Here is a 112,554-nt window from a genome sequence, read left to right as displayed (position 1 = left end):
GACATGACACTCAAGCTTGACAACATGGACACACAGACATGAAACTCATGATAAACTGGAAAGGAAACATGACACATAAACCAAGGAGACATAGATGATAATATTGGCTAAACTAAAACTCAACTAGACCCTAAGTAAGAATAACACAAGAACTCATAATCACATACTAAACATAAGAAAATACAAAATACAAAACAAACTCAAAATGCTGGGTCACAGACCCAGCCCCTGACAAACACATTTACACGTAAATACATATTAGCCATCTAGCTTAAACATTTCTGGAACAGAAGGAACTTACACTTACTTTACACTTTTGCTGCTCATTAGCAACTTCTTGGCTGTGACCAAAAACTTAGCAAGAGGTCCTTTAAGCTCTGTCAGTTGTGAAGTCTAGCCTCAATTAATCAGATTTATTTATCCAGCACATCCTACAGGTGTTTGATCGGCTTGAGATCTGGGGATTTTAAAGGTCAAGTCAACACCTCAAACTCGTTATTGTGCTACTCAAACTATTTCTGAACTATTTTGGCAGGGTACATTATCCTGCTGAAGTAGGCCACAGCCATCAGAGAATACAGTTTCCATGAAAGGATGTGTATGGTCTGCAACAATGCTTAGGAAGGTGGCACGTCTCAAAGCAACATCCACATTAATGACAGGACACAAGATTTCCCAGCAGAACATTGCCAAAGCATCACACTGCCTTCATTTGCTTGCCTCCTTCCCATAGTTCACCTGGTGACAGGTGTTCTCCAGGTAAGCAAGTGTAGCCAAGTACAGGATAGGGTAGGGGAAATTAAAGTAAGATGGAGAGAATGGGCCAATAGCTAGATTCGTAGGAGGGATAAAGTGAGTTGCGTGGAGAAGAATGACTGGAGCCACAGGTAAAGTTGCTATGAATTGTATTAAACTATTTAGCAACAATTTAACAGCATTTCATGAACAGGAATGAAAACATAAAATAGAATACAGTGACAGCAATAATAATAACAATCAGAATCCTATCTGAGCTCAGATATGTCAGTCTTGCCGGCTTAATAGTCAGTGTTCAGTCAAGTCAGATCCAATAGGTCAAAAGTTTGTGATTGGTGCGATTTCGTCCTACCGCACTGTTGCAATTGTTCGTGAGAGAAGAGCAACCTGCCCTTCTGGGCCAACTCGGAATGGCTGTGGTTCAGTTCAAAGGGAAAGGCTCGCCATCTTCCTCGTCAGGAAGAGATCCAGGTCTCACGATCCCCAAAAAAAACCTAGCCTGTAAACAACAGGACTATTACTAATTCAGTTCACACTCTAATGATATACATGGCCATATGTGTAAATAATGCAAGTGCTATAACAAAACAAGCACAAAACATTAATTCTAATTTCTAACTATAGTCTATACAGTGCATCTTAATCGTGAATGCAATCTTTAAATCACAATCAGCTTATTCTATCATCAATGTGCACATTTCTATCAGAAATCAGAAATAAACCATAAACTATGGTAGATTTTTTTTTTTTTACAGCATTGCCCTTTAACTGAATTACAGGAGCATTGCTTTACACTGCATAGCAATGAAGCAATATATTATTTACACTCAATGTACAGAATAAAATTACCAAAAGAATATACAAAAACCCACAGGCTGTAGTTTTACAGTATGTGGTAACGTATCAGCACAGTAAGAATACACACGGACATCTATCCAGTGCTGCTCGAGCATCAAATGTAACAAAATAAAGTAGATTCATGACCTTTAAGATCAACATTAACTTATTCCATCATCTTATTTTAGTGCATTTAATTCAACAAGTAATACTAGAACATCATCAGCACACAAGCTGAGTGCTCAAAATCGCTGAACTCCGTGAGAAACCCGTGTGTTCTCCCACAGTGAAAACGTGGTCAGCTACAGCTGCAGCTATGAGCATTAGGCTAGTTAGCTTTTCAATTAGCCTGATTCGCCCAGTCCCAGTTTAACTCACCAGCACACTTCTAATGTTCAACTCTCAGAGAGGATCTTGTCCACTTCATCCGCTCCCGCGCAGATCTACAACATTGAAATTGGGCCATTATATTCCCTGTTAACTTCTTGTTAGCTTTTTAGCTTCAAGGTTAGCTTAACAGCTTCTGACTCACCGTGATGGTTTCAAGGTCCGAAATGTTCACAACAAATCAGGTCCGTTTCTCCAAGGTCCATGCAGATCTCCGGTTTGGATATTTGCTCAATTTATCAAGTTAATAGTTATTTTCCAGCGAAAAGCTTGGCGGTGAAAATCAGCGATGGTCTCATGCGCCTCCGTCTCGCGCTGTGTCTGAGCACGTGACGGTACAGAGCAGGGGAAGGCGGGGCTTGTTCCTTCCTAACCAGTAGGGGTGTTAAATATACTCTTTGGGTTTTGTTCTTATATTTATAGTATTTATCTTTTATTATTGATTTATTTTTGATCAACTCAGTGATTAACAGAGTAATGATAAATCACAATTAACAATAACAATGTTGTAGTGCATTACTGAGTCGTGTAAACTCACTGGGTTACACAAGGCACACACACCTGGCTGTCCATGTGATGTAAAAGAAATTTGATTCATCGAACCAGACTGTGATTGTTTGCTTAGCCAAGGAGACTCAACATGCAAGTTTCCTTCAGGGTTCAAAGTCAAAATACACAAAGGATGTTTTACATTTAAGACACAAACCCTTCTTCCATTGCTTCGTGGTCCAGTTCTGATAACCGTTGTTGGCACTTTGGCAGTGGACAGGATCAACATGGGCACCCTAACTGATCTGCGGCTACGCAGCCCCATACTCAAATAAATGTGATGCACTGTGAAATCAGACACATTTCTATCAGAACCCGGATTAGCAGTTTGAGGTACAGTAGGACATCTGTTGGATGGGGCCAAAAGGACCAGCCTACACGCCCCACATATATCAGTGAGCTTTGACCACCTGCGAATCGTGACAAGAGCTGCAGTTTTGCAGATGCTCTGACCCAGTTGTCTTGCTATCACAATTTGGCCCACAACTCAGACTCACTCAAATACTCACACACGCCTATTTTTCCTGCTTCTAACACATCAACTTTGAGAACAAAGTGTTTACTTGCTCCCAAATATCGTGACACTCACACGTATCACTTCTCCTGTTAGTACTTATAATATTATGCATGATCAGTGTTTATTATTAATACAAATAGCAGACACTTCCATTTTCAATATGATGAATAATAAACAAATAATTATGTATGTTTTTTTTAGATGCAGATGTTTTATGCAGTCTCAAAGTTGATTTGAACCAGAGATTTAAGTGAAAAATTTCATTTGAAAAGTGACGTTTTTTATATTATACTGGGACAATCAGTGTGGAGGTTGAATGTTCTTCTTGTGTTCATGTACTATGTAGGGTAATAGATTGACTCTAGTTTATTTCTTTAATTTGGTACCAGAACAACTACATTTCTTTATCATCTAGAGTTAAGCTGAATTCTCTGACACACACAATACTAACTGTCACTAACAGTCACTCGGGTCTGTGTTATCACTGGATTGAACATGCACACACATATAAAGTCAAGCTTTGAAGGTCTTCCAATTTTTATTGTAGTTTATCTTCAGTAACATATGATTTACAAAAAAATCTTATAGAACATTTTGTTGAGAGAAGAATTTAGAATACAGTAAAATTACAAAAATCATTTACCAGCAGAAAAATCACCCCAACAAACCCCCCCCCCAACAAATAAAACAGAAACCACAAATGCATGTATTATATTTTATCTACACACCACAAACAGCACAAATAATCTATGAAAGAAAGAAATATTCAAATCTGAATTTTATTCTACAGTTAATCTCAAAAGAAGAACATTGTGTCTTAATAACAAATGAAAAAGAAATCCAGTTTTACTGTTGTTTGTACCACTGTAGCTGCACACTGTAGTACGCACATTCACTCCAGGTCTGATCTCTCTGACTTTTTGACTGGTTGTACAGGTTGACAGTTGAAGCAGCAAAAATGAGCTTCTCTGTTTGAAAACCCTAAAAACAAGAAACGTATTAAAAAAAATATTTCCACAGATGGATTTTTCCGTAAGTAAAATCTAACTGAACATTATTAACTCACCTTTACATCTGCTCTGGAAGGGATTGCTTGAGGCTCTGCAGTATAGAAAGCAAAATATTAACATTCAAAGTTTTGGAAGAAGTTGTGAGCTAAAAACAAAACAGTTGTTACCTGAAGATTCACAGCCACAGTTATTGCTCATACACAGCAAGAAAGCCAGCAGTACACTCAGGATGGAGGTAAATGCAAAGGCGCCACTCCAGAAAGTCCAGAAAGTCCAGAAAGAAGCACGATTATCTGCATAAAGTGACACATCAGAAACAGATTTGCATCCATTAGTTGTTTTGGTTTTAGACGTGTGAATTGGAACAACTTTCACTAAGCTCAGTCATAATGTTATTTACCTTCAAAGTCCAGTTTTGTCCCGCGTCCAAACAGTATGTGTCCACATGAGGCAACAGCACAGTAGTAGGTTCTAGCATGAGACACATTTATGCTCTTCATAGGCAGGTTATAAGTGCAGTTGTATGTTTGTTCGTTCTTCTCACACTGATCGTTCCTGCCTCCATGGGTGTAAAGGAGTCCTGGGTAAAAATCTCCAGAGTCTTTGAACCAGTAAACACTATGATCTTCATCACAGGTCCCAGTGTGTACTGTACAGTTCAGAGTCACAGAGCCTCCTGGTTGGATGGTCTCAGATGCTGACTGCTGCACTAAAGCTTTGATGTTTAAACCTGAACCTTTTACACTGACAGTAGTGCCTTCTGCAAATTCTAGGACTGAAGAAACCCGCCTTGCACAGTAGTAAGTACCTGAGTCTGATTTCTGCAAGTTTGTTATATACAAGTGGTTATTCCCTATTTCTGTATCCAGGGTGAAGCGTGGATTGTTCTCGAATTCATCATGAAAAGTCCCATTTGCTTTAAATAAATACTGAGTAGAGATGGGCTTTGGTTTCTGTCCAAGACTCTGCTTGTACCAGTAGAACCTCATTGTATCACTGGCTTCATAAAAACATTGTAAAGTCAAGTGTTCACCAACAATAGCTGATACAAACCGTCTCTCTTGCTTATGAGTTACGGAGAAATTCTGTTGAGTCAACTGAACTGATAGAGAATGAGACAACGCAGACACAGCATTAATTTTACAGGAAACATTTCATTAACACATGTGTATAGAGGAGCAATCATAACCACTGATGGAATCAAAAAAAATCATAACTCACCTAAATTTCCCAAGATCAGACATGTCACATAGAAAACAAATTTGGGAGGTGTCATCGTGTGCAAACCTCAGTGTTAAATGAAATGAACCTTGACTTTTTTTCCACTCTTTAAAGACGAGACAGCTTTTGATTGGCCATTGCAAAGTCATGTGATCTGCCCCCAATATGAAATGCGTCTTCTGTGCATTTTACGCAGAGGGTTGTTTCCTTTGATAGAATGATATAGCAACAGGTCCATAATGGTTGTGTCATGTTTGTTTTTTTAATATTTTCAGTCTAAAACTGATCATTACATAGAGTGTAAACACAAGTGAGGACACACAGTGGAACTTATTTCTGTTCATCATTTACAGACTCAGTACGTGTACAAAAGAGACAGACTAAGGCATCAGGCACTTGCTAGGTGTTCGCATGATATCGATCTCTTTGTGACAGTATGACTGACACACTTCTCATGCTGCCCAGAGGAGGCAGACTGTAATGAGGTCTGTATACACTTTTTTGATGCTTTGAAAACTAAAAAGAAATGTCCACTCACTTTCATTGTAGAAGTGAGAATAAAAGCAAATGTAATGTGGTAAGTTTGGACAGGCATTTGACCTTGCAATCCCCTCACTCTGTATGTTAACATGTAGCTTCTGGAATATGTTTTTTAGCTAATTATTTAGCTGTCTGAAATGGACTGTTGATACAGCGCACATTCAGGTAACAGTATGAAAATAACTGTTACCTGATATTTCTTTCAGGTAGCGTCTATTTTTGGTCAAACACCCAAACATTATCCTAAAAACAACAACTAGCTACTTAAAGAGGCAGAAAATAAATAGCAAAGGGGTTGAGATGCTGTGCTGTTTCAGTAGTGCCTCATGCATCAAAAATGAGCGAACACAGATTCAAAAGCAAGTTCTTTCTGGAAGCTTATGTCATGAAAGTTTGCCACAACTCCTTCAGTCCTCAGCCTGTTCTTATATTAATGTTTTGTGAGCTGAAAACCAGGGCGTCATTGCCTTTTAGGAGAAGGAGAGATTATAGGAATGATCACGGAAAATCAGGATGCCTGTAACTTGTAACTGGCTTACTGTCCGCAGCACTTGCAGTGAAGCTAATGCCCAACATGGTAAATGGCCTGTATTTGTATAGCGCTTTTCTAGTCCCTAAGGACCCCAAAGCGCTTTACACAACCTGTCATCCACCCATTCATGCACACATTCACACACTGGTGATGGCAAGCTACATTGTAGCCACAGCCACCCTGGGGCGCACTGACAGCTATTGCTTTGCTTTCCTTTGAAACACATCGGTGGATGACTGAGACCCTTATATTTAGAAGCCAGTCTGGGAAAGTCCCTCCAGAATGCTGTAGAATAGCATCAGACAGAATGGTCCATTGCATTAGTAGCAGTGACAAAGACACCCCAAAAAAAAATAAAAATAAAAAGCATGCAGCAGGCTAGTCCTCATTGCCTTAGTTTCATTGAAGCAATTCAAATGTTTCTCAGCACTTTGTATGGCCCCCATGTGCTTGTATGCATGCCTGAAAATTCTGGGCCATACTCCTGATGAGATGATGGATGATGTCCTTCTTCCAGATCACTGGGCTACCGGACTGTCTGTGGTGCAACCTGGTGGTGTCAAAAGGACTGAAACATAATGTTCAAGAGGATTGAGGTCAGGCAAGTGTTGGTGCCTGTCAGTGGTATCAATTCCTTCATTCTCCAGAAACTATCTGCACACTCTCACATTGTTGTGCACCAGGAGGAACCCAGGACCCACTGCACCAGTGTAAGGATTAGGAATGAGTCAGAGTATTTCATCCCAATACCTAATGACACTCAGGTATCCAAAAGTAACTGCCTGTCTCCACTAATCTCTTTCTTGCTCTTGAAACTGTGCTGGGAGTGAGCAAGTATTGATGTGCCATCCTGGAGGAATTGGACTACTTGTGCAATCTTTACAGTCCATGTATCACCTCATGCTACCATTAGTATAGCATATAACATTATGTATTATTGCTGAGCCTGGCCAAATGTAAAACTAGTGAAAAAAACAGTCAAAAAAGATGAGGACATTGCATTAACTTGCTTGTTTGCACATTGTAGAGTAATCCCACCATGTGAATAGAAGCCCTCGGTTCAGCATACGGATGACAAATGGTAAGTAAATGATGTTTATTTTAGGGCAAGCAAATTGTTGTTTATAGTGACAATTGCAGGGCTGCACAGTTTGCAGTGCATTTACACATTTTGCAGTTTTTAATGTATTCTTTGAAAAGAGAAATGCAGTTTTGCATGTATCGTCTAACATACATAGCTGTCAGTTTGTGCCATGTGTATGCCGATCTAACAATGTATGTTGACTGGACAGAACACCACCTTGCATGTGTCAGTTGTTTCCCAGGTAAGCGATGCATACACAATCTGCGTTATCACTGGATTGAACTTGCACACACATATAGAGTCAAGGTTTGAAGGTTTTTAAATATTTTATTGTGGTTGAGCTTCAGTAACATCAGCTTTACAAAAAACATTTTGTCAGGAGACAAATTAAAAATAAATTGAAGTTACAAAAAACATTACAAGCGAAATTAAAAAAGACATTGTGAACATGACCCCACAGGAAAAACAAAACCCTAAAAGTAAGTAAGTAAAATTTATTTATATAGCACATTTCACAGATATAAATCACAAAGTGCTTTACAATAAGATCAGACATACAAGTTAAAATTAATTAAAAGCCCGTTTGTATAAAAATGTCTTCAGCTGCTTTTTAAAGGAGTCAGTAGAGTCTAGACAGCGTAAAGACAACAGCAGAGAGTTCCACAGCCTAGGTGCCAGTGCCTGAAAAGCCCGATCCCCACGTGTTTTAAACCTGGTACGTGGGACCACCAGTAGCCTCTGACCTGAAGACCTAAGTGCTCAGGATGAAGCATGAGGTTTCAACAGGTCAGAGATATACTGGGGAGCTTCACCGTGCAGAGCTCTAAAAGTTACAACTAAAATTTTAAAATGAACCCTAAAATTTACAGGCAACCAATGAAGAGAACCCAAAACTGGAGTAACGTGTGACCTCTTGTTTATACCAGTTAAAAGTCTTGCCGCTGCATTCTGTACAGACTGAAGGCGATCCAGAGCTGATTTGTTGAGACACGTAAAAAGACCGTTACAATAATCCAAACGAGAAGAGATAAAAGCATGAATAATCATCTCAAGTTCTGCCTTTGACACCAGCACTCTGAGTTTAGAAATGTTTCTTAGATGATAAAAACAGTTCCGGACAAGTTGTTTAGAGTGTTTCTCAAGAGACATTGAACTGTCAAATATAACACCTAAGTTTCTGAGACTCGACTGAAATGAAGGGTCTAAAAAACTGATATGAAAGTGAAAGTATTATGCTTTATAAAGAAAGCGTGTTATTCAAGCATGTTTTAGCTGAACACCACAAATAAACAATAAAAGGAAAAATTGTGTCTAAATAGCAAATGAAACACGTTCGGTTTTACTGCTCTGTGTACCGCTGTAGCTTCACACTGTAGTACACACATTCAGTCCAGGTCTGATCCCTCTGACTTCTTGACCTGTTATCCAGCTTGACACTTGAAGGAGCAAAAAGGAACTTTTCTGCCTCTTGGAAATCCTAACAACAAAAGATTTATTATCTTATATTATCTTATCATATTATTAATATCGGAGGTTGATTTTTCTTTAGGAAAGTGGCAACTGACCAGTATTAACTCACCTTTGCATCTTCATTGGAGGCTCTTGTTTGAGATTTACATCCACAGTTTTTGCTCATCATACACTGTAAGAAAGCCACCAGTACACTCAGGATGGAGGTGAATGCAAAGGCGCCAGTCCAAAAAAGCGAGAGAGGAACACCAACATTATCTGCATAAATTCCACATCAGAAATAGATTTTCATTACATTACATTTCAGAGGTTAGAATTACAACTACTTTCAATAAACTCACTCATGATGTTACTCACGTTCAAAGTCCAGCTTGGTCCCGTTTCCAAATAGTATGTGTCCACATGAGGCAACAGCACAGTAGTAGGTCCCAGCATGAGAAACACTCAGGTTGCTCATTGGCAAGCTGTAGACACAGGTGTGCGTTTGTGTGCTGGGTTTGTTATCACACTGATCATTTCTGCCCAAATGTGTGTAAATGAGTCCAAAATGGGATTCGTCTGAGTCTTTGAACCAGTAAACACTGTGCTCTCCATCACAGGTCCCAGTGTGTACTGTACAGTTCAGGGTCACGGAGCCTCCTGGCTGGATGGTCTCAGATGCTGACTGTTGGACCACAGCTTTGATGTTCACACCTGAACCTTTTACACTGACGATGATGGTCTCTAAAAAGGTTAAAGTGTATAAATAGTAAACACAGTAGTAAATAGCTGAGTCTGAACATTTCAAATCTTTGATTGTCAAGTGATATGTGCCGTCTTGTGTATCCAGTGTCAAGCGTGGGTTGTTCTTGAGCTCTTCATTAGAAGAGTTGTTCACATTATATTTGAAAAAGTGAGAGATGATCTTTGGTTTTTGTCCCAGATTTTGCTTAAACCAGTAAGGTCTTGCAGACCTGTCACCATCATGGAAACATTTTAATGTCAGGTTTCCACCAACTTGAGCTGATATGAAATGAGACTCTGGATGAACAGATGAGAACATTTGCGCCTCTGTCACTGTAGTGGAATCGAAGAAAAAGCAAATGTTGAATCAATTCAATATAATGATCTCACAACACCTTAATAGAGATACATAATGAGAGTGATAATGGAACTTACCCATTCAGCCAAAGAACAGGCATATAAAACAAAAGGCAAACACACAAGACACCATTGTGGTGAGATTCTCATGTAAAATGAAGGTTACTGATAGCTGCTCCACTTTTAAGAGGCAAGAATGTGTTTGATTGGCCAGCCAGAAGTGACACACTATCTCTTGTATGGAACTCACGATCACGTGTTCACTGCAGCCTGTAGTATGATATCTAAGATGAATTACATGGTCAGATAAAGCCTGTGTGTGAATATTATAAATCGTAATCATTTGGTCTACATTAAATATGTTATATTAACCAGATCAAAGCAGAAGCTGAGGTCCTTTTATCTTCTTTTTATTGTAATAGTTCACCCTCTTCTTTCAGCATATCCCATGTTGTGATTAAAGCGCATTCAATTCAAAATGTGTATTTAGTATGTAGGATACTGACTATGGCAGTTAGCCCAGCATAGGTAACAAAAACAGTATCATCTGGGTCCAGGAACAGTGAGTATTAGGAATACTGGCATAAATCCTTGCACCCCGGATTTTGGTGTTTAGCATTCAGATTCTATATAATACTATGGTAGCTCTGAAGTTGCATAAATGCAATTTAAATGGTCATTTTTTATCATTTTTACCTGCATCTGTGTGAAATTATTTTACTCTGCATTGTACTGCTTGTTAAATAATAACTGATATATATATTTTAATGGTTTTGCATTCCAGGTGAAAGCAGTATTCTGAGCTCATATAAGTCGTAGCACGGAGTACATGCTGCTCTTTACATTAGGTGGTCCTTTGGTCCTGAGATATTTGTGAGGGTAAGAGCACATCCTGCTAAAAACCACAGAGCTGTTGCATTGATGCATCTAAACAGAAAAATGGTAAGAGGCCCTGTGTTGTCGGCATCTGACCCCTGCCGAAAGGATCATTGTACAGTCCCAATCAAAAGTTTAAGACCACTTGAAAAATGGCAAAAAATCATATTTTGCATGGTTGGATCTTAATGAGGTTCCAAGTAGAGCTTCAACTTAAAACAAGAAAATATGGGAGTGAGACAAAACATTTTTTAAACATGCAATTTACTGAAAACAATGCATAATGCAACAGTTTAAGACCACATCCCAAAAACCCCAGTAAAACCCCTGAACCATAAGTGGTCTTCAGTCATGTGATCATTTCATGAAATGATTAGAAGGATAAAAAATGTTGGTGGCCTCCAACCATTCTGGAGGTTGTCTTATCATTGCCTCTCTAGGGCACCTGTTGTTAATTTCATTAATACCGAAGTGCCTGAAATTTATCAACAACACGCTCTGCTACCTCACTGTGTTGATCAGTATCCCGAAAGTTAACCTGATCCTATAGTCTGATTAAAAAGTCTTTGTGCCACCTTGTCTCAAATTCTATGTTCCAGCCGATTCATATGACTGGCTATTGTGTTTTAGATTCTACTATACTATGTTGTAAATCACCACGGCAGACCCGATGGCATGAACATGCTTTGCAGCATACTTTATTAGCACACACACGGTTGCTGTAACAGTACTCTCAAAGGCTGCAGCTCTCCCGCTGCCAGCCGTACATATCACCAACAACAACAACAAACATGGGACCCAGTACAATATTTAAGTCAGCGGGGCATGATTGCAGATGCAGTGCATCCGCCTTCCCTGCACGGCATCGCATGGAACGCCCCACCACATATGTGTTAAAAAGACTATCTGGAGATAGTGTTACTAGTTGGATCATGGTCTTTGAGTCTCTGTGGTTATGGATTTGACTGGGTGTACTGTATCTTTAATTATTATTTTTTTGACCAATAAGTGGTCAGTACATTACATTTCAATGCAGTAACCTTAGTAAGTGGCTTCAGCCACAATCACAATGACACTTCTGACAAAAAAAGTTGTAGCTATTCACTGTCTACAGGCCTCACTTCCACTAATTAGAGTTGCTGAATTAAACTTCTACGACCTGTTTGTGTTGCTGAGGGATTTTGGCGAATGTTTTAATTTTTTTTCTCTTCTCCCTTTCTATTTTTTAATTATCTGATAAAAAATATGATCTGCTGTGTGGTACACTAGTTTAGACGAAATACATTCTATTTTTATTTCCCTGTTATTTAGCTAGCTGTGAATTTTAACCCGATAGTTTTGTGAAGGATCTGGACCCCACACAGCATTCAGGTGACTGTTTTTTTTTTTTTTTTATTTAGTGCACAGAAATGTTCCTTTGTGGTTTGGCACCAATATCTTTTCCTGGCAGTCAGCTTTGCAGCTGACTAAACACTCGACATACCTTCATCTCAGGTCGCCAGCTTCCCTAAAAGGAAAGAGACCTTGCTAACACAATCATCTCCACCTGCCCCATCAGCATTCCTGGCACAGCCACTGAGCCCACTGCAACACCTCTGCACTGCAGCGGAGCTAGAGACCACACCTCTGCCACAAGTTTATCGATTACTAACCAAGCTTGTAACATAGCACCACTTTCTTTCGCAAATATGGTCACTGGCTTACAAACACCCCCCCTCCCCCGGCACTTCTAGAACTGCTATATGTTCGAGTGTCTGTGAAGGTTCTCAGTGATCCAGGTCGTCGTAGTCTATGGAGCTTCGAAAGAAACGCGTATGGACTTGGTTTGAAAGAGGAGTGAAAGAAGCCATCAATGTCCACTGTCAACGACCATCTTTGAACAGAGGTAGTGGTTTACGACACCAACCGTCTGCCATCTATAAACCAGTTTTGAGATCCCTTCCTAGACGCCTTAACACCCACTCACATCCTGGGCCTTTTGACCTCAGGAAATCACATGATAGGGTTGGACTAGGCTTCACAGCGGGTTCACCGGAAGCCTTGCTGATTGTGACCTATATCCGTTTTCACCCCTTGACTCATGTGATTAGTTAGAGAATAACAGGGGGGTCCATGTCCCTCTTGGGGGACACTCCCATAGAGCTTTAATCTGGCACTCGCCACCAATTGACCGTAGAACTGAAGAAGCTTCTTGACTGAGAGGTGAAACATATTCAAGCAACTTAAAGAAGTCCTTTTCTTCCCAAGCTCTTTAGACTAAATGTTTGAGTGTTTCTCTGCATTACTATTCAATACATGAATAAACACTTTTCACTCTTCAATTAGCACACCTGTAATATGATCAATATGACAGAACTGACCCGGGTAAGTAGTTGGATCTCTTGTAGTAAATATGATTTAGTCATAATTGAATTAAATTGAAATAATTGAATAGCTGTATTTCATCCTAGTTATAATAAAAGTGAATATTCTGTTTCCCCTGTAGGCTGTACACCAATGGTTAAAAGGCCTGATTTCTTTGTCAATTTACTTTACTGTTATTTGTGGATGGAGTAGGTGAATGGCATTTGTCCTCCAGTACGTATGTGTGACAAAGCCAGATAAAGCACAAACGGGGCACATTCCTCACACACATCCTCTCAAACTGGCAGTCAGTGCTGCTGCTGTCCTGCATCGCATGTTTGAATCTCTATATCAAACATTTTTGTAAGGAGTCATTAGTTTGGGGCATCTGCTGCTGTAATAAATCTAATTTAAACCTGAGTTGTCTGACTGAAATAGATTTATATGATTATCAATGGATGTGCAGGTTAATTACCTGAAAATCTCAAAGGAAAAATAATTACCTCTTGTTTGTCTTGTGAAATTTGTGGAATATTATCAATGAATCCACCCCACTAAAAAGTAGATGGGCTGCGTGTGTTTGTGGAGTGGACCCAAAAGCAGACACCGGAGAAATAACCTGATGTTTCAACAAAAAACGAGCCTTTATCACAGCTAATACAAGAAAAGAGAACAACAAGGCGAGGCGAAATAAGGGCAAAACTAAACCTAAACTGGGACTGAACACTGGCACAAATAATCATGACGCCACAGGGGAAGCAAAACTAAACACAATGAACATGGAAACAAGACTTTGAAAATAAAACAGGAAACAAGGAGAGACATGAACTAGGACACGCAAGCTTGACACAAGAGACACCGAGAGGGAGAGAGACACAGAGGAGAGAGACACAAGGGAAACCTACACAGACAAGGAGGTAACACATGACAAACGGAAAAAGACTCAAAAACAAGGAGACATTGACAATAACCTAAACTAGACTAAACTTCAACTAAAATGAACTAATAATAACCTCAGAACTTAACATTATCTCATAAGTAATCCAAAAAAACCAAAACAAAATAACTTAAAGATGGTGGGTCACAGATCCAGCCCCCTGACAAGAAGTCTTATACATCTTATACAGTTAATGAAGCATATTCAGAGAACACTTTTATCTTCACTAAGGATTCTTCTAGTATTCACACTCTGTAACTCTGTCACACTCTGATGGATACATTGGAGGCAACTCATGGTTCAGTGTCATGGAGAAGGATGCTTCAGCATGTGGACAGGAATACCTGGGTAACTAATCTTCCACTTGGCAGACAAACCATTCTGAGCCACAGCAGAAAGAAAGACAGAGCATACATTTACAGTATGCCATACAGGTAAAATCACAAATGCAGTTCCTAAGTGGGAATCGCTCCAATTTAACCAGTATGAAACTACAAAAACATCTATATAACAAGATAAGACTGCAGCCATTTCAAGGAGATTCAAAGAAATAACTACATGATTTACAAATGTCAATCTTTATTTGTTTATAGCAGAGTAAACACATTCATCGTCGGTGTTGTTTCTCTGCGTTCTTGATCTCTTGGGGATTTTAATGCTTAAAGCAGCATAATGAAGGCTGTCAGCATGCTGGTAACCCTGTCAAAATGTGTAAAAGTAGATAAGAACATGATTTCAGATGTAAACAATGGCCATAACACAGAAGACTGTAAAAGTTTGTTGAAGAGCGCTTTACAAGTCATTAAAAAATATATTCACCTCTGCACTTGTTGCGGGGCCTGAAAATCTTGCTTGAGATTCTGTTTGTGAAACATTGATTTAATTGATTTAATTGAAAATGCAACTTTAGCTAAAACCAGTCTAAGCTGTTACCTAAAAGACTCCACTTACCTGTCGATTGGTGTCTGTTTCTTTTGTTTATCTTGTACAGCAAGTATCCCAGTAAAACACTGAGGATGGAGCTGAATGTCAAAGCTCCGCTCAAGAAATACACCAAGCCCTGAGAATTAAACATGCCTGCAAGACCAGAAACAGAGCTTTTTCTTGTGTATATCTTTAAATATTGATAAAGTGAGCAACAGGTAGAAAAGGTTACTCACCTTTAGGCTCCAGCTTGGTCCCATTTCCAAATAGTATGTGTCCACATGAGGTAACAGCACAGTAGTAGGTCCCAGCATGAGAAACACTCAGGTTGCTCATTGGCAAGCTGTAGACACAGGTGTGCGTTTGTGTGCTGGGTTTGTTATCACACTGATCGTTTCTGCCCAAATGTGTGTAAATGAGTCCAGGATGGGATTCGTCTGAGTCTTTGAACCAGTAAACACTGTGCTCTCCATCACAGGTCCCAGTGTGGACTGTACAGTTCAGGGTCACGGAGCCTCCTGGCTGGATGGTCTCAGATGCTGACTGCTGGACCACAGCTTTGATGTTCACACCTGAACCTTTTACACTGATGATGATGTTTTCTAAAAAGGTTAAAGTGTATGAATACTGAACACAGTAGTAAGTAGCTGAGTCTGAAACTTGCAAATCTTTGATTGTCAAGTGATATTTGCCGTCTTGTGTATCCAGTGTGAAGCGTGGGTTGTTCTTGAGCTCTTCACTAAAAGAGTTGTTCACATTATATTTGAAAAAGTGAGAGATGATCTTTGGTTTTTGTCCCAGATTTTGCTTAAACCAGAACACTCTTGCAGAAACGTGAGCATCATATAAACATTTTAATGTCACTTTTCCACCAACTTGAGCTGATAGGAAACGAGACTCTGGATGAACAGATGAGAACATTTGCAACTCTGTCATCTGAACTGTAGTGGAATTGAAAAAAAAAAACAAATGCACTTTCAGTTAAACGTAAAAACCTAACAACACAAAAATCTGAATCCATAGTAATGGAACTTACCCATTTTTCCGAATAAGAGACACAGAAGACTGAAGAAAAAGACTGAAGACACCATTGTGGTGAGATTCTCGTGTAAAATGAAGGTTACTGATAGCTGCTCCACTTTTGAGAGGCAACAATGTGTTTGATTGGCCAGCCAAAGGTGACACACTATCTATTGTATGGAACTCACGATCACGCGTTTACTGCAGCCTGTAGTGGAAAATACAGTATGATATCTGAGAAGAATTATACGGTCACATCTAGCCTGTTTTTTGGAATTACAAACAGATCTAAAAGTATTGAAAGTTTAGTTTGGTCTACATTAGGTTTGTTATACTGTATAAATGGGATCAAAGCAGAAGCTGCTCTGATCCAGTTGCATTTGATTTTCAAGTTTAATAATGATGTGTTTTTCATTGTAATGATTGATTCTCATTTCTAGCATATCCCATGCTGTAAAACACATTTCATTTAAAAGATGTGATGAGTAATAATTTGAGTATACAGAATTAGGATTCCAGCAGTGAGCTCATTGTGGATAACAGTAGGGCAAACCAGAAAACAGCAGCACATGGGCTGAAAGAGATCAATAGGAATATCAACATGAATACATTCACACAGGATTTTGGTATTTTACGTTCAGGATTATAATATCTTTGCTCTTAAGTTGCAGGAATGCAATGTAACATTTGTAATTTATATTATTTTACTCTTTACTCTACTGCTGTTTGAATAATGATTATCATACATCATTTTCAATAATGGTTTTGCATTCCGGATAAAAAGTTTCTGAGCTCATGAGTTGCAGCATGAAATAAACAAGACCTGTGAAAAACTTTTTTGGGGTGTTTACAGCAAGTGGACCTTAGGTCGTGATGTATGTGTGAGCGTAACAACACATCCTGCTGAAACCACAAAGGCCGTTGCTCTGACACGTCTAAACAGAAAAATGGTAAAAGGCACTGTGTTTGACAGGATGCACCCACTTTTAGCTTTCTGTGCCTGTTTGTCATAGACTCAAATGTTTACAGTAAAGACATTTTAAAAATGTGTCAAAGCTGTCTGTCAACGGTGTTTTGCTAAAACAACATGACCAATGGGATGGGATTTACTTGTTGTCATCCTTCAATTGACAATAATTTGTCAGCTCTCCTTGTCCTATTTTAACTGACTCTGCTGTCAGACCACATGCCTGAACTTGGGTCACCTTTTAAGGCTACAGGTTTGTTGCTTTTCTTCACACATCAGTATCCAGGCATTCCCCATCCTCTAACTATTAGCCATAAACAGTTTAATCTTTTTCAACAGTCAAAGCACTTTAGACTATAAGTTACATTACTGGAAGTGCTTCACTCTTTCTTATGCAATTCCACCTCAACATTGACTTTTTTCCCCTAAATCCATGCTAATGGTCCTCACTCTCAACTAGCCCTACTTGAATAATGTTGTCCCCTAATGCATCTTCCTATTCCCTAGAGTCTTGCCTCATAAACAAATCCTTCTCTGCCCAAACAAAGCAGTCATACCAATTCAATTCAATTCAATTCAATTCAATTCAATTCAATTCAATTTTATTTATATAGCGCCAAATCACAACAAAAGTCGCCTCAAGGCGCTTCATAGGTACAGAGAAAAACCCAACAATCATATGACCCCCTATGAGCAAGCACTTTGGCGACAGTGGGAAGGAAAAACTCCCTTTTAACAGGAAGAAACCTCCGGCAGAACCAGGCTCAGGGAGGGGCGGGGCCATCTGCTGCGACCGGTTGATTCATAAGAATCTGGCTTTGTACCTGCCAATAATAATAAGCATGTTGTTTCCCTAATGCAAAATTCCAATTTGATATCCGCAAATACTTGCAATCGACATAACTGGTAAATAGTTCACATTATTTGTCTGGGTATATTTTTTTGCTGAAACAACCTCTCCTCATTTCAGCATATTACCCCTGATCATTTGTTCTGCAAGAGATTCAGTAGTGACCTCTCACATGGCATACCTTCCTAAATCTTGATGAGGTTGCAGTGGCAGCAGTGCCAGCAAAAAGTAGTCGTATTGACAACAAATATTTAGCGTAATCCTCCTTTACACACCCAACCCAGTGCAGGCTTAACTACGATTAAAATCAGTGAAGTTGAGAACAAGAGACTTGATGTCAGTGAGAGTATTCACCATGACATCTAGAGAAAAGGTTAGGTGCTATCTATTTACTTAATTATTTTTGCAAGCTAAGTTGCAATCTAAAGCAAAATGGAGGAAAAACTGAAAATACAATGTAGTCGTACTTTAGGACTTATCAATATTAAACACAGCTCAGAGCTAGTTATTACTTTATGACGGGCATTTAAATTAACTATCCTGTACAAAACATGTGCAGTGCTACGTATTGGCTGCATTTTGGGGGCAATAGTTGTATAGAACTTTGCTGTTTGCTAAATTTGAACATAAGTTTTTAAAATTTAAGATTTATATCAACTGTGCTAATACAGTATGTCAAAATGAAAAAAAAATAACAGCGGATTCAGGCATGTGAGTTTGTGCTGAAAAGAATGATACCAAGCAAGGGCATATAAATAGCTTTTAATGGTGAAAAATGAAGGTAAAATTAAAAGTAGTCAAAAATGGCCAATTATACCCTGGAACCCAATAAATATGGAAAATTGGGTTTAAATTTTCGGTCAGAAATTTCTTCATGACAGTGCAGATTTGTGCAATTTTATGTAAATTATTTCTAAATTAAAAAAAAAACTACACATCCATATGTGTAAAGAAATGACTTTCATTTTGCCATCCCATTTGATTTCCCTGCCACTCTAAGAAAATTTCTCTAGATCCACTCCTGCTTGGGACCTTATGTATTTAGGATAACAGATTAAGTCTAGTTTCTATACTTAACTTGGCAGCAGAATTACTGCATTTCATGACCCATTCTCTTGAAGAGACAAGCTTGACTTATTCTCTCATACACAATAATAATAATCACAATAATGAGACATGTTATCACTGAATTGAAATGGCACACAGATATTGTCTCAACCTCAAAGGTCTTTTAGTCTTTATTATGTTTATTGAGCTTCAAAAACATTAAATTTACAAAATAAAAAATTAAAAAATTAAAAGACTGTTGGCAGAGAATGAGGATTAAAAAAAGAAGTGAATACTGACATTTGTCTCTCATGATTCCTTCATTATTCCATCTTTACCTTCAAACTACAGTGACGTCACAAATGTGATTAACTAGCAAAAAAAAATATATTGTGAACATGACCCAACATAAAAAAGAAATACTACATTTTAAACACTGTGTCTTCTCTGCGTACTACTGCTTTACACTATAGTACACACATTCACTCCAGGTGTGATCCTTCTGACTTCTTGATCTGTTGCGCAGGTTGACAGTTGAAGATGGAAAATAGAGTCTTTCTGCCTCTTGGAAAGCCTGGCAACAAAATACTTATTAATAAAAATATGTCCACAGATTGACTTTTGCGTAGAAAAATGGTAACTGAAGAGTTACTGGTAATACATCACCGTTGCATCTGCTTTCGGGAGACTTGCTTGAGATTCTACAAGAACAACAAAAGTTTCTTATATTTATAATTCTGGAATAATTTGCAGGTTAAAAAAAACTAAACATTAGTTACCAGGAGATTTGCAGATGCATTTCTTGCTGATCGCACACACTGAGAAAGCCAGAAATACACTCAGGATGGAGGTGACTGCAAAGGTGCCGCTCCAGAAAACATTATCTGCATGAAGTCAGACAGTTTAGACAACTGGGTGGGACCTACTGTGGTTTTAGTAAACTCAGTCTTAATGTTACTCACGTTCAAAGTCCAGTTTTGTTCCATTTCCAAACAGTATGTGTCCACATGAGGCGACAGCACAGTAGTAGGTCCCAGCATGAGACAGATTCAGGTTATTCATTGGCAAGTTGTAGACACAGGTGTGTGTTTGTGTCTTAGCTTCTTTCTCACACTGATCATTCCCACCCCAATGTGTGTAAATGAGTCCAGGATGGGACTGAGAATGGGATTCGTCTGAGTTTTTGAACCAGTACACACTGTGTTCTTCATCACAGGTCCCAGTGTGTACTGTACAGTTGAGAGTCACAGAGTCTCCTTGCTGGATGATCTCAGAAGCTGACTGTTGGACCACAGCTTGGACGTTTGACTCTGCATCGTTAACAATAACAGTAATGCTTTCTGAAAATGTTAATCTGTATAAATAAGAGGTCATACAGTAGTATGTCGCTGAGTCTGAAATTTGTAAATCTCTGATCATCAAGTGGTTTTTGCCATTTTCAGTATCCAGTGAAAAGCTGGGATTATTCTTGAATTCGCCAAAAAATGTGTTATTTTTTTCATATATGTAGGAGTAAGAGATGAGCTTTGGTTTCTGTCCAAGAGGTTGTTTATACCAGTAAAGCCTTGCAGCAACCTCACCTTCGTAGAAACATTTCAAAATCAAGTTGTCACTCGTTTTACGTGACACAAAAGTGCTCTTCTGATGACCAGATGAGGACAGCTCTAGATCAGTCAAATGAGCAGAATTGAAATATAAAATAAAGCAAATGTAAGGCAAAAGTGAAAGAATTCAATATTCTTAGAGAGGAGAAATGAACCTACAAGCACACAACTCACCCAGAGTCCTCGATAACAGTATTGCAAAATAAAAAGCCAGCAGTGAAAAAGCCATCGTGCAGAAAATTGCTGTGTGAAAAAAAGGAAGGAAAAAACCCTCTTTTCTACTCTTTATAGGCAGGACTGTGTTTGATTGGCCGACTAAATGTGACGCTGCGCTGTATGTCCTACTTAGGAAATGCAACGTGCTCACTGGAAACAATAGTATCACATTTTGTTTTTTCTAATAATAAATGCTGACATTGTGAGATGCCTATTAAGCACAAATTTTTAAAAAGGGTGAAAGAGCATAGTAACTCTCATTTACGTTCTACAGCCTAGAATAGAATAATAAAAAAGTAAAGTGAAGGTGGTGGATTTTGCAAAAGTTGCCAAATTGAATTTAATGAAAATTGGTGGATTTTTTGGGACAATATCTGTATCACTATCAAACAGGCCATTGGCCTTGGGGAAGCATATCTTTAGGAAATTTATATACAAAAACGAATTACTTATATAGTGTAGTTTGCAGCATAAAACAAGCAGTTTGTTTAAAAACTCCAGAATTTGATGTTATACTGCTGACATAATAATCTAAATATGAACTTATATTCACTTTATACACTGATGCTTAATATTGGCGTTTTTGAGTGTTTCCTTGGTCATTTTTGTGTCTGCATAATACTTAACATCCTGTCAAAAACAGTAAATGGCTGTGCACTGACAAAGGAAAGAACGTATGATTTCAGTCAGTTTCTAAGAATTTTTTTTTTTTAAGTCAGAATCAGGTCATTTCCCGCTTGTAACCACAAAGATCACACAATAGATAATACGGCCAAGTAGTTACACAATACTAAAGCCTGTCTAAGCTTAAAGAGATCATATCTTTAGACCGAAAACCGCGATTTAAAGACCAATATCAAAAGAATATTTCCAACTTCACAATGCATCTTCAATGAGATTCTTAACAACAACAAAAAAACGTAAAGCTCTGGTTTGAATCTTTGCGCTAGAGTAAAATCCCTCCTCCTCTGATTCAATTAGTTGGATGACTTGAACTCAAAGCTACATTACAGAGGTTGTTTGAACTTTGACAAATAGTAACAGATATGTCTGAAAAAGAAAAGAATATGTGCAATTTGTCTTGTATTGGGGAAAACCTGGGGTATTCACACAACTCTTTTTAATCACTTTTGAGTATCTCAAATCCAACCCGGTCTTCACAGTACTCCTCACAGGTGCTGAGCAAAACACACCGAACTAAGAGGGAATTCATTACAATGTTCCTCAAATGTGAAGCCTAGCGTTGGTCTTCTCTTGTAGCTGGTTCAGTGAATTTAGTTCAGAAAGTGATGAAACCAGCAGTTTATGAATCTGTGAGATTTCTGCTTTCAGCACCCTGTCGCATGATCGTGTATCGTGGCATGATCGTGTATCGTGGCATGATCGTGTGATTTGCGCTTTGTGTTTACATCCTTTTACCTGCTCTTTAACCATTTACTGTTTTACAGTAGCTGTGTTTTGTGATTTTTTTTAGCTTTTAGTTGAGATTCTGATGTTTCTGTGGATATCACACAGCTATATTTAAATAACAGATCTGGTGGTACATTCCAGATGTTCTCCCTCTCTCCCCCATTACTGGGGGCATTGCGTTTCAATAGATTAAATGCAGAACTAAAGATGGAGTGAAATACAAAATAAGCTTTTATCACTGTCTGTTCAGGATAAACGTTCAGAATAATCCAAGGGAAAACAGAAAATAAACACAAAGTAATGAGGTTAGGGGAAATAGGATGAATGCACAGCAGGGATAATGAGACATGGGAAGTTATTCAGTACAAGGTACGTACGACTATCAAAATAAAACAGGAAGTGACCAACAAGGGAATATCTAACATAGAGGCTGAGATTTAATGGGAGAGGCAGGGGATCAGATAAAAAAAACAAAACTTCAGGAATTATTACAATTACTTAAAAACCCATAATATTAAGGTACAAGAAATAAAGTAGCCACCCTTTGCTTTATTGACAGCACTGAAACCCTTGGCCTTCTCTCAAATGGTTTCACTTCACATTTGTGCCTTGTCAGGGTTCATTTGTGAAATTTGTTGCCTTCTCAATGTTGTTGGGACCATCAGTTGTGTTGTACAGAAGTCAGGTTGGTACACAGCTGACAGCCATATTTGACAACTGTTAGAATTCCTATTATGGCAAGAACCAATCAGACAAGTAAAGAGAAATGACAGTCCACCATTACTTTAAGAACCTAAGTTTGGTCAGTCTGGAAAATTCCTAAAACTCTGAATGTGTACCCAAGTGCAGTCGCAAAAACCCCAGAGTCGCCTCTGTTGCTAATGATAAATTCCTCAGAAATCACAAGTTCACCCTTTAAAGCCGGTCGGAGCGGGCACGCTCCGTTTTGCGTAACTATTTTTAAATCCCTGTAGAACTGGAACCATGTAAGCTAACGCAATAATTTTTTTTGCATATGGAACCGGATGAGTTGTAATTATATTTTATGCCATCAGCTTGTCCTAAGTCACGGTTTCCTTCCACACATGGCTTTGCAAAAACTGCATAAAAAGCACTTGCAGCAACAAAAACATAATATTCCAGAAACACGCTTTGCAGATCCGATCAGCTGTCCATAACACTTCCTTGGAATAGACGTCAGCGCGAATTATCACATGTCCGCCATTAACTGCCCAAAACCAGAAGTGACGTCATTTCACGGAAAATGTAGTTTTCAATTTTTTGTAGTTTATTGCACCTTTTTGCAATTTATGTAGTTATAACTTATTATGGACTTAATGCTTACATATTATTAAAATTTGGGCTATGACAGTTGATGTATAACAACTTGAAATGCTCCCAAAAATGGCACCGCAGCATGTAAAAATATAAAGATAAGCTCTGGCGAACTTGGTTCTATGATAGGTCTTAAAGGGTTAAAAGCAACTCATGTATGTATAGATATAGACATGCATACCAGGAGCCAAGCCATTGGAGAGATTAAAAAACAACTAATAGAACCTTAAAATCAACTCTGCATTTAACTGTCAGCCAATGTAAAAATGCAAATATCAGAGTAATACTCTCTCTCTCTCTTTTTGGTACCTGTCAGTAGCTGCAAGTACTTGTCTTGCAGCTGCAAGGTGGGACAGGCTATTCAGAATCAGAATACTTTATTAATCCCTATGGAAAGTATGTATTTACAGTTGCTCCAAGACAATAAGAACAGTAACATGCTGAACATGTGAACATGCTAAATTAAATAATACAATATATTACAAAGTTTACAAAATATAAGAACTAGCTATAATAAATACAAATAGCTAAATTATAAATATCCAGAACATAGAGAGAAACTACAAGTATATGATTGACATTTTACTTTAAAATGAGAACTTTGTTATTTGTTATTTTCACTGTAGAGACCTCAGTCGGCTTAGAAGATAGAGACGACTCTGGAATCCTGTCGAGCTTGATCAAGATCAGAGGTCAGATTTACTGAAAATCTTATGAACTCAATAACTCATTTCTACTAAAATTCTTGGATGACTTTGAATATTTGTGAGGTCAGGGGGAATGTGTTCTTAAATTCTTGTGAACACCATAAATTAAGAACTTAGGGTTTTCAAAGTGATAGCATACATTTATATTTTAGAATTCAGTGAGCTTGACCTACAGGTCAAGGTCAAAGATCAGGTTTCTCTAAGTGTTGGGAATGTGACTCAAGAAGAATGTCACTTGGTATTTTCAAATTTATACAATACATCTAGTAGGGGGCTGAGGGATTGCACTAGTAGCCACCAGTATATTTTTTTAGAAAAAGGTGTATATAATCATTTTACTGGTTCATCTTCTATTTGCTGTGACCTATCTCTTGACAATGCTCTGCTATAGCTTCAAATTAATTGCAGCAAATTCCTAGATTGGCTCTGGTACTAATCTGTATAGTACCTGAAGTAGTCACACTGGCTCAAAACACAAGATCATTGATGTTGCACTGACAGAGATAAAATGAAAAAGATCTACAGCCATAGCCTAGCAGCTTTATTTAGTCACAGTGCTGGTTTTTTACTAAATGTGAATGTCTAAACTCCAACAAAATGGTTCAAAAAAAGAGAATAAAACTGAAACCATGCAATTTGTTTGTAGTCTGGCACGAAAACTTCATTCATGCGGTTTTTTTTACAACCTTGAGATCAAATATTTAGTAAAACAAATACATACTGTTCAGAAATGTATATGTGTTTAAAAGTAATCATTCCTCAAGTAACAGCCAATAAATCCTGTTGGAATATGGATGGGAGACAAGCAGGACATGGATTCGCCCGATTTTCCAGTTGCAATTGGGCTAGAATGTTAGTACTGGTCATAAATTGTATTGAACAGAATGTAGAATTGTTTTGTCTGCTCGACATTGAAATGTTGAAATGTCCATATTTACTGCTTTATGCTGGAGTACACACATTCACTCTTGCTGTTGTCTTTCTGTCTTCTTGACTTGTTAAGTTTCTTAGCACTTAAAGCTGCATAATGGAGGCTGTCTGCATCTTGACAAGCCTGTCAAGTGAATATGCAAAAGTCATTTGAGATATTTCCTTCACAGAAATTTAGCATTGTTTTATTAGTAAGTAACTGGGATTTGATTTACCTCTGAATTTGTTGTTGAAGGAGTTGGTAATCGTGCACGAGACTCTAATAGTCAAAGACAAAAAAATACTCAGATCCAAAGGCTAAAAGATAAACGTAACAACTTCAAGCTATCAGGCACAAGCAGTACCACATACCTGGGCAAAGGCAGTTGTTTCTCTTCATTGTCTTGCATACTGAGAAAACCAGTAGGAGAACCACGATGGTACTGAATGCCAAAGCTCCACTCAAGTAGTACACCAAGACAAGAAAGTCTGCCTCACCTGCAGTTAGCCAGTCATCAGAAAGAGATTTTTAGCTTAGATGTCTTATCTTCTCACAAAAAGTGATCAAAATTGACTGTAAATGACTCTTCAGTACTCACGGCTGAGATCCAATCTGGTCCCGTTTCCAAACACTATGTGTCCACATGAATCAACAGCACAGTAGTAGGTCCCAGCATGAGACGTGTTCAGATCCTTCATTGGCAGGTTGTAGACACAGGCGTCTGCTTGTGGGTTAGTTTTCGTCCTACAATGATCATTTTTGCCTCCATAAGTGTAAATCAGTCCTGGATGAGATGCTTCTGTTTCTTTGAACCAGTAAACACTGTGTTCTTCCTCACAGGTCCCAGTGTGTACCGTGCAGTTCAAAGTTACGGAGCCTCCTGGCTGGATGCTCTCAGATGCTGACTGATGGACTAAAGCTGGGTTTTTCAAACCTGCCTCCCTTACTTTGACAATGGTACCCTCTGCAAAAGTTAACACAAATCTATAGCTGCATGCACAGTAGTAAGTAGCTGAGTCATTGATTTTCAAATCTGAAATGTTCAAGTTATTTCTTCCGTTTTCTGTATCCAGTGTGAACCGTGGGTTGTTCAGGAATTCATCATGAAAAGTGATTTTTGTATCATACACATAGAACGTAGAGATTAGCCTCGGTTTCTGTCCTAGAGTTTGCTTATACCACAAGATCCATGCTGAATCGTCACCTTCATAGAAACAATGCAAACTAACATTTTCTCCAAGATCAGCTAAGATAAAATCTTTTTCTTGATAAACAGATGCCTGTGGTTGCAGATGGGTCTTCTGGACTACAATAAAAATCAAAATAAAAGCAAATGAAGATTCAGTTCAACATATTCATTTCCTTAAGAGGTGAAAACTTGAAGAGATGTTAAAAAGAACAGAAACAGAACTTACCCATTTTCCCCAGGAACAAACAAGTCAGATAAAAGACAAACTTTGCAGGTGTCATTGTGTTCAAATCGTTGTGTCAAATGAAAAGAATCTTGATGCTTTCTCCACCCTGAAGACCCAAGACTGATCTTGATTGGCCAGTCTACAGTGACACTGTACGTCCTACTGTGGAAACATAATCACATGTTCACAACCACCTATGGTGTAAAGTTCGTAATATCATGAGCATATATGAAGAACATTGAAGCTCTTGACTAGTGCAGTATATGTTCACTAAGGAAAATTACATTAATGTCATTAGTTTACAGCTTAGAGACTGGTGCCACCTAAGAGTGGACTCAGTGGGCTCAGTATTTGTCACTGAAACATGAATATTTAGAGTGTGCATTGTAATTGTACAAATGGCTTTTTATTAAAGCAGAAAGACCAACGTATTTGCATTATTAAATCACAAATTGAAATCATTGCTTGGCTATACATACCAAATAATGCAAACAATTTTTCAAATTAATCTTTTATTTCACTTTTTAATTTTATGTGAAATTCAATTATTTTTATAGAAATGCTTGTTTTGAAATGTGTTGTTTTTTCTTTGCTTTGAGCAGCAGGGAACAAAAAGCTGTGTTAGGGTAGTAAGATAGTGGTACAAACACAACCCACACACAAAACCTCCAAATGTGCATAGGTATAATGGCAGTAGTCGTAATGGTAATGCAATTCAAGTGATGTGATTTCATCAGCTGAATAGTTTTAAATTATCTGCCAAGGAACTTTGATGTTATGTTAGATTTATTTTTGTTGGTTTCTTTTTTATTTTTGCTCATTGGAACACAAATAGCCCTGTTCAACTAGTCTGTTCTCTTCATTGATGTAAATATTACTCTAAATATTTCCCCCAAGTAGTATTACGATACCTGAAAATCCACCACTTTTGGTGGCATGTTTAAAGGTGCTAATGGTGTATTTATGTGGGTGTGGAACTACCTTTACATCCTGCACAAAAACCACACGAGCTGCTGCACAGACAGAGACAGACTTCTTCTTTTCTGCATTCACACTGATGCAAGTCAAAGCTTGTAGCTGTAGAGCACTTGACTATTATGGCTCATCTTAAATGCTATCCAAATTGAATGAGTAGATTTTATCTTGTGTTTCCTCAGCCCAGTAGCCAGAGCTGTGTGCCTTTGTTTGTCAGATTCTAGAGATTTAGTTATGGACACTTTGTTCTACTTAACCACAGAGGATCTGTCTCTCATGAAACCCTTCTGCAGCCAGTAAACATTGTCCTGGGCTTCCAACCTTCTTTTTGAATGGAAGGTTCTCTTTACATGCTTTTTTGATCTTATACCCAAATGTTAATAGTATTAAGGTGCGACAGTGGCACGCTCAATGGTTTCTGTCATACTGGTACTGGGGATGGTGAGTAGAGCTGTGTTAATGTCTGCAAGATTTTCTTCTGGTAGAAGTTTGTCAGTGAGACAGTTAAGTCTTGGACATTTCTGTAGAAGAAGCGTTATTTATAAGAGGTGGTTGGGTTTCATCTATATCAGGGGTCTCAAACTCAATTTAGCTGGGGGCCGCTGAAGGCACAGTCAGCTTGAGGCTGTGTTGCACAAGGTTTTCCACAAGAAAACTATTGTTAAAAAATTCCCATAGTCTCAAATCTATTATCTATAACACAAAAATAAATGAACAAATTAAGAGTTAATAAGTTGTGGTTTCTTCAGTCTTCTATATTTGCTGTATTCAGATTCAAATGTCTGTATTAACAGTTCTTTAACCTTTAACCTTCTTTTGAACATGAATGGAACAGTGAAGAACATGAACTGTTCATCTGAACGTGTCTCGCCTACTCCTTGCAGTTAGAGACCTGGCAGGGCTTCCTTTCGCATAGCCCAGCCACATTTTCAATCAATCCATCAATCACCTTTATTTATAAAACACTTTAAACCAACCACAGCTGACACAAAGCGCTGTACATTGGAACCATAAAATAAAATTACAGAACATATAAATAAAAGGCAAATAAAAGAAAGAAAAAATAATTAATTAAATAACTAATTTCATTTCAACTGAAAACTAAGTCTCAATGAGATTAAAAGCCAAAGAATAAAAGTGGGTTTTGAGACGCGATTTAAAAGTGGACAGTGAAGGGCCCTCTCTAACGTGCCAGGGCAAATTATTCCATAATTTTCGAGCCACGATAGAGAAGGCCCTGTCCCCTCTGAGTTTCCTCCTGGATCTCGGTACCTCCAGGAGCAGCTGGTCAGCTGACCTGAGAGACCGACAGGGCCAAACAAGCTTTAATGCCATATAGGCATGTCATGAGAGGTTTGGCCTGAGGGAGGAAGCAGTTGAGACCCTCAGTATGTCTTAAAGATGTTCATCAGTAAGTCTGGTCCTGTACTTGGACTTATTGAAGTTGAAGGTGGAGAAGAGCTTTTCGCTGAAGTACGTGCTTCTAAAAAGGCACATGGGCCGCTTGAACATTCAGGAAAGCCGAAGGAAGCTAGGGGTCAGTTCTCTCAAAAAATGCCCAAGCTAGTTGGCTTTTCCACTCACCTCCCTGATCTTCACTTTGAGTTGCACTGCAGTTTAACGAGCTTCATTTGAAGCACAGAAGGGGCATCATCATCAAAGGAGAAGGGGCTAGCAAAAATTTGAAATGTGACTCTGTGCGTCTTGAAGTCTGCAAATCTGTGATCAAATTTCCCCTGTAGCCTCAAAATGACATCAACATACTTCTCACCACTGAATGGTGTGCCTGCATCCACAAGTGCCTTGCAATGCTGGGAAATGTCAGGAACGTCTGAGAGAGCTGGGTTTTCCACAACACACGTTTTGTGGAGAATGCTTTCTGACAAGTTGCCCCTGGCCTTGTAAGTTCGTGTTCAGTACATTAAGCTTATATCTGATATCAACAAGAAAAGCTAAGTCCATGAGCCATTTGGGATCACTTAGCACAGGAAAAGCCACTCCATCTTTCTTCGTGAAGGCTTTCACTTCTGCTATCAACTCCAAAAAATATTTTCAATACGTTTCCCCTGCTGAGCCAATGTGCTTCAGTGAAGTAGGGCACATCCTATATTGTGACTCCACTTCCTCTAAAAAAGCACGGAACCCTTCAGTGCTTTAAGCTCCTGGATCTGATTTGGTTGATGCATTTCCCAATGTTTACATCACTTTGTCAAACTTCAGGCGTTTGCTGCAAAGGACCTGATGATGGATAATGCAGTGCAGAGCAATAGCCTCCTCCACACCCTCCTTACCAGTCCATTTTTCCTCCCCGTCACTGATGGCGTTTCATCAGTTGTTATTCCAACAAACCTCTTCCATGGCATCACACAGCTTGTGACATATCTCCTGAGCGGTGGTCTGGCCATGCATTGGAATTGCTGTAAGCAAGTACTCCATCACCTCAAAGCAGTCATCAACACCTCGGACATACACTGCGAGCTGAGCAGTATCGGTGATATCTGTGGTTTCATTAAGAGCGACTGAAACACTGAAACATTTGGCTTTCTCGCACAGTTGCTCTTAAATGTCACTTGACAGGTCAGAAATGCTGATGTTGGCAGAAAGGCTGATGTTGCTAAACTGACCTTTCTTTTCTGGACAGACTATATTTGCAGCCTGCAATATGCACTTTTTGACAAATTCACCTTTGTGAATGGCTTTCCTGCTTTAGCAATCATCTCACTAACCACATCGCTAGCTTTCACTGCTGCATTATTCTTTTTGGTTGAAGAAATCTTGTAGCCTCAGTAGATGTTTTAAGATTGGCAACCTGGTTGGCTCTCTCGTCTCCCTGGTATTTTGCATACACCGCAGCATGTCTAGTTGTGTAATGACGATTAAAATTGTATTCCTTGTGCACTGCAACTTTCTCTGTGCAAATATGACACGCTGCTGTGCTCAACAGAGAAATATTGCATTTCTCACTTTTCCTGAAATTGTCTGTGCTCATCACCAACCTTTTTCTTCACTGCAGGCTTTGAAAAAGAAATGTTTGGGGCTATGCAATATGTACATAATTCTACTTGGTGTCACTGTCGCATTGAAGTTTCAATCCAATGTTTAGCCAAAGCACAGGGAACGTCTAAATGCATAGAGAATGTAATTTCAGCGTCTTTTTCTTGTAACCGCAGCATGGCGGTTGGCAGATTAAAGCCCGGTAGCAGTCTCCTTTGTTTTTACCCTCGATGTTCATATCTTTCAGGATGACATTAACACCATGGCAGTTGTAGATGGTAGAATGTAGAGGGTTAGCGAGAACAAAAAGGCGACTGTTCACGGACTGTTATCCGCCGTGCTGTTGTTACAGGGAAAAAAAGCAGAAATGACACCTGCTGTTGTTGATGTCATTTGTTTTGACTACTTTTACAATATATATAAATATATGTAATGTACATTGTATGAGGACATGCACCTATGCCACCGGCATGTTGGTTAGCATGTTGCTTCACAGCTAGAAAGTCCAGAGTTCAATTCCACCATCAGACCAGGGTCTTTCTGTGTGGAGTTTGCATGTTTTCCTTGTGTTTGTGTGGGTTCTCTCTGGGTACTCCAGCTTTCTCCCACAGTCCTACAACTTAAGTAAGCTCCAAGACTCACAAAGAGCAATAACTTGAAGCAAATGCTTTCTGCATCAGTCTCTCACACTGTTGTGGAGAAATTTTGGCTCACTCTTCCTTACAATTTTGCTTTAGTTCATCACAGTTCATGCGTTTCTCTCTTGCAAAACCTTGATTCTTTTGTCATTTAGCTGTTCCATTGTAGATTTGCTATGTTTGGGTCACTGTCCTGTTGCATAATACAGTTAAAGCCAAGCTTTAGCCGTTGGACACGCCTGACATTGACCCCCCCCCTTCTCCTCAAATAATCAACACCCCTTCAACTTGACAATTATTCCCAGGTGTTTTGTGCTGATGCTATGTTTGGTTTTCAATGACTGTGGTGTTGTGCCAAACACATCCATTTTGATTTACTCTGTCTAATGGACATTATTGTACAAGACATGTTGTTTGTTCTAATGCAACTTCCCAAAAATATCCCACGCTGATGGGTTCCTTTTAAAAGGGACTTTTTTCCTGGCAACCCTTCAAAAAACCTAAACTCGGCCTGCTTTTTGTGATCAGGTTCTCATGAACATTTCGTATGCTAACTGAAAGTTTTTGGCTTTGTAGAGGTAGTCACACTTACTGATCACCTAATGAAGTGTGTTTCACTGTCAGCACCTGGCAGCTACTTCCCCTTAGTTCCTTTGAAAGCAAAATCCGAGACTAGTGATAATAACCTATAGAGAAACAAAATCTCAACAACAAACTTTTGATGTTTAAACTACATGCGGAGTATTTAGAGTTGTTAAAGTGTCAAAATCCTCCAATAATTATTGGCAGCTTTTCTGGCCACAGCCATCTCCTAATTCCACTGCTGGTCTGGGATAAGTGAGGACTGTCACATGTACTGTACGATACACAGGGAGCTACCAGATACCCAAAAGAAGTAAACACGCATGTGCTCAAGTTCTTCATAATGACATTTACTTTATTTTGTGATTAAACACATGGCAAGAATTCCAGAGCATTATATGAAATGCATCAAAATCAAGAAATATGTAATATATTTAATCTGTCAAGTCTATAAATCACTTTAAATGAATAATATTAGGATATCCATCATGAAATTCCAAACAAAAACAAACAAAAAAGACCCAGAAACCATTTTTAAAATCAAAATTGTACAAGTACTTCTCTATAACAACTGTAAAGAAAGCAAAAGACAGTCATTGCTTTACACTGGAGTACACACATTCACTCATGGCGTCATCCTTAAGTCTTCTTGATTGTTTTGTCTGGTTTACACGTAAAGCAGCATAATGCAGGCTGTCTGCATCGTTGTAACCCTGCTAACAAAATAATATATTAATACATTGTAACTGCTTCTCATGTGCATTGTACTGGAAGATTTGCACTTGTGAAAGTTACACTCCAATGATATTTACCTCTGCATTGGTTGTGTGAGGAGATGACTGTCCTACATTAGACTCTGAAGGTAAAAGTTGAAGAAAAAGTTATTTTTACCAAAAAAGAAAATACAGATTAAGCTTTTAACAATGAAAATACACTGTACCTGAATACTGGCTGCAGTTTCTCCCATTCATCTTGCATATCAGGAAAGCCAGAAAGCCAGAAAGAATCATGACGAATATCAAAGCACCACCCAAAAAATACACCAAACCCAGTGATTCCACGTCCCCTGTAAAACGTGAAAACAAGTTCACAACTTAAACTTTTTTTACAAAGTTAAAATAAATACTATTGAGTAAAATCAGACCATTCCTGGTAGAAAATCTGCTCACTTTGAAAGTCCAACTTTGTCCCATTCCCTGTTGGGGGGGATCTACAGTATTTTTAGTAAGCTTAGCCTTGACGTTACTCACGTTCAAAGTCCAGTTTTGTCCCTTTTCCAAACAGTATGTGTCCACATGAGGCAACAGCACAGTAGTAGGTCCCAGCATGAGACAGATTCAGACCGTTCATCGGCAGGGTGTAGACGCAGGTGTTAGTTTGTGTTTTAGTTTTTCTCTCGCACTGATCATTCCCGCCTCCATGGGTGTAAATGAGTCCTGGATGTTGAGATTCTTCTGTTTTTCTGAACCAGTAAATGCTGTGTTCTCCATCACAGGTCCCAGTGTGTACTGTACAGTTTAGAGTCACAGAGCCTCCTGGCTGGATGGTTTCAGAAGCAGACTGCTGGACTAAAGCTTTGATGCTCAAACCTTGACTCTTTACAATGACTTTGGTACCCTCTCCAAATTCAAACACAAATGAAAGACCACTTGCACAGAAGTAAGTTGCTGTATCTGTGATTTGTACGTTGGAAATTTGTAAGTGATTTATACCCACATCAGTTTCCAGTGTAAAGCGTGGATTGTCCTTGAACTCATCATAAAAAGTTCCATTTTTGTCAAATTTATAGGTATTGGAAATAAGCTGTAGCTTCTGTCCCAGTAGTTGCTTGTACCAGTAATACTTTGCAGCATCACTGTCATGAAAACATCGCAAAATCAACGAGTCTCCAACATTAGCAGATATCAATCCTTTCTCTTGATGTAAATTTCTGGGTTGTTTTAAATGATTCATCTGAGCTAAATGGGGTAAAGAGCAGAATTATTTTTAACCAGAATGATACATTTAAAACATAAATAGTTCTTGTTTTTTTAAATAAAATGCAACTTACTAAATTCCACCAAGAAGAGGCATGTCAGATAGAAGACAAGCTTCGGAGGTGTCATCTTGTTGAAATTGCCGTGTTGAGTGAAAAGCACTGCTCTAGATCCTCACTCTCTTCAGAGACAAGACTGTTCTGATTGGCCAGGAGGGTAGATGATCACATCCACCTACAGAAGCAATCTTAGCTCTATAAGAAGAATCAGTTGGGTGAAACTATATGACGTACTTTAAGGCTTCTGACACTTTTTCAAATCACTTATAAATAATTGACCTTTATACAACATATTAGAATAGAAAGCAGAATTCTTTGGCACTAGAATTAACATCATATTGTTCTACAGAATAACTGCAGTCAGTAATTATATACATGGCTTATCCTGTGAAAGTATATTTCTAGACATCAGCAACACATTGCAAGGCATTAAACAACCCGTCTGTAAAAGTGAACTAAAAAAACACAGTTTCCAGTTTTTTTATCCCATAGATTTTATATAAAAGATTGAATCAGCAAGCGTGACATTAACCATTAGACAGCAAAGTCCCATTGTAAATTTTCAAGTTAAGTATTTTGACTGTCAACATCTTGATTCTTTTAAATTGAATCAAGCTCTTGCTCTTGACGAAGGCGGTTGCACTTTTCTCCTCTCCTCTCCTCCTCTTCCTTAGCTTCCCTGCTTAGCCTCTTATGTCCTTGTCTAGTCTCGTGTTTTTTGTATTACTTTTCCCTGGAACACTCTCTCACAGTCTGTTCTCTAAAACCTAAAAGAGGAATTATGGATTGGATCAACTGGTCCCTAAATGCAATTGACACCCCTTTCTCAACGAGAAGTTTGGGCTTGGGTGAGCCTGAGTGCTGAAGATATCTACCTATTCGGAACCATGGTAACAGGGTTCTGGCTGATCGGAGCTGGCTTGGCCCTGACTTATCGAAGAATTAAGAAAGCGGAACTGGCTGTTCAAACCCCCACAAGGCTGCCCGCTGGGATTGAAACAATGGGAAGAGGCGTGAGTTTCTCAAAATGGGCTCATTGAGTGGAGCACAGATAAGATCTTGGAGAGGCTTACGGCTGCCGCGAATACTCAGAATAAGATCTCTGACTGCAGACTGGATTACATCTTGGAAGGGCTAGCTCGGAATAACATCTCTGAGCGCAAATTGGATTACATCTTGGGGAGGCTCACTGTGGTCGTGAGTTCTCAGAATCGGCTCTTTGAGCACAAGAATGTCAACATCACAGAACGCAAGTTTGATAACATCATGGAGAAGCTCGCGGCTCTCCAATGGGAGATTGAGAGACCAGTGTTGGACTGTTAGAACAGCTTTGAAATTCATATGAGCTGTTCGCACTAAAGTAAAAAACACCATCACTTCATGCGGATAACCTTTCGGCGCCAGCTGCGGTCTCAAGGCTGGAGCCGAACATCAACACCCTGATAACGACTGTGTTTAGACTGTTCCTTCCCATTCCATGCAAGGCCACCTGGGTTGGCTGGAAGACTGTTTACTTAGCCTAGCAGGGCAAAGGACACTGTCTCAGCTGAACTCTGGACACACACACACACATACATATACACTGATATGCACACACTCATCCCCCCTCCCTTTCCAAAAGCCTTCGATGCTTGTTCCCTCCTGGGAACACGGCGGGTCTGAGCCCGCACTGGAATGGTAGCGCTGGGCAGGATGGCTGCTGTGTTTGCTTCGGATTACTCCTCACCCCCCACCCAACCCTGTGGCTTGTCACGTGTTCCATAATGTTGTGCTGTGGACATTTATGTGCTTTTTTGTGCAGAGGAGTTTTTTTGTTTCCTGTTCTCATGCTGTCCTCCCAGGAGCCCAGCATGAGTAGAGGTCTCTTTTTTTCCTCTTGTACTTTCCCATTGTAGTGTATATTTCAGTGTTTTTTCTGTAACGCTACCGATCTCCAACCTGTATCCCCATGCAGTGTTGGGAAGGTTACTTGAGAGTAACGTATTCTGAATACTTTGGATTACTTAATATATTATCATGCTTTTTACAACTACATGAATGTACTATTGCTGTGTGATTTATTACGATTACTGAAGGTCCGCGGCTCCGAACCGTAGTAAAGGGACCTCTGGCTAATACGTCAGGTTCCGTGTTGGGCTCGTAGCCAAAAAATAGCTTTACTTTGTTGTCTGGGTCAAGTAAGACAGAGAGAGGCGTTGAAAGACTGCTCCAACGGAACTTATTGTTTCGGAGGAAAACACGAACACGGTGCACAGTCGAGTCTTAATAGCTTACTTACAACTGGGCTCGTCAGGCACTCTTCTTGGCTGCAGTGGTTATTATTATATTTACATGCTTCCAGCTCCCGTTTCTGCTCGATGACAACTCGTACTTTTCCACTCTCCTTTTTATCCCTCCTAGCACTCACAGACACATAACGTGTATGGCAGTCCATTCTCGCTGCAGCACGGACTACACCGCCCATAAGGCTACATTCTTTAGAGCATTCTGCCTATTAGCTTAGCACAACAACAACAACAAAAAGGCGCTCTCTCACCCAGGAAACACAGTCACAGAGAGCGTCACACTGTAACCATGGCAACCGTAACGCTGCCACCTGGAACAACAGAACATAGCTGTCAAACAAAACCCAAACAGTCCTGACCCGTGACAATATGAAACAGGAAAATACCGCCATGTAATCCATTTATTTCAACAAAGTAACTGTATTCTAAATACCACCTTTTTAAACGGTAACTGTAACGGAATACAGTTACTCATATTTTGTATTTTAAATACGTAACGGCGGTACATGTATTCCGTTACTCCCCAACACTGTCCCCATGTGATGTCTGTGTTGTGTGTGTAAGGTTGGGGGGGTCCTATTTCACTGCAGGGCAACCTGCACGTGGCGAATAAAGCCTTGATTTATTGATTGATTGATTGATTGAAATTGGATTTGATAAGTCACTGGTGGCTTTGACTGACTGAGATAAGCCAGCTTCTTAAACCCCAACAACCCCGGTAACGGGGGTCAGTGGAGCTCAAGAGGTATGTAACCCTCCATGACGTCAAGCCTGTTATGGACACATCAACACGTGTGTTAATCACAGAAACCTTAGAATCTCAGCTAAATGCTAATATAAACCATTTCTACCAAGCACAGTGAAAACAAGTGATGATTAAAAGAGCAGTTAAGTAAATGAGCAAAAGTCTTCTAAACACACACAACTGAGCCAAGAATTCTCCAGACTTCGTGTAACAATGTAAAAAATGGCTAGTTAGCTATCTTAGTTCTCACCGATTCCAAAACAGCCAGTTTCAAAATTCACTAAACCAGCAGCAAAAGAACACCACAAATGTGCTAAGACAGAAATTTGCTTACCAGACTGGTTTCCTCCGCTGTAACCAATAGCCGCTGTAGTTCCGGATAATGGCTGCGGTAACACAATGCATCAGAGTGATTCTATTGGCTCAAATGATTAAAAAGAGATGTCAATCACACAAATCGTCCAATAGAAGCCGAAGCTACAGCTCCTCAGAGTTTAAAGCACCAGAGGCTGTTTAACCTTTCCATGCGCATGGCAGAAAGGGCACGCTGCCTGTGAATGTGTGTTTAATTCTTCAAAAATATTTTTTTTAAAAACAAACATTTTTAGGCATGTTAATGAAATTAAATAATTTCTGCTGTTCCATACTCCTATACGGTGTCCAAGGTGTGCCAAAATTGGTCAAACCAGGATGATGTTATGTTGATAATATTTCTAGACATCAGCAACACATGGTCTTCTGGAATCTGGTCCTTTGAAAACAAAAACAATCTTTGTGTATTCATAAGTTTGAAATAATAATAATGCTGAGCATGAATGCTCTTTTTGGAGAAATCCCTTAGGAACTTTTCAAAAACTCTAACCAAAAACATTATGATAATCCTTTGTTAGGGAAATGCCATCAATTTCCAGCACTTTCTGGCAAATTTGAGTGATGTCTCAAACAGTCAGTGACTTTCCCATCTCATGCAAACAATAAAAAGCAATGAGGAAATGCCAAAAACTTAAAATGCCCAATTTAACTGATGTACAACATTTTAAAAAACAGTTTCATGGTACAAAACACGCCGTTTTGTTCTCCTTAGATAATTTGCTGCTTTATAATAACTATATGGGGAAGACATTTGCCTACTTTTTAGGCCTAAAGTTTGGTCAGATGCCCTAAGAGTGGCCAACAGGCCTCTGTAGTCTATACAAGGTCTCATCTCGTTTGTCACAGAACTGCAAAGAATTCTATTAGCTGACATTTGACATAATGCCTTCTCTCTTTGGATTGTTTTATGGTCTATAAAGGTTTATTGGTTATTTGCATGTGGTCTTTAGGGCTTGCATTTTAACACCTCAGAGGTAAATTAGATAATATACCCACAAATTCCATTTACTTTGTGGTTTAATGCAGTTTTCTTTAAGACTGACTCCCCACTAAAGTACTTACACCTCTTCAATCTTCTGAAACCCACAAAGACCACTACAGTTTAACTTGGCTAACATAAGTCTCACTGAAATGATTGCTTGAGTTTGACCTTGTGTTTACAGAAGAAACTATGACGGGGTGAAATTTTTTGTGAACACATTTTCTTAAGCATAATAAATCTATGCACATGTGTATGCATAAAAAGAGGTGTGACTATATTGAGTGACAGGTATTTATAGTTTTTTCTTGTTTAATGTTCACTTCAAGATTTTGGGTATTCAGTTTCAGTTCAATCCCTTAGACTTACTAAGCTGATAACTCTGAAGCTCTACTCTCCTGTCCAAATATGTGTTTTGATGTTTTAAAAAACATGGCAACATCCAAAATACCAAAGTAATCCACACAAACCAGTGGGTGACATCACTTTAACACACAATCACTGCTTCTTAAACCAAGAAGTCTTGAGTTCTATGTCTTTATTATACAAGATAAGATTTGTAAGTTATGTAGAATTTAAAAAAGACCATTTTGGTGTGTTTATGAGGACAGGCAGCTAATGGGGAAAAACAAAGATTTAAGACTTACCAAGTCTTGTATATCAGTTATTTCAGTCATATCAGGGTGGAGTGCTAAATTGCCAGCTAATGTTAGCAAGCTGTATTCATAAATTGTACAGGTGCAACACAAAGACACAGATATCTTCCAAACAGTCAGCAGGAAAGAAAATAACCCAAATAAGCATCTTGAATGGTGTATAATATATTTTATTTGTCAGAAAATTCCATAAAAACTGTGCAAAATACACCAGCACAGCAAGAAGGCCCTTCATAGAGATCATGCTACTTTTGGCAGATCATTTATTCACAAGTTGGTAGCTCCATTTTAATTTTTTTGCTTTTTCTAACTTTTGCAATTTCAGAGAAATACTCCATTCATCTCTCCTCCTGGAATTGAACCAGAAATCTTTCACCCGTTGAACACATAAACCACTACAATATGGAAAAATAGCCTTGCTGCAAACTTAGCAGAGTTAGTTCAAAACTGCTAATCGCATTAACCTTGTTGTTTTAGCCAGTATACGGCTGCAATGGTGGAAAAGTAGTGGAGGCTTCCTGTTTGCAACTACTCAGACACAAAAACAAAAGAGCAGACGGTTTGTTTTTGTTGTTTGTTTTATCTTTGAATATGCTCACCCAGACATATAGAGATTTAACTTTATGACTGTTTTTAAACTTCAGACCTTAATCTAAGCTATAAAAAAGATTCTTAAATATGTAACCACAATATGAAAAGATAAACAGTAGAAAGCACTCATTACTTTGTACATTGTATTTCTTGTGACATAAACTGGCTTATATTTATGGTGATGTGGCACAGTGTGTTATGCATATGTTCAGAAATGTCAAAGGTTGGCTTCGTAAAGTAACATGTTTTCTTACTGTTTTTCTTACCCCTGAGAATCAACAAGTATACTGATAATGGAAATGTAGCACCTTTGTAACCAAGGCTTTGTACTGATTATCTTCACAACAGATCTCAAAACACAGCTAACAAAACCACATCTTACGCTGAAACAAAGTCTAGATGAAACAGGTTCAAATCTGCTGCCTTACACTTGAGTACACACAGTGATTCATGGTGTCATTCATCTGCCTCCTTTGCCGGTTGAACTTTTGTGTCTGTACGGCAGCATAGTGAAGGTTGTCTGCATCTTGGTATCCCTGGTACAAAAATACACGAGTCAATAAATATTATAGAAAAAAAATCAAGTGCTACAGTATAATATATGTATAGGTAGCTGTTCAAAAGATAATTTCATATACATCAAAAATTATAGTCACCTCTGCATTAGCTGCATCTGAACATCTTGCTTGTGACTCTATTGTGAAACACAAAAAATATAAAAGCCATTGTCTGTAAATACACGCTGTTCAAGAAAACAATATTATATAGTGTGTATCCAGTCTTACTAACAAATCAAAGCACTTTACACTGTAAGCCACATGTGCCCTTTCATACACCCTTGCAACTGTTTTTTGTGCACTATATCTAACCATGTTTGGACTGACTGCAAGTAGATACTAGTGACTGGTTACCTTTATTCATCTTGCACACTAGAAAACCCATTAAAAGACTCAAAGTGGTGGTGAATGCCAAGGCTCCACTTAAAACATGCACAAGAAAGTCAGGAAAGGTCACCTCATCTGTAGAGAACCAAACATCCATCAACCATCAGTGTTGTTAACACGTTTCCATTAAAAGCTTAATGAGAGAGTATTAAAGACTGTTTAGCAAATGTGAAACAGGCTACTAGAATGCCACTTACCCTCCAAGCCCAGCTTGGTCCCGTTACCAAACAGTATGTGTCCACAAGAGGCAACAGCACAGTAGTACAACCCATTATCAGACAAATTCAAGCTCTTTATTGGCAAATTGTAGACACACGTGTTCGTTTGTGTGTTAGTTTTCCTCTCGCAGCGATTGTTCCTGCCCTCATGGGTGTAAATGAGTCCTGGATGGGATTTTTCTGAGCTTTTGAACCAGTAAACACTGTGTTCTTCATCACAAGTCCCAGTGTGGACTGTACAGTTCAGAGTCAAAGAGGCTCCTAGCTGGACGGTTGCAGAAAACAGCTGATGGACTGAAGTTTGAAGGTTCAAACCTGAACCCTTCACATGGATAGTGGCACCCTCTGCAAATTCAAACTTGTAGGCATAGCAGCTTATGCAGTAATACGTTGCTGAGTCAGACATTTGTAAATTCGAGATTGTCAAGTGGTTCTTTCCATTTTTACTGTCCAAAGAAAATCTTGGATTGTTCTTGAAATCCTCACTAAAAGTGCCATCTTTGTCATGTTTGTAGAAGCTAGAGATGAGCTTTGGCTTTTGTCCCAGGGTTTGTTTGTACCAGTAAAACATAGCTGCAACATCACCTTCGTAGAAACATCGCAAAGTTACATTGTCCCCAACATTAGCTGATATAAAGCCGCTCTCTTGACGAACATTTGAGGAGAGCTGAATATTAGTTACCCGGTCTGTAAAGAGAACACCATGAATGTTTGCACTTAAAATCACAATAAAAGCCTAATCACTCTATAAGTGAGATTTAATTTATATTTTTAAGAATTTGATGTATTCCCAACTTACCAATTTTCCAGAAGAACAGGCAAATCAAAGAAAAATTCAGAGATGTCATTGTGATCAAAAGGTCTTGACCAATGTAGAAAACCTCCATATGTCCTCTAGTCTTAGAGACAAGGCTCCGTTTGATTGGCTAACCAAAAGTGACACTGAACTACTTTTGAAACAGGGAACAAAAGTTTAACGCCCCCTTCATTATGAATTTTGGTTCTCGCAGCAAGAGATGTGGAAAACAATACCAGAGTTATAGTATTACATTATTTTAACCATTAAAACCCCAAAAATCAATAACGTGAGTGAGAGCAAACTTGGCCAAGGTTAGGATGTTTCCGGTTAGTGTGAAAAGTAATTTAGCGCTACTTATTGTCTTAAGAATAGTGAAATGAACCAAGATCTGATTGAAAGATGCCACAGACATTAGTTATTGTAGTGACTGTGTGTATGCCATATCTGGTGATGCAAGTTTTCTTACTTCAGTGGGCCATATCCTTTTTAAATGCTCTATGAAAAGATCATATTCCTTATTTTTAACTTCCCGTCATTCATACATTTGGATATGTTTCAGTGTTTCTCTTGCTGGTCCCACCTTCACATTTCTAATTGTCTAGCATGCTTAGAGAGAAATGCTGCATTGTCAAAATTCGATTTTCTAGGCTTCTGTTCTGTTAGTAGTTTATATACATCTTTTCATTGTGTCTGTGAAGGTTCTCAGTCATCCAGGTCATCATAGTCAAAGGAGCTTGCAAAGAAAAGCGTCTGGACTTCTTTAAGTTGCTTGAAGACGTTTCACCTCTCATCCGAGAAGCTTCTTCAGTTCTAAGGTAAAATGGTGGGGAGTCCCAGATTTAAACCTAGTGGGAGTATCCCCCCACAGAGGGACAAAAGGACCCCCTGATGATCCTCTAATCGCCTGAGCCAAGGTGTGAAACTGGGTGTGGGTTTTCATTGTCTTTTCGGTTGCAATAATATGAGTGGTCATTGGGGAAAATTAGGGTAATAATCGTAAATGGACTGGTTCTTATATAGCGCTTTTCTACTCTTCTGAGCACTCAAAGTGCTTTACACAACTTGTCAATTCACACAAGCATATTTTTCTAGATGCTTTCTAAGTAACATTCACACACACATACTCCGATGGATGCATCGGAGAGCAATTTGGTGTTAGTATCTTGCCCAAGGATATTTGGCATGCAGACTAGGGGAAGCCAGGAATCGAACCACCAATCTTCCGATCAGTAGATGAGCTGCTCTACCGCCTGAGCGACAGCCACCCCCACATGAGGGCATCATGTGACTTACTCACAATACAACCATCAATGTCCACCCAATGGGGGCCATAAATGGACTTGCTGCAATCGTTGAGATATATGAATCTGAATTAAAGTGGTGCGTTTGGTGATAAAAAAAAAACAAAACTTAAATAACATGAAAAATCCAGAAAATGAATGGAAAATCAGTGAAAATCCAATTGCCCAGACCTGAAACTTGCTGTTTAAACATTAACAGCAATGTCATGAAAGCGACACTATCCCACACTGAGAGCCATGAGTTGAAGCTTGCATGTTGACTAGATGTAAATTAAATAATATCAAGCGTACATGCCGTGAAAAGACTGAAGGACTGAACAACAACGATAAAAAAAATGTAATTTTGAGTATAGGAGAGAAGGAAGTACTGCAGCTGCAAACAGATCAGCTTTCGTCCCCATCACTGACTTTTCCACTCTGGTGACACGTGTAACGACCTGCATCTTCATAGCTGTTTTCTACCAGAGTCTAGCAATGGAGGTACAACTAGAAAGGTGATGTTACAAAATTTTACAAAGATGAACGACGATTCAATTGAGGCGTCATCACATTGGTAGGTGTAGTGGTTGGTAGTTCACTCTTGTTGTCTCTGACACAGCTTCCTCCTGCAGCTACTGTCACTTTTATTGAACTCTCACTCACTAAGTCTCAGTCATTTATGTTAATTGGGATCATACTGGATCTCAATACAGTTCTCCTGGTTAAGGAGGTCAAAAACTTCCTGCATATGTATTCACTGTCCTCTAGTAAAGGCTGAAAGCCAAAAAAAAAATGGATCTTAAAAAAGCAGTGGGGCCATAGAACAAAGTTTTTGATATTTGGTTCATGTTTTAGCCATAAGGAAATGTTTATATTGCACCAAATTACATTTATTTTTATTTACATTTTATTTACATTTATTTTATTTTTCATGTCTGTCATAGAATTGTGTTAGTTAAAATGTGTGTGAACCTTATAGACTGAAAGGCCACAAGAGCTTGGGCTTCACTGGTTTTGTGTGGGTAAGAAGCAATATAGTTATAGAGTGCATCCTATATGAATAAAATGAATAAAACAAAGACAATGTGATTGATTGCATTTTGATTTATTTGAGTATTTTGATGTAGTCTACTGAAGAAACTTGAGCATCATTAATACTGCATGGCTGCAGTCCATAAACACACTGCAGACACTTCCTGTCTGAAACCAGAAAGACAAAGTGAGCTAGGTGTTCTTCAAAGCACATTGAAAGTCATTTGACTGTTGACCACACAGGAGCTACATACAGAGTCTCACTTCTCTGGTTTCAGATGTGCAAACAACACCAAATGGAACAACATTCTGCAAATGCAGTTGTGAAAGATATATGACATGTCTTAAATTATCAGAAGATTATCACTGATAAATTGTTTCCTGTCATGTTCAGTGTAACTGCATATTTAGAAGTTAAGTGCCTGCTTACCACAACACTGCTATGAGAAGGCACAGGCCTGCTGTTTCTGTGCGTGCAGTCTCATCTCTGAAGGCCACACTTAGAGATTGCAGAGACGTTCTGTTTATGATCCTTTTGCATTACTGAGTTTGTAATATTTGTAATATGAGCTTGCTAGCTTATGTACCTCACAGTTCTACTGGCTTTTATGTAGCAATCTTTCTCTTTTACCTTTCTTTATCTCTGACTTGTAGTTCTCTTCTTACCATACACAATATATTACAACAATGCTTCAACAATCAACAAATCTAAAAAACAAACAAAAAACAAATGCTTTAAAGACACAGTTCTTCTTACAGGACAACGTGGCTACAAATGAAATTCCAGGTTTACTGTTTGACACTGGAGTACACACATTCGGTGTTTGTGTTGTCTCTTTGTCTCTTGGATCGGTTGACCTTGTGGTCCCTCAAAGCAGCATAATGGAGGTTGTCTGAATCTTGGTTACCCTGGTAATAGCATAACAATTTCATATTAGTACTTTATTAATCTTTATTGCCACTACAACATAATGGCACATTGCTAAGGACATCTACACACCTGGAAGAATAAATGCATCATCAAATGAGCTGCTTTGCATTCAGTAGCAGGCAGGTGCAGTTGATGGTGGGAATCTCACAGTTCATACCAGACTTCATTTGCAATATGTATACATTTATATTGTGTCTCACGTCTCCTTGTACCACAGAAATGTGTCAAACTCTCTGCTGACCTAATAATAACTGCAGAGTTTCAAACCTCCTCTGGTATTTACATCAAAACAAAAACTGCACCGGGAGCTTCATGGCATGTTTTGTTACAGCCGAGCAGCTTTTCTGGTTCTAATGTTTAGATGGCCCAGTATTTTTGTCCATATACAGTACTGATATCTTCCACTTTGTCAAACTTGATAACTTCCAATGGTTGGTCATTATGTTGATGGAAGCCATAACTGTATGTAGCAATTTTTTCTCTTATTTGCTTTTAAAGATTGTTTTTAGTAAACATAGGTCCAAACATAATTTTCTGTTGCTTAAGATGGTGGAAATACAAAGATTGCAACATCACAAACTAGAAAACTGGTGTAACCCACTTCTGTCTATCTACATACAGTTAGACTGGCAGATTAGTACTCACGTCTGTATTTGGAGTTGAGGCATTTGCAGATCTTGCTTGAGAGTCTGGATATGAAATAAGGTTGGAGACAAAGATGCTTTTTAAGTCTTTATGACTGTATATGCTACCTAAACATGAGTGAAAAGTAACCACAGCCTACCTGAACTTTGGCGTTTCATTTTGATATTAATCGTCAGTGCTGCATATGACAGTATAAGCAGCAGGATAATGGTAAATATCAACGCTCCACTCAGGAAATACACCAAGACAACAGAGTGCTCATCTGCAAGTTAAGATGAGTAAAGCAAACATTTTTGAACATGCTTTGTGTATAAAACAGTCACAGTCATGCAAATATGAAACGTATTTTATATTGCTACTTACGCTCTAAGTGGAGCTCTTTCCTGTCTCCAAACAGTATGTGTCCACATGAGGCAACAGCACAGTAGCTCGAAGCATCAGAGAGATTAGGACTTTTCATGGGTAAGTTGTAGAAGCAGGTGTGTGTTTGTGTCGTAGGCCTCTTCTCATACTCATCACTCCTGACTCCGTTGGCATAAATGAGTCCAGGATGAGATTCGGCAGAATCCTGGAACCAGTAAACTCTGTGGCCTCCATCATAGGTATGTTTGTGTATAATACAGTTCAGAGCAGAGCCTCCAGGCTGAATGGTTTCAGATGGAACCATCGTCTCAGACTGATAGAGCAAAGTTTGGATGTTTATCCCTGAACCCTCTACACTGACAGTAACACCTTCAGAAAATTCAAAATAATATGCAAAGATACCAATGCAGTAATAAGTAGCTGAGTCCGAAATCTGTATATCTGAAATGATCAAGTGATTGTTACCATTTCCAGTGTCTAGTGAGAAACGAGAATTGTTTTCAAACTCTCTGTAAAACGTGCCACTTTTTTCATGTTTATAAAATTTAGACACAAGCTTTGGATTCTGTCCCAGAGATTGTTTATACCAGTAAAACATCACTGCCTCTTCTTCGTAGAAACATTGCAAAGTCACTTTGTCACCAACGTTAGCCGACACAAAACCACTTTCTTGACGCACATAAACTGAGGATTTCAGGTTAGTCTTCTGAGCTGAAGAGGAAAAAAACACTGATTTTAAAAGATTATGTATATCAGTATATATATGTGTTCTATACAGCTGAACTCAGAAGAGACAACTTACCTACACTACCCAGTGCCAGGCAAGTCAGACACAAAGCAAACTTTAGAGGCATCATCGTGTCCACATCGTATCCTGTTGAATGTACTGACTCTCACCAAGCTCTTTATTCCTCTGAGTGGACTGCATTTGATTGGCTAACGAGAAGTAACGCCTAGGAGCATTAAGACTTGTGATGTTCCACACCGATTTCTGTCCCTTTAATTTCAACTTAAATGTAATCAGGTACACTATGACATTGCTTTAACTATTGTTACTTTCATTACTTGATGTTCTGTAAATTGCTGTTTTTGATCACAACATATCAGAAAATGACAAACTGTAACAATAAATGGTACGTTAACTATTTTGGTGTATTGAATGTATTGAATTGAATTGAATGTATTGAATGTATATATGTATATAACATAGACACACCCAGCTGTTGCTAATTGTTGTTGTTAGCTAATTGTGGGCAACACTTTCTTTTAATACTCTGCACAAGTGCCAGTGCTAACACAGACAGAAAACCTGAAGAGGTAACCAATGAGTCCTGGAAGAATATAGTAATATTAAAACCATTATGTCAAGATAACATTAGTAAATATATAAAATATATATTTTTTACATTATGCAAATTTTACAGGGGTATTCACTGCTTCATATATGAAGGACTCATATTTAAGAGCTGATTTATGGGGCGGAGCACAAATAGATTTGCTGGGAGTCATTAAAAGAAGCTCAGGCTAATCTCTAAATAGCTGCTATTTGCGGTTGGTGGTAATGTTTACTTATATTATACATGCACAGAGTGTGCAGTATGCACAAATGTTAGCTATTAAAATGACTATTAATAATATTAGCTATTTTATTAGTACAGGACACCTGCTCATCAGGGAAATTGCAAACAAACTATTGTAATTACCAGATTGTTGTCTTTTTTTAACTACCTAAAAGAGTAATTGGTAAGCTGAGTTAAACTGTGTGGCTGCAATGTACAAAAACAATGCAGAGACTTCCTGTTTGAGACCACAAAGAGTGCAAAGGGTCCTACAGGAGTGCATGGCTGAAGTATACTGAGAGCTATGTTTTTGCCTATCAACCACACAGACGCTAAAAAAAGACTCCCTCAGCTCTGCTGTGCGCAGACGACACATTTATAGTAAACAACCTGCAAAGGCTTTCAGATGCCATCGATACATTTAGGGCAGATAATCTGGAAGATTTGTGTGTGTCACATAATCATTTTAGACTTTGCAATGGTGGCGGGATTTGTTGTTGGGAAATGGTTGCCGCTTTGTGTGAGCAACCTACCACACCTGGAAGAAGACTGTGTTGTATGAGTCACATCTGCAGTGCCATGCCGGTTGTTTCCTCCTGACTCAGATTGTGTTAATGAGAGTGTTTCATTCAAAAATCAATCTACAATCAAATAATGTGTGTTGAACTAGAGGGTGAAGTGCTAATTATGTGCAGGCTTTGTGAAATGAAGAGGGCTGTTCAGATCTTAAGCTCTGCAACACAAAGGTGCATTGTGAAACCACACAACTGTGTGTATGTCGCTCGCTGTACATCGTGAATGCAATGTAAGTACAGTGACAATGGAAATATCACACCTTTGACAAAAGAACCTGGCTCAGCTGCAGTTAAGCAAATATGTCTGTTTATTTTGTAAGGCACAGATTTACATTTGGTTTACGGAGGAGAAAACCACACAAACAAAAAAGCAAAAAATGTGTCATTTTTCTCACAGAGACTACAAAGAAAACATGTCCAACTTTATTGCTTTACACTAGAATAAACACATTGGCTAAGGGTGTCCTCTTGCTGTCTTCTTGATCTGGTGGCCTTGTTTACCTTCAAAGCAGCGTAATGGAGATGGTCTGCATCTTGGGATGCCTGTTTAGAAAAAAAGAAAGAAAAATGTTACCCTTAAACCAGCAAGCATAACCACTGGATGGCACATTAAAAGAAAACCCCACTTATAATAAAATTAATTTCAAAACAACAGAACCACTACAAGTGAAAACTGAACATTGTGACCTTCACAAGAATATGTAATACTGCAATGCATCGAATTGTTAAGGTGCTCTTCATTCTGTGTTTTTTTCCTTCCATTGTAAGGTCTCGAAAAACAGTTAATTTATTCACTGATAATTTTTTTTAAATTAGAACATTACAGAAAAACTTACATCTCCATTTGGAACCGAGGTCCCTGAAGACTCCGCGCGAGGATCTGTTCATAAAAAAGAAAGAAAAAAACGATCATTCTTTTAACTCAGTTGGCGCAGTCAAGACAAAATGACTCTCCATATGTAGTCAATACAGAATTGCAGAGGACACTTTAATCTATTGAACAACTGAAGTACTAAGATTGTTTCAGTAAACCACCTATGACTTAATAATAAATTAGGTATGTCCTGAGCTAATTCATTTCATTCCAGTAAACAAAATAAATAAATAACTACATTTAAGAATTTTTTTTTACATCTTTGCAATTGACAGTAAGAAAAAGTACAAATTGCATTTATGTAGTATACGTATTTATGCAATGAGTTTGTTAAAAAGAAAAATGAAAGAAAGAAATGTACTTGTTGTACACATTATCTGGACTTTAAGCGAGTCGACCAAAAATTTCAACCAAGTGTGCTGAAGAAACACCAGTTGATGTCTTCAGTTAACGTAACAATGAACATTATGACTAACAACAACTTATTAATGTCTTTCTGCCTTGTTATTGCATTCAGTAAAATCTAAAGAAGTCAGTTAACCTACCTGTGCATTTGCAGTTTTTTCTCTTGTACAAGGTATAGGCTGCATAAGCCAGGAAAACCAACAGACTTGAGTTGAACGCCAAAGCTCCGCTCAAGGCGTACACATAGATAAAAGATTCCCCCTCTTCTGTAGAGAACCACACATTAAAAGACACCACATACATCACATTTGATTAGAAACTATTGTTACTGTTTAACAAAAGAGGCAGGAGCGGTAGCTACCCTCAATGTTCAGCTTGGCCCCATTTCCAAACAGTATGTGTCCACATGAAGCCACGACACAGTAGTAGGTCCCAGCATGAGACCGATTGAGACTCTCCATTTGCAGGTTGTACACACAGGTTTGGGTCTGTGAGCTGCGATTCCTCTCACATTGATCATTTCTGTCTCCGTGGGTGTAGATGAGTCCAGGGTGAGATTCTTCAGAGTTTTTGAACCAGTAAACACTGTGTTTTTCATCACAGGTTCCAGCATGCACTGTACAGTTCAGCATCGCAGAGCCTCCAGACTGGATGGTCTCAGGTGTTGATTGATGAACTGAAGCTTGGAAAACCAAATCTGAATCCTTCACATGGATGATAATCCCCTCCAAAACTTCATACACATATGAATAGCCACTTATGCAGTAGTAAGTAGCAGAGTCTGACATTTGTGCTTTTGAGATCTTCAAGTTGTTTTTATAGATCATAGTTTCCAGTTCAAAGCGAGACTCATTCTTAAATTCATCAGTGAAAGTGCCATCTTTTTCATGCTTATAGAATTTCGACACCAGCTGTGGTTTCTGTCCCAGAGGTTGCTTATACCAGTAAAACATCACTGCAACAGTAGTTTGATTGAATGAACAATTTAAAGTTAAATCCTGACCAGCTTTAACAAATGTGATATTTAATGATGGTGATAGCTTCAGAGCTGCCAAATGAACTGAAAATAAAAGAAAATACACAGTGAACTTAATATAATAACTGGATAAGTACTGGAATTTATGAGATTGTATAGCTGTCAACAAAATTATTTAAGATGCAACTTACCTATTGATCCTGAGAGTAGATATGTCACATAGAAGGATAACAGCGGGGGTGTCATTTTGTTCAAATTGCTGTTGATCATTGAGAGAAGGTCTTTACGTTGTCTACTTATCAGAGACAAGACTGTTTTTGATTGGTCACTCAGAATGACTGAAAGATCACATGCTCAGTGCCCCCTGTAGGGTTCATTTAGGTCTATGAGATGATCTACAAAGGAGGTAATCAAAGCAGATTTGAAAAAGTTTACTTCAAAGAGCAAGTTGTGCAGATTTACTGAAGAAAATGCACATCCAGTTTACATTATGGCAGGCTCTGCCCGTACATGTGACCAATCACATGAGTACTACTGAATAATTTACTCATCACTCAATTAATGTTATTCTACTAATAAAGGTGCTTTGCAACCTGCAGCATATGTAAATGTTCACCATTAGCATTGGTTAGCATTCTTTGAAGGTCTGAATGTATTACGCATGTTTGGTTTTGAATATGATGTGTTGTTACGAGGTAGCCAGGTCTCACCTCTTGATTTTGTCACCGTAATGTTTATGAACAAGAATAAACTTGCTGACGGAGCCTTCACAGACTTTACATGAAACGTATCTTTGGTCACATTGTATAATGTTTAGATTGGTCTTTTTTGTGACTTTTTCAGTGTTCATGTGGATAAAAACTGAGAGATTTAGTGCTTTATTTTGTACAGCTTGTGTAGTTATGCAATGTCATGCAAACAAAACAGCATAAGGAGATCTATTTAATCATGGTAGAGGTGTTTTGTTTTTAATTAACACCATATGGTTCAACATGTAGAAAAGGAAGAGAAAGCATAACAGAAATGTTTCATGTGGTATTTTTAACATAGACTATATGTGAATGTAACCACTGTGATGTCACCCACTGTACTACCAGAAATACACTGTCACATAGCTGACTGACACAAATCTCTGTCCTACTAAGGACATGCGTATGTCCGGTATTTAAAAAAAACAAAACAACAACATAAAGATGCTTCATAGCAACTTCGTCATAGCAACTTCGTCATAGCAACTTCGTCATAGCAACGTGCAGAAATAGAAGCTACAGTGAGACAACTCTGTTGATGACTGCATTGATTTTTTACTCTTTGAAGATCGGGCTCTGGCTCCTGGGCTGGCGTTGACATACACTCACTCTGGGTTCTTTGTTAGGTTTGTGTTAGCACGCTGTGTGTGCGGATACTTGCAAAGAGCCAGTGTAATGCTGGTGGCTGTTTCTGTTCTAGATGCAATGTGCACTTTACGTAGAAACTCTTGTCCTTTTGTGCAATAAAGACAAAAGTAATATCAATATCACCACTCCTCAAACGTTAGACTGGACCGCCTTTTTCTGTCTCCCTGCACATAAACGCAGGATGAAAAATACACGTTTGATGTTTTTCCCCCCTTATTGATTGTGCAGATAATTGAAAAACCTAATCATATCATTCTTATTGTAACTTCCTATTTCTGAATTTAGTAGAGTAATCTGCATTATAATATATCACATTCTATTACTGTGTTAACAAAAAGTGTCATTTTTGACATAGTAACATATTATGTTATGGCACATTGCCTCCAAGTCTGTATACTATATATTTTCAGTGTTAGCAGTTTGAAAATATGGATGTTTTTTAAGTGATCACAACTGACTGTATATGGGTAAACTACATTACCATGCTTGGTTCATAAATTAGCATAAACCAGTAGAACAAAGAAACGTTGTAATTAGTAACATAAATAAGACAAAATAGCATCACTCTGCTCACAAAATTGAGGCCTAGCAGACAGCTATTAGCAGTTATTGGCTAGCATACCTATCAACCTATCCCGTGAGTGAGCCTAAATGACATTCAAACATCTTACTCATTTAAAAACAGATCATTTGTAATGATGGTAACAATTACCTATAATATCTCTGACAGAAGTTAGGTATTTCAAATTAGGAGACTATGGAAATTACTTCACTTTTGAAGTGGCCATGGAAGAATTGCATTATTTTGTTCTTTTTCTAAACTATTGAAAGTTGCTGCTTTATTTGGAAATACTATTTGTGAGGAATCTTGTCACAGTAACAAGGAGGGTGCTCAGTGCATGAATGGAAGCCCCCAGCAGACGAGGCCTACTTTAGAGTAACTAAAGGAGAGTTCAGGGTTACATGTTCCAGCTATATACTTTATCAAAAAGGAACATTTTAAGCCTAATCTTAAGAACCTAAAGTAGAGAGGTTGTCCCTCTCCTGAATGCAAAGTGGGAGCTGGTTCCACAGATGAGAGGCCTGTCCCATCAGCCCCAAGTGGTCACGGCAGATCACTAGCTGTCCCTGAGCCTGGTTCTATTGCGGATTTCTTCTCATTAAAAGGAAGTTTGAGCACTTAGCAACAACTAAGTGCTTGTTCAAAGGTGGTTGTCGTTGGGGTTTTGTCTGTATTATTGCAGAGGCTTAGACCTTACAAAATAAAGGGCCTTGATGTGGCTGTTGTTGTGATTTGGCACTATATAAATAAAACTGAACTGATTTGACAAAGTAAGCCCGCAGTCTGAAAGCAAACTGTTGTACTGGGTCGAGATGCTACTATTACCCACCATTTAGAAATGTTAGAAACATAAAACATGTTTTTGTTTTGTTTTAATGAATGGATGCTCAGTTCATTGCAAATAATGCAGGGCCACAACCCTGGCTCTGGGTTTTATTTTTTAATATTTTATGTATTTTACAAAAACAACTAAGCAGCAGATAACTTTAAACTATAATGACTTTCCTATAAAGTGAAGCTTTGGGTCAAGCTTCTGTACTTTTAGGGAACTGAAACTGTTCAGCGGTTATGGATGACTGCTGTTTTTACAAAGGAGCAGCTTCCTGTGGAGCAAGAAATGCATTCACACAGTTGAATCTGAAGGTGTGTAAAAGAAATCCTTCTCCTTCAATCTTTTTTTCATAATCGTAGTTTATTGCCGATTGCTTTTAGTTTTTCACGTACACAGCACGTCTTGTGAGAGTCGGCTTGCAAACATGAGAGGTTATGTGGCCAGGGGGCAACAGCCCGGTCTTCCTGTGTTTAAGCTCTCGTAGGACTTATGTTTCCACCAGTGGAAACTTATACTCTGTCGCTCACATCACCTTGACCACAGAAGTGAAAGGTAAACCGTGAGAACTTACTGTAGCTGTGACCTGCATTTACGAAGATATTAATAGATCGTGGGGGATTTTGATGCTTCTCTACACTACATTTGGGTTCAGTTTGATAGTCTATGTATAACAATGCTGAGCTATGTGATTTTGCTGAGCTCACAAAAGTTATTAGTCATCCAGCTGGTACATACAAAATATATTTTATTTTACATGATTTTACATTTGGCAGTGAGTATTCTTGCATCCATTCACACTTTTCTGCTCTTTACTCTTGAGTACACACAAATATTATCCACGTTTTCTTCTTGACGATGTTGTTTACTACTCCTCTTCAGACTCAGAGCTGCATAGTGGAGGCTGTCTGCATCTTGGCTCTGTTAGTGACGGACAAATGGGGGGATTGTGTTAAAATATAACTGGAAACATATCATATCTAATATAAACATAGCATCTGCTTCTATTAAAAACATGTGAGCAGATTCTATAGGCTTTTTCACCTACCACTGCATCTGAGACTGTACAGGTTTGATGAGGAACAGCTCCTACAAATCAAAGAAAGTAAATAAGCATGCTAGTCAGATAGTTAGATGATTATTATCATTAGAGATGGCAGAGACTTCACCTTTGCAGACAGAGCAGAGGTTTTTCCTAAGCTTGTACATGATGAAAGCCAAGACAAAGAGCACAATAAAGGAACCTCCTAATGCCGCGCTCAGGAGATAAACTAAGACAGGGGAACCTAACACACACACAAAACAGATGTTACACAGTCAGTGTTTCACAGATTGCTTGAAACATTAGTATGAAGTCACCCTCCTGCAGTATCACCTACTTGCAATCTCAACCCTTGTTCCATTTCCAAAAATAATCTCTCCACAGGAGGCCAAAGCACAGTAGTAGATCCCAGCATCAGCGGAGCTCACTGACTTTATTGCAAGATTTAAAGTGCAATTTCTCCTGTGAGGTGTTTCCTGTGAGATGTCTGCACACACGTGTCCCTCGCTGGGATACATGACTGTAGACTGAGATGCTCCATGTCTGAACCAGTAAAGGTTCAGCTCCCCTGCACATGGTTCAGCTTCCACTGTACAGGTCAAGTTCAAAGAGTCCCCCAAGCGAAGCGGCTTCAACATTGGCTGGTCTATTGCAGATCCAATGCTGGTCGCTGGTGATTTGACATGAAGGAAAACTCCTTGTCCAAATTCAATAGCGTTAAAAACTAAAACCCCACAGTAATACGTCCCTGAATCTGACAGGCTGAGGTTTGTGATTTTGAGATATTCTTTTTTACCTTCTACAAGGACTTTAAACCTGTCTTTATACTGTGCATAGATATCAGCTTCTGGGTTGTGCTTCATCCGAGTTGATATGATGTTAGGTTTGCCACCCAGGCTTTGCTGGTACCAAGAAAGGAAAGTTACAGCATCATCTTGACAAATGCATGTTATTGTTACATTCTCCCCGACTTTAGCTATCTTGATTCCACTCTCCTGAATTACACTTGAGGTCTTGTGAACAGCTAGCACCTGACCTGGACAGAAGTGCATACAATTATTTTAATTATATCTTTAGCATCTTATCAGTCTCTTTTTAGAATTTACATCCTTGAAAAAAGAAACTGTGAAAAAAGTGCAAAATACTCACAGATTTTATAGAGAATTGCAAGAAAAACACAAAGAGGCACCATCTCTGAAGCTCTGCAGTATGTATCGTGTGCCTTTACGGACGCACCCAACTCTTATAGGAGACGAAGACTGATCGTGATTGGCTAAGCTCAATGGTTGGTTTTAAATTCAGAACTACAGTTTGTTTCTTTCCAAAAGATCAGACTGATCAGGTGACTGGAGGTGTGATTGGGGTCAAGTCTTTTTTGGTGACATCATTGTTGCTGTACTAAGGGCCGAAGGTGTGGTAATGTGTATTTTATGTAGGAAAGTTTCTTGGGCCAATTTTTGTTAGTTATAGAGGTTTGTGTATGTTTGTATTTGTTCTGCAACATATCTAGGGTGTTTTTTAATATCTGGTCTATAGATGTATTTTTAAGTCACAACACAAGTTTTCATAGTTGCATGAATTTGTATGGGGAGGTGTGTTTAAACAGTTACGTGGGTTAAGAGGGAGTGTTAGTGGGGGAGACACAGAAAGTAACGCAGAAATCAGGTCAAGAAGTTTAAACCATCTAAAGTGAATACTGACATGTTATGGTTAATGGCAAAATTGTCTATGCTGTGATCCAGTATAAGGGTGGAATTCACATTTGTTCCTGTACTTGTAGATATTTTAAAAATCTCAGATTTATATGGTCATATATGAAGAAATTGGTGTACTGATGTTTTCCGGATCGACAATGGTTGGAGTGTTTGGCGATAATTTGTGGAAGGGACAACCTGAAAAATGAAGCTAACTTGGAAGTGACAAAAACTGCAGTTCCTCTGGGAACCATCTGAGGCTGTCTGAAAGTATTTCAAATTGAAAAGTGATTAGAAATTGCTTTTATATTGCTCCTGGGTCTCCAACTCAGCATTTTTGAGTTTGTTCTGGACTTTTCAGCTACATCTTAGTTCTTGTTATATTCTTATTTATAGTTCTTGGTTTCTTGTCTCATTATGTTAGTTCCCTTTTGTGTCCAGTTTGTGCTAGTTTCATCTCTGTGACTTGTAATCAGCGTCTCCTGTGTGAGTCAGTGTTGTCTCCATGTTTGTTACTGTTTTTAGCTTACCAGTTGTGACCCGGTGTCTGTCTGGCCTCTCTGTGCCCTGTCTTTGTGGTTGTCTGGTTTTCCCTGTTCTTTCTGTCAAGTTCATAAATATTTAATCTTGGTTCCTGTGTTAATCTCTTCCTGTTCCTGTAGTCATCTCTTTGTGTTTCATCCTTTTGTGTCCTCTTGAAGTTTGTCATCTCTACATGTTTATATCTTGTCAGTTACTACCTACCCTGCTCTATCAGTTTTTCTTTTCCTGTTTGTTTTCTGCCAGTTGCCAGCTAATAAAGCTGAGTTTTGAGTTTAATTCTGCCTGCTGAGACCTACATCTGGGTCTGATCTTAGTCAGCCACATGCCTGTTTCGTAACACGTGGATTTGACTTGGACTTGTCTGCCCACACAAAGAAAGGTATTCCTACACTATACTGATGAAAGTATTCCCTCACCCATCCAGAACATTAAATTCAGGTGTTCCAATCACTTCCATGGCCACAGGTGTATAAAATCGACCTCCAAGCTTCACGTGGCCTTCAGATTAGCTCAAGAACTGTGCATAGAGAGCTTCATGGAATGGGTTTTCATGGTCAAGCTTCATCCAAGACTTACATTACAAAGCACAACTCAAAGTGTCCGATGCAGCACTGGACTCTAGAGCACTGAAGGCGTGTTCTCATGCTTGTCTGTCTGGCAATCCAATGGGCGAGTTTGGGTTTGGTGGTTGCCAGGAGAACAGCGCTTGTCCAACTGTCCTGTGCTAAGTGGAAAGCTTGGTGGAAAGGGGATTATGGTGTGGGTTGTTTTTCAGGAGTTGGGCTTGGCCCCTTAGTTCCACTGAAAGAAACTCATAGTGCTCCAGCATACCAAGACACTTTGGACAATTTCATGCTCCCAACTTTGTGGGAAGTTTGGTGTGGAAGAACTTAAGTGGGCTGAGTCCCTACCTCAACCTGATGGTTGCTTTTGCAACGCTTGTTTATTTCCTGTAGTTTCACAGGTTCTGTGCACATATGTTTGGTCAAAGGTCGCACTCTGTGTGTGGACAGGGCAGTGACAACTGGAGGAGAGACAGATGCTGTTGTGTTTCAATTCATGCCACTACAATAAAATGAACTAGAAATTCATAGAAAATTGCAGGAAATGTGCATTATTCAACCCTCCACCCATCCATCCACCCACCCACCCGCCCACATACACACACACAAACCATTGTTCTCCTCTTTTTTCTGGGTTGTTTCAGTTTTGTAATGAGTGGCAATGTACTTTCAAAAGGTGACAAAATATTCTGGTCCATTCCCACAAATGTTTTGGATGTCAACGTAAATGCACATGACTGTGAAGTCCAGACATTTCACCACTAACTGGCAAGAGTACATTGAAGGTTCACTCTGACAAAAATGACTCAGGGTGCCAGATTAGAGCCCCTGGTAAAAGATTAAAATGCACGCTTGCATGCATTTATGTGTTTTTGGTGGTGAAAAGGGAACAATCTTGACTGTTGTCAGGTATTTTAGGGTTGGCTCCTTTCAGCTTCGCACTTGCCAGATTTAGTTGCATTAGAACTTCACCAGGCAGAAGTAGACTACTGTGTGTGACTCATATAAGTCTTTTTGATCTTTGTGGTCAGGTACTGTTTTAAGAAAGCTCCGGTGAAACTTCTACGACTGTTGACTCAGAACAGATGCTGCTTTACTGACCAACAGTCTTCTCACTTTAACCCACACTTCCTGAGTAGTGCAAAGTGACAGTAAGCTGTGCAATGCTCATGGCTTCTTTGAGAAACCAGAGCTACAATGGAAACATTTTGTTGTCGTTCTTTTACGAACAGTTGAGAGGAAGTCGTGTTGCAGGTTAAAAGTGTCAACTTAAGGACCACTGGTAATGAAGAGAAAAGCAGGTGTTTGGTGTGATTTTGGCATGTTGGACAAGACTTCTTCTTTCTCTCAGTTGTAATTTTATTGTCTTCTGTTCTCATGTTGAACTTCTCCAAAAAGCATAGCCAGATGACATTTTTCCACTTGGGTCATCTGGCCATAAAGTCTTTATTTTTCCAGTCAGTTCACAAAAAATCCCGAGCAGCATACTTTATTTAAATAAACTGCAAACATGTTATTATGTATTTTCCAATTCCTTTCACTTAGAGTGAGCAGGGTTAAAACAGAGATATTAAGAAGTTGCTCTTTGAAGCAGTAAGAAAAAAGAATTGAGCGGATGTTTTGTGTATTTGGCTCTTCCGTGTTCAAATCATAAAAACCAAACTGTAGCTGATGTAATTATGCTTATTCTTTGCCTTCAGTTTTAAAGGGTGCATGTAAATAGATGAACATGTGCAGTTTAAAAGCTCCAATTTCTTATTGGGACTGTGTTAAAGTAGCTTTGTGTGAATATACTTTATAATTATTGAATACTGAGCCTTGGTGAGACCACCCTCAGTTTATCCTCTGGTAGAAACAAGCTGCTTTAGCTCCTCCTGCTTTAAGGGCACCCGCCCTTTAAACAAACTCTTCTGATTGGCAGCCTGTTGAGCAGCATGTAGGTGGTGCTTCTGGGCTTGCAGCCAGAGATGTGTGGCTGAGATGACCATATAAAGAATAATCTCTCACAGTCACTCTCACTTGCTGTACACAGATAGAAGAGTAGAAAAACACAACAGTAATGGATTGTTTCGTGAGTTTAAACTTTGGCTGTGCTGAAATCCTCGTATAAGCATGTCTTGCCACTTGGTAGTTATTGTGAAACAATTCAGTGCATTTGGGTAATTTTTTTAAAGGCTTGAATTCTGATGGTCATTTGAATATAAAAATCATATAGCATTGTCAGTCAAATCGAATTTTAAAAAGTATAAATGACACAACAGAAAATAGGGGAAAGCACAGTAGGTACATGAGGCTTGGTCAGCAAACTTATTTTGTAGTTTTTTGTTCATATATTTGCAGTACTTGCCGAGTTTCAGTAGACCCAGAGAAAGCTAGAAGCTATCGTGGTTTCCTAAAACAATATTAACTCATCATTTACCAAAACGTTTTAAAACCATCAAAAACTATGAATGTAGACTGAATCCTTATTCCAAATAGGTCAAAAACACTGTGAACACCACAATGGGGAGGAGTATGTATGTTTTACCACTGTGCTTCAAGAAGTAAATTCAGGTCACTCGGGGGCATTTCCATTATCACAGTACGTATGCGTGCCTGCACTGCTGGGCAAATATCTAATTTAGTGGCCCACACTTGAAGCACTTTGCTTAAATTAGTTCATGAAAATGGATCAAAAACAGGAATATGCTAGCAACTTAAAACCAAATGAAATGTTTTTTGCAAAATAAATGAAAATAATTATAAAAAAACATGGTAACAGAGAACAGAAAGTAAAGCCAGGCCCCTACAAACCTTATCATATTGCTCCTCCTCCTTCCTCTATATATTCAAACAGGTTCAGCTCTGCATCACTTCACTACTGTTTTTTCTTTGTGACTTGACTGTGGGGAGGTTTTGAACTTATTAATAGACATAAGTGTCAAAGCATACGTGAGAATGAGAAGTGACAGGTCACAACTGTTACTGTGAAGCAACTGGAACAAACAAACAGCATAAAAAAACAACCACATAGACATCCTGTCAGGACGGAGGAGCGGTGGGTTGTTTGTGTGGGGGGGACTGGTGAAAAAACCGCTGGGCTTAAACTCGCTGTTAGATAGGTTGACCACAGTGGGAACTCAGTAGCGAGACGTGTTTTTGCATTTCTTATTACTCAGCCGGCTGAAAAACACATCCGTCTCGATAGGAAACAAGACCAAAGTTGAACAAACATCCACTCCTTACGACCCTCTGTTTGTTTGTTTGTTTGTTCTTTCTGGATAAATAACATGATGTCAAATTAAGTCATGACAGTCACATTTCATCATGGCACCAGGTTAAAAGCATAACTTCCTGACTTACTCACTCTGTTGTGGTGTGCCCCAGGGGTCTGTATTGGGCCCTTTATTATTCTCTTTGTATATGCTACCCTTGGGCTCCATATTTGAAAAATACAATATTTCTTATCACTTTTACGCTGATGACATTCAAATCTATTGTCAACTGACTGATGACTTGGCAGCATCACTGAACTCCCTGTACGATTGTCTGAGAGAGGTTAAAGATTGGCTGTCAGAAAATTCTCTCGTTTTAAATGAGAAAAAAACTGAAGTTATGGTGTTCGACAGCCATATTCCTCGAGACCAGCTTGTTGCCCTGTTGGGGCCCCTAGCTAACTCTCTCTCCGATTCTATGCGTAACCTGGGTGTCTATTTGGATAGCTCCTTTAAGCTCGATAAGCAAGTATCATCTGTAGTTAAATCTGTTTTTTTTTTTCAACTGCGCCAGATTTCTAAAGCTAAGCATTATATACCACACAGGGACCTGGAAAAACTTATCCATGCTTTTGTGACCTCCAGGTTAGATTATTGTAATTCTCTCTACTGTGGTCTCCAAGCCTTCTCTCTTCGAAGGCTGCAACTCGTTCAGAATGCTGCGGCTCGCCTTCTTACTGGCACTAGAAAATTTGACCCTATTACTCCGGCTCTTGTTGATCTACACTGGTTACCAATCAAATATCGCATTGAGTTTAAAATCTTGCTACTCACTTTTAAAATCCTGAATAACATTGTGCCCAGCTACCTCACTGACCTCCTCAATTTGTACACTCCTTGTCGTGCATTAAGATCATCAGGTCAATTACTCCTGGCCCAACCTAAGTTTAGACTGAAGACCAGAGGCGATCGTGCCTTTGCTTCAGCTGCACCCAACCTTTGGAATAGCCTCCCTGCTTCTATTCGAGCCTTGGACTCTATCCAGTCCTTTAAATCAAGATTAAAAGCATATCTATTTGACTTGGCTTTCCCGACCAGTTAATACCCTTTTAAATCTTTTAATTTTTAAACTTTTAAATCTTTTATTAGATTTTATTAAATGTATTATTTTTATTAATTTTACTGCTGTTTTTGTCTTCTTAGCATATTTTGTATTTATCTAACTCTCCTGGTCTGTTAGTGCCTCTATCCTGTCTGTGCTTGTGCCCGATTTGTACCCTATTTTTGACTTATGTTGACTCTCCATATTACTGTGAAGCACTTTGGTGTGCCTTCGGGTTTTTAAATGTGCTATATAAATAAAATTGTATTGTATTGTATTGTACTTATGAAATTACATAATTTCAGGAAGAAAGTAGCACTGTGCTCCAGCAGATTGCTCCACTGCTTCTTTGCTACCTTTCTTACACAATAAAGAAGAAAAGTGTTTGTTTTAAGACATCAAACGTTGTCATGATCGTGGGGTTTCGGGGGGGTTGAACAAAGGGGGCAGCGAGTAGCTTTTTATGTCAGTCAACCACAACAACACATCTAAACACCTCACTGTGTGGGTGGATTGCTTTGTGTTTTGAACAAGACACGTCTCACAAACATCAGTCTTTGATATGTGGAGACAAGCATCTTGCCTTTGTGGTGAGCTTACCTGAAATAACATATATCTCACCACTTAGCTATCTAGTGGTCACGGCCACATCTAAGCGTTGTGTGATCGCTTGAGCAAAATGTTGATCTTTTCACAAGTTTACCAAAGCACAATAATGGTGGGCTACTGCCCTCTGCTGGTCTAAGGCGTAACTGATATTAAATTGCAGGGTCCTCCACCCAGTTTACATATTAGGTTCTATCTGATATGTAAACTTTAAACTGATCTGTACTTCCATCCATTGTTTTAACCATTTTGTGCAGAAATAGTTTATATAGTTTTAATGGTTTAACAATTTTAATCTTTTATTATGCACTGTTGTGCTTTGATCTTAGCATATATATATAGATTTAGATTCACAAATGCAAAGTTAGGTAAGGGTTAAAAGAACAAGATAAAATAAAAAAGATAAAAAAATTAAAAATTAAAAAATTAAAATAAAAAAATATAAAATAAGGATAAAAAAAATTAAAAATAATAATATTAAAAAAAGTACAAATAAGTAAGTGAAGACAAGTGTGGTATGCAGATGTCGATGTAGATGGATGTACAAAGGAGCTTAATGTGCAAAATTAACTTAATGTGCAAAGTGACCTGATGTGCAAAATTTCAGTTGAGGTAGGTCAGCTGTTCAGGAGTCTGATAGCAGTGGGGACGAAGGAGTTGTTGAGTCGGGATGTTCTAGATTTCACACTTCTGAACCTTCGTCTATGAAGGTATAACCTATGTTGGGGGTGTGTGGGTTCTTTGAGGATGGAGGCAGCTCTCCTCTGCTCTGCAGAGAGGGCAGCGGAGTCCTGATAATCTTCTCCGCAGTTGTTATCACTCCCTGCAGGCATTTGCGGCCCATAGCAGTAGTGCTGCTGTACCATGCAGTGATGCAGCTGGTCAATGTGCTCTCCACAGTGCAGCTGTAGAAGCTGCAGAGGATCTTGGCCGACATACCAAATTTCCTCAGCCTGCTAAGGAAATACAGCCGATGTTCACCTTCAAATCAAAAGGTTTGCCTTTCTACTGAAACCAACATGGTTCATAGGGTGACACTTTCACTTTGAAGGTGAAATTCACTTGTCTGGTTTCAGCTTGGTGGTAAGCTAGTGAGTTCTTTCAGACGCAGCTGTCTTGACCAGCTGTGTGGTGTTCAGTGTCCAGGTGAGGTCCTCACTGATGTGGATGCCCAGGTATCAAAAGCTGCTCACCCTTTCCACTTCACGCTCCCGGATAAACAGCGGCTGGTGAGGCCTCCTCTTCTTCCTCGTGTCCACTATCATCTCCTTTGTCTTATCAGTGTGGAGGTTAAGGTTGTTGTCCTCACACCATGACCCCAGACCGGCCACCTCTCTCTTGTAGGCCACCTTGTCCCGTCCCGTGATGCGACCGATCACTGCAGTGTCATCCGCAAACTTCAGTATGATATTATCTTTGTTGGAGGCGACACAGTCGTGGGTGAACAGGGTACAGAGGATGGGGCTGAGGAGGCAACCCTGCTGGACACCAATGTTTGTGGTAACACTGGCTGAAGTCTTGTTGCCAGCCAAGAAAGTCTAAAAATTCTTTCCACACTATGCAGGAACTGAGTCCCTGTTGTCATGTTAAGAAGGGTTGGGGCCTAAACGCAAATCTCTCAGACAGACTAGCTGAGAAAGAGGAAAACAAACCCAAGAAAGGATTTAAAATAAAGTCTTAAGGCTTCAGCAACGGTCGGCAGAGGTTTTATGCAAGACACCAACACATCTGAAAGGACTCACTAGCTTACCACCAAGCTGAAACCAGACAAGTAGAATGTTCACCCTATGAACCATGTTGGTTTCAGTAGAAAGGCAAACCTTTTGATTTGAAGGTGAACATTCTCAGTTTTTAGGTTGTGGCACACTTTTCACTCTTTCTCTACTGATTAAGAAAGTAGTTGGCAAGTGTTTGCAACCAAGTCAGCGTCTACTGTGCACACTAAGAGCAACTATTTCTGTAAATTTGGGTCTTTTGTGCTTTAGAAAATAAGGACCCAGTGACTGGCAGCAACTACATACAGGGTTCCAAAACACTGGAACTTGTCTTTAGGGCATTGTAACAGGGAGCACAGGGTAAACAGGACACTCCAACATACCGAGTGCCAATCACAGGAGGTATAGGAAGGGAAATATGGAACATAATCAGGGTAACTACAAAAATCAGACAAAAAACCCCACAATAAACAAGACATGAGTGACAATAACTAACAAAATAACCACACAAATATGCTTATAAAGTGATAAAAAGTCATAGTGAGAAGAAATGTGATCCCCTAATAATCCTCTGATAATTTTGTCATTCTTTTTCTAATCCTTTATGTGTAGAGTGTTACTTAAAAAAAGTAAAAGAGGAAGTCCAAAAAAAGTTTAACTTGAACACCCCTCCCCCCTAATTTAATCACTCAGATGGTCTAAAATTGAAAGTGATTCACACAAAAATAGCTGTTTCCTGTGGCACATGACGGAAACCCACATCCGTACGTGATTCTCGCCCAGAGATCATATTCAGCGAGTGTGTATTTTTTCTGTTTTTGTAACAGTCACTTTATAAAGGCCTGCATGTGTTGCGTTTAGGCAGGGGTGTCAAACATAAGGCCCGGGGGCAGGAATCAGCCTAGTAAAAACACCAATCTGTGCCACTGGATAGCTTCAGAAAATGTGAAGGCGTACACAGATTTAAAATGTCAAAACATTTTTACTAATTTAACAGCTTTATCCATATCAATAACATTACATTCAGTGGTCGAATGTTTGTGGATGCTGGAGGCATTTCCGCTCTTTGTTTTGATCCTTGCTGGGGTCATTACTCAAAACTTAAAAAGTAATGCATTACATTACTTAATTACACGCAGGAGAAAGATGTTCTTTATGCTACTCGATAAGTTGCTTTCATGTTACTGTGGAAAATTATCTGAGAGTGTAAGAACCAATAAGCAGGATCGATATGCAGGCAGACTAAGGATTCTGGGGAATTGGACTACTGGGAACCAGTTCTCTACAAGAACCGGTTCTCGATTCCCATCTCTTTTCATACTGCATACCAAGTAATTAACTAAAACAGAAACAATTAAAAGACAGATTTATTTTTTAATAAAAAACAAACACATAGAAAGCACACATTTAACATGTAGTTTTACTGTTTGGGTTGCTTAATGTCAAAAATGGGCTGTATGTGGCCCACGATGTAAAATGAGTTTTACATCCCTGCATTTGGAGGACATTTGTCACATTTTTCTAATAGGGGTAATACACAAGTACCATAAATATGGGGATTCAGCCAGTAGATAACTGACTTACCAACTTTTACTTAGCTATTATTAATATCTGGTTTTCTTCCACACTATGAATATCTCCTGTCTTCCTCTCCACACCCCAACGTGACAGATGTCTGCCACTCTTTTAACCTGGTTCTGCTGGAGGTTTCTTCCTGTTAAAAGGGAGTTTTTCCTTCCTACTGCTGCCAAAGCACTTATTTATAGGGAGTTGTCTGATTGTTGGGGTTGTCTCTGTATTAATTTAGGGTCTTAACCTTCCAATATAAAGCACTTTTTCTCGTTTTGCTTACCTGCCATTATCTCTGCTCCCTTAGCTGAACAATAACGGAAAGTTAAAACATAACTTAATATTTCCCTGACACACATATGCAATGTGGAGCAAAGCCTCACAAAGTAAAGGAACAGATAAATTTAGAATAAAAACAAAGACACAAGACAAGCACCACAAAACCCTCAAACAAAACCTCTAGACCCTGGAATCTAGTTAGGTTTGTTTCAACATCAAGACTGTTTCTCTTAGTTTAGAAAAATAAAGTTCATATATACACTACAAGTCAAAAGTTTGGACACACCTTCTCATTTAATGGTTTTTCTTTTCTTTTTTTCCTTTTTTTTACTGAAGGCACACTGAAGCAGCATGGCTACCACAGCATCCTGCAGCGATATGACATTTCATCTAGTTTGTGTTTAGTTGGACCATCATTTATTTTTCAACATGACAGTGATTCCAAACATCCCTCCAGGCTGTGTGGGGGCTATTTGACCAAGAAGGAGAGTCAGTGCTGCGTCAGATGGCCTGGTCTCCACAGTCACATGACCTAAACCCAGTTGAGATGGTTTGGGATGAGATGGGAGAGTGAAGGCAAAATAGCCAACAAGTGCTATGTGCAAAGCAGTAATCAAAGCAAAGGGTGGCTATTTTAAAGAATCTAAAATATAAAACGTGTTTTGAGTTATTTCAAACTTTTTTTTTTACTTGTCCAACCTCTGGTAAAAATTTAATGCCCAGCTTAAATGCTCACAAACAACTCAAACCCACAGGAAAAGTTTAAGAAGTGAAATTTAGTTGGGTCACCAAATGTAGGCTCATAAATTTTAACGTATATGCTGAGTTTCAGTAGAGTTAAGAGTTGAGTTAAGCTAGCTCCACTGTGATTTCACTCAGTGTGCACAAATGAATACTGTCTGAAAGTAGTTTTGTTTCGAAGACATGAAAGAGTGTACATCAAAATGTGTTTCCTGTAATAACTTTTTTTCCTCTTTAAAATAGGCCAGGAACACTGAGTTGGCTACCCGTTCGCCACTTTGGGCAGCAGATGCATTGTGTGGTGAAACTGGGCGGTTTTGTTTTGGGGTTTTTTTTCCACTGTGTTATGAAAAAGTGAATTTAGGTCACTCAGCCACAAACAGTCCTGCCCCTAATGTCTGCACTGTTGCACTGTTGATCAAATAACTCATTTAGGTGCATTGCATTGGAAACCTTTTTGCAATCCACCCACCCAACCCTCCATCCATCAGTGCATCCTGAAATTTATTCCACTTGGAGCCTAATCCTCTTTTTTTAAAAATAAACAACCAAAACTAATCGAACAACCTTCTTTGAGAAGTTAATATTAACCAACATCACAGATGTAGGAGAGACAGTGGCCATAATTTTGACTTGACTGAACAAAATCACTCCACGTGAGACGTTCTAATTGCAGAGTAGATTGGGTCGTTGACTGTGTCCTTTCTTTGTCTCCTACTTGTCTCAATCTTTTTCTTGAAATTCACAGTTGCATACTGCACAACAGCACAGTCTTCATTCTGTGGGAAATACAAAAACCATATGCGAGAATTTGTCCATATACAGTGCAATGCAAAAGTCTTCATCCACCCCTCATTTTTTATATTTTACTAGGAAAATGTGAAATGTGTGGAAATACAGTTTAAAAGAAAACGGCAGGCTTTGTACAGTTCCAACAAGTTTGAACATTTTTTTATGAACACTCTAACCCTGTTCAACACAGCCTTAACTCTTAATCTTTTTTTGTAATTTATTTAGTAGTCTTCAGGAATAGTTCTCCAGAACTGAAGAGCACAAAGCTCTTCTTTGAACGTTGGCTGGTTTTTGTTCTGTTCTCTGTCAGAATGATTCCAAACTGTTTCAAAATGTTGAAGTCTGGGCTCTTGGGAGGCCAGTTCATGACTATACATATAGGCTTTTACTGGACCGGCAGCATGTTTGGGATCATTATTATTAAAAATTAAATGGATTAAAATCTCAATCTACTTATTTTCCCTTTATTCAATCAATTTTGACAAAATGCGCAACATCATTGGCTAAATGCAGCCCCAAACCATGACAGAGTCTCCTCTGTGGTTGATAGATGGCTGTAGACACTCACTGTCATGTCTCTATCCTGACCTCCTCCATACATACTAACGATAATGTGAACTGACATTTTGTCATTTAGATTTTTCACTCCATAAAACCTGCTACCGGTGGTGTACTTCAGGTTTTTCTCACCTGATGGATCAACTGAAAGACCGGAAGCATCTCTCAGGAGCTGTGTCAGGTCTTTGCTGGTGATTTTTTATTTCTTAAGAACATGATTCTCAGATCCTACTCATGCCTGCAAATATTTATAGACACACTGTGTTGAGATATACCAAGTATTTGGCTCACAGATCCTTGGGAATTGTCTTGTTGGTGCAAAGTTGCTATTTTATGTCTGTCACACTGTGCTATCTTTGGCATTTTTGGAAGCTTCGGCTAAAGAAATAGGAAGAAATTATGTGCTGTGCCTAAAGATACAATTTAATATTAGTTCATTGTCAGTTTTGGGGAGTAACGGAATACATGTACCGGCGTTACGTATTTAAAATACAAGATATGAGTAACTGTATTCCGTTACAGTTTTAAAAAGGTGGTATTCAGAATGCAGTTACTTTGTTGAAATAAATAGATTATACGGAGGTCTTTTCCTGTTTCATATGTTAGGCTATGCTCTATTTTTGGTAATTCCACGTCGGTGGAAACCAAAACAAAACACGCATTAAGAGGCTCCAATGCCTGTGTCTCAATCTCGCGGCCCATGTCAACTCTCCTTGCGGCCCGCATAATGACGTGAATAAATATTTTTAAAAAAATTATTCAAAAAATGATTTAATATGAAGGAAATAGGTATAGTGTTACAGGCACAGCCCTAAACTATGTAGCCTCATGGGCAGTGTAGTCCGTGCTGCAGGGAGAATGGACTGCTATACCCGTTATGTGTCTGTGAGCGTGAGGGAGGGAGAAAAGGGAAAAGTACGAGCTGTCACCGACCAGAAAAGTGAGCTGGAAGCATGTAGATATAATAATAACCACTGCAGCCAAAAAGAGTGCCTGACGAGCCCAGCTGTAAGTAAGCTATTAAGACTCGACTGTACACTGTGTTTCTGTTTTCCTCCGAAACAACAAGTCCCGTTGGTGCAGCCTTTGAGCGCCTCTCTCTGTCTCAAACTTGACCCAGACAACAAAGTAAAGCTAGTTTTCGGTTACGAGCCCGACACCAAACCCGACATATTAGCCAGAGGTCCCTTTACTACGGTTCGGAGCCACAGACCTGTTTTATATATGCGCGGAATAGTTTCTATCCGGGATCATTGCAAAAAGTTCAGCCTCATCTAATGTCCACCCTACTGTCAGTGGCGGTCCTAGCCTGTTTGGCGCCCTGGGTGAACACTCCCTCTGGTGCCCCTCCCCCCACACACACATAAAACATATTAAGGATTGTACATTAACATAAAACTGATGTCGGAACCATACCGAATTTCACCAGAGAAATATACACACACACACACATATGAAGAGAGAGAGAGTATGCATAGTATGCAAACGGCTACCAAACAGCCATCATAATTCGTCATACAATGAGAACAGGACAAATCAACAACTGACAATGACTAATTAATATTAAAATCTGTAACATAATGTATTGTTTGGAGTTTAGTCTGTTACTGTTACTATTTTTACCATTTCGTTTTGGAGCAACTGTAACCCACATTATTTCCTTAAGGATTTGTAAAGTATTCTGACTCTGATTGTTTCAGGATGACCTGCCATTATCCAATCACACATCTGCTTACCTGTATCTTTTGCTCATTTCTCCTCCTCTTCTTTTCTCTTTTTTTATAAACTGAGCACCTGATGGCTTTGAACTTTTCTTGTCCATCTTCTGGTTTTAATTTTGCACTCCAGTATGAACACCCATCCCCCAACTCGAGGATCACCACAACATAACCTAATAGACCTACACCTTAGTTCACAGATTCACTTTGTCTAAGGTTTATTTCTGGGATTTCGCACAACCCAGGATTCAAATAATGAATACATAATGGACTTGGATTTACATCATTATGAATGAAATGTGCTCTTTTTGGAAGCAGCAGGGCCCCTCCCCTTTCGACAGGTTGTGTGTGAGACTTTAAATCATCAAACTGTAAATTATACATTGTTATTGATCCCTTTACCCCTAGTTTATTGTTTGTTTACTTACACTGCTGTAACTGGAGCCTCATCATCTCGTCTCTCTATTTACTGGACTGTATGTAGCGGAGATGACAATAAAGTTTACTTTGACTTCAGCAGCGAGCAGGCGCACCGAGGGCTCTCGCACTCACTTTACGCGTATAGAATTTCGAAAAAACATCGATGCAAATTATAAGTCTGTATCAGGATGTCTGGTGTTTTCGTGTTTGTTGGTTTGTTTTTATTTTGCTTTATTTTGCGAGTTGGTTATTAGATGCTGCTCCAGCCAGCCAGAGAATCCCCCGCCGCCCCGCCCTCTCCTCCCTGTGGAGCAAGCAGCAGGCGCACCTCGCAAACGGAGGGCGCCGTTACTCCCAGCAAATGGGCGATAGAAAACCGATCGGTGCCTATGCCATTCCCAATATGCGCTGGCATGACGTCGGGGCAGCATGAGTACGAGCAATTTTTTTTGTTTTGTTTTGTTTTTTTGGTTTTTTTTTGCCGATGCCCGTGATGTTGCCCCACACCATGACGCTGCCCCAGGCAACCGCCCGTGTTGCCCGTATCAAAAACCGCTACTGCCTACTGTTACTCATTTTATATCAAGATTTTAAAAATCTAGTTGTTATTGGTATGGCGAGTATTCTTCAGTAATAGTAATAAATCACACAGCAATAGTACATTCATGTACTTGTAAAAAGCATGATAATATATTAAGTAATCCAAAGTATTCAGAATATGTTACTCTCATTCAGTAATGTAACGGAATACGTTACAAAATACATTTTGGGGCATGTATCCTGTAATTTGTAGTAGAATACATTTTAAAAGGGACCTTCCCAACACTGTTCATTGTTAAGTTGCGTGTTATGTGTCGATACAGCACTGGTTCATCCCTTGATAAATATTCCCCACAGTGGTCAGGCACTGGACTGAAAATGACTGAAAAAGCCGTTCATGTCCAAAGAAAAACTCTAGAGAAAGCCTGAAGAACTATTGCTCAAGACCATTTAACAAATGACCACAAAGTCTAGCTGCTTTGAAGCTAAATATAAGAAATCAGAGGTGTTTCAAGACTTACTGTACTGTGCTTTTTCTCATTTACTAACCTCACAGTTCGCAGTGTATTCTGGAGTATTAGGCTGTTGAAGTGACCCTTATGAAAGAAATAGAAAGGAAAGAGAAATTTAACTGCTGACATGTTTTATAGTCATCAGAATGCTTTTATGATAGGCAATAGTTACCTTTAGAGGGACACTTTTTTCTCTGGACTATTTTGCAGAGGGTACCACAGAAGATTATATTGAAAATAACTGAGACAACCAGAGCTGCAACCACAGTCTTAACCAAGACAGGGACAGCTTCGTCCTGTTTCACTGCAAAGACATACAAAGCAACGTAGAGTAAGCAAAAGAGGAAAATAAGAGGGTGAAAGAAACTATAATAGGTTTCAGTTTTAACACATATGCTCCTCACCTACGACATCCAGTCTCGTGCCTTTCCCAACAAGCACCTCGCCGCATGAAGCCACAGCACAGTAGTACGTCCCGACATCAGACCGGCTCACGTTCTTCTTTGTGAAGCTGTAGACACATCTCTGTGCAGAGCAGCTGGACTCAGACCTCTTCGCACATTGGCTGCTGCTATTTGTGTGGCTGTACATGATTCCCAAGTGAGAATCTACTGTATCCTTTTTGAACCAGTAAACGTTGTCTTCTTCGGCACTGGATCCTTTGAGCAGCGTGCAGTTCAGTGTCACAGAGTCTCCTTGTTGCACAGAGCTTGATTCTGGCTGCTTTAGGAAAGTCCTGTGACTGGGCTCTGAAAAAGTATTAAAAACAGATGTTAAAATAGGAAGTGCAAGAAAAAAAAGCAGATTTGTTTTTATATTGTTAATATTCCCAAATCTTAAAAACTTTCCACATTACCTCTCAGGACCAAAAACGTTCCGTCGTCAAATTTAGTGACTGAGATGCTGGTCTGTCCACAGTAGTACATGGCCGAGTCAGAATCCTGAACATTAAAAATGTTCAGACGATAGAAATCTTCTCCACTATCAACTGAAATGCGTTGATTGTTTTTAAACCCGGGGTGGAAGCTGTTGGAGTCGAGTAAATGTTTGTAGAAAGAGGATATGACTCGAGGTGACTCTCCTATGACTTGCTTGTACCAGGAGAGATATTTGGCCCTGGAGGCAAAGGAGCAATGCAAAGTCACATTATCTCCAAGGTTAGCGTAGAGGAGCGCACCATCTGGAACACAAATCAAGATAAGTTAGAGACTGCTGCAATACCAATTCACAGTTCCACAAACACAAGATCGTGAGATTTAAGGCAATTGCAACTCATTTACAGCATAAATGAATAAAAAGTGAGTGTGAAGGACTTACAGGCTCTAAAGAGAGGAACCAGGAGCACGTAAAACCTGAGCATCCTTTACTCTCACTTCACTGTTCAACCTCTTCCAGCACGAGTGGAGTTTGATCAAAGGAGCCACAGAGAGAAGTTACAGCCTCAGCAGAAAAGGTGTACACGTAACAGAGGTGTGGGTGTCAGTGCTCATCCACAGAAGGAAGTCAAAAACTCTGAACTGACCTTTTTCTTAATGAGAAATACAAATACATGCATATATACATATGCGTTGTGTACATACTTAATTCACACATCCTGAATCCAAACTGCACTTTTATCAGCTTCTCCATCAAACACCTGCTTCTGCTTGAACTGCGTTGCTGTCTTTATGGTGTAGATGGTTTTTCACAGCTATAGAAGTACACAAAGCCCACTGCAGTGACCTTTGTGTACTTTGACTTTGCATCCCCGTGTGCATGCATTTGATGCTTCTTCTTCCTTTGATGACTGCTCTGCATTTGACCTGAAGAGGGCAGCAAAGAACTGTATTATCCTCACCGCTGATGTTTTTCCCCCACACATGATCTAAGATTTCTTGATGAGTCACTTTGTTTGTATTCTGGTTCTCAAACTTTTAAGTGGTTCACAAAGTGAAACGGTGATTCAAAGCAAAAAATATCTAACTCTCAAGATTAGTTAGAGGTTGAGAGAAAGTGCACAACGTTTCAAACATTCCTAAATGCATTTTATTTGTATTTTACAGATGTGGAATATCAGCATTATATTTGTTTTCATTTCTAAGTCCCCCTGAGATGTAAGTCATCTAATTTTTAGTGTTTTAAAGCAGCGGTCCCCAACCCCCAGATCACGGACCAGTGCCCTTTAAAAAAGGTTGGGAGCCGCTGTTTTAAAGAACAAAAAAGGATTATTTATTATTATTGCATATTTTATTTATGTTGATGACTGACTCAGATTACCTATTTTAAAGAAAACTGTATTTATTCTAGTGAGTGACAATAAGGGAGCAATGTAACAGACTGGTATTACACCCACACACAGCAGTAGTAAAACTGTTGCTGTCAGAGCACAGATCCTGAACAAAAAGAGGTCAGAGCAGGTCTGGAGCTTTGGGGGGATTCCACTGGTCTTTTTCCTTGGTTGCACAGATCAGACAAGAGGAAGCAGTCTGCTTTCAAAAAAAGGAAGGCGAGCATGCATTTGGATTAGGGCATTAGATATGTAAATGTAAATGTATATGGAGATAAGCGCAGATGTGCTATTTTGGGTAAATGTCAGGTCATCAAGTGTGTTATACTGACAGATAATGCAAACATAGTAAACAAAGCAGTTTTGTCTGATCAGAGAGCTTTCTTGGGTGTTTTATGATTTGACAGATGAATCTTGGTTAATGTCATATGCTAGTATTTCATATTTTAAGATTTAGCGCTGTTCAGAACTACTTCAGTAAATGTGTTGCTCAGTCGGGTGTGCTCAGGGTGGTATGGCTATAAACTAGGCTTACTGGTTCCCCCAGCCGGTGTCTCATCTAAGTACTAACCAGATCTGACACTGCTTAGCTGGAAAGATCACATGAAACCAGGCGAGTCAGACTGTTGATCAGTCCATGTAAGTGGTGTGAAGAATCTGTCTGTCTGATCAGTTGTAAACTCTTATCTGATTCAGATTTGGTGTATTGCAGAAGACCTCAATAAGTGCAGTCCCAGGTTGTTTGGATGAGCAGCTATGGTATTTTGTCTAAAGTCACATCTGCTGCCCGGTCCACTCCCTGGGTGGAGAGGATTGCACAAACACACACATAGAGTAGTTTGGCTATCTTTGTGAGGACACTGATGAATTTAAAAGCCTCTTTCTAATATTTAATCCTTAACCCAGCATGATCAACACAGAAGGCTTCAATCATTCACTCATGTTCTTTGGATAAGTGGTTCTGGAGAAGACTGCAACCCCACACCCTGTTACTGTTTAAAATGCAGTGAGTGTGTGCTTGTAGCTGTCATCGTTTCCCACAGTAACCTAAAAACTGCTATGTTTACTCAACACCTCTAAATTATAGTCTCTCACAAACAGGAAGCATACCAATCATGATCAGATGAAGCTGTAAAGTCTTAAATGAATTCAAATCTATTTATTTTGTCTTTTGAACAAGCTCCAGAAAAACTTGTGTGACAAATGACTAACCTCAGAAAAGGTTTGCCAAGATGTTATTTGTTGAAGCAAGCATGCAGAGGAAAGTACAACAACAGCTCTAGAGATTCACACTTCACTGCAGAGTGGGGGAAAACAATCGTAGTTGTAAATGACTTGTCAGCGACGTGCAGTCAACTATTTTTTTTTGTCACTGTATAATTTTCATGTCAAGAAACGTAGACCATGCCCTGTGCTCTCTCCTTATCAACCACCAAATATAGAAAGACAGAAAGCAGAAGTTATAACTCAGCACTTCATTCTTCACCATATTAAAAACATGTTTGCTTTGTAATTGAGAAAACTCCCTGTGATAAAATCTGTAATTAGGAAATTTGTATTATGTTCCCGGTCAGTTATCATGCATAGGTTTGATAAAATTGAGCAACTTTGAGGGGCTTTCTTGAAGGGGCGACACTATCATTGGCCAGCAGGTGTCAGTGTAGACTCAGTGCACTTATAGAGGAGGGCTGGATTCACAGAAAAAGAAACACTTTCTTGGTACAATGTATTCCAAGTAAAACCTTTGCTATAGTGATATAATAATAATAATGGAGTGGATTTTATATAGCGCTTTTCAAGGCACCCAAAGCGCTTTACAATGCCACTATTCATTCACTCTCGCATTCACACACTGGTGGAGGCAAGCTATGGTTGTAGTCACAGCTGCCCTGGGGCAAACTGACAGGAGCGAGGCTGCCATATCGCACTATCGGCCCCTCTGGCCAACACCAGTAGGCCAGTACCCTACTTGCCCAAGGACACAACAACCAGGACAGAGAGCCCGGGAATCGAACCGGCGACCTTCTGGTTACCCCCTGAGCCACGGTCGTCCCTGGCAATAAATATTAACATTATTAGATTAGGACATTCCAGTGTTATAAAGAGAAATCCAGCAAGGTACTTTGAGGTACTTTGTACTTGGTGGCAGTGGGGAAAACGAACTCCCTTCTGTCAAAGGCCTCGTCTGGTTAAGGAGAGAGCAGAAGGTGAGCAGTAAGAAAAACAGCACACAGTAATAAGGAAAGGTTGGTTGCGCAAGTGAGATGTTCAAGTCCAGAGCTAGAGAGAGAGAGAGAGAGAAGGCACTGAGGACAAAACACAATATATGGGTGAGAGAAACGATCCAAATTTAACAGCATGCATGAGACTCAGTGTTAACCAAACAGGATGTATGAGGACTGGCTGAAATTCTCTCATTTTCTCCAATGTTTTTATCCCCAAGATCTGAGTCTACGATTAACACGGGCTCATCAAAACTGGACAAAAAATGTCACTCGGTCTGATGAGTCTCAAGTTCTGCTGAAACATTTAGTTGGTAGGGTGAGAATTTGTGATAAATGACATGAAAGCATGGATCCATCCTGCCTTGTAGTGAAACTCAAGCTGGTGGTGGTGTAACAGCGTGGGGGATATTTGCTTGGCACGTTCTGTGTCCCTTAGTACCAACTGAGCACCGTTTAAACACCACAGTCTACCTGAGCATTGTTGCTAATCATGTCCGTTCCTTCATGACTACAGTGTACCATCTTCTGATGGCTACAATAATGCACCAGGCCAAAAAGCTTGAATCGTCTCAAACTGGTTTCTTGAACATGACAGTGACTGTACTCAAATGGAGTCACCAGATTTCAGTCTAATAGAGCACCTCTGAATAGTGGTGTAACACGAGATTTGAATCACAGATAGGCAGTCGACGATTCTGCACCGATTGTGTGATGTTATCTTCTCAACTCTGCGCTAACAAAATGTACTTGATATAGTGGCCAGTTGGTATTTATATATTTTAAAACAGTGACCAGTGATTTTTTTGAACATTTTAGCAGATAAAAATACGTGAGATTACAGGATGAACAGGATATATATCACACAGGATATGCATTAAAAGCAGATTCTGTGTGATATCGTGTCAGTTATTTGAGTCTTCAACAGCTGTAATGTCTGCAAAAATGAAAGCAATGCTGTGTGAATACTTGTAGATGTCAGTGATAGCGTCTGGCCTTTTTCCTGTGACTCAAATGATACTGTGGTAGTCTATACTGACTTTATATACTGGCAGTGTATCAATCTAAAAATGACTTATCTTCATTTAGTTACAGACTGGTGACTTTATTTGTCTGAACAGCTTGGGCGTCTTTAGAAACTGGTGTCTGGTTTGACACTTGGCTATAGTCTTCTTCAATCTTGTGAAGACTTTAGGTTGATTCTGAGGTTTGTGACTTCCTACTTCACAGTACTTATACATCCATGAGGCTAGTGCTGTCAAAGTGTCATCTAGTAACACAGCACGACAGAGACCACATCAGACCTGCTGCAGACAAAACAGAAACAAAACGAACCGGTAAGAATTTTGTTGTTGCATTTTGTGAATCCATTGTCCAGTTTCACTTTCAAAGAGCAGCTTTTGATGACTCAGATCCATATTCACTGGAATCATGAAATGTACTGGAAATGGGTAATAGCTTGCCATTTTAATATGAGCATGAATGATGTGGCTTGTAATATATCTTTCAGATAAAGACTTACTTTAATAAAAGCTGTAAAACTACTTTTGATAGAATTTTTAGAAGATTTTGGCACAGCAGCAACGCAGTAACCAAATAAATCAATGAATGACAAAATATATATAATCCAAATTGTTCATGCCAGTCCTTCTTCCTAATTTAGTGCTTTTAGGTGTTATAGCTGTCTTTATTGTGTTTTATTGCGATGTAATAATGTTAGCCGTTGAGTTAATTACTGTCATATTTAATTCATTGTATATGCATGTGCTACATTATTAGGTCATATCATACATCTGCAGTTGAAGTTGTGTATAGAGGATGTGGGGAACAAGAGCAATAAGTGTGAAAGACAAAGAGATGCAGAGATACTGCCAACAAAATTATTCAGCTTTCAGCTATCAAGCTGCTTTCAAATAATGCTGTTTTGTTCTGCAGTGTCACTCTAAAAATGCATGCTGGAGGTTCAGAATAAAAGCGTTCTTCTTCTTCTTCTTCTTCCTTTTTTTTTGGGGGGGGGGGGGGGGGGGGGGGGCAGTAGTGTTGATGACCACTAATTGTGAAAACTCACGCAGACGGGCTGACCAGAATGACAAACAAAAGAAAGAGAAGAAAAGAATAGAAAAGGCAGCAATAAGAGCAGCCAGTTTGGCAAAGAAAAACAGAAACGCTGTTGACAGAACCATAATTAACATGACTATTTACATCACTGTTTACAATTTTATACCAATGTGGTTTCTTAAAATAGGACTTTATGGCAAGCCTGGAAGTTTCCCACACAAATGTATATGTGCGTGTAGTGTATCTGTATGTAACTGCTGACATTTCTTCTTTTCTTGTTTTTATGATATTATTGTAGAGTATCTGCCTCAAAATATAAAGTGCTTTGAGGTGACTGGTGTTGAAGTAAACTCACTTTAATTGAAATGAATTGAATTATAGTTTATATCACCAGATGCCCTGGTTCCAAGTGTTTGGCCTAAATCATACTTTAAATCCAGAGTTTTTGTGCAGACATTTTCCTGCACATTGACATATGCACTGTTGCGTCTTGTGAGTTTACATAAATGTATCAAGACTGCCGCAGTGTGTAACAGTCTTCTGTATGAGTGAGAGTAGCTGTGCCCTGTAAACTCTAATGATGTGGATTCTGCTTTTTTAGCCTGTAATTTCACTCTTTTGCGACTGAGTGTGTTTATCTCTTTTTCCCTCCTTACATCACTGTGTTCTCCAGTCAGACAGGCTTTATCGCAGGTGGGTATCAAATGTAATAGTGCATTATAGACCAAATATGGTGCGTGTGAACTGTTGTCTGTTTTATCTTCTGGACTCTGATAGGGACTAAATGCCTTCATTGTTTTTGTTTGTCCCTGTTGTTGTACCTCGTTCCCTACTAGTCTCCACTTGCCCATTATTATGGGCAGAAACTCCTCTTGGTCCTTTGTCATAGCATCTGTGATTCTCCCCTAATGTACTCTCAGTTTTCCCCGGATTTCTCTGATTCCTGATGCCTGGATTACGAAGCTAACTTCAGGATAAACACTGGGTTTGCTGAACTACAGAAGTGATTCACTTCTTAAAGGAACATATCACCATGGTAACTTGTGCCGTGAAGCAGATTAGATATCTACAGGTATGAAATCAATACTTCAGAAAATAGCGTCGCCATTCCTGGTTCTTTAATCTTTTTTTGTTTGTTTGCTTTCTGTGGTCAGTGAAAGAACTTTACAGCAGTGTTATTATTCTAAACATTATTCTATACAGACACTGCAGTTAAATTTTTACTCTCAAACCCTTAAACTGCACTGAGTTTGCAGCTCAGAGAAGAACAGAGAGCAGCTGATGTTACAAAGTTTAGTTTAAAAACGCCACATTTTTTTGTTCAGCATTATTAAAGTGCATTACTGATTCTCTGCAGGGTCAACGTGTTTCATAGGTGCAAGTTGTTAAGGCGAACGTACTAAAACCACTGACCGAAGCGCAAACTATGCATCACATTCTTACAGGAATTACACACATTCAGTTGGTGATGCAGAAAGTGTGCAAATGTTGCACGCTTGATTCTAATCTGCTGATAGGTCTCTTTTACACTACTGGAACTGCAAAGACTAGAAGATAGAGCACACTCTTAGACTACCTGTTCAGTCAGGGGAATAACTTCACTTGATCTGCAGACAGACTCCAGCAGCTCCTTGACCATGGTGCATGGGAGCAAGCTTTAATGCATAAGTTTAAAGTTTCTAGGTTTTATATACAGTTTTTTTTCCTTAGAAAAGTTCAATTTTTTGTCTTCTTCTTTTATGTTGATAACCATTTTATCAGCATCTGATAGAGTCTCTCGAGTAGGTGACGCTCATAGAGAGTCATGTGACCAGTAAACCGGTCAGATGATACCCAGACCATGCCTACTTCCTGTGAACATGCAGGGGAAAACCCTGGTTTAATTTAGCAAGTTTGTAACCAGCTTCGTATGACTGCTAATCCTGACTGTCAGCGGTCTGACGGACAGATGGCCTGAGTATGCTCAACTCGCCTCGTAGTGCAGGGCCCTGCAGTTCGAGCTTACTCTCTTCACCTTCACCTTAAGCTGAAAGCGCCCATGTAAACACAGGCACAGTTACAACCCCTTAGATTGCAGTCTTGTGTACACTTTTTTGTTGTTGCTTTGTTTTGTTTTAAAAACACTGTCTGTGATTGACACAGGAAACTGACTTAAGGGTGTAACAGCTGTTGAAAAAACTAAACGAGGAACAAGGTACTTTAGAAAGTTTAACTTGTTTGGTGTCATACTATCAGAAACGAATATTCTGAGACACAACAACCTGTAGTCTCCTAATTACCCACTGTGGTGAAGCTGACAGCAATCTATGTTGAAATATATTCCACTTCTTTTTTTTTGCGGGAGGGGGGGGGTAATTGTGAAATTATTTCAATTGCCCTTCATTCTGTCTATTGAACCATTTACTCACTATTAGGCCAACCATAACTCAAATCATACTGCTAAGCCTAGATCAGGGATGTCAAACATAAGGCCCAGGGGCCAGAATCGGCACAGCAGAGAGACCCAATCTAGCCCGCTGGACAGCTTTGGAAAATATGATGGAAGGCATACATTTTTGGCTTTTTAACCCTGGAGAACCCATGGGGTCAAATTTGACCCCATGGTTTCCCTAGAAAACCAATGGGGTCGGCTCTGACCCCATGGGTTCTCCAGGGTTAAATAAATGTATTATTTATTTATAGCTTTTCAGCTTATTAAACTCCCCAAAGCCAGTCACACTACACTAAAGTAGTTAAGTATGTCAAGGCTGCGGCAGCAGTCGTGTGATGTGTGGGAAAGTGGACTCAAATGCAGGCACTTACTAAGATGCAAGTCAGGTTTATTGTACATAACAGAACACAAGGCAGGGATGGCAAAAACAAAACTAAAGAAAACCTGAACTGGGAAAAACTATTGCATTTTTTAAATCTTATATTAACATATGCCAGGGATTAAATGTGTAGTTAAATGTCCTTACACTGAAATTATTCCAAAGGTTCTTCAGTTATCTGCGTGCTGGGCGGAGACAAACAAACAAACAACAAATACAACTCAGTCTTACAGCAAAGTGTGAAATAGGCACTCCTGTCCACTGTGTTCATCATGCTTTTCTCCTTCCTAGTGTAAAATGGGCACACATGTAGAAGCTGCATCACCAGCAGGAGGAGACTTTTAAAGCCACGAAGTCGCTAGTGAGAGGCAAACGTGAAATGGACACAGTGGACCGGCGTGTCTATTACATGATACTGGGTTGAAAAACGTGTCTTTTTCTTTCGGCGCATTTGTGCTACAATCAACTGATTGTACTTCATATGCATGGAGAGGGACAATGGTGGAGGTGTATACAACTTCTGAGAAGTGGAGATAGGAATACTCCAATGGCCCAAAACAACAAGGTAAATTGGTCAAGTGCAAAGTGCGTTTAGGACAGAAGTAACTACAAATGATTAACATGACATCAACTCTTTGCAAGGATCTCCACAAATAGCATGCTAACACAATGTGAAGAACCCAGACTGATGTTAAACCTGAGTGTGCAGTCAGTCTCGCAGCCAAGGTTTCTTCCTGTGTGGTTCTACTGTATAATCACTGTGGCGATCACTTTGAAGTCTCTTTGAACCAGTTTTCAGTGTTGTCCACTTCGTGTTAATAATTAAACACTAAAAGAATGATGACTTCTACTCACGTGTGGCAAAAGATTTATACTGTTAACTGGTAATTGGCAGCAGAGTTTAAGTAATAATTTAGTTTCTCTGTGGGGGTAATCAAGTACTGTCCAGCATTACAGCATTAAGAAATGTAACAAGTAACAAACCCAATATTGACCAGTTTCAGGGCAATGTCTTTGTAAGCCACTTGAAATGTACCTATGGAATCATCCCTAACTCCCTAACTGTGTGCACATAACAGAAAACGTATTAAAGGACTCATTTTCCTTCACAAAAGTATAGAATTTGTTCCCATTTCAAATAACTATTTCAGCAACTATCAAATATAACACAGTTTGAGAGGCATAAAATGGTATTTTTGCACCAACAATGTGATTCTTAATGAGTCATTAGTCAAAAAATGGCATATCTCAGGATGGTGTGCAGTGTGTCCTTAAAGAAAACTGGGGCAAATTGATAAGTGAACGACAAAAGCAGTGGCAGACCAAGATAAAAATGATCTGCGGCAGATGAAAAGTATCTCCAAGTCATGATCAGAAAATGGTCTCAGTGGTTGTGTATTTTGGGATATATCAGCTCCATCCTGAAGAATGCTTTTTTTCACAAGTACTGGACTGAAAAGAAGTGACAACATGTCTTATAAAGTGATAAATCCAAATTTGAAATCATCATCAGCACACAGCAGCTTGCCCAACCTCAACATTACCGAAGCAGTTTGAAATTATCTTAACAGACAATGGAATAAAAACCAATCAACATCCAAAGAAAAGCTTTGATTGTCCCCCAGGAAGCCTGGAGAACTGCTGAAGTTGAAGACTACTCAAAGAAATGACAAGAAAGCTTACCTAAGAGAGTTCAAACTGTGAAAAATAAAGATACCAAATAAAATAAATGTACCAGATCTGTATTTCCAATTTTACTAGAAAACAAGAAAGACATAAGGAGTGGTTCAACACTTTCATACAGTGGCTGTAGCTCAGGAGGTAGAGCAGGTCGTCTACTGATCGGAAGGTTGGTGGTTGGTGGCTCACCCTAGTTTGCATGCAAAATATCCTTGTGGCAGGATATCTCTGATGCATCCATCGGAGTGTGAATGGTAGTTAGAAAGCACTTCAAAGGATAGAATGTGTGTGAATGTGGCATGTTGAATATAGCGTAGAAATATACGAATCACTCCATTTACTGTAGCTATACTATATAGACCAGTAGCTATATACTATTACTGAACAAGAACAGACAAATCAGATTTGTGCTGAGCCATTCCTCGTAAAGTAACCACATTTAAACAATAACAACAAAATTTTTTCTTAAAAAAAAAAAAAAAATCAGAAATGACTTTGCTCTTTCATAACAGATTCCACTAACTGAACTGTTTGATTTTACATGTTATCATCGCTTTCTCTTTCAGCTGTGAAGCACGTCATCTGAACTGCAACCAGCCAACACGACGACAAGAAATTTTTCATGCAAGATGACTGAAAATAACAACCATAATGTATCCAGCCACCCTGTAGGGTCCCATTCTTTGAATGTTTTTACCATTACCCTCCATGGCATTTTTGCTACAATTGGAATCGTGGAAAACCTCCTCATCGTTGCAGTGGTGGGCTTCCATGTCCGTCGCTCCATCATTAGCATCTGGATCCTGAACCTCGCAGTCTCTGACCTGCTAGCCACTTCTTCACTGCCCTTCTTCACCCTGTACATGGCCCGGGGCAAAACCTGGACACTGGGGACAACTTTCTGCCGCATCCATTCCTCCATCTTTTTTCTCAACATGTTCGTCAGTGGTTTCCTACTGGCGGCCATTTCTCTGGACCGCTGCTTGGTGGTGCTGAAACCTGTCTGGGCCCAAAACCACAGAAACATCCAACTAGTTAAGAAGATATGTGGGGTAATCTGGGCCATGGCTCTGATCTGCACTATCCCCTTCTTCCTGTTTCGTGACGTTATCCCTTTAAAAGATGGCCGGAATCTCTGTTACTATGATTATGAACGATTCCTGCCTGAACCAAAGAATCAGACAAATAATAAACCTATAATTAAACAGCGGAAAGAAGGACTGGCAATAATGAAGCTGTTTTTTGCCTTCTTAATCCCTTTGGTCATCATCATAGTGAGCTATGCTGTTGTACACTCCATAATAGCAAACAGATGTAACCGTCGCCCTTTTCGTTTTGTTCGGCTTGTAGTGTCTGTGGTGGTGAGCTTTGTACTCTGCTGGGCACCCTACCACATATTCATCGTCATGGAAGTGATGGCTCCAAACTCTCAGTCTATTCAGGGTTTTATAAGACAGGCTCTCCCAGTTGCAGCGACGATCGGCTTCCTCAACAGCGTCCTCAATCCTGTTCTGTATGTGTTCAGCTGCCCTGACCTGTGCAGTAAGATCCGACATTCTCTCGGTGCAGTGATGGAGTCTGTTCTGGCTGAGGATCTTGCAGAGTTCGCCCGGCGCCGCAGCACAGCTCGGAGCTCTATCGGCAACTCTGAGATAATGACGAGAAAGAAGCATTCCCTTGCAACTCAGGAAGAAAGTATGAGTACTTCAGTTTAGAAGTAAAACATACCATCTCTTCTTTAGTAAGTGCAAAGAAGGTTTTATTTACCTCAACTGCACATAAAAACGTTCCCTGTTGTCTAACACATATCACTCAGGCAATACTTCTTCACAAGAAGCTTACCTGTTTTACTATAGCATTGTATTCTCCATCCATCAATCAAGTTATTAGTGCCTCATCTAGGATTAAGAGTATGTTTTAGTATAAATTAACATCACTGGGAGTTCATGTTTGGAACATGTGGATAAACTAAAATCCAACCTTAATCCTGACACTGGATGGAGCACTTGTGACCTGATGGATATTATGAGGTTTCTGTTGTTTTCATATGCTTCTTCATGTATTTAGACAATGAGAGCAGACATTTGTCTTCAAAATAATAAAATTTTAGAAATGGCCTTTCTTTTTCATAACAGAAAGAGCAAAGAAGAGCAAAGTTCACTCCATGTCCTTTTACAAACTTTCTTTGCTTCTTAATTGTATCTTTTCAGATTAAAGACATCCAGTAATTGGTCTAATCTCCTGGAGACTTTTAATCTAAAACTTTTGCATATTCTTAGTGAAATTATGTGTGGGGATGGGTGTGAAATACGTATTGCAATGTCAATACAACATTTGTTACAAAATATCCATTCGTCCCTGTTTCAGTAAAAATATCTATCAGTGTTTCCTTGTGCTTGACATAGAGATATATTGCATAAAAATAGAGAAAGATAGCTTCATCATTTAATTTTAGCTTTTCAGTACAAAGTCCTAGACTTATTTGTATTCCTCATATTTAGCGAATTATATGTGATGTAATGTCTGTACTCTAGCAAGAAAAACAGTTTAGTTAGCATTACTATACAGTCGTGTGCAGTATGTCACTAAATTTGCAAAAACTTCCCCATTCTATGTACCTCTCTTGTTTTGAGGGTGTTTGATGAAAATGTAAATTTAGTTTAAAGTAATACACATTTTTTTTTGCTCTGTAAATAACCGAGCCTTAGACTTTTTAAGAAATGTGTAATGTGTTTCTCACTAGATGTTATCAGCAGCTGTAACGCCTACACCAGCATTTTTTTTTTTCAGATGCAAAACATTCGGTTTCCTTTTATGATGAAATTGCTCAAGCTGTTTATGAGAAAAAGTGTATTGCACGTTTACTTTAGCGCTCACTCATATGCTGTCAATACCTTTTAGCAGTAAAATGACATTTTAGAAAATGAATAAAAGAAAAGAAAAGCATCCTGGCACCTTAGTATGACTAGTTGCTTACCGTTATATAACCACAATCTTGTGTTTCCATAGTGATTCACACCTTTTCTATTTTTAAAATTACTGACAGCACACGTGTGATTAAATGCAGTTTTTAATGATCGTAAACTGAGCAGTAGAAAACAATTGCTTCATAAACTCACAGTAGTTATGGATGTGCGGTTTTGACAAATATGAAACTGAATTTCCATATTTCAGCTGAGTTACATGTAAGCTGAAGTCACTGTTTGCACAAAAATATCTTTTTTTCTCTCCTACCTTTAAGCAGTATCTAGATGAGGAACTGTGAATGCCCAAATAATTCTTTAGATGAAAAGGTGGAAACACTGCGAGGCATAAACTCAACATATGTCTTCCCACTGGGTGGTGGAATTGCTTTGATTGTGGTCAAGTCCAAACTATATTGCTAGAAGGTTACTCTGTCTATTTTCACTCACCCTCTTGGTGTCTGGGTGAGCTCTGGTACTAAGAGTCATGCTTTTGCTTGGGTTTTGCCCTCTTCCCAAACAGGGCAGGGACTTTTGCAGCTCCAGCCGAGCATCAGGGCAGAGGAAGATGTAGAAGAGGGGATCCAGCAAAGTGTTCAGACTGGTCAAACCATAGCACAGGCGATAGATGAGGAAAAGTGAATGCTCCAGTTCACATGGATCATCAGTCAGCAGCAAGGATACAAACCTGTATCCACCTACCAGGTGGTAGGGTCCAAAGACAACAATGAAGTTGACAGTAATCACGACCAGAATTCCTACGATTTTGTGCCGTTCATGGGCGGAGAGGGATGGAGATTGCCTGAGTGTCACCCCAATGTGGGCTGAGGTGTAGCTGAGGGAGGAAACAGATTTGGAGATCAGAAACCAGCCTTTAATCTAATATACAAAACGTTCTAAAAGAACAGGGAAATATCTGATTTATCTAGAAAACATTAAGTCAGAAACATATGTGCACATGTAGATTTTGGTATTAACTCACCCTAGGATGGCACATGGCAACAAGAAGCCTAGAACCACAGTGGCGATCTTAAATTGAGCATATCGGGGGCTGACGGGGTACTGCTCCAAGCACAGCAGTCTGTCAGAGTTGAACACAGATGGCAGCAGCCCACTGAGACAGAACAGGAAGGTTAGGATCCACACCGCTACACCTGACACTGCTGCTACTCTGACTGTTCGCACCCTGCGGCTGCTGAATGGGTAAACAATAGCCAGGCAGCGGTCTGTAGCTATCAGACACAGGAACATGACACTTGCATAGACGTTCACGTAAAACACGTAGCCAACTAGCTCACAGGTTAGCTGGCCATAGGGCCACTGGTGTGGACCCTGGAGGTAAAGAATCCATAAGGGCAGTGTGAGCAGTTGGAGGAGGTCTGACAGGAGCAGGTTGAGGATGTAGACCAGCTGACAGCCTCCGCCACCTGAGCGCCCCAGGTGGTACAATCCCCAAAGAGACAGCAGGTTGCTGGGGAGACCCAGAGTGAAGATGAGGCCATAAATACAGGTCAGGCCAAATATGTCCGTGTCCAAGGGGAGGTTGCAGGTATCGTTGGACATCTCTCTTCGGGTAAAACACGTCACATGGGAAACTTGAGGTGATCTCAATCAGACGTTGATTCACACTCACAGAACGGTGAGTTAATGTAGGAAAGCCCATCCATTCACTCAAGGCAGAGAGGAAGAAAAGAAGACTCTGTTCTCAGGTGCATTCTTCCTAATCACACGTGTCCACTCTGCAAGATTCATAAAGCCACTCTGCTGTGGTAAAATTCACCCTCATTTTTGAAGCTGTAACTCAACCAGGCTTCAGAGCATCCCAGATCCATTGGTGGAAATGAAAACCTGCAAAACAGATGCCATGAGTTTTTAAGTGCATGAGGAATGAACCCATAAAAAAGCTTAAATCCTTTGTACTCACCCCTCAGAGCTTTGAGACTGACTTTATTCCACAAACAGTGTGCAGCCCAGTCTGCAGCCGGGTGACCTGTGCTCAAGCAATGTTGGGAACACGTTGCCTCGACCCAGCCTTGTCTATTCTGTGATCGTTTCCTCCACAGGAAACCCACTTCTTCAGCTTTAAAGGCAACATCCTGAGGCAGGAGAACGCCTTTCTGTCCCAGAACAAAAACAAGCTCCTTCTTTTTCTGAGCCTCTGTCTTTCTTGCTTCTACAGCAGCCACAAAGATTAGGGATGAACAGGCACAGTGAGTGCAGGGATCGATGTGTCCGCTGATGGGAATTCCCAAAGAACAGCTACAATCCGTCAATCATGTTAACCCATATGCTGTGATACCTCTAAACATGCTGTTAAACAACACTGAACGAACTATTAGGTATGTCGTGTGGAATTGTATTCATTAGCTACAGTTCTTTTTCATGCCTTAAAAGAGTTAAACTCTTCTCTTATCAAAGCACCACGTGTTGTGGTTTTAGATAAAGTTTAGGGTGATTTTAGATCATTTATAACTGATCAGTTAAGGAAATTCTGGTTGTGGTTAGTGTTTATTTAAGTCTTCAGGAAATGAATGAAAGCCAACATAACGTCCTCTAAAGACATGAAAATATAACTGTGTGTGTATGTGCTTATTTCTGCTATTGTGAGGGCCAGAACATTTTAAACTAGAGACGATATCTAAGCTCTCATTTTTGGACTCACTTTTAAAGGGTTAATTGAGTGTTAAGACTTGATGTGATGTCTAAGACTGGAATTACTATAGGGCTGGAATAGAAATAGGAATAGAAAGTTAGAGTGAAGAGAAATGTTCTCACAACTATAGCCAAAACAGTAAGTGTGCGTAGGTTTGTGTATTCTGTGTAGATTAGAGAGAGAAGGTTGAAACCACAGCAAAAAGGTGCAGATAGACAAACCTACCAAACCGAGCACAATACTGTGGTAAAATTTATTGCAAGGTAAAAGAAGAAAAAGCTTCTTCCCCAACTGATTTAATTAATAATTTGTAGTCAGTAAATGTTTTACACTTTGGCTCCGGGGAACTTTTTTCATACAGTGCAGACCGAAAAAAAAGAGTACACAATTGAAATTGTTTGACTGAAGAATGGGTGTATTGAAACAATAGGTATTGGTATTTTTACCACATGGGTTCAGAGGGAGGGGAGCCTAATCACTCACTTTTGTTTTTTTTAAATGTCACAAAACTTTGATTCATCAGATAACACAAGTTTGTTATTTATAAATTAGAAAGTACATAGGTTCTCCAGAGCTCCAAATAAAGATCTTTATATTTCTTTGTACATGACTGGCCATAAAGACAGATGGGAGCCGTGTACTGTACAGATTGTAAGTCAGAAGCAGTCACTCTAAATAGTCCTCTATAAGCCCTGGTAGGCTGTGTATTTCTGCCAATCAGAGCACTCAAAGCGCTTTTTGATACAACTTGTCACATTCACCTATTCACACACACACACACACATACACACACACAGTCTGGTATTGCTATCCTCGTGGGGACATCTCATTGACATAATGCTTTCCCTAGCTGCTTATCCTAACCCTAACCATCAAAAATGAATGCTTAACCCTAACCCTTACCCTAAACCTAACCATAACCCAATTTTAACCCTGATACTAAAACCACATTCTGAGTGTGAAAAATGCCTTCAACCCCGTGGGGACCTGAATTTTGGTGCCCACAATGGCTGTTGGTCCCCACCAGTATAGTAAATTTCAGATTTTGTTCCCCACCAAGATAGGAAGAACCAGAACACACACACACACATATTAACATTGTGTTTTAATCTTTGGTTTTCAGGTATTTTTATCACATATACACTTACACGCCACTGCATGCATTAGGGGAGATTGTTTGCTCAGTAGCTTACCTGAGAATACTTGAACATTAGGGCCGGAGAAGAGAAGCCATTGATCTTCCGACTAACAGAGTATCTCTGGGCAAGATACTTATACCAGGTTGCTCCTGATGTGGTGATCAGCATGTGAATGTCAGATAGATCACTTAGTCATTGTATGAATGTGTTTGAATGGGTGAATGACGCGCGTTGTATAAATTGGTTTAAGTGGTGAAGTAGAGTACAAAATAACTATATAAGAACCAGTTTGTTTACAACTGCCACATGACTTTGCCTACATTAATCACTGACAGTCTGAATCACTGGGTTATTAGGACCCCAATACAAAGTTAAAAAAAACCCCACTTCTTTTAAGTCTAAGGGATTATAAAAGATGGATTGTATTTGCATAAATTTCATGAAGTTTATCCACGATTGTGAGCAGGACTAGCTAGTTGTAACAGAATACCTTGGACTGGGTATCTCTGTTATGGGGAAAAAAAAGGCTGTTTTATAATGTAACATTTGAAGTGAGGCTGATTCACATGACTGAACAACACGAAATTATAAATTAAGCTAGTTACATATGCTAAAGGACAGATATGTGTAAAGACAAAATGACTCCAGTCTTAATTTTGCAGGGAAACAAATCATTTTATTGAAATAGACTTTATTCCTATTTCAGGGAGCATAAAGAAATTATACTTTATACAATGTATCTTTTTATTTTTCCCTTGATTGGTATAAGTACAGTAGAGGCCCATAAAGTGTTGCAGAACAGTTTAACAGCATATGTTGGAACATGTTCTCGTCTATCGAGCAGTGTCTCTTCCTGACTTGGTCTGAGGAAATTTAGAATCTCAAAGACACAACTAAACAGACATTGATACAGTTGTCTCACTGAAAAAAACAATACTACAAGTACTGTACTACAATCTGTTTACATATAATATAAGTGTAGTATTTTGACTGTTAATATAAGTTACTTACGTTTGTCAACATGATGATAGCGTTATGATAGTGTAACTCATACTGAATCTGAAACCCTGCCTGTGTGTCTGCATTTGTCTGAGATGTGACTCAAAGAGAGAGTATGAATTTCACACCAACTGCTGCCACATACACTGCAGTTTGCAGTCCTCTAAACTTCAGCCTAAAACTATGCAAAAAGCACAACTATGTCAAAAAGCTTCTTTTCACAAAAGCTTAAAGCTTGGGAAGAGTTCATCTCGTTTGCTTTCATTGTACTCAGTGCTGGCTGGTCATATTAAACATGGCTAACCCTTCAAAGAATCAGGTCAGTGTGTGCACGTAATGCCAACAAGCCAAAAGCTCATTTCCTCCCTTTATTGTTTAACCCTTTAAGACCTATCATAGAACCAAGTCCGCCAGAGCTATATTTTTACATGCTGTAGTGCCATTTTTGGGAGCATTTCAAGTTGCTATACATAAATACAACCGTTATAGCCCAAATTTTAATAATATCTATGCATTAAGTTCATAGAAACTACATAAATTGCAAAATAAAAGCGCAATAAAGTACAAAAAAATTGAAAATCGTTTTTGTTTTTTTCACATATATTTCTAGTTAGAGAAATTTAAGAGGTTTATTACGGTGGCCCTGAGAGGCCAAACGGACTGCAACTTCAGAAAACACTTGCAAAAAGAAAAATCCTGCAAAAAGAAAAACACCTGCAAAAAGAAAAACACTTGCAAAAAGAAAAACACCTGCAAAAAGAAAAACGCTGCAAAAAGAAAAACACCTGCAAAAAGAAAAACACTTGCAAAAAGAAAAACACCTGCAAAAAGAAAAACGCTGCAAAAAGAAAAACACCTGCAAAAAGAAAAACACTTGCAAAAAGAAAAATGCTGCAAAAAGAAAAACGCTGCAAAAGCACACACAACACAACGGAAATGTTTCTGGGGAGACAATAACCGGACGGACCAGTTGCACGAACCAAAACATGCTAACAAGTGCACTGGGACTGGGAGACGCTTCAAAGAAGTGGAAGCGGAGCAGCCAAAGAGTAAACTTTCAAAAGTAAGTTCTGAATATTATGTCACTTATTTATGTGCAAATGTTTAATAATGAAGAACATTAAAACATTACTGTTATTAAGTTATGTGACATTAGCGATGTTTGTACTTTAAGCGTTTACTTTGTTTTAAAGCCTTTACTTTATACTCCGTTCGATAGTTGACCTTAATCTTACAGAGAATCTGATGATTTTGTGGATAATTAAAGTCAGTCATATATCCACAAACACAACAAGCTGAAAGTCAGTGATGCTGCTCGGTTTGCAGTCCTGAATATCACGGCACAAGCAGGATTCACTGCACTGTTAATGTTAGCTATGTTATATTGCTGCCTCTGTTCGGTGGTGTCGAGCCAAACGGACTTTAACGTGTGTTTGAACGAGCTGACGGTTCACTTGTTAAGCTGAAAGAAAGATGCTTTAATCACAGGAGTCACACATGTGTCCACTGCACCATCTGGGAACTCTTCCTGTTTAGCACTCGTAATAACACAAACACTAAATCCTCCTTCTCTTGTGCTGTTTTGTAGCAGTGTGTACACCTGAGATTGTCACCTGTCTGTCTGTCCTGCACTCTCTCTCTGTTTCTTTCTCTCTGATTGTGGAATAAAAGTATGAACATGTATTTATAAGTTACACTTGTGTTTGAATCCTGCAGCTCATCACACATTTGATTTCCATGTGTGACAACTGCAAGTGTCCAGAGTGAGGACAGACTGAGGGACCCACTGCTGCACATCATCTGTGAGGCTTTGCACCCCTGATGATCCACCAGGACAAACTCAGCAGTGTGTGAGGAAGATGAGGAGGAAGAGCCAGCAGCAGCTGACAGATGGAGAGAATAGACAGACTGTTCCCTGTTTGTGAAGGACTGCTAGGAAAGTTATAACTAATTGTCTGTCCTGAATCAGTCTTATTAGGTAATTTTCAAATAATATTATCATTCCAGTGTTTTCAGTGTGGGAGAAAGTACTCAGGGCCTTCAGGTTACACACTATGAAAGGCAGAAACAAGTTTAATATTCAGAAACCTAAAGTATGTATCAGCAGCAGAATGGAGCTAAAAATAAATGTTTGTTTCAGTTCTATGAAGCTTTGAGTATTTTGGATTAGTAGCACTGCTGTGTTTGTTGCATCATATTGCTGTAATTATTTATATGCTTTATGTATTCTGAGGTAAGTCGATCTATAGTGTTACATCATATTTTATAAGGATGTTATGTGTTTTTGTACTTTATGCCCAGTTTGACCCATTTAGCAGAAGTCAGCCTGTTTAAGGCTCTGATATCTATTCTGTATGACTTAAAGCAGTTATGACATGGTCTGATTTTCTCACCCAATAAAGGAATATTTAATATATCAGTCTACTCTTCATTCTATCAGAAACAGTTTTCACAGCTCGTACATTTGCTTTTTCCACACATATATAAGCATTGAGCCAAATTTAGTAATGCCAACATATTAAAAGAACAATATTTGTCTCTTATATACAGAGATGGGCAGTAACTGTACTACTACTGTAATCCGATTACTTTTTTCAAGTAACAAGTAAAGTAAGGGATTACTATTGCAAAAATGGTAATTAGATTACCGTTACTTTCCCGTAGGAACGCTGCGTTACTGCGTTACTAAAACCGTGATGTTTTTTGCGAGAATGTCTCATGACAGTGACGTAAGCGAGTGCCACGTTCGTGACAACAGCTGTGTGCAGATCAACAATGGATAATATATCGAGTGCGGGAGAGAGTATGAGCATGCAGCGTTTAAAGCGTGGAAGTACTGACCTTACTTTGAGTTTGATTCCATAAAAAGTGACAAAAACATTAGTGTCCGTTGTGCGTGGGAAGAAAACTTCTTTTTACAGCGAAAAAAACCCCCTAAACTTCCAAGCAAGCACCGAGTGCGCAACGACGTAATGGGAAACTCACAGAGAAACTCGCGGATTCTTCCACTGACCGCTGCGGCACACCTGCACCAGGGTAAACCTCCGCCTACCTACTCCTGCTTTACAGGTGAAAATAGAGCAAAAGGACCGCTAGTCTTTGATTTTATTTATTTTCTGCTGTGTTTTTTGTAAACACACCAAAAAAAAAACATTTATGTGCTGGAATGTGCAGAAAATAGGTTTAAATATTAAACAAATTTCTTCCAGTCAGAGAATGTTGCATATAATTAAATTTTTGCTTGATGCATAAAGTTAAAAGATTAAAACTAATAAAACAAGTTTTAAAAAGAGACTTTTTCATTTGATTACATTTTGTATGATGGATTATGTAGAAAAAGTAGAATTGGGCTGAAAGATCTATCACTTTATCACCTATTCAGGTTGTAAATTGTGTTTTTAAAAAGTAACTAAGTAACTAAGTAATTAGTTACTTTTGAAAATAAGTAATCAGTAAAGTAACAGGATTACTTTTTTGGGGAAGTAATCAGTAATTAGTTACTGATTACTTTTTTCAAGTAACTTGACCAACACTGCTTATATATAATACATCTATAGATACACTGTCACAGATACTTGTCTTTAAGTGAAGATTTAAGGTGATAGGAAATATAAATAAATGCAACTTGAATCTTTACTGAAGCTCAGTGTTTGGCACAGAGTTCATGTTCACTGCTGTAATAACTAATAATGATTAATATAATATTGGCCATATTATATTTACATTACCAAAGTGAGATGACTTTAGTCTCATGAACAACATTAGCTAATTGTTATTTACTAGCTAATCTTAAATGAGTGTTCAGTACAGAACCGAAGCCCAAAAATCATGTTTTACAGTCCTGTGGTCTCAGCCTCAGATACTTATCAAATCACACAAAGCTCATGTAGAAACAAATGTACAAAAGATTTTCTCCTTCATTTCTGTCAAACAAAGCTGTATGAAACGTTTCCAGCTGTTAGTATCATGGTTGCTAGACCGTCCCATTTCACAAGCCTACAAGCCTCGCACTTCCGGCCTCAGCAGTCTTTGAGTACGCTGCCCTTGAGGACCGTTAAGGCTGCGTACTTTAAGGCTGCAGACCCTGAATTGGGACACAGCCCCTGAATTGGGATACAGCCATACATACATGTTTTGGTTCGTGCAACTGGTCCGTCCGGTTATTGTCTCCCCAGAAACATTTCCGTTGTGTTGTGTGTGCTTTTGCAGCGTTTTTCTTTTTGCAGCATTTTTCTTTTTGCAGCGTTTTTCTTTTTGCAGCATTTTTCTTTTTGCAAGTGTTTTTCTTTTTGCAGCATTTTTCTTTTTGCAAGTGTTTTCTGAAGTTGCAGTCAATTTGGCCTCCCAGGGCCACCGTAGTTTATTCCTCAAAACTGTTAATACAAAAAGTTGCACAAAATAGTTTCCAACCACAGGAAATAGATTTTGAGTGTCTTTATAGTTTCATTTTTGAGATACACCAATTTTATATAGCTTCTGTAGCTTCCTGACACTATGTTCATATAGCAAAATGAGTATTCAATCATATAAGACATTAAGACATTAATATTAAACAGTTTATTAAAGGCGCTATTAGGGGGTTATACAAATATATAGTACCTCAGACTTCACTTTTCCAACAGTCTATAATCTGTGGCTGGAATTCTTCACACATCCACCCTCTAATCTTTAAACATATTTCAAATAGTTGCGTTCACCTTTGTGCATTACACTGTATAAAATTATAATAGAGCTTACCTATTTCTTCCAAAAGTTTGACTTCCAAAAAGTGCTACGCAAACCGAGATACTGTGTGATGTGTTTTTTCCTGTTGTTGTACCTTCTAAAAAAACAGGCCAGGTCAAGTCAGTATGTAGACAAGAGGTAACTCGGAGTTCTGTGGATGTGCTTTAAATATGTCACATATTATCGTTTTTCTTGTCCTTCATCCAGGTGTCTGCTGGTTATCAGATGGAATTTTGTTTGGTTTAGTACAAAATTAACCCTCACCTTCTCTCCTGATTTGCTCAACATTATTAATCATTTTCTAGAGGAAGGTTTAGTGACAGTCTTATCCATGTGAGAGCCCAATTCAACAGGTTTCTATTCTGATTCTCAAAGTCTACTGAGCAAAATTAACTTTTTGTACAAAAATCTAGTCACTTAGGAGTTAGGTCAGTAGTAAGACATTTTTTAACTGTCCTAATGGAATTGGGTTGCCATTTAATTAGTGCATTCTGAACTTACTGACCAGTCAAAACACTGACAAAAAGCTTTGCTCTTCAAATCACACAGAGAGTTGGGGAAACCTGCAACAAACCTTATAAACAGTACATTTGCACAATCACTGAATGAATGCTCAATGGTCAATGGTAACTTCATTGTCTCTAACGGGAAACTGATTTGCAGTATGTCCATACAGAAATATAAAAAACACAAACAAACACATCACATACACACAAAAAAATAATATAAGCCCTGAGAAAACAACCTCAATTTGCTGGTCAACCAAGATGTATTGAGAAGTTTAGGTTTAGGGAGGTTTAGGTCCCCTTTAAGTTTTGAGGATATCTTTTGATATAAAAAGATATCCTATGATGACTATGTAAGGTAAAAGTATTCACCCTAAATGACAAATTTCTGTGGGGGTAATTCAAACCTTCGCTGTTCTAAACTGTTTGTAAATTTCTAGCAAATGCAGTTTTAGTCAGAGCAAAAAATTAAGGGAGAAATTATTGTAAAGACTAATCATGTGACATTGACTCTAAGCTCAAGCTAAACTTTGCAAAGACTGCATCATGTTTGGCTCATTTACTCTGGTTTCATTTTTCTCTTTGACTTCCGGCAGCAGAGGAGCCTACAGACAAAGACCACAGCCCAGATGAAAATTCCAGTTATGGCTATGGTTAAAGCAGCCACATCCAGACAGAAGTAGGAATACCAAGGCAGATGAAAACCTGCCGATTGTAGGTGAGGTGCTCCTTTGTTCCTGATGACATATTCAATCCAAAAGATGGCAGTGTCCATTGGAGTCATTGGCTTGTCACGGTGTAGCTGTGACAGATGCTGCATGTTAGTGTGGAAAGAGGGATTCTCAAGAACATCCTTGAGAGCGCCCAGGAAGTCTTCTTTGGTCAGCGTGTAAGCCTCTACAACCCGAGCTGCACCACGCACCTTCAGCCGGAGTAAGTTGTCAAACTGGTCAAAGAGGAGTGGGAGGCCCACAACAGGAACACTGTGGTAGATGGCTTCATACATGCCATTGGTGCCTCCATGGGCCACAAAGGCACGAGTCTTGGGGTGTCCCAGGAGGTCGTTCTGAGGTAGCCACTCCAACAGCAGGGTGTTGTTTCCGAGAGATGAAGGTTTTTCACCCACAAAACGCCAAATCACCTTCTGAGGGAGCTCAGCAAAAGCAGCAGCGATGGCCTCTGTGACCTTGCGAGGTAAGACTGATATCAATGTCCCCAGAGACATGACAACCACTCCGTGTTCTCCGGAGCTTTGCATGAATGCTTCCAGCTCAGCGGGGAGGGGCTGGGCCATTTTGCAGTGGAAGCCCCCTATATATACTACATTTGGCATTGTGGGCCGAGGGAACTCAAAGACAAAATCTGCCCTGAACAGCCAGATATCAGCTCTACGCTGTAAAGACAGCAAATCAGTACCTGGAGGGAAGTGTCGTTGGAGCAGGTCTGAGTAGGCAGGATTAATGATCAAGTGCTGTTCAATGACATTATAAAGATAATGCAGCATATTTTTGATTCTTTCCAGACAGTCCATCTGATCATGGAGCTCACTAGCTGACACAGGGACATATGAGATAGGAGAGGGAGCTATGGTGAAATGACCTTCTCCAGTATTAATCCAGCGCACATTAAAAACTATAGGCAGCTCGAGGTAAGTTGCAAGAAGCATCCCTATTGTCAGACCAGGGTCAGTTAACATTAAGTCAAACTTGGTATCCTGTAGCTTCTGAATAAATACTGTGTCTTCTATTATTGTAGCAGCTGATCTGGCCCAGATCTTGTGACCCTGATCTAACAAGGACGTGATCAAGTACTGTTGGCAGAACGTGCGTATAAATGTAGGATAAGTGCGACATTCCATAACATCTTGTAACATTTTGTTGTAGTAGTTAATGTCTGACTCATCCGCAAGCGTGCTTATATTAATAGAAGTATAAATGGAAGAGTTATTAGGGATGTACCAGCTCTTTGCAGAACGCAGAACTGTGATATTGTGGCCCCTGGAGTGTAACTGTTCAAGGATAATTTTCATGTTTATCCAGTGGCTACCATCGACAGGGACTACCAGAATGTTGCTGCTGCTACATGGAGGGGGCCTGAGAAGCAGGAAGCAGAGCACTGTCAGAATCAGAGGGATGGAAAGACTGGACATTTCCTGGAAGAAATAATAGAAACAAAGAATCAGACTTGTGACCTCAGTAACTTATAACCTGTTAGCATTCACTGAGTCACTGGTGAAGGACCTAAGATTCAGACTGGTTTTTGTTTGAATCCCACATTCAATAAGCAAATGTTCGTAAAGTAACTAGGGCCGATTATCCACTCAGTTTACCTATAGTGCAATATAATATAATTATATAATTACTCCAAGAGTCTATCCAGGTCCCAGTTAAGGTTCATGACTTAGCCAAGTCACTGGTGAAGCATCTAAGATTCAAAATGGGTTTTTTGTTGTTGTTTTTTAGCAATATGCTAAATAAGCATATGTTCAGAAACTAACTAGGGCCAATAATTGAAACTTTGTCATGTCCTTCAATAGGCTGTTCATGCTCAAAAGCCATCCAATGTGGCTGAATTAAAACAGTTTGGTAGAAATGGGTTTGCTACTTTAGCAATTTACCAGTATTATGCCATTTTTGTTGCATCCAGGGTCCTCAGGTTAAAAAGAACTCTGCAGGAGACCCAGGTGGAAGCTTTAGAATCCTTTACTTTGGCAGAGTCACCATAGGCCAGTAGAGGTCATATTATTATAGCAATTCTGAAGCAATTCTTTTACTCTCAGGATTTTTATACTTAAGATAAATATTCTGTTCATCCCTGCACTCACATAAGATACTTAGTCATATTTTGCCTATTACTCAGCTTTCTGACTTTCTCATGGCTGAAGAAACAATAAACAGACATACATGTCAGTGACAGGCTCTGAAGCTACTCATCATGTTACAGATCAGAGTCTCTGAGTTTGGGGCTGTTGGGATCTTTCCAAGGGAAAAGAAAATATTGTATGTAAAAAAATAAATAAATGAAAAAAAAAAAAGATAGATCAATGCAATTTTCTCCTCAGAAGTTCTTCCATTTTCCAACTTCTTCAGAGGTGGCTCGTGAGCTTTTTGCTACACAAGTGTGCAGCGTAAAGGCACCTTTGACTTTTTTTTCATGCAGATAATTGAGGAGCTTACTCTGTGTAAAACAAGTAACACATTATTAGTTACCTGTGATTAGCTCAGTAATGCATTAGATTACAGCAGTACAGAAAAAGTTCCTGCAAGTAATTTGAGATGTGTTACATCAAGGGATGGGAATCAAGAACAGGTTTGCAGTAGTCCAGTTCCTTGGAACTGTAAGCCTGCCTGTCTGCTGATCCGACATATTGGTCCCCCTTGTATTTTTGCTACAATCAGATTTCAGTTTGTGTCCTTAGAAGGAAAGTAGTGACAGAGTCTGCAGCATGGATATATACATTACTTTTGTTTTTATTGCACAAAAGGATGAGAGTGTGATGGTAAAGTGGAAACTGCATGCAGGAGAGAAACTGCTGCGTTATGCTGCGTAACACAAGTTCAGCTAACATGCACAGACGGTATGCTAATGCTAGGCTAGCCAAGAACCCAGAGGAAATGCAAACCCCAGCCCAGAAGCCACAGCTTAAATTTTGCTGCAGCCTCTGTTTCTACCCGTTCATGTTTCTAGAGTAGAATCACCATGGTGATCGTTGTGTCTTTATGCTGTGTTTTATCGTTGCTTTGTGTTTTGAGCTTTGTGTTCATACCTAAATGCTAAAAGAAAGATCATATTTGTGTCCTAATTAGGGCAGTGATTTGTGTTGATGTGTAGGACTGTAGCCTACAGATTTATGTTATTAAACGGTCGTTATGAGACAGTGTGTTTCAGGTCATTTTACGGAGTAACATGAACGCAATCTAACAAGGGTGGGGAGGGGTGGGAGGGTGTTAAGTACTGACATTCACAAACATTTGACCACACAGCATGCAATTAATTTGTATGAAGGAAATGTCTTCTTAGCGATGGTGGTGACTCTCAAAGCAGAGCCAATGAGAACCCAGTGAAAATCGATAAGAGAATCGATTATTAGAATCGCTAAATTCTTATGTCATGGTCCTGGATATTTGAATAAGGATTTTGAGGGGCAACTCCTTATTCTGAGTTAGGAATATCTTTAGTTTTGTATTCTTGCTTGTCTTTAGTTTTTGTAATGATTTATGTTTGAAGTCTTACAATTTTCTGATAGTGATTTTAATCGTTTGTTCTCTGTATCATGCCGGGGTGTTCTCCAGTCGTATCTCTGTGTCTGTCTGTTCCCTGTGTGCCCAGTTTCTGTAGCTGGTCATGTTTCTGTTGATTCTTCCCTTGTCTTTGCCAAGTTTATATGTCTCAGTGTTAGTTTTCTGTTAACAGTCATTCATCTCATGTCTTGTCAGTTAGATTCTTTTCTGTTGTGCCTTGTTTTCTCCAGCTGTCTTTCACCTCCCTAATTACCTCATGTGTTTATTTAAGTCCTCTGTTACGCTGTTCTTCGTTGTCATTCTTTCCCTCATCGCTGTGTGCTCTCTTGCCCGTGTATTCTGTGTTCCTTTATAATCTGAGTCATAGTTTAGTTTAGCATTTTGTACAACTCAGGCTTGTTAGAGTACAGCCAAAAAGCTGCCTTCCTGTGTTACGCCTCGCCTCCAGAGCTCTGAGTCCATTGCCTACCACACAGCAGCATCATGAAATCTTTTCATATTTCAATATTGTTAAATTATAATAGAGCTTACCTATTTCTTCCAAAAGTTTGACTTCCAAAAAGTTGTTGTACCTTTTAAACAAACAAGCCAGGTCAAGTCAGTATGTAGACGAGAGGTAACTCGGAGTTCTGTGGTTGTGCTTTAAATATGTCACATATTATCGTTTTTCTTGTCCTTCATCCAGGTGTCTGCTGGTTATCAGATGGAATTTTGTTTGGTTTAGTACAAAATTAACCCTCACCTTCTCTCCTGATTTGCTCAACATTATTAATCATTTTCTAGAGGAAGGTTTAGTGACAGTCTTATCCATGTGAGAGCCCAATTCAACAGGTTTCTATTCTGATTCTCAAAGTCTACTGAGCAAAATTAACTTTTTGTACAAAAATCTAGTCACTTAGGAGTTAGGTCAGTAGTAAGACATTTTTTAACTGTCCTAATGGAATTGGGTTGCCATTTAATTAGTGCATTCTGAACTTACTGACCAGTCAAAACACTGACAAAAAGCTTTGCTCTTCAAATCACACAGAGAGTTGGGGAAACCTGCAACAAACCTTATAAACAGTACATTTGCACAATCACTGAATGAATGCTCAATGGTCAATGGTAACTTTATTGTCTCTAACGGGACAGAACAGAAATATAAAAAACACAAACAAACACATCACATACACACAAAAAAATAATATAAGCCCTGAGAAAACAACCTAAATTTTATCATCAAAAAAGTGCAATGTGCAATGGCAACAACACTTACGGTACTTACGGTTTAGTGCTATTAACCATTATAATAGCAGTAGGGGCTTTAATCAATGTTTGTTTTTACAGTGCCATGATCAGAACGGATCATGGCACCGTATGATGAAACTCTGTGTGATGAAACTCTATATAATGAAACTATAGACTAGTTTTTTTTTAATTGTGTTGACTTATCAAGTAAAACAAGAGTTATGATAAATAATTTACGTGATGCATTTTCCTGAACAGTTTTTAATGGTGAAATATAAAGAAAAAAATCAAAAGTAGTCAAAAATGGCCAATTATATCCTGGAACCCAGAGGTTTACAGTGCACTAACTGTCACGGTCTGGCTGGCAGACCGTGGGGATATGGGGGAATGAGGACCCAAAACGCAGACTCTACGATGCAAACAGTGCACTTTATTTACAGTGAAGGCTGTAAACACAATAACTCCCCGTTGCTCCCTTGAATCCCGTGTGTGTGTGCTCCCCTCCGACGTCTGTGCTCGTGCTCCCCGCTGTTGTGTTCTCGCACACCCTGTGCGTGCTGCTGTTCTGGTCCACTCTTCCACCTGGGGGGAAAACCACAAAAACAGCCATCAACACCAACCCTGGCGGGCATACACGAACTGCACCGTCGTACGCTGACACACACTAACTTGGGTAGACAACTCAATGATCGCGCACCGGTGGGAGCTCCAACACTCTCCTAAGTAGCTCCCCCGACGAGCCCTGATCACCAACAGGTGTGTGGCAGGAACTTCAGGTGTGGCCAGTCCTCCTGCAGGGCCACACCCACACCCTGCCTATACATATAATGAGTGGAACACAGACTAACACAGCATTGTGCAGAAAGACACACACATCACCAAATAATAACGATAATAATAATAATAATAATAATAATAATAATAATAATCATAATAATAATAACAACAACAACAGTCAAAACTGCTCACGGACCCCCAGTCCTCCAGAGCCGGGTCCGTGACACTAACTTGTCATCATTAAGCAGCTTTTAAGCAGTCTGTGTCTTTTGTCCAATGTATGAGCTCTCAGAAACTGCCTTTCTTAGTACTTAATTGCAATTATTTCTATATTGGCTGAAAGATCAAGAAAAAAAGATCAGTTCCTTAAAGTGAGATTGAATGGTAATTATGTGAGAATAGAATACAGAGTCTCTGTATTATGGAAATATCACATTAAACATTTTGGTACCAAATTTTTTCTTTGATTACCAAAGACACTGTGTGGACTGACGAGGAGGAACAAACATATGCAATTAACTATTTTTCATTACCATAGCTTTGAAAATTTCTTCTGTGGCTGTCTCCACCGTGATGTACACACACATTACTTTAATAGGTAGGATTATTTCATTTGGGCCAGCATAGACGTTGTGAACAACTGCAAGAACCACAAGGACCAACAAGCTGCAAGGTCTCAGAAAATGTCAAAAAGCCTTTTTTTTCTGTTTGCTAGCAGCTTAGTTTTCAGATCAGTTTACATTATAGAGCCTTGTAGGGTCATATTATCCAGTTGACACTAGATCAATGTGGCACAGAGTTTTACATTCTTACAGATTAGGTTGCAAAAGTGTTTATTTTATTAACCTATTACCATATCACATGCATGTCATCATTATATCTGCTGAAATTCAATTTTTGACACTTCAATGAGTTTGTGTCCAAGGCTTAAGTAATCACCATGAAAAGAAGAAGCAAAATAATGTTAGAGGGAAATAAATAGTGACAATTTCTACTCAGCATGCTCTGGTTTGTTGCTATCACAACACAATCGCAGTGTTTCTCTCGTAATATAAAGTTTGCACATTAGAGCAAAGTTACGTTGCACTTTCACAGTTTCACAGGTTTTGCGCGATAGGTCGTTGATGTTTGTTTCAAAAGAAAAGCAAACTTATTTTCACTGCGAACAAACTGTCTGATTATGTTCAGAATTTAAGTCTGCGAAAAACTAGAGGGACTTTAAGCTTTAATTGTAGAAGGTTAAGCAGCACTGCCAACAAATGCACACAACAGTTTATAACCGATTATCACGAAAGATAATGCTTAGCATGCTTGCCATTTCTAGCCACGTGCATAAAATTTGGTCAACACCAAATACCACTGGCACAATGAGCTGATATCAGGGCATTTCCACATGACGTTCATTGCCACACTTAATGAGAGCAGAATGAATTCTCTCCATAGTACCTGCTGCTCCGTATTGTAATTGACTTAAAAACACCTATGCACCTATCATGGTAGCAGGAACGTTTTGGGTTTAAGTTATGGATGCAGAGGCCATTCCTGCCAACAAACACATGCAAACACCACCATCCCACAAACACCCGCAGAGATATGACTGAAGTGACGTGTGATTCTTTTGGTGCTAAACTAACAATATGCTGCCAAATACACTATTGCAGAAGTATGATATTAAATACCAACATGTACAATACAAATCTAAAACTTTTATTTGTGACCCACATGTAGAAAAACGTTACAATAACACCTGATTGCTGTCTTCAATGGGAAATCTCAAAACTAGCTAGCTTGACCTTGATGTTAGCATGACCTGGCGATAGCTGGGCTGACTCAGTTTACTACTTCAGCAATAAAATGCAACTGATTTAGGAAGGCCACTTCATATCTAGCTCCCTACAGTACTTTCCTGTTGAATTATGGTTAGTTCTGATGCCAAGAAAATAGCACAGTTCAAAATGCTAAAGTTGTGGCTTTAAAATTTGCAGTACAAAAACCAGTGGGTGATGTCTCAGTGTTTAAATCCACGTTTCATTTATATTATAGTATTAGGATCCTGGAAATATGGTCTGTTTGTCATGGTCCTTTCCTGAGAGGTTCTGTCCTATCGAAGGGGCATTGTCCTGCTGGGAGAGGCCACTTCCATTAGAGAATATACTATGAAGGGTGCTTGGAGCTCGAAACAATGTTTAGGTCGATGATATGTGTTTCTAAATGCCTGCCAGTGCAATGACCCAAGACTTCAGAAACAGAACCATTACATGGTAAAAACTCAGTGAAGCTTACACACACAGACACACTCACACATGCATGCTGTTTATCTTTGAGGCACAATTACTTTCATTCATTTTAATCCATGTATTCCATGTGCATGCTTGTCTTCTCACAAATGACCTCCTAACATGTTAGGGCAGCACTACATATCTCATACCATGGAAAAGATAAGATGATATTCCTGGATTAGGAAAGCTGATAAAAGTAGAACCAAATATGCATCATCTTGAGAATGCTGAGCAAGCCAGAACTTATTTTTGAGATGAGATATCCAGACAAAGACATCCAGTAATGTGTTTTGGATATTTCAATATCATAAAAAAAACCCCAGAGGCCTAAAATACTGGAAGGATTGAGCAGGATTAAAAGCAGGATGTGGCCTCATGCCTGTATTGTTGATCTCTGCCTGGCACAATGAGCAGATGCTGTAGATAGCAGATTTGATATAGTCAGCTGTCACGTGTCCCTAAGTAGAGACACAAAATGTCTCAAGGGAGAAAAGGTGCAAGGCATCTGTCTGAATATACGTAGAATTATGCAGAGGGTGCGATGGGACGACCAACATCTGGCATCCGCAGCACGCTGCAGCACATCCAGCAGATGGAGACAGAAATGCTTTCATGTGTGGTTTTGCAGACAGAGAAGCAGCTGGAGGCAACACAACCTGCAGAAGGTCACATGGCTGTGATGGGAAAACAGGCCTTATCTGAGAAGCTGTATCACATTCTTTATCTTCATGTGTTCGTTGTAAGAAGTTAGATATATCAATATAATGTTTTAAATACAGACTTTAGTCTATATAAGGGCAGGTAGAGAAAAATGCTCTGGATATTGAACATGTTTAATTCAGTAGTATACTTACCTACTTTTTAGCTCGTGGTTTCTATTAAGTTGGCTAACATTTTTTTGTGTGTTTCCATAAACACGCTATATACTGTATATACAGATGTGGATAAACCTATTAGCTCCGCTATGGCATTTAAAGTTTTTTGTCAAAGATTTATTAACAGAGCAATGGATTTTAAACATCATATTTCAACAGGGTCAGTAGTATTAGCTCTAATGAAAAACTGAACTTTTTACTGAGCCACAGCACAAGCCACTGCTGTGCAATTGTGTGTTTTAACTTTGTAATCCCCAAAGCTTGTAAAATCAAGTTCAAAGTGACTTTAGTACAAGCTTCAAATTTACATGTGATATAAAAAGTTTAGGGAGGGTTTAAGCGCTCACTTTATAAAGCATCATGTCCAAAGGAAAATAAATCAGTGTAGACTACTACTAGCAGGAGATGGGTATACAAAGTTATCACAAGTGTTCCCAAGAGTAGTGTACTAAAAAATATCTTCAAGAAAGTAAGAGAATCACAGAATACGGAACAAGCCTGGCAGAGGCAAGAAGAGAAATATTTCAAAGACTCTGGAAAGAACTGGTGAGAGATGTGTTTAAAGACAGAACAACTGACAATGTATGAGTGACTGACTCAGCCAAGTTGGGAAGTGTAGTCTCAAAGAAGACACTCACTAGAAATGTGCACAGGAATTGACTGCAAAGTTGAAGAAAACTTGAAACACCTGACCCCAACACCTTCAAACCAGACTGAACTATACTAAGAACAGCCCAAAGGAAGTTTAAGCATAGTGGAAGTGTGTCTCTTGTGCGACAAAAGACACACAGATGAGACAAAACTAGAGGTGTTTGTCCATCCGGTCTTTAAGTCTAATGTCGTTAGCCGTGCCTGGGCCCAAACAGAGTTAGAAGTTAGCAGGAAGTTAGCTCACTAGTTTCCATCAAAATATTATATACCACGTTCTCACTTAGGGATTTCCGAAACAAATTAAGACGTACAGCTCTGCTATCACTTCTGACATAAATGAAGACAGGAAAGTAAACAGCAGTGACATTTGTAGGGTTACTGAAGTTTGACTAGCTGGTATATAATGATGTGCTACTTGTTGGCTAGCTACACAGCTATGGTTAGCATAATATAAACAGTGAAGCTGGAGGATGAACGCTAACTTTTTTCCACTCAATAAAAGTTAATGTGAGGGTTCCTGAAGGTTCTGGACAAATGCAATTGCATGGCGGGATGCTGTAAATGGACTGAACTTCAGTCGGGAGAACAACTGAGATGATCCATGGACTGTAGTTATATCGTAAGGTTTTAAAAACTGAGCTTTGAAATGAATAGTGGTAATAAAAACCGAGAGAAGCCAACAGTGATCACTGACTGTTTTTAGGGGCTTGTTGAGATTAAATAGAACAAGATACAAAGCATTACAACATGTAAAAAACACAAAAGCCTTAATAAAAGTGGAGTAATTTGGGCCCAGAAGCAGGATTCATCACATCATCACTTAAAGAGCGGATAGAGACACTGTTTATGTTTGGAGAAAGAAGGGAGACGAATACAATCCAAAGTACAGGGAGTATTATGTTGTGGTTGTGCTTCATTGCATCTAGAACTGAAGACTGAAGATTTTGAAAGACAATCTTGAGACTTTCAACAAAGAACAATGAGCCAGGCTTGCTCAGGAGGTGAGTGTGAGACTTGTTGAACGCAACAACTGACTACAGGCGGTTAGCAAAAAAAAAGGATGCACATCTTACTATTAGCATTGGAGAGCTTATGTTTGATCCTGGTAGGTTTTTTGTTTTTTTGTTGTTTTTTTTGTTTTTTATTGGGGGGGGGTTCTGTGTGCAAAGTAAAATAATGTAAGCATCCATAATAAAACTTGGATGTTTGGAAAAATTGTGTTAAAAATTCTTTGCTCTGTTTAACAGCACTTGGAAATATACTTGTAAAACACAACAATGAATTTTCATAGGGAGGGCTAATAATTCTATCCTCATCTGTATATTGGCAATACAACAAAACATTCTGCTAGTATTAATTGAAGACCGAGGCTGCTGTTTGCATAAACACATTTGTTGTTAGGGTGATTACTTCAATACGGAAGGTCAGCAAATGAAAACATGCATGGCTATGTTTCTCGTGGGACTCTTTCTACATTCACTGCACCTTTTCAAAGTTGACCTCAAACCCAAAACGTGAACAAAGCTCCTCGAGGCGCTCGCTGGTTCAGAACTTTTCCTTCCTTCAATTGTTTTGCGTCATGATATGGCTCATTTCAACCCCCATGACACCATTTACTCAGACGCCTGGCATGTACTGACAGCTACTGTTTACTATTCATCGCACCATATTTTTGCACGAACTTCACTACAGCATAAATTATTAAAAGAAAACCTATTCACACTATGTCAGAATTTAGGTTGGCAAATCTTTTGCATATGTAAACTTCCAAAGGCATTTGAATGCACGAGTGCTAGCAAGAATATTGTAAACAGGTGTAGGATTGTAAGACCAGCTTGGAAAAAATGTATATAAACTGTTAATTAACAGATTAGTTTGGTCTGAACATGTGTTTGTGACAAGAATGACCAACCCGACCACACAGTTCACGTTTCAAAACTTTTTATTTGGTTGTTCTTTCTTCCAACCATCGGCCGCAGCTTTTCAACTGCCAGCCACACACAAAACACCAACTCAGGTCCCGGTACATTCTTTATAGGTGAGACATAATCAGTGGATGGAGCTCAGGTGTGTCTCAGGCTCCCCTGACACCACCCTGAGCCCACTGCTCCACTCCTCCCCTGCAGCTGAGCCACAAGCCACACCCTGCCACAGTGTTTTATGGGAAAAATGCGCTGTTGGCCCCACAGACGAGCAAACTTATTTTTTTGCTTCAAAATTTAAGGTGAGGCTGATTCCCGTCACAAAACACCCCCAAATTTTAAATTAAGCTACTTACATATGCTAAAGGACATATATTTGCAAAGGTAAAGTGACTACACTCTAAAATGACATTATATTGAAATGGATATATTCAGTGTTGGGGAGTAACAGAATACATGTACCGCCGTTACGTATTTAAAATACAAAATATGAGTAACTGTATTCCGTTACAGTTACCGTTTAAAAGGGTGGTATGTAGAATACAGTTACTTTGTTGAAATAAAGGGATTACACAGCGGTCTTTTCCTGTTTCATATGTTAGGCTATGCCCTCTCCATTTTTGATAATTCCACACCGGTGGAAACCCAAACAAAACACGCATTCAGAGGCTCAAATGTTCATGTCTCAATCTCGTGTCTCATAATGATGTGAAGAAATATTTTTTAAAATGATTTAATATGAAGGCAATAGGCAGAGTGTTACAGGCACAGCCCTAAAGAATGTAGCCTCATGGGCAGTGTAGTCCGTGCTGCAGGGAGAATGGACTGCCATACCCGTTATGTGTCTGCAGTGAGGGAGGGAGTAAAGGTGAGTGGAAAAGTACAACTTGGTGACAAGTTGTACTTTTCCACTCAGAAACGGGAGCTGGAAGCATGTAAATATAATAATAACCACTGCAGCCAAAAAGCGTGCCTGACGAGCCCAGTTGTAAGTAAGCTATTAAGACTTGACTGTACACTGTGTTCCTGTTTTCTTCCGAAACAATAAGCTCCATTGGAGCAGCCTTTCAACGCCTCTGTCTGTTTCTCGCTAACAAAGTTGACCCAGACAACAAAGTAAAGCTAGTTTTCGGCTACGAGCCCAACACGAACCTGACGTATTAGCCAGAGGTCCCTTTACTACGGTTCGGAGCCGCGGACCTGTTTTATATACGCGCGGAATAGTTTTCTACACGAGATCACTGCAAAAAGTGCAGCCTTACCTAATGTCCACCCTACTGTTACTCATTTTATATTAAGTTTTAAAAATCTAGTTGCTATTGGTACGGTGAGTAGCCTTCAGTAATAGTAATAAATCACACAGCAATAGGACATTCATTAGTTGTAAAAAAGCATGATAATATATTAAGTAATCCAAAGTATTCAGAATACATTACTCTCATTGAATACATTACAAAATACATTTTGTAATGTATTCTGTAATCTGTAGTGGAATACATTTTAAAAGTAACCTTCCCAACACTGGATATATTAGTCTTTCAGTGAGCATAAAATTGTGAAACAAACACAGCTGCTCATGTTTTTCGGCTCCTCAGCAAACATGTCTGTGTTGGGCAGGTGGTCACTTACAAATTACATTGTTACATTCAAAATCCTACTAATCAGGCCCCATCTTATCTTAATGACCTTGTAGTACCATATCACCCTATTAGAGCACTTCGCTCTCGCACTGCAGGCCTACTTGTTGTTCCTAGAGTACTTAAAAGTAGAATGGGAGGCAGAGCCTTCAGTTTTCAGGCCCCTCTTCTGTGGAACCAGCTTCCAGTTTGGATTCGGGAGACAGACACTATCTCTACTTTCAAGATTAGGCTTAAAACTTTCCTTTTTGATAAAGCATATAGTTGGGGCTGGATCAGGTGACCCTGAATCCTCCCTTAGTTATGCTGCAATAGGTGTAGGCTGCTGGGGGATTCCCATGATGCATTGAGTTTTTCCTTTTCAGTCACCTTTCTCACTCAACATGTGTTAATAGACCTCTCTGCATTGAATTGTACCTGTTATTAATCTCTGTCTCTCTTCCACAGCATGTATTTATCCTGTCTTCCTTCTCTCACCCCAACCAGTAGCAGCAGATGGCCCCGCCCCTCCCTGAGCCTGGTTCTGCAGGAGGTTTCTTCCTGTAAAAAGGGAGTTTTTCCTTCCCACTGTCGCCAAAGTTCTTGCTCATGGGGGGGTCATATGATTGTTCGTTTTTTTATCTTTATGTATTATTGTAGGGTCTACCTTACAATATAAAATGCCTTGAGGCGACTGTTGTTGTGATTTGGCGCTGTATAAATAAAACTGAATTGAATTGAATTATGTACTCTGGATATACTGGTGTGTTTAGCCATTTTGCAAAGAATAAAAACTATTTCAAATGGCACTTTATATGATTTTGGTTTTTCTTTTTCCCTGAAGATTCTCCTCCATACAATAGAGACCCATAAAGTGTTAAAGAACAGTTTTATGCTGACACGTGTTCATCTCCATCTACCAAACACGTTTTTTGGGTGTTTTTTTTAATAATGTGTGAGTCTCTTCCTGACTTGGTCAGAGGTTATTTCCAAATTTAGCATCTCAAAAAAAACAACTGAACAGACACTGACCACCTTTGTGCTGTTTGCGGCCCTGAAGTAAACAATCCCACAACTGCCACACTACAATCTAATACAATAAGAAATAACCAAGGAGAAGAAAGAAGATCAGTCAGTTTCATAAATGATCAATTGTTATTAAATCTAAGGCCATGAGAACCAATCACAGAGAGTTGGGGAATGGCTGCAATCAAAGCATTGTAAGATAGTGAAAGATATACCCTTAGGCCCCCTTCTTTATTCAAACCAGTGTTCCTCCCTGTCCAAGATGTGTACATTCTTATCACTGAAAGACTGGCCAGCGTCTTTTGAGGATCACAGAGATGGTCGACCCAAAGGAGATGAACAGACTCAACCTTTTGGGATTTCCTTACCTGGATGATTGAACATGCATCAAGACACAAACAAACATCACATGAATACAAAAAAAAACAAAACGATACCATTGGTTTTACATGGTCTTTTATTGAAGGTTAACATCTTGTTTTTAGAGTACAGTTCTCTGTAAGTTCTGTTTCATGCATTGTATTCACAAACTCACAGTTTGTATGTCATAACCTGTGATCTTGCATTTCTCTGAGCTGTGACTCAAAGAAAGAATATCAATTTCACACCAACTGCAGTTTATGCCACATGTAACACGCTCACACCCATCCTCTAAACCTCAGCTTAAAACTATGTCAAAAAGCTCAAAAAAGCTTCAAGGCTCAAAAAGAGTTCACCTCTTTTGCTTTCCTTGTAATCAGTGCTGGCTGGCCATATTAAACATGGCCAACCCATCAAATAACCAGGACAGCATGTGCAAGTAAGTCCAATGAGCCAAAAACTTCCTTCCTCCCATTTATTGTTTAAACTTACTGTTTATGGTGGGCAGCCAATCAGAATGAATTTGGCCTAAAGGGAGTGAAAGGGAGCTCTTTCAAACAGTTAAAGCACATTTGTAGCTAATTGTAATAAAGTTAGCAAAAAAAGTAAAGAAATTTGTGTTTAGTCAATTATTTCATTGTCGTAACGATGCTTCCTGTCAATATATCGTATGTGTTGGAAAGGCTGTTTATTGTCCCTTAATGCATTTGTAGGTTTAGCAGCAGAGTTGAGCTTATGGAGTGCACCTTCTCTGACAATCAACCAAGAAGCATTATTACAACAAACAAATAATGGATCGAAAACAAATTTCCTGACCTTTGATATCATATCAAAAACCATGTTGTACTATATGATGCCTATATGAAGTAAAAGTATTCCCCCTGAATGACAAATCTCTTTTGGGGTAACTTTTTCTAAATCTCTAGCAAATGCAGTTCTAATTGCAATGATTTACATCTTCTTTGGAGAAAAATTTTGGGAGAAATTATTGTAAAGACTAATCATGTGACACTGACTCTGCTAAACTAAACGTTGCAAAGACTGCGTCATGTTTGGCTCATTTACTCTGGTTTCATTTTTCTCTTTGACTTCCGGCAGCAGAGGAGCCTACAGACAAAGACCACAGCCCAGATGAAAATTCCAGTTATGGCTATGGTTAAAGCAGCCACATCCAGACAGAAGTAGGAATACCAAGGCAGATGAAAACCTGCCGATTGTAGGTGAGGTGCTCCTTTGTTCCTGATGACATATTCAATCCAAAAGATGGCAGTGTCCATTGGAGTCATTGGCTTGTCACGGTGTAGCTGTGACAGATGCTGCATGTTAGTGTGGAAAGAGGGATTCTCAAGAACATCCTTGAGAGCGCCCAGGAAGTCTTCTTTGGTCAGCGTGTAAGCCTCTACAACCCGAGCTGCACCACGCACCTTCAGCCGGAGTAAGTTGTCAAACTGGTCAAGGAGGAGTGGGAGGCCCACAACAGGAACACTGTGGTAGATGGCTTCATACATGGCATTGGTGCCTCCATGGGCCACAAAGGCACGAGTCTTGGGGTGTCCCAGGAGGTCGTTCTGAGGTAGCCACTCCAACAGCAGGGTGTTGTTTCCGAGAGATGAAGGTTTTTCACCCACAAAACGCCAAATCACCTTCTGAGGGAGCTCAGCAAAAGCAGCAGCGATGGTCTCTGTGGCCTTCCGAGGTAGGGCTGATATAAATGTCCCCAGAGACATGACAACCACTCCGTGTTCTCCGGAGCTTTGCATGAATGCTTCCAGCTCAGCGGGGAGGGGCTGGGCCATTTTGCAGTGGAAGCCCCCTATATATACTACATTTGGCATTGTGGGCCGAGGGAACTCAAAGACAAAATCTGCCCTGAACAGCCAGATATCAGCTCTACGCTGTAAAGACAGCAAATCGGTACCTGGAGGGAAGTGTCGTTGGAGCAGGTCTGAGTAGGCAGGATTTATGATCAAGTGCTGTTCAATGACATTATAAAGATAATGCAGCATATTTTTGATTCTTTCCAGACAGTCCATCTGATCATGGAGCTCACTAGCTGACACAGGGACATATGAGATAGGAGAGGGAGCTATGGTGAAATGACCTTCTCCAGTATTAATCCAGCGCACATTAAAAACTATAGGCAGCTCAAGGTAAGTTGCAAGAAGCATCCCTATTGTCAGACCAGGGTCAGTTAACATTAAGTCAAACTTGGTATCCTGTAGCTTCTGAATAAATACTGTGTCTTCTATTATTGTAGCAGCTGATCTGGCCCAGATCTTGTGACCCTGATCTAACACGGACGTGATCAAGTACTGTTGGCAGAACGTGCGTATAAATGTAGGATAAGTGCGACATTCCATAACATCTTGTAACATTTTGTTGTAGTAGTTAATGTCTGACTCATCCGCAACCGTGCTTATATTAATAGAAGTATAAATGGAAGAGTTATTAGGGATGTACCAGCTCTTTGCAGAGCGCAGAACTGTGATGTTGTGGCCCCTGGAGTGTAACTGTTCAAGGATAATTTTCATGTTTATCCAGTGGCTACCATCGACAGGGACTACCAGAATGTTGCTGCTGCTACATGGAGGGGGCCTGAGAAGCAGGAAGCAGAGCACTGTCAGAATCAGAGGGATGGAAAGACCGGACATTTCCTGGAAGAAATAATAGACAGAAACAAAGAATCAGACTTGTAACCTCAGTGAACGCTAATACATTAAAAGTTTAAGAGTTACTGTGTCACTGCCGAAATACTTACGTTTCAGACTGGTTTTTGTTTTAATCCCATAGTCAATAAGCAAATGTTCGGAAACTAACTCGGGCCAATTATCAACTCAGTTTACCTAGTAACACATAGTCAAAAAAACATTTGATGAACTCTGTGCTATATGCACCTCAGCATCCATTGACCCCAGTCTGTGATTTTACATGGCCTGCCACCAGCCTCCCAGCTGCTGTTGTTCCTTATCACTTCCACTTTGTTACAATACCACTAACAGCTCACTGTGGAATATTTAGTAGCAAGGAAATTTCGTATCACGGTTTCCCAAAGGAATTCACTAAGCTCCTAAGATTCTTCCACAAATGCTTGTAGAAGCAGTCTGCATGTCTAGGTGCTTGGTTTAATACACCTGTGACCATGGAAGTCATCGGAACACCTGAATTTAATGATTCGTGCAAAGTGTG

General features: G+C 39.3%; 13 protein-coding genes, 1 long non-coding RNA gene and 2 pseudogenes across 14 annotated transcripts; 1 reads left to right on the top strand and 15 right to left on the bottom strand.

Moving 5' to 3' along the window:
- Window positions 1–3,892: 3,892 nt before the first annotated feature.
- On the bottom strand, window positions 3,893–5,332 carry LOC146391588 (immunoglobulin kappa light chain-like). The gene is made up of 5 exons (XM_084922864.1): window positions 5,278–5,332; window positions 4,457–5,158; window positions 4,224–4,349; window positions 4,113–4,147; window positions 3,893–4,027 (listed from the first exon to the last, which is right to left on the bottom strand). The coding sequence occupies exons 1-5, from the start codon at window positions 5,330–5,332 to the stop codon at window positions 3,893–3,895; spliced, it is 1,053 nt and encodes a 350-aa protein (XP_084778990.1).
- Window positions 5,333–8,772: 3,440 nt separating this feature from the next.
- Window positions 8,773–9,945, bottom strand: LOC146391587 (uncharacterized). The gene is made up of 3 exons (XM_084922862.1): window positions 9,261–9,945; window positions 9,013–9,161; window positions 8,773–8,910 (listed from the first exon to the last, which is right to left on the bottom strand). Exons 1-3 carry the CDS (start codon window positions 9,943–9,945, stop codon window positions 8,773–8,775), a joined length of 972 nt encoding a protein of 323 aa, XP_084778988.1.
- A 4,773-nt stretch (window positions 9,946–14,718) lies between these two features.
- On the bottom strand, window positions 14,719–16,154 carry LOC146391586 (immunoglobulin kappa light chain-like). Its single transcript, XM_084924555.1, has 5 exons — window positions 16,100–16,154; window positions 15,300–16,004; window positions 15,091–15,216; window positions 14,959–14,999; window positions 14,719–14,838 (listed from the first exon to the last, which is right to left on the bottom strand). Exons 1-5 carry the CDS (start codon window positions 16,152–16,154, stop codon window positions 14,719–14,721), a joined length of 1,047 nt encoding a protein of 348 aa, XP_084780681.1.
- A 2,953-nt stretch (window positions 16,155–19,107) lies between these two features.
- On the bottom strand, window positions 19,108–20,972 carry LOC146391585 (uncharacterized). Its single transcript, XM_084924548.1, has 5 exons — window positions 20,726–20,972; window positions 19,910–20,611; window positions 19,727–19,831; window positions 19,614–19,648; window positions 19,108–19,521 (listed from the first exon to the last, which is right to left on the bottom strand). Exons 1-5 carry the CDS (start codon window positions 20,778–20,780, stop codon window positions 19,402–19,404), a joined length of 1,017 nt encoding a protein of 338 aa, XP_084780674.1. The 5' UTR covers window positions 20,781–20,972; the 3' UTR covers window positions 19,108–19,401.
- Window positions 20,973–24,021: 3,049 nt separating this feature from the next.
- On the bottom strand, window positions 24,022–26,548 carry LOC146391584 (uncharacterized). The gene is made up of 5 exons (XM_084922861.1): window positions 26,545–26,548; window positions 25,728–26,435; window positions 25,501–25,626; window positions 25,365–25,408; window positions 24,022–25,273 (listed from the first exon to the last, which is right to left on the bottom strand). The coding sequence occupies exons 1-5, from the start codon at window positions 26,546–26,548 to the stop codon at window positions 25,154–25,156; spliced, it is 1,002 nt and encodes a 333-aa protein (XP_084778987.1). The 3' UTR covers window positions 24,022–25,153.
- Window positions 26,549–32,149: 5,601 nt separating this feature from the next.
- On the bottom strand, window positions 32,150–33,882 carry LOC146391583 (uncharacterized). Its single transcript, XM_084924547.1, has 5 exons — window positions 33,784–33,882; window positions 32,984–33,691; window positions 32,674–32,799; window positions 32,546–32,589; window positions 32,150–32,446 (listed from the first exon to the last, which is right to left on the bottom strand). The coding sequence occupies exons 1-5, from the start codon at window positions 33,836–33,838 to the stop codon at window positions 32,327–32,329; spliced, it is 1,053 nt and encodes a 350-aa protein (XP_084780673.1). The 5' UTR covers window positions 33,839–33,882; the 3' UTR covers window positions 32,150–32,326.
- Window positions 33,883–38,954: 5,072 nt separating this feature from the next.
- LOC146391582 (uncharacterized) lies at window positions 38,955–43,101 on the bottom strand. Its single transcript, XM_084922860.1, has 5 exons — window positions 43,067–43,101; window positions 40,538–41,274; window positions 40,308–40,415; window positions 40,053–40,090; window positions 38,955–39,932 (listed from the first exon to the last, which is right to left on the bottom strand). The coding sequence occupies exons 1-5, from the start codon at window positions 43,099–43,101 to the stop codon at window positions 39,807–39,809; spliced, it is 1,044 nt and encodes a 347-aa protein (XP_084778986.1). The 3' UTR covers window positions 38,955–39,806.
- A 641-nt stretch (window positions 43,102–43,742) lies between these two features.
- On the bottom strand, window positions 43,743–45,489 carry LOC146391581 (uncharacterized). The gene is made up of 3 exons (XR_014799944.1): window positions 45,385–45,489; window positions 45,246–45,289; window positions 43,743–44,578 (listed from the first exon to the last, which is right to left on the bottom strand). It is a non-coding gene; the product is annotated as an uncharacterized LOC146391581 (long non-coding RNA).
- A 111-nt stretch (window positions 45,490–45,600) lies between these two features.
- LOC146391580 (immunoglobulin kappa light chain-like) lies at window positions 45,601–46,465 on the bottom strand. Its single transcript, XM_084922859.1, has 2 exons — window positions 46,411–46,465; window positions 45,601–46,337 (listed from the first exon to the last, which is right to left on the bottom strand). Exons 1-2 carry the CDS (start codon window positions 46,463–46,465, stop codon window positions 45,601–45,603), a joined length of 792 nt encoding a protein of 263 aa, XP_084778985.1.
- A 1,532-nt stretch (window positions 46,466–47,997) lies between these two features.
- Window positions 47,998–50,248, bottom strand: LOC146391579 (uncharacterized). Its single transcript, XM_084918902.1, has 5 exons — window positions 50,189–50,248; window positions 49,383–50,081; window positions 49,162–49,287; window positions 48,579–48,622; window positions 47,998–48,285 (listed from the first exon to the last, which is right to left on the bottom strand). The coding sequence occupies exons 1-5, from the start codon at window positions 50,241–50,243 to the stop codon at window positions 48,166–48,168; spliced, it is 1,044 nt and encodes a 347-aa protein (XP_084775028.1). The 5' UTR covers window positions 50,244–50,248; the 3' UTR covers window positions 47,998–48,165.
- A 3,308-nt stretch (window positions 50,249–53,556) lies between these two features.
- On the bottom strand, window positions 53,557–55,005 carry LOC146391578 (protein amalgam-like). The gene is made up of 4 exons (XM_084918887.1): window positions 54,165–55,005; window positions 53,955–54,071; window positions 53,834–53,874; window positions 53,557–53,706 (listed from the first exon to the last, which is right to left on the bottom strand). Exons 1-4 carry the CDS (start codon window positions 54,877–54,879, stop codon window positions 53,581–53,583), a joined length of 999 nt encoding a protein of 332 aa, XP_084775013.1. The 5' UTR covers window positions 54,880–55,005; the 3' UTR covers window positions 53,557–53,580.
- Window positions 55,006–70,357: 15,352 nt separating this feature from the next.
- Window positions 70,358–71,733, bottom strand: LOC146391577 (uncharacterized). The gene is made up of 5 exons (XM_084922858.1): window positions 71,691–71,733; window positions 71,230–71,553; window positions 70,778–71,122; window positions 70,546–70,677; window positions 70,358–70,457 (listed from the first exon to the last, which is right to left on the bottom strand). The coding sequence occupies exons 1-5, from the start codon at window positions 71,731–71,733 to the stop codon at window positions 70,399–70,401; spliced, it is 903 nt and encodes a 300-aa protein (XP_084778984.1). The 3' UTR covers window positions 70,358–70,398.
- Window positions 71,734–77,740: 6,007 nt separating this feature from the next.
- On the top strand, window positions 77,741–83,124 carry LOC146391576 (prostaglandin D2 receptor 2-like). The gene is made up of 2 exons (XM_084924545.1): window positions 77,741–77,991; window positions 81,976–83,124. The coding sequence occupies exon 2, from the start codon at window positions 82,039–82,041 to the stop codon at window positions 83,122–83,124; it is 1,086 nt and encodes a 361-aa protein (XP_084780671.1). The 5' UTR covers window positions 77,741–77,991; window positions 81,976–82,038.
- A 1,651-nt stretch (window positions 83,125–84,775) lies between these two features.
- Window positions 84,776–86,404, bottom strand: LOC146391575 (G-protein coupled receptor 4). The gene is made up of 3 exons (XM_084924546.1): window positions 86,297–86,404; window positions 85,355–86,220; window positions 84,776–85,207 (listed from the first exon to the last, which is right to left on the bottom strand). The coding sequence occupies exons 2-3, from the start codon at window positions 85,933–85,935 to the stop codon at window positions 84,784–84,786; spliced, it is 1,005 nt and encodes a 334-aa protein (XP_084780672.1). The 5' UTR covers window positions 85,936–86,220; window positions 86,297–86,404; the 3' UTR covers window positions 84,776–84,783.
- An 8,549-nt stretch (window positions 86,405–94,953) lies between these two features.
- LOC146391574 (UDP-glucuronosyltransferase 2B15 pseudogene) lies at window positions 94,954–96,543 on the bottom strand (annotated as a pseudogene).
- Window positions 96,544–110,429: 13,886 nt separating this feature from the next.
- LOC146391573 (UDP-glucuronosyltransferase 2B15 pseudogene) lies at window positions 110,430–112,019 on the bottom strand (annotated as a pseudogene).
- Window positions 112,020–112,554: the final 535 nt, after the last annotated feature.

This window comes from Perissodus microlepis, chromosome 3 (assembly GCF_051167445.1).
Source record: "Perissodus microlepis isolate ML-2025 ecotype Zambia chromosome 3, ASM5116744v1, whole genome shotgun sequence".
NCBI classification, from domain to species: Eukaryota; Metazoa; Chordata; class Actinopteri; order Cichliformes; family Cichlidae; genus Perissodus; species Perissodus microlepis.
The sequence above is the reverse complement of the archived record's forward strand: the minus strand, read 5'-3'. Positions and strand labels throughout refer to the sequence as shown.

What these genes read in the sequence shown, in the direction of transcription:
- LOC146391588 (XM_084922864.1), bottom strand. Translation starts at nt 5,332, where the DNA reads ATGACACCTCCCAAATTTGTTTTCTATGTGACATGTCTGATCTTGGGA. An exon ending in CTGTGGCTGTGAATCTTCAG is followed by an intron (nt 4,148 to 4,223) that starts GTAACAACTGTT and finishes TCTATACTGCAG; the next exon opens with AGCCTCAAGCAATCCCTTCC. An exon ending in CTTCCAGAGCAGATGTAAAG is followed by an intron (nt 4,028 to 4,112) that starts GTGAGTTAATAA and finishes TCTTGTTTTTAG; the next exon opens with GGTTTTCAAACAGAGAAGCT.
- LOC146391587 (XM_084922862.1), bottom strand. Translation starts at nt 9,945, where the DNA reads ATGTTCTCATCTGTTCATCCAGAGTCTCATTTCATATCAGCTCAAGTT. An exon ending in GACCAAGCTGGACTTTGAAC is followed by an intron (nt 9,162 to 9,260) that starts GTGAGTAACATC and finishes GAATTTATGCAG; the next exon opens with ATAATGTTGGTGTTCCTCTC. An exon ending in CCTCCAATGAAGATGCAAAG is followed by an intron (nt 8,911 to 9,012) that starts GTGAGTTAATAC and finishes TTTTGTTGTTAG; the next exon opens with GATTTCCAAGAGGCAGAAAA.
- LOC146391586 (XM_084924555.1), bottom strand. Translation starts at nt 16,154, where the DNA reads ATGGTGTCTTCAGTCTTTTTCTTCAGTCTTCTGTGTCTCTTATTCGGA. An exon ending in AAACAGACACCAATCGACAG is followed by an intron (nt 15,000 to 15,090) that starts GTAAGTGGAGTC and finishes TTTCACAAACAG; the next exon opens with AATCTCAAGCAAGATTTTCA. An exon ending in GCCCCGCAACAAGTGCAGAG is followed by an intron (nt 14,839 to 14,958) that starts GTGAATATATTT and finishes ACATTTTGACAG; the next exon opens with GGTTACCAGCATGCTGACAG.
- LOC146391585 (XM_084924548.1), bottom strand. Translation starts at nt 20,780, where the DNA reads ATGGCTTTTTCACTGCTGGCTTTTTATTTTGCAATACTGTTATCGAGG. An exon ending in ACTGTTATCGAGGACTCTGG is followed by an intron (nt 20,612 to 20,725) that starts GTGAGTTGTGTG and finishes TGACTGATCTAG; the next exon opens with AGCTGTCCTCATCTGGTCAT. An exon ending in AACAAAACTGGACTTTGAAC is followed by an intron (nt 19,832 to 19,909) that starts GTGAGTAACATT and finishes GACTTCATGCAG; the next exon opens with ATAATGTTTTCTGGAGCGGC.
- LOC146391584 (XM_084922861.1), bottom strand. An exon ending in GACCAGATTGGATCTCAGCC is followed by an intron (nt 25,627 to 25,727) that starts GTGAGTACTGAA and finishes GGCTAACTGCAG; the next exon opens with GTGAGGCAGACTTTCTTGTC. An exon ending in CTTCAACAACAAATTCAGAG is followed by an intron (nt 25,274 to 25,364) that starts GTAAATCAAATC and finishes TTCACTTGACAG; the next exon opens with GCTTGTCAAGATGCAGACAG.
- LOC146391583 (XM_084924547.1), bottom strand. Translation starts at nt 33,838, where the DNA reads ATGACACCTCCGAAGCTTGTCTTCTATCTGACATGCCTCTTCTTGGTG. An exon ending in CCTCTTCTTGGTGGAATTTA is followed by an intron (nt 33,692 to 33,783) that starts GTAAGTTGCATT and finishes TACCCCATTTAG; the next exon opens with CTCAGATGAATCATTTAAAA. An exon ending in AAACTGCAGCCAGTATTCAG is followed by an intron (nt 32,590 to 32,673) that starts GTACAGTGTATT and finishes TTTTACCTTCAG; the next exon opens with AGTCTAATGTAGGACAGTCA.
- LOC146391582 (XM_084922860.1), bottom strand. Translation starts at nt 43,101, where the DNA reads ATGCAGGTCGTTACACGTGTCACCAGAGTGGAAAA. An exon ending in CGTGTCACCAGAGTGGAAAA is followed by an intron (nt 41,275 to 43,066) that starts GTCAGTGATGGG and finishes TGTGATTTTAAG; the next exon opens with TGCAAACATTCATGGTGTTC. An exon ending in AGTGTGCAAGATGAATAAAG is followed by an intron (nt 40,091 to 40,307) that starts GTAACCAGTCAC and finishes GTTTCACAATAG; the next exon opens with AGTCACAAGCAAGATGTTCA.
- LOC146391580 (XM_084922859.1), bottom strand. Translation starts at nt 46,465, where the DNA reads ATGATGCCTCTAAAGTTTGCTTTGTGTCTGACTTGCCTGGCACTGGGT. An exon ending in CCTGGCACTGGGTAGTGTAG is followed by an intron (nt 46,338 to 46,410) that starts GTAAGTTGTCTC and finishes TTTTAAAATCAG; the next exon opens with TGTTTTTTTCCTCTTCAGCT.
- LOC146391579 (XM_084918902.1), bottom strand. Translation starts at nt 50,243, where the DNA reads ATGACACCCCCGCTGTTATCCTTCTATGTGACATATCTACTCTCAGGA. An exon ending in GGCCAAGCTGAACATTGAGG is followed by an intron (nt 49,288 to 49,382) that starts GTAGCTACCGCT and finishes GGTTCTCTACAG; the next exon opens with AAGAGGGGGAATCTTTTATC. An exon ending in CCTCGGTTCCAAATGGAGAT is followed by an intron (nt 48,286 to 48,578) that starts GTAAGTTTTTCT and finishes TTTTCTAAACAG; the next exon opens with GCATCCCAAGATGCAGACCA.
- LOC146391578 (XM_084918887.1), bottom strand. Translation starts at nt 54,879, where the DNA reads ATGCACTTCTGTCCAGGTCAGGTGCTAGCTGTTCACAAGACCTCAAGT. An exon ending in AACAAGGGTTGAGATTGCAA is followed by an intron (nt 54,072 to 54,164) that starts GTAGGTGATACT and finishes TGTGTGTGTTAG; the next exon opens with GTTCCCCTGTCTTAGTTTAT. An exon ending in CCTCTGCTCTGTCTGCAAAG is followed by an intron (nt 53,875 to 53,954) that starts GTGAAGTCTCTG and finishes TTTGATTTGTAG; the next exon opens with GAGCTGTTCCTCATCAAACC.
- LOC146391577 (XM_084922858.1), bottom strand. Translation starts at nt 71,733, where the DNA reads ATGCTCAGGTTTTACGTGCTCCTGGTTCCTCTCTTTAGAGCCT. An exon ending in CACGAGACTGGATGTCGTAG is followed by an intron (nt 70,678 to 70,777) that starts GTGAGGAGCATA and finishes ATGTCTTTGCAG; the next exon opens with TGAAACAGGACGAAGCTGTC. An exon ending in AAAAAAGTGTCCCTCTAAAG is followed by an intron (nt 70,458 to 70,545) that starts GTAACTATTGCC and finishes TTCTTTCATAAG; the next exon opens with GGTCACTTCAACAGCCTAAT.
- LOC146391576 (XM_084924545.1), top strand. Translation starts at nt 82,039, where the DNA reads ATGACTGAAAATAACAACCATAATGTATCCAGCCACCCTGTAGGGTCC.
- LOC146391575 (XM_084924546.1), bottom strand. Translation starts at nt 85,935, where the DNA reads ATGTCCAACGATACCTGCAACCTCCCCTTGGACACGGACATATTTGGC. An exon ending in TTGCCATGTGCCATCCTAGG is followed by an intron (nt 85,208 to 85,354) that starts GTGAGTTAATAC and finishes TTCCTCCCTCAG; the next exon opens with CTACACCTCAGCCCACATTG.